Below are 144,179 nucleotides of genomic sequence, written 5' to 3'. Positions count from 1 at the left end.
ATGGTGCTGAAAACAGAGGGGAAATTGTTTGGCGTATATTGTTCAGCTTCTTGTCTGTGTAAAAAAAAAGGAAAAGATTTTTTTTAAATCATATAACGCCGACTAAAATGCAGTCTAATATAAAGACAATTTAACTAACTTAAATTTACTTTTGTTTTTTTCTGTATTCTTTCGAAAAGCACTATAATATGTAAAATGAAATGACAGTGATATGATTTATTAATTGAAAATATAAGAATATACTAACAAAGCGATAATGCATGAAGGATGCTATATAATGTAGGATAAAAGTAACAAAGTATATCATAATATTACAGCCGATTGATATTTTAATGCAGGTGAAGCATTGGTTTTACGATATCAATATGTTGTGTTGGCATGAGTCAGTTTAATACCTTAACAATGCAAGAAAAACAAAGCATGTAATATGTGGATTTCACTCAAAATCTTATTGGTGCACTGTATATCTGATATATTCACAGTTCCATGAGAAGAAATATTTTGTGCTATGACAGAGAGATGAATTTATAATTTCTTCCTCTTAATAATAATCTCCTTTCTTTTAAAGAATATTTGTGTCTTAGAATATGTGTCGGTCATTCACACAAAATTTGATGTTGATGAATGCTGATCAACAGAACATTGATTTTCATCTGAATTATGGATCGCTTTTGATCTACGTCTCACGTCTGAACACTCTACTTGTGTCTACATTCATTTTGTGGAATGGGCGACCGTTCCCCCAAATCAGAAGCCAAGCAAAATTATTTTGATCCAGAATTCCACAAATGACAGAACGCATTATGAGATAGCGATTCCCTGAAACTCGGTGAAATATAAATCATGAATGCATCTGATACATCTAATCTGCCTCATGGAGTCAACCACCCGTCGACCTTTGCTTCTTAGGCTTTCCCTCTCCATCTCTCCCTCTCTTTCCCAATCTCTTTCTCTATATATCTAGTATCTCTCTCCATCTACAGTTTCATATCTTTCTATCTATCTTTCTATATCTATCTGTCTATCTTTTTTTTTCTCTCTCTAAGTATATCGACATGTAAAATTTGTCACATGTTCTCCATCTGTTTGTTCATTGCTGTCCCTCTGGTAGTAGTCTTTCTCCCACCCACCCCCCCCCCCCTCCCCCACCCACTATACTGTTACGGACAGCATCCCTCTACTATACCATTAACAAGATTTGCATATATCTTACACAACTTGCGGTTTCCATGGCAGCCGATGGGCAACAACCAATCAACGGGGAACGTGTTAGTTGTTGCTCGGGTAGTTTCAGTAGCCTTGTAACCTATAGCAACGACTGAAGATGTTGTTTAGAGGCAGGGCCTTGGTCGTTCTCCAATGACGTGACATAAACCGTCGCAGATACTCCAGTCACAGAGCTACAGCTCCATGCTCAAGTGCAGGTGACGTGGTGGTTATCATGCAGTTCTAAGTGAATTCTAAACGATATGCGCTTTGTTTTAATTCTTTGGACAGTGGAAAATAGAGCGAGGAAATTCACACGTTGTTCCACCGTAGGTAGGAAGCAAAGCACAGGCAACGAGGAATAAGTCTTGGTTCGTGTGCTATGAATAACGGCAAAGGTCTACCACACGCGTCCCAAGTAAAGTATTCAGTGTTGACATTAAAGGATATTAAAATTTCAAATGATATACTGATAACCATCAACAATTCTGAGCAATGAGATTAAAAGCAATACAGACTGGTTATATAATTCAGACAGTTGATCGATGATGGTGGGAAAACAAAGATTATATAGAGTGACCATAAAGCTTTTATTTGATGTTTCGTGCTGGGAACAGTATAATGGTGCAAACTGTTTGATAGTAGGCCCTAATAGAAAAAAACAAAAACTCAAGTCTCTATCGATGCATACCCATGTAGTTTAAGACAGTGAATAGCGATAATGCGATAAGGTAATGATCAAGATGATAGAGAAAACTGACGGCAGTCTAGACATCGAAGACAAGAAAAAAAATAGAGGAGATGAAAAAAGTGGAACCAGCGAAAAAAGCAAGCGAAGTCATCGTAAAACATCAGTAACTTTAAGGACAGCTTTGATCGTTGTTTTCGTTTTCTTCTTCTCGTGCAGATGGGATGTATGGAAAGCATTGACATGCATGTCAAAGCGAGATAATGTGGGTGTGTTTCCCGTGTGCTGTTAGCCATCATCGTCACTACATTAATTACAGTGTCGCGGTAGGGCACCGGGGGAAGGGGCGGACTGACTGTGTAGCGGGACGCCTCGCTGAGTGATCGCCCATCAGCTCTCGCCCGGCCGGACGCGAACATGGCGTCTGCATCGGAGTTGGGGTGGGATGGAGGCAGCTTGCCTTGATGGGTGGGGTGGGATAAGGGGAGGAGGTGGGGTGGGATAAGGGGAGGAGGTGGGGTAAAGGGGAGAAGTGTGTTGGCAATATAGGGTGTGTGTTTACTAAAACTTATAGTAGCAACAACCCTTTGGACTTTTACGATTTCCATGATGACTTTAAATGAAAAAAAAAAAACACACGATATATTCATCTTTATCAACATATTTGAGATATTTGAGATCGAAGCTGCTGAAAAACAAGAAAAAAATATGAAATTATATGCGATCGACTTTGTCTCCAGAGATATTTCTTATCATTGGGTAGCAATATCATTGAAAAAATTACATTTTTCTCTATTTCATGATGACCTTTACTTTAGAAAAAACAACAACAACACTAAAATGGCGTTTACCTGCTTTTGCATTAAATATGAATTATATACTATCTAATATCGGCAACGATGATTATTGTACCATCATGCTTTTATCGGTGAAGATGTTATGCTCTGGCAAAAAGGAATAGGGAGGGAACATACTTGTCTATTATTGTGCAAAAGCCCATTTTATTATATATCTTTAAAGGGATGGTATGGTTCTGGTTGAGATGGGGCTTCAGGTTTCCAACTTTCTTGTGAGATATATAATGAGAAACCTCTAATATGAAACATAAAAGAGCAATGTAACTTTAAGAGGAATTCAAAGTTTATGTGCTAAAAAAAAAATCAGTTTTTAAATGGATGAGATAACCCTAAGCAAAGAGGTCCTATGTAATAGTAAAATGTGGTTTCCCACCTTTTATTAGGACCTTTTTGTCTTAAGTTATATACTTTATTTTACTTTGCTGTATGGATTTTAACCTGTTGGGTGTAACCCACATGGATACAAGACCAACAAAGTAACGGACATGTTGATGTCGGACCATTTCAGGAGGGTGTTTCATAAAGCTGTTCGTAAAGTTACGAACAACTTACGAGCGACTGGTGATCAGTTGCGATGTGCTATACTTACTAGAATTTCAATAATTCAGCACAAGAACTGATCACCAGTCGCTCGTAAGTCGTTCGTAACTTTACGAACAACTTTATGAAACAGGGCCCGGACACTTGATTATTTACATAGTACCATGACTCTTAACCCTCTGCATACCATATTATATTACCTGCTCATGGGTTAGTGTGTGGAATTAATGTACATTTGATTCATTGGTACGGAAAGGGTTAAAGAACAATATGACGGAAATCATTTTGTATTTTTGTAGGTCTATGCTGTAACGGACAGGTTACGCCATGAAGATGGAAAACAATGACAGATAGAGCATAAAGGAAGCTGGTCGATGATGTGTTAGACCATTGCCGACTCCATACTTTGTCTTCCCTTGTTTTATCAACTGAACTTTGGTTGTTAAGAACTAATTCTAATTGTAAATGAAATAACCAAATAAAACCAGACAACAACAGTTCAAAGCCTGGATGTAAATAAAATAACAAAATAAAACTGGACAACAACAATTCAAGCATGGATGTAAACGTTGTAATCAAGTAAGTACTATGTCGATGTCTCAGAATCCGTTCTCAAGGAACGGTTACAGTTCTTTACAGTGCATCGGTTACAGTTCTTTACTCTGCATGAAGGTTCGTTATTTCGATGGTTCGTTTTCAAAATGAAAAAGAAAAACAAACAAATAAAAACAAACAAACAAACAAACAACAAAACGAAATAAGATTCGCAATGCCGAAAGTTTCTTAGTATCACCTTCTTTACATTTTCAGATTAACGAACCATCGGAATGACGAACCGTGTTTCATTTTCGGATTAACGAACTTTCGAAATGAGGAACATCACCCTCTATTATACCTCCCTGCTCTGCGTCTTCCGAAGGAGAGAGGATTCTATCAGTGTTTTGCATTAATTTGCGAGAAAACGGAAAGATAAATGGCGGCACTGATTAACCCTCACATCTTCAAACAATAATTACAGAGAACTGTCAAGTTCTTTGCCAATTTCTACCTACGGAAAACCTCCAGCAAATGCTCTTATAGTTTATCCTATAAATGCCACATCTTAAATGTCAATGCGATTATTAGTTGTTTCGATAAGTATATTTTGATCAAAATTTGCACCATCCTTTCACTTTGTAGGAGGACATATTAAAATGTCATCTTGATTTTAAAGGTGGGGATGCGTTAGAGATGGCATTTGAAGGTAGCATATGGGCTAACCGCAGATCATTACGACAGCCATAGATGACGTCTATTGGAGCCGATTCTAGATTTGATATTAACAACACAAAAAGAGCGCATGGGGAAACGCAAAGCTTTCTATGTATTTGTAGGCCGGGGGGGGGGGGGGGGGGGGGGTCTGGAGGGTCTGGAGGGAGAGCAGTGCTCGAGGTCGGTTGGTAAAGGGTCATCGATCCTTTCAAACCCCCCCCCCCCCCCCCACCTTCCGCCTTCCTTCTATGTGAAATATCTTGGGCGGAACTCTAAAAAATCATGGGTTTTATTTCTTTTTTGCCCCTAGATTTTTTCCTTTTTTAAAGCAAAAGTAGGGGAGGGGCCGCAGCCCTAAATCCCCTGGCCCATGGCACGTGTATAATTGATGGACATGAATGTCATCGCCTGTATAGATGGCATCAAATTTGTTGTATTTGGAGATAGCCATCCTCAAAGCCGAAACCCGCTGAAAACATATACAGCTGTGCAACTTCCAAACGAGAACTTGCCACTCCCCCTTCTGTGCGACTCGTTACTCGCGTCACATGCCTACCCTGGTCGGCCACAGACGTGTGACAGACGATTTGCGGTGAAATTCATGGAAGAGGCGGGAAGACCTTGATGTCTCAGCGTGTAGGAAGATGGATCTCACTTGGAATAAACAGTCAATGACGATGTGAATTATCTTCCGATGTAAAACGCCTCTACGCGACTGCTAGCCCTGGTTAAAACCTGCAACGAGTGATGTAAACCAGTGCGGGCTTCTGGATCGGTCACACCGATAACGTTTGGATGTGGATAACTCGGCGGTGCAACTATCTTACCTAATTTTGCCAATAACACTATGAGCCAAATGGTGATCGCTTTCATTCAAATAGAAAGTAAAGAAAGAAATACGATAAATTGTGATTAAGAACTGAACTGAAATTAGAGACAATCGAGTCTCAACCCCTTTTGGTAGTAATAATTATGTAATAATAATATCAACTTTGGGGATTTGTTTGAATAAGTGATTTTTCCCGTGGGTGGCAGTGTTCTGTTGGGTCGAACGCAGCTAAAAATATCATAGCCAGCAGCTGATGGCTTTTGGAGTAGGCTATAACTCTCAAATCAAACTAATCTATACGCCAACACCTAAACGCATCATTGACAGAGATATCTGTAGCTTGGAACACTGCAATTGCTGCATGCAGCGTCTTAATTTGTAATTTGCATGTTTGAAAATATTTTGGGGGCTATATTCGAAAATAGTTACTCTTCTTAATGATGTGGAGTTTTTTTTTTTTATTACGTGTTACTCATGAATTAATTTCGGATGATTGTAGTAGACCTACATATATAATACGTCTCAAGTGACCCACGTCTTATACTAGTAATACAATAGCTTTGCTTTTCAATTGGCCATTTTTTTTTTCCATTCTAATATTTACTTTTCTGTCAAGTTTCCGAAGTGTGCATTGCTATTCTTGGTTATTTAACCACAAAAAAAAAAAAATGTGTGAAGTAGTTTATTATACTTCATGATATTTTTATTATGTATTTTCTACAAAATGAGAAAATAATACATCATTTGCGTAATGTATAATTTGTATTTTTGTTACGGTATCTGTATAGACGAATGGAAATAGATGTCAATTGAACAAAATGAAATGTCAATTGAACAAATTAAAATTAACATGAAATTATAGTGAATTCAGAAGGGGCGCTGTGGTATAGTGGATAAGACTCCCGACTGCCGTTCGGAGGACCCGAGTTCGAATGCCGCCCAGTGCTTACGTCCTTGGACAAGATGTTTTTACCCACCATGTCCCTCTCGACCCAGGTGTAGAGATGGGTACCTGGCAACGCTAGGATGATAATAATGGCAGGGCCCTCTGGTAGAGCAGTGGCAACACTGAAGAGGCTACCCTGGATAGACAAGACCTTATTATTATTATTATTATCGTTATCATAAGCAATATACTGTATTTGTATTGAAACTTGATCTTGAAACAGGCCTATAACGAAAATATATACATATTTTACTGTGTTTTTCCTTTTCCAAGTCAGGCTAAGATTCGGAATTGGAGATTATATTTTGTTGTTATTTTATGAATCATTATATTTCTGTTCATCATTGCAGAATGAAATAATTTTAGTAATAAAGGCGAATGGGTGAGAGATACAATACATGACAAGGATGTAAGGGATAAAAAAAAACACTTTGCCATCAAAATAGACAGACACACACAAACACACATATAAACACGCAGAAGCTTATTGGTATCTTCCTATTCCAGTTCACGTGTATTTTAGCCTTCGAAAAAGCAGTTTATATTCATGTCATCTCGTGGCTTACTTGCAAACCCAGCAAAAGTAATGGCTACAGATGGTTGCAACCTAGTCTGTATTGTCAACAGACTACATTGACATTTCATTGTAATCAAAACCGGATATGAAAAATGTTAATTCATGACATTTTTTTTCATCTGAAAAGATTTCGTGAACGGGAAGCCGACCGGGTTCCTATGATTAATGTTCAATTTGTAAGTGGATTTACGTATACCTATTAACATCGAGGATTTGTTCCCATGATTGCAGACTTCACAATTCGACATGTTTATCGTTGAAATGAAGCGATAGCTTCTTTCTCGAGCACTCGAAAATCACATAAGTACCTCATTCCATACGAAATGAGAACGTTTGCTGCAGTCTGCGATTTCAGAGAGTGTTACATTTCCAAATCAAGAAAAGAGGATTTTTTTTTTGTCCTTACTATCACCATCCCAGTACATGGAGAAAAGCAGTGCATTTTAATGGCAGTGTATAAGGAATTGTGTCAGACGTTATGAAGAGCGTTCGATAGACAAGCCCATAGAATGGTGAAATACAAATCTAACTCACCAAAAAAAGTCATATACACTACACTTTTGGTCTCATTTATCCAGTGTATAAACTCCATTTTTTTTTAAAACCTGAGACGAGAAGGACATCGTGAGTAACAACATCTTGTCCATGCATGGGCGCAGTTGAGTCCTTGTCCGGATTCGAACTCGGGACCTCCGTTTTAAAGTCAGGAGTCTCTATAAGCCACTATACCACAGTTCTCCCAAAGCAAACGCAGCTATACGTCTATAAGCCGAAAGGTTTATTTGATGCATTGACAGGGAAAAGTGACATGCATGCGTAAAAATTAATGTGTAGCGACCCATGTCTGCGAGCGTTATAGAGCACATAACAGTGACATGAGCTGCCCCCTCCGTATCACCGCGACGCTCGCTCGCTAGCTAGATGAAGCTGTTTATTCAACACGTGACATCATACGAAACAATGTCGTATCATCGACTCACAAAGAAGGTTTCACATGCCAGGCTCCTTTTTTTCCTTCAAATTTCTGAGCAGCTGGCAATGTCGAATGATGGATCGACGCTGCACTAATTATTGTGGATGACTGATTATTTCATCAGGATGGGAGCTTAAAGCCTACTATAATACGTCTCCACATTATAGGGGGTAAACTGCTTTTTGCGCTCAAGAGGCGGAACATTGCTCTGTATTACAATGTACAATGACGGAAATCTGGGGGGACAAATTCTTGCTTTCAACTTTAATTTCATTGGGGGATGAAACAAAAGAAATTAGAGTATTTAACGTCATTGCCTATATATAGGAATTTGTATACAGCAACGGCCTAACGCAGGATCTACACTTCATGCATGCAGTGGTTGTCGGTTGGTTCAAAACAATACTTTTCATATCTTACTATAAAATTTTGCAGAGAAAACAGAGTGACGTCGATTTGCTACATTAATTTCATATCCATTCTTTAGGAGCTCTGGGGTGTGACTCGTTTGGCTGTTTGATCTGCTCATCACTGTAAAAAGATGAATATAGGCCCCAATGTATATCAATAACGCGAACAGTAATGCAACTTCAAAAAGTGTTCATGGAATCAATGAAAACCATATGATTTCATACAACAACAAAAAAAAAATCATTCCCAATTCCATTTCTGGCATAGAGAGCTTATTCATCCTTCACAACAATAACGAAAATAAATCATGAATAGATGAATGTTTATATTGAATACAAAGATGAGAAATTATATTGTATGCGCATAATGTACAACCCACACATTGCTTGTCTGTCTTCTTTTCACTTATGACGTCATTCTGGGCAATAATAGAAGATATATGAAAAAAAAATAAACATAATAATCTTCTTTTCACTTCTCCAGCAAATTGAAAGAGCACTTGACTTATCCCTTTCAGAAAACAAGGGTAATAATATTACCCATTACATGTATTATGTCAGGAACAAGTGGATGGAATGTGTACTTTTCATGAAAAATTAGATTTCATGCAATTCTCCTAAAATTTTCTCTACATTGTTGTCTATATAATAATGACGTAATGAACTCTAGTAGTATTCTTATCTAGCGATGACGGCACCGAATTGTTAAAAATTCATAACTGTTGAACGGATTGTCCGATTTCCCTCAAACTGATGTATTCTATACTAATATTGCTGCTTTCACTCAATCCACATTTACATCCAGGTTTTGGGGTTCCTTTAACAATGACCGTGTGGACACAGGGCACATCCTAGATAGAGTAGAGACTATACAATGTTTCTTTTACATTGCACAACCTTCTCCGTGAAGATGAGACGCCGTGTAAATTTGCCAGCATCAATCAACTTGATAACATACTAACTGCCAGCTTGTATACGAAGGACCGCCGAGTCAACATCCGGGAGATCGTGAAACGGGATGAAAGCAAAGAGAAAATACTAAAACAACAACAATGACGAGGAATACGAGTGATAATTATGATATTGGATTTCTGGGTGACGAGATCTGGAGCAGTTTTTCACTCAATTACATCACATTATTCTGAGCTTCTATTTATTTCAGAGAGTAAACATTCAAATCAAAATGAGATTCGACGTGATGAATACATTGACAGAATAAAAGCAGATACCCAGATTGTTTGACGAGCTTGTTTCGGTTCTGTCAGGAGAATGGCGAGTTCTTTGGGTTAGGCTTTGATCGCAATATTGGACTAACAGCCTAAAGTGTATGCTGGTGTGGTATATTTATCAAAATAGAATTAAGATATATCAGTGTGGCACTAATATTTGTAGTTAGAGTTAAACGAGATCAAGAACTTAATATAAGAAAATACTCTTTCAATGACCTCCACCTTTCGTATTCACTGCAGGTGTGTGTATAGGACCTATGTATGTATGGATATGTAAAATGCATACAGTTCTATGTTCGCTTTGTTTTAGTTTAGCTTGACATTTACATGTCAAATTTTTATATATTTGCATGATAGCAAGTGAGTCATATGTCTGAGCATTGTATAGTTTATTTTGCAAGGAAAGATTATGGTCGCCGTTATACATCTTTATTACAAATCTCTTGGCAAAGGACAATTATGCATAATTATTATGTCATATGATAATAGAGGGAGAGAGACGGGGATGATAAGTGCATGAAATGAGTGTGTGTGTGTGTGTGTGTTTGTGTGTGCGTGTGCGTGTGTGTGTGCGTGTGTGTGTGCGTGTGTGTGTGTGTGTGCGTGTGTGTGTGTGTGCGTGTGTGTGTGTGTGCGTGGGTGCGAGTGCGTGTGTGTGTGTGTGATGTAATGTTACACTGCGACTTTATGATATCACTGTAAGATTGTTTCAATATCATTAATCAACTTATTACTGATGGGAGCATATCAAGCCTGTCTTCATACCACTCCTCTTTATGCCAATGAAACTGAACAGGTTAATAACTTACAATGTCATTGTTCTCACAGAACCTCAGTCTGCAAATAGACAACTTATGATAATGTTTTTGGCGTAACTTTCACCCTTTCTCTCTCTTTCTCTCTTCAAAATATGTTATGAAATATGAAACATATACGTTATTATATATATATATATGTAATGTTCTTCTGACATATCATATTTTGTAACATCATCATCATTATTATTACATGTATTATAATGACAGTATCATTTGTTGCTATTGGTATCATTACAATTATCATAGATTATCATCATTATCATTAAAACAATAATCATTCTCATAACCATCCACCTGCAAGACGATCTCCATCTGTCCCGTCCCATCGCCAGCTGATCTCCGTCCTCTCTCTCTCGCTGCTGTGTGAAACCCAAAGTTTTGTATAGCTTTGTAGCTTGCTCAATGACTACAGGTCATGAAAGCACGACGTGCGACCGACATTTTCGAATGAGTTTATTGATTTTTGCGAAACTGACGTTTTCGCGTATTTTGTGAATTTGCAACGGAATTATATAGTTTTAAACCTCCTCATGAGGTGTGATCTTCAATGAAGCCCTTTGAAGCCAGTTCTTTCTTTTCCCCAGTGGCACAGATCTATCATGTGAATGTTTCAAGTGACTCTTATGAAAGAGAACACTTAACACGCGTCGCCCTGGATGTTACATGCTAGTATTCTATTTTCACAAATATAATGTGCGCAGTGTCTGCCCTCAAGTATGAAATTTGCCGACAGAACGTATACTTGTAGCTGCCATAAAGTTTAAAAACGTTCACATAAAGAATTCGAACGTTGTATAAAATGGACCTATAAGTAAGGTGAAGCAAGTAAGTATACTTGAAGTTATTTCACCGAGATGCCAAATGCCCGTATAGAGTTTCGTTTAGTAATGTTGCGATCATCCAGGTGACATCAAGAAAAACGTTTTAGGAGCATGGTTCTCAAAATTAATAACATAACCTTCTTCCATGGCAGCATTGTCCATGCGTATATAACTATGTGTGTAACAGTCAGTATACATCATATAGGTCCCGTCATACTTCTCTTTGCCGTCCCCATTTCGATTTCGACCTGTTATCATTACAATTGCTGTGTTATTATCATGTATATTGTTTGTTTTTGTACATTGTTGACAAGGTAAAAAACAACAACTTGTGCTGTTTCTGATGTAATATTCATTTCGAATGTGAGCACGTTTTTGACATGGTGTGCGATTATATTTGCGCGCGTTTGTGTGTTATGTGTGTGTATTGTGTGTGTGTGTGTGGGAGGGGGCGATTGCTGAAGTTGTTTTTGAAATGAGTCTTCTTGAGAAAAAAAGGATAAGTCTAAAGCGAACCTGAGAAACCATGAGAAAATCTCTATCTTAACGAACCATTTTAATTTAGATGACACTGTGTAACAATGGCGATGACACGTTCAAACACCCTCCAAAATCATACCTCCGTTCTTTTGATTGACTCCACATCTTATCATAATAGGCAGCTAGCTTGTAATCTAGCGACCCTCATTATCATACACAAATGCGTATAATACACACCATCGAAAATACTTAAAGCAGTAAACATTATCACTGCCACCATTCCCTTAAACACACACACACACACACACACACACACACACACACACACACACTAACAAACAAACAACAAAATAAAAATTAAAAAAAAACAACAACAACAAACTTGCAATTCTTTAGATGGTACGTACATCAGAGTGAGATATAAACTTGTTATGTTTGGGTGTTGTTTCCTTCTCACTGTTAATGTTTATTTCAGCCTTAACTGGGGGCTTCAGTATATGTTCAACAATAGCTAATTAAAATGTACCGACATAGCAATGCACCTGACATATTGCATTACCTACTTTCTTCTTATCTTGGAACCCCCTCCCCCATCCCCCCATCCCCCCATCCCCAGTTACGGCCGACATAATATACAGTGTCTACAACAAAATCTCGCATAAACTTGTCTCTTCAAAACGCGGCATAAGGTAACGAAAACTGTCTCTTTCCACCTCCCTGTTTTAACTGAATCTGTTTCAGTAACTGACGGGGGGGGGGGGGGGGGGGTTGGCGGAGTTCTTGTCATCTCAAATGTGTTAGCATCACATTCTGTTCTTGAATCTCATTGGCAGTGACTTTTCAAGTTGCAAGGAGTCGGTCATCGGATGATTTGCAGAAGGCGAGTTTATCATTTTCAAAGTGTATATGTCTTTGTGATAACTTCTTGTGCCTTAAATATTATACAAGACCAAGCTGGGGAATTGTTTACTATTATCTTCACGATACAACATTATTTCTCCTTTCTAATTCTTCTTCATTTCAAGATGTTTAGCGCTTAGAAACTTTAGTGATAAGCGCCTTATAAATGATATCTGTTATTATTCTTTTAATTATTATTATTATCATTATTATTATTATTATTATTATTGTCATTATTATTATAATTATTATTATTGTTATTATTATCATTGTTATCATTGTTATTATTGTTATTATTATCATTATTATTATTGTTGTTATTATTGTTATTATCATCATTATTATTATTTTTATTATTATTATTATTGTTATTATTATTATTATTATTATTATTATTATTATTATTATTATTATTGTTATTAATTGTGATGCGCATGTATTTACCTCACCTCATCCGTTTCATTTGCTGCCACTTTCTTTATAATAATCGCCATCCAGTTTGGAATCTTAAGCAAAAGAAATGATTCCTAGCTGGTTTTCCCCTTCGGAGGATCGAGACACCTCCAGAGAACACCTCCGTTTTATCAGCTGCAACAGCGCTAACGAATACAAACTGTATACATTATTCTTCAGTGTTCGGATTGAACCCCTCTTGTGACGTCATTGATAGGACCGCAGAAATCGACCTGGCCTGAATATTATGCTTTCAGAAAGAAGACCCATGTCCGTTCGCATCGCATCGTACGTGTCATCCAAAGAAACCGCCAACCTGGCGAAAACCCACACCGCAAACCCGCACATGTTTATGTCACCACTCGTATATAGGCATTACCATTCTAAATCTCTGCACACTATCTTGTTCGATATTACAAGTCACAAATCTGCCTCTTTCTTTATCAATAAAGAGGACGTGTTTTGTGCTACACGAATACGTAGTAATATGTCTATTTTATTACTTGTAATGTCTCTTGACGGTAAGAAGTGTATGAATTTTTATTTTCATCTGTAGGTTTCTGATTATTTTTGTTATTACATTATCATATTTATTATCATAATTGCTGCATTGTTTTAATCACTAGATTCATATATCTTTAAGTATTGTTGTAACCAATATCAAACTATCATCCTTCCTCGTGAACATCATAACGACGACTTGCCCCTATCACCTACTTCAAGTAATGAGAGACAATAATTTGTAAAACATATTCCTTGACTTCTCTGAAGATGGCAGGTGTATCGGAAAACGTGGCAGAAAATCCTTAGCTGCCAAAGATGACGTCACGATCTTGTCGTCTTTCCATGATGTTTCAAGTTGCTGAGATCGACCTTCGTAGAGAATGCAAAGCTCATCTTCAGATCAGGGCCACTTTTAGTTCACGGGAATAATCTACCAGCTGCTTTTCACAGGTTTCTCTTTTTTTTTTCTTATGCAAACTTAACTCCCTCATTATACATGGAGTCCTTGATGTACAAAGAACACACAAAACGTAGCGATAAACGCAATAAAACAAAATTACATTAGTGGGTTTGATTACAGGGTACTATTTTGTCCTCATAAATCATCATTGTTTATTCTGAACTTGTCTGGGTAATGTCTTGTAATGATTTGCCTATTAGCAGTGCACGTCGTCCCCATTACCTTCCCACGTTGCACGAAATGAAAGTAATATGGTATTGTAATGTCTGTCTGTAAAACGAAACATGGTTACCACTACAAGAAAATAGACGAATACATAAAAGTCTGTTATAGCTTAGACTAGATGGGTGGGACTGTTTCAAATGTAATTGATCATTTGATTTTATTACTTTACGTCTATCCATGAGATGAAAATAATTTCTGTTCCACATACCATAAAAACATGCAAACATGCCACTTACGAGGAAAAAGAAAAACATTATACCAGTCACAAAGAACTCGGTGATACACAACACAACAATAACGGCGATACACAATACACGTGTTGGGGTAACACGTTGGCTATAAACGTACACACGTGCATACACAGCAAACATATCGACATCATTTTGATAACAAAGGAAGAAAAAAAAGACGAAATAACAGCGCTAACAATAGCAGGAACGTGAAACTTATAGAATGAATATTAATTTTAGGCTCTGTCTGCGATCTTTTTGAATAATCTCCACCGACATACTGATGTCCATAAAAATTAAAGATGCATAAAAGCTATGACATTAAAATATATTGCACATTCACAGTTTTAATACCAGCAGGACGCATTTACGTTTTTGTTTGTTTATTTGGGTTTTATTTAACATGATGTTTCATGGAAAACTGCAAGTATTCTGGTGGTGAATCTCAAGATCGAACTGACTTGTTGTCGTTTTTTTTTTCACTGACTCAAGGATATAGATATGGCTTGTTTGTGGATAATCTGCGCAATCATGTGCATCTTTTTTTTTAAAGGCGGTCTATTTCTTGACTGCGTTCATTACAAACAATCTGCCAATGGCTTTACGTTATCAGCAATTAATGAAAAAAGAACTGGCTGACCTCAACACAGCAAGAAAAAAAAAAATCCACGATTAGAAAAATACAGATATTCACAAAACAAACAAGCGATGTGCATACATGCAACACATCGCAATCAACTAGACTGTATCGCCCCCTCTACGTCAATCCACGTCCAGGATTATCTAGTTTGGACTCGGGTCAGGAGCAATACGACAAACCTGAGATGCAAAAAGAATGAAATAAAATAAATAACAAAGTGTTTGAATTTTGCATTTCAATTGTCATATAACAATACGCTATATTTCAATTATTGACCCTGTATGGTACAGGCTATACGCAATTAAGGATAAGGCTAATTCAGATTGACAAAGAAATAAAGGAAAGATAATAATTGTAGATACATTATTTTTACGATAGTCTGTAGGCCTATAGGGTTAAAAATAACAATGACTATACATCTAGCCATGTTTCTGCTAAACTACATTTTGTACTAACGTGTTTAACTCTCGACAACCAGTATCTTGCAGCACCCTGTGATAAACTTGTTCAAAATTCCTTCCTGATTAGGCAAATAGCTGTATATCAATTATTTTGATTCAACTTGGTAATTTCAGAATGTTCCTTCAAAAAAGAAAACATCTCTAAGATGTTGTACAAAAGAAGAAGAAGGAGGAGGAGGAGGAAGAGGAGAAAAAGGAAGAAGAATAAGAAAGAGAGGGAGAGAGAAATAGGGAAGATATTCACTCTGGTAACAAAGTATATTCGTCATAAAGAAAAGAGAGGCACGAATAAGGTATAAAATGACTTACTTAACATGATTTTTTTTAAAATCACGCTGACTATGGAATCAGTGAGAATTGAAATTCCGTTTATTACATGATATATCATATGGTATCCCGTGATACTATAAAGACACTGCACACACACACACACACACACACACACACACACACACACATTCATACATGTATCTGTATACATCTGAGATAGATAGATAGATAGATATAGATATTGATAGAAATATATATATATATTGATAGAAATAGATAGATAACTAGGTATAGACAGCGATAGATAGATAGATTAAGAAGTAGATAGATAGATATATAGATATATATATATATAGATAGATAGATAGAGTACCAACCATGATGGGAGATTGTGAGTATCAATGCATTGAGTTTAAGATTGTAATTCATCTGTCTTTGTCAGACTCCAGATAACTATAAGTTACACAACAAGAGAAAAGAGATTGCGAATCTCGTAAAGAGTACCAGAAGTATAGTGGATAAGGCTCTGGGGGTGTTTCATAAAGCTGTTCGTAAAGTTACAAACAACTTACGAGCGACTGGTGATCAGTTCTTGTGCTGAATTATGGAAATTCTGATTAAGTATAGCACATCAGAACTGATCACCAGTCGCTCGTAAGTAGTTCGTAACTATAAGAACAGCTTTATGAAACAGGGCCCTGGACACTCAAATCCCTTGTAATACATAAATACATGAAACCCTTCTAATATCAAAATACAAAGTTTTGTCATTGGGAAAAGAATCATGTGACAAGAAACCATGCGGAACTACATTTTGAATGATAATTACCATTTGAACGACTTGGATTCTTTTCTCCTAAAAAAGAAAAAAAAATGGGTGGATCCCCCCCCCCCCCCTTGTACTTGGAAGAAAACAAAATCTAGCGAAAGTCTCGAAGAAGCCGGTCGCTCGACGTGTTACAGCGCTAGTCTGGCGCCGCACTTTCGGCGCAAGTCTCTGAACCGTTTCGCTTCGTCAAGAAAAAGCACAAAATGAATTGACTGCTCTATTGGTGACGTGTAACCCAATCTTAGGAAAAGTAAAACCTGTATGTGCGAGATAAATCGATCGCATTCTCTGAAGAAGAAAAACAATGGAGGAAATACGAATTTCACCAAAAGTGGTTGAGTTGACATGTCTGACATTGGATTGACTTGACATGACATACAGTGTACCAAAATTATTAACAAGGGTTAATTCTGATTTGTCAAACTGTAAGCAATATGTGTGGCAAGGATATGCATACATTTTACTCATACGGCTATATAATGGGTTTGATTCATGTCGATATCGACATGCAACCATCTCTACGTTTTTCATATGCTGAGGAAAGTTGGGGTGCAGATTGTTTGTTGATTGTCCCCTCTTCGTCACGTATGTAGGCAATAAACTATCAGTAAGATTTGTTTTGTTCGTTTGTTTGTTTTTGTGTGTATGTGTGTATGTGTGTGTGTGTGTGTGTGTGTGTGTGTGTTTAGAATATAGAAGAAAATGTGCATCCAAAAATTCTAGTACACATTTACTGACGCCGCAACCACTTGGATGTGTCTGTGCCATAATTTTGCTACGCTTATGATATATTTTATATATTTACATTCTAAAATCATATCAACTACAGTTTACACTATGTTTGTATTATCAGCATCATATATCAATGAGCAAATGTACAATGATAAAAGATGAATTTGATATGAATATATTCTATTGGTATAACATATTGGTGTTGTTGTTGTTTTCATTCCAGTGTTCCACGTCCTACAAGCTTGGCTTTTTAGTGGAACACTGTTTTCCGTCGTTATGATTACTTACCTTCTTTTTTTTTGCCACCATGACAAAGTGTGCATTTTTTTTTACATTATACAAAAATGTTACATAATTCGTGCATACACTTTATATTGTATTCGAAGCAACTTTCCTTATCAGATGAATGAAAGACAAATCTACAATTTGTGCCGCTTTGAATCATGTTTTCTTTTTCTTTTTTGATGGAAATAGATAAAATATTGAATTGAGTTGAATTGAATTGATGAAATCTACACAATCTAAGATTTGGATGTGATCAATTCAAGGGCAGTCATTCTCTAGTCATAGCTGTCGCTGCCAGCTCTGTGTATTATTTCACACGTTTGCCACACTGCAAAAAGTCCGGTGTTAAATAGTGAACACCGAGCTGGTGTTAAATTATCGGTGCTCATTATTTTATGGTGTTAAATTAACACCTCCGGGTGTCATTTCCAAATATAAAACTGTTCTTTGAAGAGTTTCTTAGTAACTGCACCTCTTGTTGATTTTTAATTTAAACAAGACGATCAAGAATTTTACATTAAAATACTAGACTTTTGAAAAAAATGTGAAAATAAATTTACACCACAGTAACACCAGCTGGTGTGGTCTCTTATTGAAGCTGGACGGGTGTTAAACCATTGATATTAACACCAACAAATATCAAATCAACACCATGTGGTGTCATTTTTTGATTAACACCAGTACAGTGTCAAAATAACACCAGGTACAGTGTCAAATTAACACCACGAAGTGTCAGGAGAACACTTTTCAACATCATCACAGTGCATTTTCTACACCTGTGGGTGTGGTCCTCTATTGAAGTTTGATCGGTGTTAGATTTAACACCCATGGTGTTAAATCTAACACCGATGTTTTTACAGTGTACACTGTTTAATCCCTGTTTGATGCAGGCATGTTTCAGGTAAATATGATCGGCAGATAACAGTCAGCATCACCAGTCCAAACATGAAAGGTAAGCTCACTTATCATTACTTGCATTTGCCGATTTCTTGTCCTATTACAATGCGTATGAGGTCTGACAACTACTTTGCCTTAATATGATTAAGTAGCCCGACTTATCAAATGAATGTTACATGATGATTGATAGAATAAAATGAAACATTTACCACATGTTATCAGTTTGAGCTATGAGGTTGGAGTTATGTTTTTCTGTCTTCATTTTGTTTCTTTTGACTGGCTGTAAGCAGGCATGCAAAACTGTGACCAAGTAGACTGTTGTTAAAAGTATAGAATCATGCGCACGTTGTATCAATTGTATCAAGAAAACCTCAAATTGAGCACATCGACATAGTATAGTCCTCCTATGAACGGTCCACATGCAGTACCTTTAACTTTTTAGGAAAGCAAGTTCCGGGTGGCTTGGAAACTGGAACAGAACCCTTACCATACCCTATCTGTCTCTCTTTCTCTTCCTCTTTTTTTTTTCCTCTACATGAAGGCGGAGAAACCTCTTTATACATGATATCAGCTCTATTGGTTAGATATTCTTTCTTATACATAACGCACATACTCACGCACACAAACACACATTAACCTGTTTTACATTAATATTTAGTATGTTCACATGAGCAATGTTCTTTATTCCGACGGTTTGTTCCTTCGAAGGTTCATTATTCCAAAAACACACACAAATTCCCTATACTATAGATGTTGGTTAATCCGCAAATGAAAAAGCGTTAATCAATCCGAACATTTGTGGCATTATTCTAAAGGTTCGTTTAATTTTGAAAATTGAATAGAGTTCTTTATTCCGAAGGTTCATTAATCCGAAAGTGAAAAGAAAGTACATGCTAATGAACCTTCGGAATTACGAACCTTATTTCATTTCTATATTATTAGCGAACCTTTGGAATAACAAACTTTCTTCTTTTTTTTCAATTCAACGAACCTTCCGAATAATGAACTCTATTTCATTTTCGGATTAACTAACCTTCAAGAATGGTGAACGCACCGTGAACATTCAGTACAATGAACTTTCAAAATAACAAACTGTAACCTGTACATGCATGTGTATGAACTCATGCATGAATTTACACACAAAGTACGTACCATGAACAACAGACTGTTGGGACATCAAAATACTGTATACGCAATCACATTTACTTCAAACTGCAGATTTTAATCAAGATGATTCTGGAATGCATATACAGAAAACTGATACTGGGGAACTTTGTTATAACGAGAATCTGAAAACCATGACAATTACACCTATACACCGTTATAATAGGGTGTATTGTTTTTAACGATATCAGGGTACCAACAAACACAGAGAAAATTGTAAGGATTAGGGACCTGCGAAAACATCTTGATATATACCAGATTCCATTGTACAACTAGTTACTTGTACTTGGATACCTAGATAACTACAGTGTACTTCAGTGTACTTCAAGAGCAGTGGAAAGTGATTGGTTAAGAAACAGTTAATTGTTTACTCCCTTCACGATTGCAAGGGAGACGACATAACATGGGTATACTGTATAAATAAGGTTTTGGCAAGCAAAGTGCTGCTCTGTTTTGTTTTTGTTTCACTCTTGCAATCCGCACGTTCTCGTAAATGCATATGCAAAATTAACAAGCAATAACATTCAGCACACTTCCCCTGAAATTAAAGGTCATGTTGGGAGCAGTGATTCTAAAAATGTTCAAGATAATCTCATTTGAGGCATAATCATAGGTCAGTTGTATTACAAATCATCCTACCTTATAAAATGTTTGCAATTAATCCTAAAATATAAGGAGATATCAGTATTTTTCTCAATAAACCATAACTGTAGACGGTTTAGTCTGCAAACATTTTTATTATAACTATTGTTCACATTTTGCATAATCCTTAACATTGCACAATACTTAACATTGATTATTTGATTGATTCAAATTTTTACAGTGGTTGTTTCTATCCCTAACCCACATTTTAGAACCACTTTAAAGCACTAATGCAGGGGTTATGTTTCATCTGCAAATGGTAAATTATGCCCTTAATATTTAGCTGCCAATCCAAACCTGGACTTTGAAGGGCCAGATGGTGTGTACATAATAAAAGAGAATTAGTGAATGAATTATGTGCAATAGAAAATATAAATGAAAAAGTTATACATGAATGACATGTCACAGAATTAATGGAATGGAAGCTATTACTGTTTAAGATAATCTAAATGGCAAAAAAGGAGGCAATTTAAGGAAGACAGCAAATAGTGTGTATTTTCCATCACCCTTGTAATAAATCGGTGTACTTTTTCATTTCCACTGAAATTCCTCATATAAAGATATCTTGCCTAAATTTGAACCCACAGCAAGACTGTTGCTTTTGGTTTACTTTGCTTTTTCAGCGTAGAAGAGCCCCCACTTCTGATTGCCGGCTTTCACACGCTGAATTTTGCTCTTCCATCCATCCCGCAGCGCTGAGACATCTTCTGCCGAGAAACCCTGAATGGATAAAACACAAAGCAACAGAGAGATGGATTTTTTACAAGACCTTGGAAAAAGGAGGGACCACGCATCACAAAGCAGGTCACTCATTTCACTTAGCTTATCATTGTGACTGAAAATTAGGGATGGCTTGGCTCAAAAGTGGGAGAGAAAGAGCAGTCCCCACATGAATGTGGAGCAACCATGACATTCCAGAGTTTTTGGTGTTTTCTAAGAGTGCAAATTTTGCATCAACTGTACCAAACTCTTTCAAATTTGGCCTGAGGATCTCACGTACCAATAGGGTCCTTCACATTACTTCACATTTGAACCTTAAACATACAGAACAATATTTTGAATATTACTCACAAAACGGTTGTGAAAGAAATAAAAAAGAGCCTGTCACTCAAAAACTACAAGACAAACAATCTTCAAAATCCAGGAAATGGTGCTGGCATCCTTCGGCATCAGAGGGATTGGAGATGTATCTTTTATGTACACACCTCCAGAATATTCTGGCTTCCATCCAGTATCTTGGCCAATTCTTTCTCCAGCATGGCCTGAAATTGCCAGGTCCTGTCTTCCGCCCTCACATTGACGAAGTTCGCCGTCTCAATGAGCTGTGTCGACAAATGTAAAGACGTTTCACTTTCATCTATCACTGCGCCCCTCGTGCGCTTTAATGCTTATATAAATATCAATTTTGTGGCGTTTGGATGCATGCAGAGTACTAGTATCCTTTTATGTCATAAAAATACTCGTTCCCGTATTGCCTTTGAATCAAAATAATTGCCATTTGAGTTTTGGCTGCAGAGGGCAGTTACTACCAGTACACCTGTTTAATCGATTTGACTGGTAACTGGACACATTACAACTTCGTTATTGAACTAAGTGACATCCACACAGTTTTATGATCGATATTGCTCAAGACTATAGTACTTTTACATTGCTTCTGTCGATACATGATTCAATCTGTTTGCTTGTTTCATTTTCCATCTAAGAAGATGGCTGGATAGCCGATATTCAGCGGTACTATAGCTGGTCTTCCATGGGGTCCAGTTGGTTAAGCACCCTGCACTTTGCAATGGATAAATGAAGCAGGATCTTTTACGTTCATGATCTGAGTTGTGACTCTCTCACACACGGGAACTCCATTCTAAGTCTTCTCTAAAAGAGTGTTTTGCCTCTTACTAGAGGGAATGATATAATAACACACAACTTTCCTCAGTTCGACTCGGGAATCGAACCCGGGTCCTTTGGATATGGAGGCAGTACGTACTATAATCCTATGTCGACTAAGCCAAATCACCACCCTTTCAGATACAAACAGGGAGGTATCAATGCCGTAAGCCTTCATTCGTGTTCACACACTTTTGATTCAATTCAATTTCAATTCAAAGTTTATTTCATTTTTCGACAAAACATATGTTACACTTCTTTTGACAACAGAGAATAAGGTAAACAGAACATTATATCGAAAAGAATGTAAAACAATTGAGGAGGACCTTATAGTAATTATACATTGTACATGTAGTAAAAAAAAACAGAAGTGATCGAAATAAAGTACATGTATAACTTTGCTTAAAGTGCGAAAAATGGAGAGACCCACTAAAAAGACAGAGCTTGTATACACCGTGGGCCCCTCTGGAATAATAACATCAATGGAAAGATTAATTGAAGCATCATAAATACAAAAGGAGAGGGGGAAAAAAGAGGAAGAAGTCTGGAAGCCCACTGAGAACTAGATTCACAGATAAATACACTTACTATTATAGACGTGAACAACATAGGACAAGACTAGACAACAAAACAACTGCTGGAGAAAAGGCTGTACGGGACAAAACGGGATGGACAAGACTAACAGACGCGAACAAACATGAAACAAGACTAGACAGCAAAACAACTACTGAAGAAAGGGCTGTACGGGACAAAACAGAATGGAAACGATGAACAAACAGAAGACAAAATAGCAAACGAAAGTGCACAACAGAGACAGCGATCTTCGACAGAAGCGTATCAAGAGAAACAGATAATGGTTGTGGAGGGGAAAAAAGTGATTGTAGCGTCTGAAAGGAGAAAAGCAAGGAAATGAAGGGACGTGAGAACAGGAATAAGACAGACATTCATGTCTTTGACTCTTTTGGCGAAAGCGTAGATAGCAGCAGACATCCAAAAGATTACAATTTATTCTTCAAAGAGGAAAAAGTAAGTCTGTATGTGAGAAAGAAGGCCAAATGGCTAGTTTTGTCCTGGAAAGTCATACGACTGCAATAAAAAGGACTTCAGTCTCCTCTTGAAAGAATGTATGGATGGGGCGTTTTTTATATCATGATTCAGAGAATTCCAATAATTTGGGCCGATATAAATAAGTGTATTTTTAGCAAGAATCGTGCGTAAGAGGGGTAAATGAAATTCATTGGAACGCCTAGTGGGATATTCATGAAATGATTGTTTTTTTAGGAACATTCTCATCTACAGACTTCCTAGCAGCTGGATCCAATGTCATGCATGCATGGCAACCTTATAGTCATACCATGTGAAGCACCTAATACAGAATACAGCATCTATACACATTCAAGTGTTCGGAAACAGTAGTAACACATTATTACATAACATGAATGCTGCCACTGTCTGAAACACACATATCCTTTGCATCAACACACTTCATCACCCTCACCTCTCCATACGTCTTGGGCGTGTACAGTGTGTAACCTCTCTGAGCCACATATGCCTTGAAGTCTTCCCGATGAGGTAGCTCGCCGCAGCAGTAGTCTGAGATCAAGAGCTTACCACCAGGTTTTAACCAGCTCTGCAGTGGACAGACATGCAGCAGACAATACAATTAACTTTGAAGAAGAAATTGACACATGTTTTGATGCAGCCTTAATACAGAAATATGTCAAACAAAATCTATATAATTATCTTGGGCCATAGATTCTATTTTTCCTACTTTTTCATTTTAGACGTTTAAGGATATCAGGAGGTAAAATAATTTTGGGTATTAATACAGAATTAGGCGGGGAGAGAATTCCATGAAAAACAAATAAAATTTACTGTGACTGGGCATGAAACATTATGTACTACAGGAGCAAGGCAATCCTAACAGTTGGACAACTTTGACAAAAGTTGAACAAGTTAAACAAAGAGGAAGGCAGAAAAAGAGAAGACGAGACACAATCACGATACAGAACGGACAGAGTTGAAGCTGGGATGATGCCATGTATGAATGTGATGGAGCCGAGTGGTTGCTATGTTACAGTCCAGTGCCCCACGGTGTGTGGGATGCCTGTCTTGGCTAGTTTACTAAATATACATATTAATGAGATGCAAATAAGTTCTCTCCAAAGGGTGCCAGCACCGGGATAAACACATCATGGTAGGGACATCGTTTGATACTCAGTTGAGGCCCGTGATGGATTTGAACGTGTCTCACCAGAAACTTGCGCAATATCTCAGGCTTGTCCTTCAAGTGCAGGAGGGTGTCTCGGCTGTAGATGACATCGAAGGAACCGTCAGCGTATGCTCTCTTAGTGATGTCACCAATCTCAAACTGGACCTGGTAAGGAAAGAGGATCACAAACAGTACACACAAAACAAAAACCAGAGTTAACACATTAAAAACAACTAGGGTAGTTAACCAATGGAATTAGACTCAATGCTTTTCAACGATAGAAAAGGAAGTCACCCTTCTTTCAACTTTTACGCAACAAAGACTTAAACAAAAGGAGTACAGACATCTCGCCAGGTAAGGGAGCTTGCTAACTTTGGTATGATAACAAGGAAAAGTAGAAATTACGCGGTGCGTAATATATGTCCCCGCCGGAAGTAGCATTTTGTAGCAAAATGTACAATGCAGGTAAAAAATCAAGGTCAAAGGTCAAAGAAGTCAAAGGTCAAAATTCTGTGTAGAGGTTTTGAAGCCCTCATCTAGTGCCATCACATAAAGCAAACGGAAGTGAAATCGGGTTAGAAATGGCGAAGGAGTAGCATTTTGTAGCAAAATGTACAATACAGGTCAAAAATCAAGGTCAAAGGTCAAAATTCTGCGTAGAAATTTTGAAGCCCTCACCTAGTGCCATCACATAAAGCAAACGGAATCGAAATCGGGTTAGAAATGGCGAAGGAGTAGCATTTTGTAGCAAAATGTACAATATAGGTCAAAGGTCAAGGTCAAAGATCACAACTGAAATTCTGTGTAGTAGTTTCAAAGCTCCCATGTAGTGCTATCATATAAAGCAAACAGAATCAAAATTGGCTCATAAATGACAGAGAAGTAGCAAATTGAAGATTTTGATCACACACGGACGCACACACGGACAGACGGACAGACGGACAGACAACACGGACACACACACGTACGGAGCCCGTTTCATAGGCCTCTACTCGAATTCGTTCGGCGGGGACAAATAAAAAGGGGGAATGAAACCCAAATCTGAATGTTCATTGAGTGAATACAGAATTAGTAGTAGAACACATCAGTAAAATTTTAGGAAAATCGGACAATCCATTAAGAATTTAAGAGTTTTTAAATATTCGGTACCTCAATTCAATAGATAAGAAGAGCAATTTGTGATGCCAAACATGGACAAAAACAAAAGAAACTGTAAAAAAATTTCGACAAAATTTCATTTTATGACAAGTACACAATCCTTCCACTTGTTAGTGATCGTTGCTATCATGTTGAGGATAATATCACTCCCCCACCCCCCCCCCCCCCCCTTTGCCTTCTGGAAGACGTATAAAGGCAAGTGCTTATTCATTAAGCTGCAAAAAAGACATTTTTTCTTTTCTTTACATTTCCTTCGTATCGTCGTCCATGTGTGACATCACAAATTTTTGTAGTCTTCTTATCCAGCAAGGGTTTTACCAATTCATAACTTTTGAACGGATTGTTCGATTTTCCTAAAACTTCACCGGTGTGTTCTACTAAGATTTCTGCATTCATTAAATCCACATTATGATTATATTTGGGTTTCATTCTCCTTCTTCTTCCCTAGCATGCACTGCAAGCTACACAGGGACAAATTCTAGGATGGGCATTTGCTGGGTCAGCATTAAATCAAAAGAGCCGTTACCTTTGCTTCCTTTTGGTCTCTAGCTCTGTCCATGGCAACCTCAATCATGTTGCTTGAAAGGTCAATGCCAACGACTTGCACACCATATCTCTACAAAAAGCAGACAACAGACCCGAATGTAAACAAAAAATAACAACAAAATGAATAGAGGCTATAATTATACAACAATTTCCTTATTGAGGTGTGAATTTTCTTCATTTTTTTTCACAAAAAAAAAAGTGGAAAGTGTGTCGGGCCTGCTCCATCACATGGAAGTAAACCAGTGCAATTGTACAATATTTGACAAAAATTGACAAAAGTAAACAAGAAGTGATGAATCTCTTGCCAGATGACAAAATCCCTCTTGCTAATTACTGAATGAGATGCAATGTGTTGGCTGACTCCATGGTCAGTCTTCACTGACCTTAGCCATGTAGAAGTCTCCTCCTCCAATACCACAACCCACATCGAGAACCACCTGGTCTGGTTGAAGGTCCAGCATCTTCAGAAACTCCTTTAGATAAAACACGTAGCAGTCTTAAGGTACATTATTACGGTATACTGTAAAACGAGGAATTTTCGCGTGCATTTCAATTTCGCGAATTTCGCGAGCGCCAAGATTCGCGAAATTAAAATGCACGCGAAAGTCCTTGTTTACACTATATACATTGAACGCCAGTGGCACTTCGCGAAAATTTCATGCCACGAAAAAGGCTGTCGGTTCCAATTTGCGAAAAATTCATGCCACGAATATATCATGTTTTACAGTACCTCTTTGGACTTCAAAAAGTAAACATACACTTTGAGTGACATTGCTGAATTTCTTTCTTTTCATGAGTCTTACGGGAAAACTTCTCGTGGAGACCTGCCTGCGACGATGCGGAGATGTCTCCGAGACGTCTCCGCAACTCAAACGTCTCGGAGCAGTCAGTCCCTATGGCTTCCGGGCGAATAAGATGTCATCTTGTATGGATCCGTCGTCGACGTCGCCATGTGGTCGCCTTTTTTAGTGAGAGCGCAAGCCATTGCTTAAATTGATGAAATTACCTATTTTTATTTCATTTATCTATTAGTTGGTTAATTATTCATTCATTAATTCGCTCATTCCTTTATCTACTTTTATTTTGTCTTACATTTATTCATTTATTTATTTATCTATCTATTTAAAAACGTTTATTCTAAACGTTTGTTAAAGGGTTGCGGAGACGTCTCCCAGACGTCGGGAGCATAAGTATCCCTCAAGACGTGGCCACAACTAGGAGACGTCGCGGAGACGTCTCCAAGACCACGTACCTTGAGAGTGGAAAAAATCTCATTAAAAAAAAAATCGAACATCGTCGATACTCCCGCAACTCCCCGGAGAAGCGATTGTCTCCATACAGGAAGCGCTGCGGAGACGTCTCGATCCGCAACTAGTGCGTCTCGAGTCGCCTCTAGGTACTCATTCTTTCTCCAAGCCAATGAGATACCCACTTTAGAGGCAAGGAGTGCTGGCATGGTCAATAAGGTTCGCTGTAACTCCAGCAAATGATTCAAAGTCTCACGGATGCATATTGAGCAGTATACATAATAGCTGCAGGTCTTTCCTTGCAGGCCAAATTTTGTTGTGATTTCAGCAAGATTAGGTATGTGATCCTCGAGACATTATTATGCTCTAGTGCAAATTCTAAGACCTGACTGTGCTTATAATTTGGAAAAAAAATTTGTTGATATTGGCATACTGATAATCGGTAGTTATATACTGTCATCCTCGAAATATGGCATCTGTCTTGATAATGGCAAAATGGTTAAACTTGACAATATTAGTATGCAGAGCAAGGATTGCATGATTTGAATATACGCTGATATTAAACTTTTATAAAGTGTTATAATGCAGATGAAGGAAGATAATGTTCACCCCGTTCAGTTCATCTATATTACACGACATAGTTCTACAAATATCATTAATATGACACTTCCATGGTAGTTTTTGTCAACACAAACATCTAAAAATTTGATGAAAAAAAAAAACCCACAAAAAACTTCTTCTTGGGGAGTAGTATATATCGAATGCAATACTAACTGGAAGTCTGTCTAAAGAGTCGCTGAAATACACTGGGTAGCATTTTTAAATCCACTATTTAGTGTTCTTATCGAAACTTTAGGATCAGGGTGAGAGTACTGGTGAAAAAGGAAGAAGTTAGAGTTACATAAATATATAAATATATGATATATAAATATATGATATATGAATATATGATATTCAAATATGTAATATATAGATATATGATATATACATATATAATATACAAATATATGATATACAAATATGTAATATATAAATATATGATATATAAATATATAATATATAAATATGTAATATATAAATATATGACATACAAATATGTAATATATAAATATACACATGTATGCTGCTCCGTTGGTAAGAAGACGGAGGTGGAAGAGAAACGTCGTTCTTCATTAAATGATGAGCACGATATAAGTTGGTTGCATTCATTTAGAGGTTTGTTTGTTACTGTGTTTGATCGACTATCAGTGCTTCCGTCAGTCATTTCCTGTATGCATGTCCTTATGAAACATATTACAGTTAAGCCCTATATAGCAGCTTGTTCACAACATAGGCCTACATTATGTAGTGCATGTGACAAAGTAAGAAATAATGATATTCCTAATTTCATTCGAAAACACGAATTTCTGACTTTCATGTAGATCATTGTAACTTTTCATATCTTTTTGCGGAGGCGGTTAAAGATCAGTGAGAAACAAAAATGGCAAAAACGTGAAAATGTATACATGTATAGGCCCTACACGATACAGTCTAGTGTGTGATTTACGAAAATATGAATGCGAGAAGTATTCAAAATGAAAAAGAAATGAGAATCACATTTTTAGTATAATTCAGGTATGCGAGAATCCCACAAACCTGGTGTTCTAAAGCGAGACTGTGTTTAGGCAATCGATTGTATGCATCACAATGTATGAACATGCCGAACAGGGGGGGGGGGGGGCATTTAATGAAGCATTTTGTCCGACAACTTGTCGGACAAATTTGCTCTCAGCCAATCAGATACAAGGATTTCATCAGCTTTTAACATTTTGTCAGACGAAATATCTGACAAAATGGTTCATGAAATGTCCCCCTGATCTTTACTTGTACCTCTTCCAAGGTATTCTCGGCAGACATGAGAGAAATAAAGATAGGATCACCTTTTCATTTGAAATCAAGGTGAGGGGACAGACAGGGGGATGGCATATGTTGTTCTTTCTCTTGGCTCCAGATATTGACTAAAGAGTGTCACATTATATTGATTGAACAAAGTCACCTCAGTGGTCTCATGTCCTCCCGTGCTGACGTAGCCTTCACCAAACACCTTCTCGTACCTCAAGATACCGTTGAGGGAGTACTGCTTGTTGTCCAGGAACTGCTGGAAGGAGCTGAAGCCATGTTTGGCATTCCTTTCCTGCTGTTCTCGGTGCCACAACCAGCAGAACTGGTTGGGATTGTTCTTAAGCTGTTACAGGGAAAGAAGACGTCGGAACGATATGTCTCCAGATTGTCTAGTACCTTGGAAACTGTCAAGTGATTGACTTCTCGTGTGTCACAAACTATAAGTTCCATCTATAGTCCAGGGCTACTAACTTGTCACCCAAAATCCTCACGGCAACAGCTCCCCCCCCCCCTTGCAGACATTGTTTCAAACAGGAAAACTGAATGTTGCACTGCATTGCTAGTCCTTGACGATAGTTTAAACGATAGGCCCTTGTACAGCAAGAGGCATGCAGAGTCTGGCACTGAGTACATTCTCTCTACATGCAGAGCTTGATCAGACCAAGAATTGTTGGACATCTCAGGTGGAAAAGCACGGAGAATCAGTTTTAATTGCATAACAACTGTGCGTATAAATACAGTGTATAAGCTGATCAAAATCGAGTGTCTGTTACAGCAACAGATCATTTTGGAAAGACAGCTATCAAATACTTAACAGCGTAAGTCATTCTCTTAGTTTCTGACTTTGAACTTAAAGTATTAATTTTTCCCTTCTAAACAATGTTACGTTAAGAAAAAAAAAACCATGACTGACATACGACTGATACCATAGCCATGTTGACTACCCTTTATGAGTCAAGTCTCGAGTTCAATGGAATGACCGATGATTTAAAAACTTCATCAAGATTAAAAAGCCTTGACAGATAAACTCCACCTTCACGAAACTGTCGTGAAGAAGAATGCATAATTATAACAGAAAAGGACAAAAACCTCCGCGGAAGCTAGCACTGGCATCAATTAAATGGATAGCTAACCTTGAGATAAGATTGCAACCCGCGGCAGAACGTCAACTCAAAGCCTGCTGCTGGACCTCCTTTCTCCTGGATCGAGGTGGCTGACTGGAAGATAGCATTGTATTCCTTGGGGTGGCGGTATTTAGTGGGGTTGAATGATGTTGCCATGTCCCCTGTGGCAAACGGTCCATAATTTCACAGGCACAAGTCAACAACGATTCGTCTTCGTTAATCATACAGCACCAAACCTGCAGAATTCACTTCCATACTTCCAACTAGACACAAGTGCATTGCACAGCTCATGCTTCATTTTATAAAGAGGCTTACATCATTTGCAAGTTACAGCCATAGCATGATACCATGGTAAAAAAAAGTAAATGCTTTCAGTTCATTGGCTTGTGCCACATTATGTTATTGATGCCACAGTAGTTGCAGTTTTAATCCTGTATTACATCTAAAATGAAGAAACTATAAACTCTAAAACAGACACAAACATTTCTTTCGATCAACCCTTGAAATACTAAGAAAAAACATTGTACAATAACATGCAGCGCCAATCCACGGAAATAAGGTTATCAGTTGTTGTTTGCTTTTTGGCTAATCATCTGCGGAAATGTAGTACCGTATATCCTGCAGATAACAAGCTATCAAATATTGTTAAGAATGTAGTAACATGAAAATTACCTTGGTCAAACATGTCATTCACTAATAAGTAAACAAAAATTCAAGGAAGAAGCTACAAGAGGGATTTATTTTTATTTTTTTAGGTGCACCTGACGGACGCAAGCACGACTCTCTGAAAAAGAGTTGACCGCCGTCCTTGAGCCAGCCAAGCAGTCGGATGGAGAGTTTGACCAATTCGTCATCGGACAGGTACATGAACAGCCAGTTGGAAAAGATGACATCATAACTGGTGGGAAGAATACATTTTCATGAGAGTAAAAGACTTTCTTAATGCTACTCTAACTAGGTTCCTGGTACGGTTGAGATCATGACGTAATAGTTTATCCGATTGAAGACCATTTTGTATAATTGCTGTCAAGTTTAGGGTACAACTTTATACTGTTAACTGTGCGCGAGGATTATATGCACATACAGCTTACCTACAACAGTTCCATCCTTTCGAGATAAAAAAAGAGAAAAAAAAAAGTTAGCCTTTCTCTATTCGATTTAGTAGGGCCTACACATTTTGAAAAGTGAAAAAAAAAACTTTCTAAGGAATGACATATGATTTGTGACTACATATCCTAATTAGATAAATTTCAGAGTGCTCAACAAATCTATAAAAAAAAGAGAGATCTCACCTGTTTGGAGGTAACTCAAGAGACATGACATCAGCTTGTATGAAGTCAGCGTTGCCATGGTGCCCATTAATCTTCTTATTCTCCTCAATGAAAGAGGCCATGAAATCCACTGCCGTTACATGTTCACAGACCTTGGCCAGGGCTCCTGTGAAACGCCTGCAATTTTGATAGAATTCATAATCACTTTGGACAATTTTCCACACGGATTTAGGGTAAAATGGTATTCCGAAAATCAAAAGATGGTGCATACAAACAAACCTTACTCCGTTCTCGGATCAAGGAAGCTTTGAAATAATGAAGTGTAACCCCGGACTGTAACCGAATATTTAGTGGCCAGTCATTGTTTTCTCGTTTATACACGGGTGCACGTCTCGAATTTGATATCCACGAATCACACAGCCCACGAGTCACACAGCCCATGAGTTCGACACTGTAAGCAAATAAGGCCCATGAGTCCGACACTAGGCAAATAAGACCCACGAGTTCGACACTAGGCAAACAAGGCCAAGGAGACTGACTGAGACACATTAAGCCCCATGATAACGTCGAACTCGTGGGTCGTATGGCTCGTGGGTGTCGGTCTCGTGGAATAACCCCGATTTTACGGAAAACTAAAATGTTTTATAAATATAATTCAATATATGAATACTTATTTGTTATGATGTTAAATTGCATGTATAAGTCCGCGCAAAACAAACTGACCATTAAAACTAGCCACAGGATAGTTAACCAGCAGATTTCGAACAGCGAATCAGCTCAGGTGTTGCCCCGTGCCCTGATTTGAGTGTGTTTGGATAGAGAGACTGACTGAACCATATAGACATTATCATTTTTGGCTCTCATCGTAACTTGGCCATTATATGATTCACATTACAGTTCATTTGTCTGTGCATTGCACATGCTTGCACAATGAGACATGAAACGGATGAATCTGTTGTCACTCTATGATATGCATAATCATCTCAGCTTAGGCTACGGTCACAACCCCCAAAATCAGCCTGCTCGGCGACCAGTCGGCGAGTCTTTAGCCAAAACCGGTCGGACAACGACCTGTGACCGACCAGTGACCGACCAGGCGCCACTGATTTTTAGGGCATTGGTCGGTCGCCGCTGAAGTTTTAACGCGGAGTTAAAATTTCAGCGGCGACCGACCAGTTTTCACTCGCTGCCCAAAATACGCTCAGTGTCCGAGCGGGAACCGCCCAGGCACTGACCTAATCGAGCGGTCGCTGCCGAGCGATTTAGGGAACAAAAATAATAGAGACAAAAATGACAACAGCACAGAAGAAAACCTAGAGAATAGATCGAGCGGTCGCCGTCGAGCGATTTAGGGACTAAAAAATATGACAGAAGCACTGAAGGAAACCAGAGACTAGATGGAGAAGATAATCTAACGCAATGTGGAAGAAGCAGGGGGAGGGATAAGAGGCAAGGTCAACTCCACCAACATCTCAGCATCTCTACATCTCGGCAACCAACATGAGATACAAGATACAACCAATATGACATACAACCAATACAATATGACATACAACCAATATGATATACAAGCTCTGCTTTTTAGCAGTCCCCTCCATTTCCAGCATTATCGTTTATGCATTTACCACAGTGACGTAACAGTTATTTGTATCTCTGTTGATAATTTACCTATATTTTTCTTACAATGTTATTCTGTTCATCGCATTGTGGTACTGATTTCATGACGTCTGTGTATATGAGCGTTTCTTTGTATTTCTTATTTGTTTGTTGGAAGTGAAATAAATCAACTTGAACTTGACATGGAAGTCAGAGGCAACCACTTTGGGGCAAAATAGATGGAAGCTAAAAGTCAGTGTCGATATGCTGACGTAGTAAAGTATGGTGTGGTTACCTTATCATGCATTAAAGGCCTATTGATTGAAGAAGAAATGAATGATAAGAGATGGGAAAATTAAAATATGGAATTAAAAAGGAATAGAAAAATACTGTAAAATATAGAAGCAAACAAGATATTTTGGAAAATTTTAATCTATTCTAATCTTTCTTCCATCTTGGGTATTCCTCAATTTTGTTTTATTTCATAAGTTCTAGTTATCTGTGGTATCACATAGCTGAGGTTTGTTAGTTGATAATTTAACTCGGATTTTTTGCCTCGAGTTTCATCTTAGATAATTGATTAATTAACATATCACAAATCACATAGGTACATTAATAAACACAGGTAGCTCGTGAGAATTTTCCGGCAGAGACCGGTGGGTGGCCGCCGGTACGCCTACGGGTCACCGGTAGATGACCTATCGATCACCCGTCGGTCGCTGAGCGATTTCGTAAAAATCGGCTGGTGGCCGGTGGGAGATCGTCCAGTTGCCGATGGCGCATCGCTCGGTGACTGCTCGGACTCTGCACCTTGCAGACCCCCATATTTCGCCAAAATTTTACTGAAAATCGATCCGTGACCGACGAGAATTCGACAGGGCACTGCTCGGTCATCGCTAGGGTTTTACAGCCTGCTCAACATCTCCAAAAACTGCTGAGCGGTGCCAAAATTTCAGCAGCGACCGAGCAGGCTACAAATCGGTCGATCGCCGCTCTGAGTTGTGACCGTAGCCTTAAACGTGAGAACATCAGATGTTTCTGTATTCAGCAGTGTGAGATTCTCATACTGCTGAAAACAGATACATTATTTTAGGTCTATTCTTCGAGTGTTTGACATTCTGACTACATGTGCTGCATTGTTGCAACACTGGTGAGTTGTTTATCTGTTTAAATTTCTTTAGCCAAATAACTCAATAACTCAAATTAACTTTTTTGTTTTATAACGGAGTTTTGTTTGATAATACCCATGGGGAAGGGAGTTGTTTTAAGCTGGGGTTTTCTGAGCCTTGCTGCTGCGTGCCTTCTTTAAATCGAACACTGACCCTATTCCTGCCCCGAGCTCCAGGACCCTCTTGCCCTCGAGGTCTGGGAGGAGAGAGAGGACCTCGGGAACTTCATGCTGAGTTAGGACCGCTGCATTGGAGTCCAGCATCATCTCCTCAAGGCTGGCCTTGGTGGAGTGACTGCTCCAGAACTTGGTCATGTTCTCTCTCGAGTCACCGTCTGAGATTGACAGAGACAATGAATAGAAATGGCACAAACGGGGATATTATGTTTGATGGAGGAAATTCTCAAACCCTGATGTATGAATGACTGTCTATTGACATTTAATTAGTGAAATTTTCTTTGATGGCACCATATGTTGCATACCTATATAACCGACTACATACAGGTCCTGCCCCCCTAAAGCAAACAAATCAAAAAAGCTACTCAAGAATTTCGTGACTTTAAACAGAGCACAAGCAGCTGATAACTATTTAACTTTTGTCTAAAACGACTATCGACTGCAAGATTTACAAAGCGTACAAGGAACATATATTAAAAAGTATTGACTGCATGTACAAACGTATCGGCCTGCATAGTAACTCATATGCAGTCTATACTGGTCTAGTCCAGGAATGTCTTTGCATGTGTGAGCCATATTACGTTGGGTTTCCTTCACTAATGCACCCCATGGTATGACAGTGAATATGATATTGTCGTATGTCATTCAACATATGGAAGATCTAAGTTCAGAGAAAAGAATCTGATCCCCTTCCCCCCAAAAAAAAAAATAAGATGGAAAGAAAAGCAAATTGTTAGCACTTTTTAGGAGTTTCAGTGACTCAATTCAATTCACCAACTCCTCCATCACATACACCAAATACATCATATAGCTCTCTAAAAAAATCGAGTGAAAATATTCACTCTTAAAGAAGTAAATACAGAAAAAAGTGAATTTGGAGTGAATTTGGAGTGAAAATTAACATTTTCACTCAAAATTCACTCCAATTTCCCTCTAAATTCACTCTTTTTTTTGTATTCACTCCTTTAAGAGTGAATATTTTCACTCGATTTTCTTTTAGAGAGTACAAAGTATCTGACAAATTATAGTTGTAAAAAATGGTGATTAGTAAAAGTCAAAATACATGTACGAACGAATTTAATATGAGAGAAACGGCTCGCAACGGACAGCCACACATCATGCGTCACACTTTGTGCACATTTTGTGCCTTTTCTTAAAACATAGTCACTGAGTCTAGGATTACAAGAACAAGAACAATACATTGCCATATTCAAAATGCAATCCACGAAAAATCACATAAATTGACGCATGGTCAAACAAACAAACAAACAAACAAACAAAACAACAACCTTCCAAACAAGATAATGCCAGAGACATCATCTATTCTGCAAATTGTTAATGAAGAGCTATCATAGTAACTATATGTTTAGCAAAAGACACACCAGAATGCTATTTCCCGTATACAGGCCGAGGGGAACTTGCATGCTTTCATACAGTGTCTGAATTATTAATCATATAGTAACAGGGAAACATTCGAGTTATACTTCAAACTAATTTTAAACTGGTACGAAATTACCCTTCAAATGCGATATGTACTCTAAATGGGGACCTATGTGGAACCAGTGAATTGAGCAATAGTAGAACACAGTCATCCCCTCGTATACTTAGTAGTTGAAAAGAGGACTTATAAGGAGAATGAAAGGAATGAACAAAAAGAAAGCACATGCTATAACGACAGGTTTTAAGTGACCTCATTAGCTGAACCAACCACACATGAACACCCTTCTTCTTCTTCTTCTTCTCCTTCTTCTTTCAGGTTAGCGACCACAATCAACAAGTTTATTATTCTGTCACTTTTGTAGAGAGGTCGGCAGTGCACTTTGCAGAAAGTTTTTTTTTTATGATAGTTGATAATTGCAAATAAAGAAAACAATTTCAATCAAACTGGAAAAAAGCCCAGCAAAGGATCACACATTATTGTGATGTTTTCTGGATCATTAATTTTAATGATATACTCACTATCACTCGACTGCATCTTGAATAATGAGATCAAAACCGTTGTCCACAAACGCCAAAATTGAATGAATCAGATCAGAGTTCATAATGTTGTCTCTTGCGGCTTGTCAGACAGATTATGCACTTCCGTACATAGAAAATGTCGACCCTGTTTTGGCGGCACGAAACTTCGATTCCAGCTTGTGTTGTCAACTGCCGCCTGTTGTTTGCAATCAACAAACTCCCTGATAAAAAGGCTTCCGGGGACAATTCGTCTTTTGTATGAGCGGAACTTTTCGCGCGAGAAATTATCATTATTCGTCATCATTACTGTCATTATTTTCACTCAGTGTCTGTTACAATACGATGAATTTCGCGGGTTTGAAATTTCGCAGACGTTATTCACAATATTGAGGATGCACGTTACGTCTCATCCCTTCCTCGCAAAATCTTGACCAGCCCGAGCCCCATGCACTAAAAGCACGCCTGTCAACTGACTTATATGTTTTATAGATGAGGATAGTTTTCTTTCACAAAATACATATGTACTAGGTTGGGCATATACTTTCTGTTAGATTAAGGGAAACCAATTAATTTCTTCCAGCGTTGATTTAGAAATCATGAAATATTTGAGTGATGAATCCGTTGTCATTCTTCAGGGACCTTAATAAGTTGGGCCTCTAAGTGGAATATGAGCAGATATATCCCTCTCGCAAATTTCTGAGACTGGTGTGTGAAATATGCTGGTCTGCAGATATGACACAAGGACGAAAAACTCTGAATCTTTCCTGTATTTGATAACATTACAAATATATTAACACGGGTGTCTATGGAGAATCTTTTAAACAGCTTGCCGCTACCATGACTTTGAGTCTTTGACAGCACATAGGGCCTACTACTGGTAAAGGGTACCTGGTCCACGTCAAATACCATAGTAAATTCCTCCACGTTACAGAACTACAGCGAACTATACAAATAACATAAGTTATAATCCTTGGAATATACCTACCTTGAGATCAAAGACACAAGATAATATTAAAGAATACAAGAGAGAAAAAAATCGCGCGCTTGTATTTTCGTGCTAGTTTCATCTTGCACGAAATGCGCAGAATGTTTTCCCACAAGGAATTTTCCACACTCCGAAAATGTCCACTTTTACAGACCCTGCTATCTACGCAGCTAAACCCTCAGACCATGCAGCTGCCTCGGACCTTTGCGTATGCTTGACATTGACTCCACGGGTGTCGTGCAGTGTGAAATAAAACTCTCGTATGGCAGACGGGTCTGCTATCCTTCCACATTGCTGCCTTTCTCCGCGAATGACGAGAAAATCAGCGGTGAACAAAAAATAAAGTTGTACTTTACTAATTTTTAATAATCAATCCCAGCAAAATCTTCGTTAGAGACAAAAATGCCAAACATAATGACTGGCGCAAATTCTAGCAGACATGACAACATAACATGCATTCGCTTGGAAGGGCTGGACACGAAGCAATGGAAACGAAATGGTTGGGTGGGTGTCAAAAGCAAGTACATATTGCACTATAATCAGGTATAGGATATGGGGCGAGGTCATCAATGGAGCGAGTGAAAAAAAAATAGGAGGCAACATTGAAGGTTTATTGCCACTTGGTCTATTGCCACTTGGTCTATTCACCAGTTGGGCTAACACCATTCGGGCTAAACTCATTTGGTCGGCCACTTCTCACTTGGTCTACTTGCCACATGGTCTAATAACCAGTTGGTCTAATGACCACTAGGGCTAATCGTCACTTTGTCTAATTCCCATTTCGTCTAATTGCCAGTTAGTCTAATGTATTTTTTTGCCACTTGGTCTAATTGCACTCGGTCTAATATCAGTTCGTCTAATGTTCAGTTGGTCTAACACCAGTTGGTCTTTTCCCACTTGGTCTAATAACCACTTGGGCTAACTCTCACTTGGTCTAATTTACACTTAGTTTATTTTCATTTAGTCTAATAGCCACTTGGTCTAATTGCCAGTTCGTCTAATCATCATTTGGTCTAATTCCCACTTTGGCTAATGACCAGTTGGGCTACCACAGACTCTAGGCTACTGAGTCTTGGTGTCGATTAATATGGTAATCAAGTTGGCTCAAAAACAGATTTATATTTTAAGTGCAATATTGCGTAAATATTTGGAATGGTATTATCTTTTTTCTTGAAAGGGTCCGGGTGAAAGCCCACAATTTAAACGCGTGTATTAATTGGGCTTGAATTATTTACTTTTATTCATTCGTGGTTTTTTTTTTTTTTTTGAATATTTAGTAGTAGGCCCTATAGCAACGGCGTAAATCTGTACTGAGGAGTGAGGGGGATGATCGGCGATAGTCACCATCACCACAATTACAAGCCCATAACCGGACCGGCGGGGCCTTGGGGTGGGGGAGAAAAGCTTGGTGCACCCCCCCCCCCCCACACACACACACTTTACAAATGGTGAAACTAATTTTTATTTCTTTTTATTTCATCCTTTACAAGAGCAACTCAAAAATCTTGGACCGTGTAACTCTATTCCCAACGTCGCTCAACATGTCCACCATGCCTGTCCACGCACATCTGTGCTCTACCCCTCATGGCTCCTACTAGGAAAATTCTTTGCTGTGTTGTTAGCTGCATGGTCAGGCACGCAAGTGAAAGCTTTTACTTAAAACCGTATTCATTCTCACTGAGAAATTTGGGGAAAGAATTGCTAATGAGCACTCCCTTTGTAAGGGTGGGATTTCACGGAGCGCGCGAACGATTTGCGAAGGGCGCGAATGACAAAATCCAACATTCGGAAAAGTTTTTCTCCGAATGTGTTCCGACAATAACGCCGAAAACTATTCTTGCGCAGTTTGTGCGAAGTTTCCACGACGTATGTGCGAATGTCGTGTGCATCATTGCTAAAGTACAGCATGTTACGTACACGAAGAACACGCGACGGAAATGCGAACAACGAAAAATTTTCATTAATCATGGGAGAAAATGTACCCAAGGAGAGGTGGAAGCTGTCTTGAGTTGATTTTTTTTCTTTCCTCTATTTCTCCTTTCGTTTCCTCTCATTTGTCTATGGTGTGCCTACATTTTTTTTCCCTAGGACCTATCTCCGCTAGTAAAGCATTTGATTTTTTTTTTGCAGTTCCTTCAACACATAATCTCTATAGTTCAAACGAAATTTTACATACTTGAGATTAATTTTAAGTGTATTCTGCGATTTTTTTTTGTATATTATATCAAACATTTCTTTCTCTTTGCTAGTTTTTAATTTCTTCTGTTACTATAGTTGTTAATAATTGTTTGATGTTTAGATTTATGCTACGATTTTTATAAGTAGAAAACGTGTAGGTCATACATCCCCCAAACGTGCGGTAAACGTTCGCGAGAATGTTTCAAAAGGTACGCGAACAGTTTGCGATTACGTCGTAAAATGATCGGAAAAACTTCGCAGATTTCGCGTAACATACGCGAGACATTTTTCGAAGTTTCGGAGTCTGTTTGGGGTTTCACGAACATTTTGCGAACATCGCGCGTGTCTTGCGAAGGTCTTGCGCATATGACGAAGCTTTAAAGACACTTTCGAGAACAATTCACGAGCAAATCCCGACTAAGTGTGCGGAAAAGGTTCGCAAAAAATTTCAAACTTTTTTGAAATTCTCGCCTAAGTAAAAACGACATTCGCGAACAATTGACGACGCTTCCGAACCCTCACGTTTGTTTGGCGATCTTTTGCAGACTAAAATGCGAATGCTGGATTTTGCCATTCGCGTCATTCGCAAATCGTTCGCGTGCTCCGTGAAATCCCACCCTTAACAAACGTTGCAGCATCCTTTCAAATCTTGATGACCATTTATACTGTGCAACTTGATTTTGACATTCAAATTTTAAACTCTCCTTGCTCGTCAATGCATACACTTTAAGTGTCATATTAAAAGAGGAAGATATAAACTTTATGATGATATATATTATATGACATGAATTGTTCTATTTTACAGGGAAAATAACTGACAATTCCGGTTTCCTTTTTATTAGGACGCACTGTATATTTACGCCTGTGGTTCCGTCGAAAACAATTTATAAAGCGCAATTATATACCATATTGGATGCTCTGAAATGCAAGTTCTATTGACAGATTTTTGAAAAAGTCCCTGGTGTGTGTGTGTGTGTGGGGGGGGGGGGGATACCCCCTCCCGCACCCTCCCCCCCCCCCTCCCCGCCCCGCTCAACTCTGCAATGATCAGTTGTGTATTAGGTTGCTGTAAGATGGCTGTAAGATAAAAACACACGCATGTGTGTGTATCATTATAGGTGTATAATATATAACGGTTGTTAACACTTCCTTTTTTAAATCCATGGTTATGTTTCTTATTTAGACCTAGTGGCATTAGACTAAGTGAGAATAAGACGAAATGGAAATTAGACCAAGTGACGATTAGCCCAAGTGGTAATGAGACTAAGTGGTAATTAGACCAAATGACAATTAGACGAAATGGAAATTGGACTAAGTGATATGTAGACCAAGTGGTAATAGCCGAAATGGGTGTAGCCCAAATGAATATCAGACCAAGTGGCATGTAGACGAAGTGAGTATTAGACCATGTGGAAATTAGACCAAGTGGAAATTAGACCAAGTGGAAATTAGACCAAGTGGTGTTAGACTAACTGAGAATTAGACTAAGTGGTATTAGCCGAACTGGTCATTAGACGAACTGGATATTAGACCAAGTGGAAATTAGATGAAATGGTAAATAGACGAAGTGGTTGTAGCCCAATTGGGTTTAGCTCGAATGGTGTTAGCCCACCTGGTGATTAGACCAAGTGGTAATAGCCCAAGTGATAATTTACCACATTGAACACGATCATGAACCACACATAAAATATGGTGACTGAAATCGTGTGGTTCATGCATGGTCTTGTTCAATGTTGCCTCCTTGTTTTTTTTTTAATTATTATTATTATTTTGCCTCGATCTGACGAAGACTGTCCTGAGATCGAAAGCCCAGGCCCCTCTTAACTCAAATTCACTCTACTGGCTCGCCATTATTGCATAAGCAGTTTTAGCAGTTTTGTAATATATAACTTGCAAATTATGGCTTATATAACAATGTGCCTTTTGATACTGTCTGCAAACCGAATTATCATTCCCATTTGACGCGACATGCTCCGCCGACAATCATTGCTCCGTGAATGGCGACAAATACTCCTCGACGAACACTGACGAATTCTCCGCGACTACATGATACTATATGCTCCCCCAACATTTGCCCCGCGGACAATAATCATTGTTCCGCCCACATTTGCTTCGACAGCAATTTCTCTACTGCCGAATCTATAGAGAAATGTGTTTTCCATACAACGTTTGCTTTGCTTTTCATAATTTATATTTGGTACTATCAATAGAGTCACAAAGAATTCATAAAAAGCAAACATCAATATATATATATATATATATATATATATATATATATATATATATGCTGAAAGAAATTAGACCGAGGCGGACGTTGCTCTCGATCTTGTTCTCCCTTTTAATCAGTCGAGCTTTCGGCCTGAGGAAGGCCTGATGACTGGCCGAAAGCTCGACTGATTAAAAGGGAGAACAAGATCGAGAGCAACGTCCGCCTCACTCTAATTTCTTTCACTATATGCTACCCACAATGAGGCACCGCGTACGTTTGGGAAGGGATCTATCTCTCGCACTAATTATATGTATATATATATATATATATATACATATATATATATATATATATATATATATATATATATATTGTTACGGTCAAGTTCACACAAATGAATGCAAGGCGGTCACAGTGAATTGAAATGAACAAATCTTCCGGAGCTTTATTAGGAATTTGCTTAACAATCAGTTTCCAACCGGAATAATGATAATTGTTCAAAACATTACAGCGAAATTAACCATAACAATTGAATGTTAGATCGGATCGTTTCAACAAAAGATAACTCAGAGACAGATTATGTAATACCTGGCCAGGGTTTTACCCTAACAGAACCAACGTCGGGGCCCAACTCATCTGCGACGTGACGGGGAGGCGACGCCAGACGCTATCATATCACGTGGAGAGCGCGTCGATGCACGGGGACGTCGTCGAATCAGCAGGCGACGCTATCTCACTCAGGTCAGCTTGCAGCTCCGCGACTACGCCGGGTAAAAGGGCGTTGGCTGCCAGATGCGCGTTGCCACTCACACAGTCTCGACGCCCTGGATCGACCTCGGCGTGGCTCCCACTAGTTGCCGTGTAGCAATCACAGGAATCACAGGTGGGCGTTGGCTCTAGACCGCCTGGTGGTTCGCCTGGCCAAGTCAACGAAAAGTTATCGACGCCGTCGTCGTCGAAGGGAAACGGGCTAGAAGCAGGTTGACATCTCCTGGATTACCCTGCTGTTTAGCACTTTAACTCAGTCCGCAGGATACTTGTCTCAGGGAGAGCAATTTCTCCCAAGACCATGGACGGGACGTTGAGAAAGTTATAACGGTCCTCTCTAACCGGAGTCTGATTGTCGACTGACACGACCAATGTCTTTTTAACATGAACATTATTACATACATGGAAAATTCCGTCAGGCACGCCCAGCTTAATATATTCATAACATTAAACTCAACCTGGGCGAAGTGTGTAAGGCTGCGGTTCAAAACGACTGACTCAAAAGGAGATTACGTAACTGGTGGTGTTTATAAACATTCGCGATCGTGCACGTGTGATCGCACACACATGATCATAAAACATGAAGACCACATTGTTAAGTGATTACATGGGCAAATTCGTAACAATATATATATATATATATATATACATTGTATATATGTAACCTTGAAAATTCAACTGAGAATTCAATCTTCAGCAAAGTCGGCGGAGCACTTGTCATGAAACCTTCACAATTACACTGCATACGCATCGTCTCCCTGAATTTTGATCCCAAGTGACGTGGATCCCCCCCCCCCCAGTGTTCATGAAAGCATTAAATCATGGACCTACTACACAGGGACATTCACAATTTCGTACATTAATGCATGTCTCTGTCCGTGTCAAAATTGTCACAAAAGCATTTTAAACATTCTCCGTGCTTTGATCTTATGATATCCGCCGCCGGCAAGCTATAGGGTAAAACTACCGTGAGCACGCAGCTCCGAAAAAAAGTATAAAATAAATGCGCTGAAGATAACAACTGTCTTAAATCAAGGAAAATGCATTTATTACAGTTTTGGTATGTATTAGTATATCACCGCTCAGACATTTTAACTGGCGAATTGCAGGTACTTTTAAAGAGAAAGCTAACTTCTTAGGTAATTAGTTATGATTCGTAATCTCATTTTCCACCTTATCCGCACATTTTTCCAGAGTAAAAACTGATAGTAAGGGAAAAGATATGTCTGTCTCACTATAGTAGGCAAGGTATAATGATTGAGCGCGAGCGAGCGAATCGGTAATGTCCAATCCAATGACACGAAATCAGTCATGTTCTGAGGTCTGCTGCTTCTCATCATTGGCGTTTATTCATAGACGTTTCAGTATGACAAGGCACGTCAGCCAAATAGGACAGGACTGAGGGAAACAATTCTTTTGACAGTGACGCTACATGATCATGCAATCATCAGATGTCTTTTTACGTTTTTTTTTTTTTTGCGCACATTTTGTGACATTTCATTTTTTCTCGGTGAATCTTCATCATCATAGCTTAATATCTTTCACCATATTATACGTTTATGTTTCTCTAATAAACATGCATAATTATATTGCTATCTCCATTACATATTAGATAGTCTTCTATCAGAAATGGTGTGGGTCCATCCGTCGATATTTTGTCTTGTCGGACACTGAGGGAAGAATGTATGGTTGTATCGTTACCATTGGCCACATTTTTTTCTGCACTCTGACTGATACCACTCGTAATCAAGCCGTCCCACTTGGAGTAGGAGGTTCAGCCACAACTCTGGTGCCGCCACTTTGTGATCAACCCGTCTCTGTCTCTCCGGACGAGTGAAGTATTCTCTATTGACCTGAGCTTTGGGAGCAGAAAGAGCGCTTTCCACTGGATTCAGAAAAGGGGTAAAGGTGGAAGGAGCTTCACGGTGATATTGTCTATTACCTCTGGTAGCCAGGCGTTGATATGTGGCCGGGTGTTGTCGAAAATGAGAAACACCCCGACGTCCTCTTGAAAGATCTCTTGGCAGCGTCGGGCTGTATCAACCAGAAAATCTTCGAAGCCTTCTTTGGTCGCAGTCTCTTGCATAAATGTGTGATGCACCAGACCGCGTCAGGGGCTACTGCCAATATTAAATCAAGATTTCGCCTTCGTTGTCCACCCACGACTTGCAGAGCTGGCTGACCTGTGGGGGCACGGCCAGATGCCCAACGAGTCCATACATAGTTTGGAAGAGATGCTTCCAAGTCGGTTTCTGTATGTCCGAGGGTCGTTCTTTCATCTCGTCATCAATATTGGTATTCAAGTTGCCACCTCGAGGTGGCAACTTGAATACAAATACCAAAGGAAGGTAGCAATTACAGATCTTCAGTTCGTCGCTTGGCGGTGAGTTGGCTCGGTCGGTAGCGCGTCTGCCTCCGACCCAAGCGACCCGGGTTCGTACCCAAGTCTGGACTGAGCAATGTTGTAATCATACCGTCCCCTCTAGCAAGAGGCAAAACACTCTGTCCCTCGGATAGGACATAAAATGGAGGTCCCGTGTGTGAGAGAGTCGCATCTCATGTATAGGGCCTACGTAAAAGATCCCGCTTCATTCATTCATCGCAGAGAGCAGGGTGTTTAACCCGGTGAAGTGGTCCCGCCTCACATCCAACTGGGCCCATGGAAGAACAGCTTAGCATATAGCTGAATATGGGCTATCCAGCCATCTTCTCAGATGGAAAATGAACTAACAAACAAACACCGAGTATACCAGCTACTTCTAGATAGTCTGTTTTGTTGTCTTCTAAGGCCTAAGTTATTCCGGTCGGCCCTCATTAGTGGTGCGTCGGTAGCACTGGTCGGTAGCGTACAGGACGATCGTCAGCCATGGTGGGTTTTCGTTTTTGTTGTTGTTGTTGTTGTTGTTGTTGTTGTTGTTGTTGTTGTTGTCTAGGTTGTCAGTAAGTCAGATCAGTACACTATCTTACTCTTCAGCGTCATGTTTGTAGAATGAAATGAATACAAAACAAAGAACAGAATGACGACGGCGCACGGGTTTATTCAATAGACTGTACTTATGTAGTCAAATTCATGAATATGTAAATGGACCTAGTACATGCAACAAGTTTTCCATTAACCTGCTCGTGATGACGAAGAACATTATATAGATCCATTACACAATTATTGAATTTTTAAAGAATGTTTGTGGTTGATAGCGGGAGAACAGGGGCATAGACCCCTGGCCCTGAGGAAATAGAACGCCACTTCCATAAAAAGGGCTCAGACTTTCTACATTTTTCATGATTTTGCAGCAAAAGAAGGATTAATGTTATTTGCCAAAGGAGCAAAACATCACCAACACAAAGTATTGATCTGTTACCCAATCCTCTCCCCATTTTGAATTTTTGCCTGATACGAATCTCACATTCTTAAATTGAGTAGTTAGTAATTCCAAGGAGGTTTAAGAGATGGAGTTCCAACTGGTTCTAATTATTCAAACAGTTGTCACTTTTCTATTGATGTACAAAAGAATTCCACAGGTGCATCTATGCCTTTGGTGGCGGGGTTTGATGCCGCCGTCTTGCTGAGCAATCTGAAGATTCACTTTGAACGTTACTGCTTGTGTATCTATTAAATGAAGCGAAATCTCACTTAATGATAAAGCTCATTAAACAAAGGTCAATCCCTTCAAGAAATATGTGCAAAAGTGCAAATCAGAGCTGTATCATGTGAAAGTGTTTAAAACTGTACCCTCCTGGAAAGCCGGTTTTATCACTTTTCCACTTAATTCCTCTAAATAAAACTGATATGGAATAACCTTCGAGTATAATTCTATATTAATAGATATATCAGATTAGTGGCCGGGCACGGGCAGTCGAGTAATTTTCATTTTCATTTCATCATTTTTTTGCGCAATTTCTATTCGCGCATCCCCGTGTCTTTACCTTTATATACCGCCTATCTTTTATAAGTAGGGATATTTTCGTTAGAAAGTGATTGATGATGATGCAATGAGAAATGAGTCAATTGTCTTCCTATCTGCGCGGCAGATCCAGTTTGCCACATGCTTCAAATACTTTCGAGTGGCGGCATCGAACGTGACTTCAAAGGAAATACGACAGTTGTGACTCCATTCTCTTGAACCTCCTTGGTATTTCAAATACGATTGCACATACATGTAAACGAATTTGAATGACTGATGGAACGGATATGTTAAGCGAGAATCCGAAATTCAAAGCGGTCGCGATGCAATCGCCAAAAGTGTGGAGGGGGGCTCCCAGCCCCCCCCCCCCCCCCCCCCAGTGCAGTTAGGGTTAACCCTAACTAGGCCGGGCTATTTAGGTAGTTGATAGAGCCGGGGGGGGGGGGGGCTCCCAGCCCCCCCCCCCCCCCCCAGATCTCGGCCGTCGACCGCGCGATCGCGACGAAAATTGGCACACACATTGCCTATGATGTAATCTAAAATACCATGAATTTAATTTTTCAAAAAATCCTTATTTATGCTAAATTATGCTAATTTATGCATGATGATGCATAAAATCAGACTATTTGGTATAAATCACAAAATAAAGCTCAAAACAGGCACATTTTTTGTGTAAATATTCTTTTTAGTGTCCTTAGCAAATGTAATTAAAAAAATTGTGATATCAGAAAAAATTCTTTAAGTATTTTATTTTTTTTAAATTTCGTATGTTTTTTCGACTTTATGTTTTTCATTGTTTTTTCGATGAAATTTGTCCGCGACATCGCTCTGAACAAGAAAATATGTTATTCATTGATTTTAATCAATAAAACACCAAAATAATCATGCTTTTATGAAATTTGCCTTGCCACAGTTTGCGTTGAAATTGTACACGAATTAACGTTTTTGAGCAATTTTGGGTCTGACATGCATGTACATATTTATGCGTAACTTCGGAACCGCGCGCCCGGGCGTCGCAATTTGGTGTCAAAAGATGCGGGAGACTCGAAAGAAAAAAGTCATGAAACGTCGCGGCGATACCTTTTTGCGATTGCGATACATCGCGCGGAACGTGTGTGTGTGGGGGGGGGGGGGGGGCCTCGGAGGCCCCCCCCCCCCCCCCGGCCTAGTTAGGGTTAAGACGAATAATCCTTTCGACTAACAGCCTTTTGCAAAGGCAGCTGGCAATAATTTGTGGACGTGCAGTCACAGCAAGTGTAGCGACCTGCGAGCGGAGCTGAGTTCCAGCTGTGTGCGAGTCTTAGTCCGGAAGCCAGCGGGGGTCAGCCTAGCTGAAAAGGTTACCAATTTTTATGTATATAGCAATTCAGTACATATGCCCCTAAGTATGGAAATGCACGTCTGGCTGGTCATCGGTGGTGGGTGTGGCCAGGAGGGCCAAAAAAAAGGACCCCTCAAAATTAGGCTAGCCTAGCTGGAAAAGTAACCCCATGAAAACAACTGGAACTTGTTCATTACACTTACAGGATAAATGAATGACCATTGCCAGACGTTTTAAGTGGTGGGGGGTAGCCGCCAGACGCTCTTAAAGGCCCAACTCCAGCTAGGCTAGCCTAGCTGAAAAAGTAACCTCATGAAAACCACTGGAACTTGTTCGTTACACTTACAGGATAAATGAATGACCATTGCCAGACGTTATAAGTGGTGGGGGGTAGCCGCCAGACGCCTTTAAAGACCCAAATTTTTCCAGCTAGGCTAGCCTAGCTGAAAAAGTAACCTCATGAAACCCACTGGAACTTGTTCGTTACACTTACAGGATAAATGAATGACCATTGCCAGACGTTTTAAGTGGTGGGGGTCGCCGCCAGACGCCCTCAAAGACCCAACTTTTTCCAGCTAGGCTAGCCTAGCTGAAAAAGTAACCTAATGAAACCCACTGGAACTTGTTCGTTACACTTACAGGATAAATGCATTACCATTGCCAGACGTTTTAAGTGGTGGGGGGTCGCCGCCAGACGTCCTTAAAGACCCAACTTTTTCCAGCTAGGCTAGCCTAGCTGAAAATATAACCTAATGAAACCCACTGGAAGTTGTTATTTACACTTACAAGATATATGCATGGCCGTTGCCAGACGTTTTAAGAAGTGGGGGGGGGGGGGGGGTAGCCGCCAGATGCCCTCAAAGACCCAATTTTACCAGCTAGACTATAGCCCTGGCTGGAAAAGTAACCTCCTGAAACCCACTAGAACTTGTTCTTTGTTTGTATCTCACCTGATAAACACTGTCGACATAGTATTCTGGTGTTCTTTCAATAACTGTCCACACGTTTGAGCCATATAGGACCACCAAATTCACTCCTCAGATCATCTAATGATTGCTGTCAAGTGTTAATATTGGTGAAGTCCGACTACGTCAACAGTCAAAAAGTCAATGAACTAGGCCTATGCTATTTGAAAATCTCTGTAATCGCAAAGTCGATACGTGGACGAGACATCACTTCGCTTTTGCCCTGTTAGATGGTGAATATTTGTAAGCTTCCGTTTCTAATTCATACAGCACCAGCATACATGTCTGAGAATAGCGGTAAAGAAGAGTCTTTGGCAACAAGTGCAAAATTAAATTCTGTGCCTTATTTACTAAACAAACGTGGTAGGAGGACAACGACCTGTTAGGCAATATGGCGGACCAATAGCTCTATATTATTAGTGTTATAGAATAAATGACAATGATGTAGTTCTGAAGCATACTTTTCATTAGATGCTTTTGCAATGACTCAATGTATACTTTTAATCGAACTAAGTATATATCCATGACTTGCTCATGAATTACGGCAGAACGATTCGGTGAGGAAAGTTTTCTGTCATGTCATTACGGAAGAAGTGAACGTGTCAATATTTTGCTATTTGTTCCATAATTATTTCTGAAGTGGTTAAATGTATTTTCCTAAAACATTTTTTCTTTTATATAATACCTACGTTGCATCCAAATGCCTATTTGTTGAAAAAATGCGGGCAATGTATTCAAAGGTCAAAGATCATAGGTTATGGAAGTAGGGCATACATTGTACAACATTTCACTAAGTTGTTGTTGTTGTTGTTGTTGTTGTTGTTGTTTGTTTGTTTGTTTTTTTTTTTTTGGGGGGGGGGGCATGATTCAAAGTGTCCTAAAACATTGCATAATACATGTATTTAGTTTTGTAGTCACGACTCTTGCTATGTATGATGCCAAACTCTTCCCGCTCATACAAATGCAGCCGTTTCAGGAAAATAATTATGATAATGATTGGTAATGCTGAAGTGGTTCATAACATTCCATTGATACTATGTATAGAACAGAAAGTGAATTTGACAATGTTATATGATATCCGCAATTTACTCTTTGACAGGTTCTATCATCCGATTAATAATGTATAAATTGAATATACAGTAGTCCCCTATTCAGTAACTACAGGTTAAGTTAGATAAGCTGCATTCATTTTGCATGCGACCATGGCGTTATAGCCAAAGATGATTGAATTCTGTAAATCTCTGTGTGCCTAGACAGGATTGGAAAACGAAACAACTTTCTGTGTATAGAACAACGAAACAGAAACTGGTGCATGCATTATTCTCAGTCACTTTGTTATGCATAATGATGGTTTGCTCATTGCAGTTCCGGAATCTCAGCTCGAGGGACTCGAATTGATCCCAAATCAGTCGGCATGCGTGTATCACCCAAAACAATATCTGAACACAATTATAACTGCTGTCCTCCATTGTCTGTATTGGTTGCCGATAAGGGCTGGTATCAAGTTTGATTTTCATATTATTTACAGTACCTTGTATTTCAATGTTTTCATCGAAATGCCCGTATACGGTATGCGTATCTCATACTCTTTAAACCATAGTTGTAATCTACGTGCCAAGAATCTCATGTTTTCAATAAGCGTGAACTCCAAGACATGTCATGATAAGGACTTTAAGACATTGGCATCGTCATTACAAAACGAATTCCCCTTTTACAAGACACGTTTTAGATTTTAGATAGAAATATGGATTCGTTTGAATGCATACAAACAGCTTCTTAAATCCTCTTACATTTTGGTTTTAAGATATGGTGCATACTTTAGAAGTGTAAGAAGCATGCTCTTGTTTTAGAGGCTTTGAGTACTGGTAAGAAGCATATGTTATTCTTATAGATTATGTGAATAAGTACGCATTCAAGAACGTTTTGAATAAAACGTATCCAGACAACTGCATATCATATTTTCACCTCTTCCTTCATGCAGATGTATACTCTTGCCGAGAAGGTTAACTGTTTGATAGATATAGTGCTCACCGTATTGAAAAGGTAATTGGGTAAATTTTTGGTTTCAGTATATTGTTCAAACACAACTAAGTTAACTTTTACATTAACATTTTCACAACTCACAAATTCCACACGCACACACACTTCATGATATACAAGATCCAAGTTACACTAATCCTATTTACTTTGCAGAGTGCAACAACAACATAAGTTATATACTGAGCAAATAGGCTTACATCAGTTCGCACTATTCAAGGTTTAGAGTAGTTAAGGAACTAAATCGTACCCGATTATGTGATGCTAAGTTGCACCTTGAGATGATGGGCAATATTGCCCCTATAAAGGAGCAAGCAGTGACACTGACTTGCTCCTTTAAAAGAGCAATTTTGCAGCAGTCATGGAGCAAATAAGCACCACATAGGTGCAACATCATACCAATAAGGCACAAGATTGCACCCTCAAGAGAGGATACATTCTTGCATCCTTCGGGCATAAAGTTGCACCTAAAGGTACGAGGTTGCGCCTTTTTCAAGGGGGCAAAGTTGCTCCCGAGGGTGTAACTTTCACCCTTTCTTGCGGGTACAAAGTAGCACCAAGAATGCACCCTCAAAACAAGGCACAATCTTGGAACTTTGGGTGTTTCTTTGCACCCTCACGAAAGGATGTAAAGTTGCACCAATATGTAAAGGCTACACGGGGTGCAAAGGTGCGCCGAAAGGTAAAGGGTGCAAGATCGCACCCTCAAGAAAGGTGCAACTTAGCGCCACTTAGTGTGGGTGGAAAGATGCACCCTCAAGAAGAGGTGCAATCTAGCACCACTTATTGTGGGTGTAAAGATGTACCCAAGGGAACATTTTCGCACTCTCAATAAAGGGTTCAACTTTGCACCCTCTCTGCAGTATCATTTTATACACACGTGAATTCCTTGTTCCTGTGAGCTACGTTTAATATGAGCGTGACCCAGTATTAGACACGTGTCAAGCCTTTGCAGACACATAATTTTTTTCTTCATATTGTTTAAAGGTCATTTAAAACAAATTTAAATATATATTTATTTATTTTAAGTTAAGAGGAGCAAATGTGGAGATCATGACCTGTGATACATGTTACGGGAAGTCTATATTTTTATGTGTACTCGGGTTTTTTCAACTAGAAGGAATTACCTATGAGCTAATTGGATAAAGAGGCTGAGCATCCCTTTTTTTTTTTCATCAGTTAATGTCAGTGCTGGTGTATTATTCTTGAAAAGTTGGCATCTAAATGTCCTCCAAACCAAGTACTTACTGTATAAAATTATATTCCTGTGAGTTACGTTTCTTATGAGCATGACAGATCTGTAGACACGTGTCATATCAGTGGTCACAAACACTAAGTTTCCTTTGCTTTCATCGTTATCAAGAAGCGATTTTGAACAATTTCAGATGTTCTGGTTTTTTCAATTTCGTTACGAGAAGGCAATAATGATTTCATGTAAAACATGTTAAGGAAAGTTGATAGTTTGGTTATTTTATCATTACTCATCTTCGTCTTCTCAACAAGAAGATGATACACGTGAGCTCATTTCATTTTCTAAAGAAGTTGAAGGATGTTTAATTGCTGGTAGCCACGTAGGGGCTTTTGTCATAACATTTTGCATCTTAATCCCTCGAAACTAAGTACATGCAGTATTAGTTTATAGATAACATAATATTTTTGTTGTTGCTGTGAGCTTATTCATATGAATTTTAGACATGTTTCTCATATGTTTCTGTCATATGCTGTACTGAAGAACAGCAAATGTTGAGTTTATTGGCAAGAGAGGTTGATCATTACTTTACATTTAAGTTCAATGAAGTGCCGGAGCATAAACTTGTCTTGAAATATTAGCATCCAAAACCCTCCAAACCAAAAACGTGCAATACTAGACACGACAGGAATTCCTTGTTGTTGCGAGTTATGTTTCTTAAAAACACTGATTTTTTTCTGCTTTTGTAATGCACTATGTTCAAAAACACTCTTGAACAATTTTCAGATTTCGTTTCTTTCTTAAGAAAAAAACGGTGAGGTCATGTGAAGCATGTTCCTATAAGTTTTATTTCGTTAATAATTTTTCTTTACCCATCTCCTCAACCGTAAGGTGATACGGTACCTAAAAAGTCATAGGCCAAAGGTGTTGAGCTTTACTTCCCCCTTTTAAAGTAAATTTTAGAGCTAGGGCATTATTTTTAAAAAGTTGGCATTCTAAGCTATGTACACCGAGGACAAGTCTTACTGAATGGATTTCTTGTTGCAGTAGAATTGTATTTTTATGAGCTTGATGGAGTATTAGACAATTGTATAAAGTGCTTGCAAAAACTGTTAATGTATTCCCTTTTGCTAATGTCCAAAGAGTTCATTTGCCAAGTTTTGATTGTCTTTTGTTTTAATCATCAGGGGTTTGTTTTATCATGGTCATAGAGGAGAGAAACTTACTCTCTAAAAACAATCGAGTGAAAATATTCACTCTTAAAAGAGTGAAGACAAAAAAGAGTGAATTTAGAGTGGAATTGGAGTGAATTTTGAGTGAAAATGTTCATTTTCACTCAGTTTGGAGTGACCTCAGGGATCACTCGAAGATTTTGGAGTGATCCCTGAGGTCACTCTAAAACGAGTGAAAATTAACATTTTCACTCAAAAATCAATCCAATTTCACTCTAAATTCACTCTCTTTTATATTCACTCTTTTAAGAGTGAATATTTTCACTCGATTTTTTTAGAGAGTAATTATTTTTAAAAAGCCTTCATATAAGAAGAGATACTGTAGGACTCAATTTCATCAAAAGTTGTGATTTTAAACATTTCCAAAATGCAATTGATGAATATTTCTCCCCAGGGCACAGAAAGAAAGTAGTTTTTGTTTTGTTTTGTTTTGTTTTGTTTTTCACGTCAGTATGTTATGATACCCGCGGGTTTACGCCCATCCCACCAATTTCCATCCGGATACTGTACCCGGCCCTGTTTTTTTGTTTTTTGTTTTTTATTTTTGTTTTACACTGCAAAGAAAATGAGAACACTGATGTTTGAGAAAAATCCAGACATGTTTGATTGGGCAATTCTTTTTTTTATGTCTATTATTCTTTCCAAATAAGTTTTTTTTGGTTATCACTGAGGACAAATACAGATACCCTATTTCTTCTACCAAAACCACAGCACTGTATATTCTCATATTTCTACAGTATTTCGTCTCAACACTTGTCCTATTGATATTTCAAAGCATGTTTCCCTGTGCGCTCAAGAAACTCCCGCATTAAAGGAGACCTCCGGGTGATTCTCAGATTTTTACATTTGTACAACTATGAATTAGTTATACTGAGGACAGAGTTTCAGAATTTGTGATAATTGGGATGAAGAATAAGAATATTTTCAAAAAATAGAACAAATTGCAATGAACAAGGATGATGACATGGGAGAGTCAGCATAAGAATGCATGAGTTGGGGCTCAAGGAAGCAGAACAAAAGAATAAGGCATGCATAGATTATAGACAGGTGAACTCGCAAGCAAGCGGTATTGTTATGGAATTACACCAGAGACTCCAACTCTCCCGTTTTCGACGGGAGATCTCCCGCCGAAAACCCATTTTTGCAAAATCTCCCGTTCTCCCGCTTGAGATTTAATTTCTCCCGTCCTGGCTCTTTGTCTCCCGTTGGAAAGGATTTCTTACTTATTTCTATCGTATGTTGAAAAAATAAGCCTTAGATAGCACCAGAGAACATCTTGAACCCTAGGAACTTCGTGCTTCGCACACATCAACTTTGAGTCTCCCGTTTGCTAGGGGTTTCAGGCGGGAGAATCTCCAGATCAGATGGTGCTTTGGGTTGGAGTCTCTGTTACACTGCTATCATTTCTGAAATATGTGAACCTAATAGCTGGTAAAATTGGGTCTTTGAGAGCGTCTGGGGGCTACGCCCCACCACGACAACGGTCATGCATTTATTCTGTAAGTGTAAGAACAAGTTCCAGTGGGTTTCATGGGGTTACTTTCCTAATTTTCAGCTAGGCTAGCCTAGCTGGTAAGAGTTTGGTCTTTGGTTCGTCTGGCGGCTATTGTCTGGCAACAATCATTCAATTATCCTTTGAGTGTATCACAAGAACAAGTTCCAGTGGGTTTCAGGAGGTTATTTTTCCACCTATATATAGGCTAGTCTAGCTGGTAAAATTGGGTCTTTGAGAGCGTCTGGCGGCGACCCACCCCCCCCCCCCCCCCACCACCACCACCATTTAAAACGTCTGGCAACGGTCATGCATATATCCTGTAAGTGTAAAGAACAAGTTCCAGTGGGTTTCACAAGGTTACTTGTTCAGCTAGGCAAGCCTAGCTGGAAAAAGTTTGGTCTTTAAGGGCGTCTTGCGGCTACCCCCCACCACTTAAAACGTCTGGCAATGGTCATTCATTTATCCTGTAAGTGTAACGAACAAGTTCCAGTGGGTTACATTAGGTTACTTTTTCAGCTAGGCTAGCCTAGCTGGAAAAATTTGGGTCTTTAAGGGCGTCTGGCGGGTACCCCCCACCACTTAAAACGTCTGGCAATGGTCATTCATTTATCCTGTAAGTGTAACGAACAAGTTCCAGTGGTTTTCATGAGGTTACTTTTTCAGCTAGGCTAGCCTAGCTGGAAAAATTTGGGTCTTTAAGGGCGTCTGGCGGCTACCCCCCACCACTTAAAACGTCTGGCAATGGTCATTCATTTATCCTGTAAGTGTAACGAACAGGTTTCCAGTGGTTTTCATGAGGTTACTTTTTCAGCTAGGCTAGCCTAGCTGGAGTTGGGCCTTTAAGAGCGTCTGGCGGCTACCCCCCACCACTTAAAACGTCTGGCAATGGTCATTCATTTATCCTGTAACTGTAACGAACAAGTTCCAGTTGTTTTCATGGGGTTACTTTTCCAGCTAGGCTAGCCTAATTTTGGGGGGTCCTTTTTGTGGCCCTCCTGGCCACACCCACCACCGATGACCAGCCAGACGTGCATTTCCATACTCAGGGGCATATGTACTAAATTGCTATACACATAAAAATTGGTAACCTTTTCAGCTAGGCTGACCCCCGCTGGCTCCCGGACTATCTACTGCGAGTGAGTCCATTGCGAGCTGCCTTCGCAAAAGGCTGTTCGACTACTCTCTTACTTGAAATGTATGTACATCTATATTGCATGCATGTACACGTATCTACACCCATAGCACAAGTACCATAAACAACTGTTGAGGCATCAAAATGAAGTATAGTTGCTACACAATCATCTTTGATTCAAATTACAAATTTTAATCAAGACAATTCTGGAATGCATGTACATTCTGCAACAGAAAACTTGTACAGGGTAACCTCGTTATAACGAAGACCTAAAAACCATGACAATTACCATGTTATGATCACATTTCTCATTATACATCAGGGTATCAAAACAATGAAATGTAAGAAGCTGGGATCTACAAAATCATCTTGGTATAACAGGATTTTGTGATATCTGACTTCTTCAGATTCCATTGTACAACTACATTTGTAGGTACTTTTACTTGGATACCTAGATAAGTACCGTACAATGGAGCATCTTCAAGAGTGTAGTTCAAAGTAAAGCTTTGTTACAGAGTTAGTTACCCTGTTTACCTTTGGGAGCAGTGATTTAGAAAATGTTCAGGGTATCACTTTTGATGCATATGTGTAGGTTTGTTGTGTCACATAGCATCTTACCATATAGAATTTTTGCAATGAAGTCTCAAGTATAAGGAAATATCAGTATTTTTCTTAAAAACCATAACTGTACACGGTTAAATCTGGAAACAATTTTTTTTTATAACTACATGTATTATTCACATTTTGTGTATTTAAAATCCTTAACATTGATTTTTTGGCTTCAAATTTTTATGGTGATTGTTTCTTTCCAAAACTCACATTTTATAACTGTTTTAAAAGCACTAATGCTGGGTTTTTGTTACCCTGCAAATGGTAAATTATGCAAATGTAAATTATTCCAAAAAGTAAACTGTTTATTTATATCACGATTTCAGGGCAGAGAATATAATGGAATCTGTGTACAAATGAGGCTTCAGCAAGCAAAGCAATGAATTTTATTTTGTGTGTGTGCATTTTGCTTTACTCTTTCAATCAGCATGTTCTGGTATTAGTATGTAAAATCAACCTGCAATAACAATTCATCAACCTGCAATAACGTTTAGCAAACTTCTCTTGAAATTGATATTTAGTCACCAATTTAATACTGGCCCAATAAAGACCAAGCTGGTGCGCACATGATACAAGTGTATAGAAAAATTTAATGAATGCTGTGCAAGTGTAGACATGAATGAAAAAGCTATACATACATGTATATGATATCACAAAACTGTGGTTATTAGTGTTTAAAGGGGCTGTACAGTACTGGTTGAGGTGGGGATTCATGTTTTTTACATTTCTAAATGAGATAATGAGAAACCTCTTATGAAATATGAAATAGCATGTAATTTTAAGAAGGATTCAACGTTTATTTGAGGAAATTGGTTTTCAAATGGCTGAGGTATTCAAAAACAGTGATAATAATAAGAGACTACAGTAAATGCCTTTTATTAGGATCTCTTTGTTTCACCTTGTTTTTGAATATCTCTGCCATTTGAAAACCGATTTTCATCAAATAAACTTTTGATACCCCTTAACTGCATGCTCTTTGACATCTCATAGAGTGGTTTCTGAATATCTCACAAAACGTGAAAAAATTAAATGAAATCCTCACCTCGACCAGAACTGTACACACCCTTTAAAATGATTTAAATGGCAAAAAGAAAAAATAAATTACAATCTTCAAGAACAGAAGATACCAAATAAAGAGTTTGAATGCAAAATGGGCGAAGCACCATTCTTAACCTTTTTAGAGTAAGTCCATCATCACACTGAACAAATAAAAGCTTTCCAGTAATGCCTCACTGGTAACATGACACAGAATTTTCTTGACGTTATAATAAAAAAAACATCTCATATTTCTTATTATATTCTATACTCTTTTTAAGCAGCTTCAATCTTAAAAGTCTCAAGTTAAAATGGAGCAAACTCATTTTGCCATCGAATTCTACAAATGACTAAGACAAAATTTGCAAAGAGTACATTGTTAAGGCATGATATTTCATACAAAGAGTTTTACACTTTAACCAGTGCACAATGTAGAGTACAATAATCCTCTTTTTCACGTTCTCCCACAGTAGATCTTATTTACGATTCGATAAACATCATCAGCAATTGATTTGGCTTGGTCTGGATAACTTTTGGCATTTGGCACCGACACAAAAAATAAGAGCTTACATGTAAGTCTCCTTTTACTTTATTTATTGTAAATACATATGACAGACTTGACAATTCAAAGGGATGGTATAGTCTTGGTTGAGATGATGATTGGGCTTTCAACTTTTTGCAAGATACCAAGAAACCACTTATGAAATAGTACATTGCATATCATTCTAAGAGGAACTCAAAGTTTATTTGATGAAAATTGGTTATAGAGTGGCTCAGACATCCAAAAACAAGGTAAAAGAAAGTGATCGTAATAAAAGGTGGGTCTCGCCTTATACAAGGTTTATCGTTATCTCACCAAAAAATGTTAGAAACCTAGGTTAGGTCTCGAATAAAAACTATACGATCCCTTTAAAAGACGGATAAAAGTACAACTATGGGAGAACCAAGTCAAGGGATATGCACAGCACACATGGCAACGTGTCCAATGATTATATGTGTTCTTGATAGATTACTGTTCACATAAGGATAACATAATGCATTTCTTACCAAGGCAAAGTCGTTCCTTGTGATTTATACTTGATGCTTACACAATTACAACTCCAATTCATGAAATGGAAAATAATAACGGCCTTCAACATCTGATACGAATGATAACAACAGGCACACACAGACACACACAGACACACAGACACACACACACATGCATGCACATATACAATGAATTGCAGATGAATTAAAAAAAATAATACCCAATGATTAAGTCAATCTGATAACTCTGGTAATGATTATCACTTCACTAAAATTACAACACTGCTACATTCAAAAGATTGTCAAGAGCTGCTGATTTGATGCCATCATCACCATCAACATCATCACCACCATCACCACCATCATCATCATCATCATCCTCCTCCTTATCATCATCATCATCATTACTGTTGTGTCACATCTGTTTTACGCAATCTGTGAGGTTGGACACTTCCATTTATTTTACGGCATCGAGATTTCCATGTCTGTGAGATATCCACCTGGGCTACACCAGAGCACAAGCTCAAAAGGTCTTCATTTAAAAAAAAACAACAAATCAGACCAAGAACTGGAAACATCAGCTGGATCTAAATTCCTAATTAGATTTGGAAAAAAAAATCAAGACACTGGTGTCAACAGTAAACTAAATTATGCACTCATCACGCTGGCTTCAAAATAAAACATCTGTGATGCAATATTTGAATTGAAGACATTTTTTTTGTTGAGTTGCATCTTTTCATTGGCAAAACAAAAAATATCTAAAGTTCAGCTTTATGGAAGACAACAAAAATTCTATCACCCCTGTAATGGGTCTCTGTCTTTACATCCCCCCAAGGAAATTCCTCACATACAGATATCTTGCCTATAATTGTACCCGCAGCAAGGCCGTTGCTTTCGGTTTACTTTGCCTTTTCTGCGTAGAAGAGGCCCCACTTCTGATTGCCAGCTTTCACACGCTCAATTTTGCTCTTCCAACCATCCCGCAGTGCTGCAACGTCTTCTTCCGAGAAACCCTGAATGGATAAAAACAAAAAGCATCAGAGAGATCGAGCATTTACAGGACCTTGGATATCCCAATGATAGATTAATCATGGGATTGAAATAAAATACATCTTTACTGACTTCTCTTTTTTTTTCTTTTTGAGTTCAAACTCATTAACCATCTTTATTGCAAGCCCTATGATTATTGTACTCCTTCAGCAACGTGCTGCATATCATACTGAACGTAGAAAGTCAACATTTGTATTGTTTTATGTCTCTTGAGCGGAATACTGCTTTTTTTTTCTTCTTCTTCTTCTTTTTTTTTTTTTTTTGGGGGGGGGGGGGATGTTTTTGTATTGTTTTGTATGACAAAACTCCTTCAATGTATACTCTCACAAGAGTGTATTTTACTTTCAGATGTTGAGTGTTATTTGAATACACACATGATTTGTATCTTCTTGCCAGGAACGGTTGATTCTCTACCCCCCCACCCCACCCCCTTCGTTTAACCCCATTGTAACTGGGCTATATGAGACCAAGTTTTTACTGGGGGGGTCAATTTGACCCCCCCTTCAGATCTCGGCCACTGATCGCGCGATCGCCGCAAAATTTTGCCTGAACATAAAGCCGGATGTCAACTACAAGATTACATGGTCTTACAATAGAAAAATTTTGATTTTATATTTTCTAATATAAATTAATTATGCAAATTTACGCATGAAATCATATTTTCACCTATAACTCCATCAAAAAGAATGAAGGATTGCTAAATTTTTGTGTCAGAGTTCCTCAAGGCACATCAAACAATTTTCTTGCCAAAAAATAGCGCAATCAAAATCAGTTTCTTTTTTTTTTGTTTTGTTTTGTTAATTTCTTATGTATTTCAGTGTTTTTTCGACCTTTTGTTTTCTATTGGTTTTTTGCCAAAATTTGTTGGAGGCACTTCTTCAGGCTTATCTACATTAGAATCGATTAATGTCAATGTTCAAAAGTTGAAATAATCTAATTTATATCAATTAAACAAAAAAAAACCAACCACAATATGCATTGGATTTGCACACGAAATCACAAATTTGAGCTGTTTTCGGGTTGACATGCATATGCAAAACACGGTGTACCCGGATGTTGCAAATTTGGTCTCAAAATATGCGGGAGACTTCAATGAAAAAAGTCATGAAACGACGCGGCAAAATCTTTTCGCGTTGCGGAATCGTGGCGCGAAATGTCGGGGGGGGGGGGAGGGATCAATTTGACTCCCCCAGTTAAAATAGGGTTATAGGACATTTTCACCTTCATAGACATGTGGGTTGAGTGAATGCAGCAATATTAGTAGAACACATCAGTGAGAGTTTGAGCAAAATCGGACAATCCGTTAAAAAGTTATGAATTTTTGAAGTTTCTGCTCAGTCACGGCTGGATGAAAAGACTTCTATAGCTTGTGATGTCACATGAGTACGATATAAAGAAAGAATAAAGAAAATTCAACATATTTCCATTTTTCTTGCATAACAAAAGAACACTCAACTTCTCTCTTTCAGAAGGCAGGGGGAATGAAATTACCCTTAACATATGTCAGTAGCAAGTCTAAGAAATGTGCATTTTATTCAAAAAGTAAAGTTTTGTGAAATTCTCTTTTTATTTTCCTTATATAGTTGGACGCATGTGACATCATACACTGTAGTAGTGTCTTCTCTTCCAGCAGTGACGGCGCAGATACTTAAAATAATCATAACTTTTGAACGGATTGTCCAATTTTCCTCAAACTTTCACTGATGTGTTCTAATAATATTGCTGCATTCTCTCAATCCTTATGTATATAAAGGTGGACTTGTCCTTTAAGGAAAGGATCATGCCTCAGACAGCAGTGGGTGCTGATCATTTCATTTAATGCCACAGTTCACTCATTTCACTTAGGCAACCATTCTGACTGAAAATTAGGGGTGACTTAGTTCAAAACTATATTAGGAAAGAAAGAGCAGTCCCCATAGGAGTGTGTAGCAACATAATCAAGAAAAATGGGAAACTCCTATTAAAACAAAGAGCTGGGAATAGTCAAAATTCAGATTGGTTGGGGAGTTTTGTAACCATCACTTCTTGAATGAATAATCATCTTTTTCTTCTGGAATGGAAGGCTAGGTGGGAGTGACCTCTGACCTATAGACTACAACATCCAAGAGTTTGTCAGGTTTACAAAGAGTGCAAATTTTTCACACCTTGTACCAGACTTTCTCAAATTTTGCATTGAGTTCTCATGTACCAATATATCCTTACACCTTCTCTTCACATTGGACCTTTAGACATACAAAAATATTTTGGAAACTAATCATTGCATCATTGATTGTGAAAGAAATTTAAAAAGGACAGATAATTTCAAATACACGACAAACAATCATCAAAATCTAGCAGTCTGTGGGATTGGAAATATAATTTGAATGTACATACCTCCAGAATATTCTGGCTTCCATCCAGTATCTTGGCCAATTCTTTCTCCAGCATGGCCTGAAATTGCCAGGTCCTGTCTTCCGCCCTCACATTGACAAAACCTGCCGTCTCAATAAGCTGTGTTGACAAACATCAATAACATTGCATTAAAATTGAACACTGCCATGGGCACCCCGCATACACTATATTTATTCTTACATAGATAGCCATTTCATGCCAGCATTTATACACAGATTATCTGGGGTTTTTTTTCATAAAAATGTTTGTTACTGCATTGCCTTTGTGTCAAAATGTTTGTTTTTGAGTTTCAGCTGCAGAGGGCAGTTACTATCAATATACCTTTTTTAATCAATTTGCCTGGTAACTAGATACATTATAACTTCATTATCAAACTTATTGATATCTACACAGTTTTATAATTGAAATTGCTCTAAGACTTTTAAACTGCTTCTGTCGATGCATGATTCCATCAGTCACACACAGGGAGGTACTGATTCTAAAAGCAGCTGTCTCCAGTTGTTATGGTAACCTTAGTCATGCCATCTGAAGCACAAAGTACAGTTGAACCTCTCGTATCCGGACAAGTCGGGACCGGGGCTCATCCGGATAAGGGATTTGGCCAGATACGGGAGACTCAATGCTTTATACATGTACATACATACACATGTACTGATGTAGCCCATTGTAGTACCACATGTAGTAATGTGTATACTAATGTGTATACTGCAACCTTTTTTTTTTTTTTCATTGTTACACTCAGTAACAGACCCCAAAATAGAGGTTCGTGTTTGCAAGAATGAAATCATTTTCTTTTATAAATTCTTGGGATGATTTACCTAAATAATTAGTAAGAAATGTATCAAGTAGATCTTGAAAATAAACAGTACGAGTCGACGAAACTACGCTTTAAAATTCGATCATCACGGCTCGGCAAAGTCGACTGTAGGTCGCCATTGTTAGATGGTCTCCCTCTCTCTCTTTGTGTGTGTACTGTGTGTGAACATTTTTTGAGTGTTCAATATCATTCGTTGCTCAGCCAATGACTCGAAACAATGCATGTCTATCTAGTCATATCGACGGCTGTGCATGGACCTATATGTGGCAATGCGCTATGAGAGGACTCGAGCGCATAATCTGTCCATGTTCTTGCGATGATTTGGGGATGTTTGGGGATGTCAAAATGTCTGAAGGTAAGCAATTTGGAAGGAAATATGTAATTCATGTGTGTTTGTGTAGGAGTTCTCGAGGAGTTGGGAATCCCCCTTTCCTCCCGTAATTATTCAAAAACAAATCACGGCGAGATTGCGTCCATATAATAGAGAGATTCGGATAAAGGGAGGCCGGATAAGAGAGGTTCAACTGTATAGCTAACAGCATCTGTGCAAACACATTCAGTATTCAGAAACAGCAGTCACACAATTACATTACACATGAATACTACCACTGCCTCAAACACATAACTACTTTTACATCAACACACTTCATCACCCTCACCTCTCCATATTTCTTGGGTGTGTACAGTGTGTAACCTCTCTGAGCTACATATGCCTTGAAGTCTTCCCGATGAGGTAGCTCGCCGCAGCAGTAGTCTGAGATCAAGAGCTTACCACCAGGTTTCAACCAGCTCTGCAGTGGGCAGATACCAGCAAACAATACAGGCAATTTACAATTAAAAAAAAAGGAATTTGATATCTGTTTTGCTGTAGCCTTGATATCAAATAATTCTAACTTATTTCAACATATTCCAACTTCTCCCTACTTCTTCATTCTACATATTCAAGGATACCAAAGAGCATTATTTGTTCTGGGAGTGGATTTGCAGAAATGCTTCATGCTACAAAGTACCGAAGTGTGACATCATAGCTGTTTACTACTGGTTCTGAACAACCTCAGGTAGCTCGAATATCTGTGAACACAATGGTCACTAACGATCAAGGAGGTTCAAGAGAATGGAGTCACAACTGTCGTATTTCCTGTGAAGTCACGTTCGATGCCGCCACTCGAAAGTATTTGAAGCATGTGGCAAACTGGATTTGCCGCGCAGATAGGAAGACAATTGACTCATGTCTCATTGCATAATCATCAGCCACTTTCTAACGAAAATATGTCTTTGTGATGGTAATTTCTTTTTGCCATCCCTACTTGTAAAAGATAGGTGGTATATAATGGTAAAGACACGGGGATGCGCGAATAGAAATTGCGCAAAAAATGATGACATGAAAATGAAAATTACTCGACTGGCAGTGCCCGGCCACTAATCTGATATATCTATTAATATAATATTATACTCGAAGATTATTCCATATCAGTTTTATTTGGAAGAATTAAGTGGAAAAGTGATAAAACCGGCTTTCCGGGAGGGTACAGTTTTAAACACTTTCATATGATACAGCTCTGATTTACACTTTTGCACATATTTCTTGAAGGGATTGACCTTTGTTTAATGAGCTTTATCATTAAGTGAGATTTCGTTTCATTTAATAGATAAACAAGCAAAATATAGCCAACATTAAGTTAACATTCAAAATGAATCTTCAGATTGCTCAGCAAGACGGCGGCATCAAACCCCGTCACCAAAGGCACAGATGCACCTGTGGAATTCTTTTGTACATCAATAGAAAAGTGACAACTATTTGAATAATTACAGCCAGTTGGAACTCCATCTCTTAAACCTCCTTGCTAACGATGCTCCTGACAGGTTCTAACCCACTGCCTGAAGCCTTGTGCCAGGATATCTTGTGACATCCTCACTTTGGTACTCTTAAACAATGAGGTAATAAATAGAAAAAAAAAAAAAGGGAGGCAGGCAGAGACAAAGGAGGAAAACAACAACAACAACAATGACCACCTTACATAATTGACAGCGATGACACTGGGATAATGCAATGAGTGAGGGAGAAGAAAGGATGTGGTTGCCAGGTTACCATCTGTGCTCCACAGTATGTGGGATACGCCTCTCATTGGCTAGTTTACTAAATATACATACTAACTAGAGAAGCATTCTGAGAGTGCAGACCTCTACCAAGCAGCTATTTTTCACCAATGATCTTGTTCTTCCATAGAGATCAGTGATTTCCACCCATACATATGCACGCTGAAAATCACCCAATTTCCCAATATAGAACCCTTTTGTTATGTCATCAACCCTCAGCTACACGGCACGCCTCGCCCTTGCAGAAACTAGAGCACGCACTCTAGTGCACATATGAAAACCTCAAAAGTGCGCAGCTTGACATCCCAAGTTCATTAACCCTACCTTCCATAATATCTATTGTGATTGATTTGAACGTGTGTCTCACCAGAAACTTGCGGAATATCTCAGGCTTGTCCTTCAGGTGCAGGAGGGTGTCTCGGCTGTAGATGACATCGAAGAAACCATCGGCATATGATCTTTTAGTGATGTCACCAATCTCAAACTGGACCTGGCAGGAACAAGGACCAAATAGGATTAAAAGGGCTGAAATACTCTGTATAAGCAACAAGGTTGTTATTCTAGTAGAATTAGACTCAATGCAATATAATATTTGATTTTTTTTTTTAATGTGCCTGTTTGTCTTTTAATTGTTAAGTAACAGAGACTTTGAGAGCAAACAAAAGTAGAAAGTACAGAAGGGAGGGAGCTTGTATTCTTAGGAGTAATGGTTAAAGATTGGGTAGCATAAGTAGACTGTGTGTTGCGAAGGTTGGCCCCACTTGGATATATTCAAGAATCCCCATAACGAATTGTGTACAGCTTTCTACACAACGCACAGCCACAAACTCAGCTGAAGAATCTTCAGTGGAGTAGAATGTCATCGATGAGCGGTGCACAATCACAGCTGATGGGCAATTCCTGTCAGGAAGGTCTGTGCTAGTTACAGTTTTCGAGTGTACCCCAGTGAGCAGCAAATGAAGATCGATCAATGAGGCCAACCTTCCTACTGTACGAGCTGAAATTTTCGTGGTGGTTTTAGTTTCGCGAATTTCGCGAATCGCCTTTGAACCGCTAAAATAACAACACGCGAAAATAACAACACGCAAATAACTAAGTTCAGTTAGACCCTCGCAACCGCGAAATTAACAACACGCGAAAATGTCCTCCAAGTAGCAATTCGCGAAAATATCTGTACGCGAAAATGTCAGCTCGTACAGTATTACATAGTCTTCCTGCATTACTAGGTCTTTAACCCGTTGAGGACGGACCGAGTTTGCTACAACACGCATTTCCCATAGACACTTGCCCGACACTTGCCCAACTATACTCGGGACTCGTCCTCAGCGGGTTGAGAGAGTTTCTTCCCCAGCAAACTGCATGGAGGCAAATTCTGACATGGGCAGTTGCCAGGTCAGCATTAAATCAAAAGAGCCGTTACCTTTGCTTCCTTTTGGTCTCTCGCCCTTTCCATGGCAACCTCAATCATGTTGCTCGAAAGGTCGATGCCGTCAACCTGCACACCGTACCTCTACAAAACCAGAAGACAGAGATGAATTAAAATCAACAACAACAACAACAACAACAAATGAATAGAGAGTATATCTATGCGATGATTTTCTTAATGCCTGTCTACAAAAGACATTGAACCATTTTGTCTCAAAGTGCCTTTGCAGTTAGCTGTAAATTGCTAGGTATTTTGGTTTTTCCTCTTTGCATTTGATAACTTAATCCCACCCCTTCCTCCCCAACAAAAATAGCAAAGAAACAAAAACAAGTGGCTGCAACCTCAGTGTGATGACATACTCAAGTGACGTGCTACTGCAATAGTCTAACTTGAAGGCTGCTGTGCTATAACAGGGATTACGAAGGATTGCATAACCTATCAATCATTGACCGCGTGTCCTCGAATATTTCTGCCATCAATGAGTTGACAATAAAGAGTTAGATGCAACAAGCATGAGAAATACCAATATCAAGCCTTGAATAATGGAACGGCTTTATAGGAACTTTACAGGACATACACAGGATACAATAATGAAATTTTCATTTTCAGATTAAACTGGACTTTTTAAAAAGTAGTGTTTGTTCATGTATTAATCAATCAGTCTACCACTAAACTCCTCTAACAAAGATACTGTCATTGCCGAAGCATTAAATCTTGACATGTGTAAGGTTTAAGCAAGTGTGAAACAAGCAAGTGTCTAACGTTGGTATGACTCCAATAATTGATTGCATCTTACAGGCAGACATCTCACAGCCAATATGCCACATGACACAATGAAAAAAAAAATAACATCATTCGTCATGGAATGACTCAGCCAAACAAAAGTACTCCAGTGAACAATATTTGACATATAGATGGAACTAAGCAGGAAATTATCACTTTCATGTCAGATGATGAAATCCCATCTGTTAATTACTGAATGAGATGAAATGTGCTGGCTGACTCCGTGGTCAACTCTTCACTGACCTTAGCCATGTAGAAGTCTCCTCCTCCAATACCACAACCCACATCGAGAACCACTTGGTCTGGTTGAAGGTCCAGCATCTTCAGAAACTCCTGTGGATGATACACATTGTTTTTAGGAAATTATTTCATTCCACTTTTCAAATTACAAAATAACCATGAGTGGCACCATTAAATTTCTTAATTTCCTCGAGTCTCACTTGAATCTAATTGTACAAATCTCAGGCTGACGCACAATTATGCCTCCACTTAATTCATAATTTTTCTTTAAACAAGGAAAAGTAGAAATTACGCACCGCGTAATATATGTCCCCGCCGGAAGTAGCATTTCGTAGCAAAATGTACAATATAGGTAAAAAAATCAAGGTCAAAGGTCAAAGAAGTCAAAGGTCAAAATTCTGTGTAGAAGTTTTGAAGCCCTCACCTAGTGCCATCATATAAAGCAAATGGAATCGAAATCGCGTTAGAAATGGCGAAGGAGTAGCATTTTGTAGCCAATGTACAATATAGGTCAAAAATCAAGGTCAAAGGTCAAAGAAGTCAAAGGTCAAAATTCTGTGTAGAAGTTTTGAAGCCCTCACCTAGTGCCATCAAATAAAGCAAACGGAATCGAAATCGGGTTAGAAATGGCGAAGGAGTAGCATTTGGTAGCAAAATGTACAATACAGGTCAAAAATCAAGGTCAGAGGTCAAAGAAGTCAAAGGTCAAAATTCTGTGTAGAAGTTTTGAAGCCCTCACCTAGTGCCATCACTTAAAGCAAACGGAATTGAAATCGGGTTACAAATGGCGAAGGAGTAGCATTTTGTAGCAAAATGTACAATATAGGTCAAAAATCAAGGTCAAAGGTCAAAGAAGTCAAAGGTCAAAATTCTGTGTAGAAGTTTTGAAGCCCTCACCTAGTGCCATCACATAAAGCAAACTGAATCGAAATCGGGTTAGAAATGGCGAAGGAGTAGCATTTTGTAGCCAATGTACAATACAGGTCAAAAATCAAGGTCAAAGGTCAAAATTCTGTGTGGAAGTTTTGAAGCCCTCACCTAGTGCCATCACATAAAGCAAACAGAATCGAAATCGGGTTAGAAATGGCGAAGAAATAGCATTTTGTAGCCAATGTACAATATAGGTCAAAAATCAAGGTCAAAGGTCAAAGAAGTCAAAGGTCAAAATTCTGTGCAGAAGTTTTGAAGCCCTCACCTAGTGCCATCACATAAAGCAAACGGAATCAAAATCGGGTTAGAAATGGCGAAAAAGTAGCATTTTGAAGCAAAATGTACAATATAGGTCAAAGGTCAAGGTCAAAGGTCACAACTGAAATTCTGTGTAGAAGTTTCAAAGCTCCCTTGTAGTGCTATCATATAAAGCAAACAGAATCAAAATTGGCTCATAAATGACAGAGAAGTCGCAAATTGAACATTTTGATCACACACGGACGCACAGACGGACGGACAGACGGACGGACACACAGACACACACACGTACGGAGCCCGTTTCATAGTCCCCTGCTCGAACTCGTTCGGCGGGGACAAAAATATATCTATTCTACTCTTATAGGATTCTAACTGCAGTATTATCATTGTACATAGTACTGATTTCAACATATAACAAAAATATATCATATTACAATCACTTGCACTACAGCTACTTCTTCCGATAAAAGAGAAGAAAAAAAAAACTTTGAAAACTTAGTTTCTCAAATTTTCCATTCAATGACTTTCCAAACTCTAGGAAACTTACAAATACCAATGGGCACTTGATTCAAATATAATGGTACTGGTTCCTGCAAGGAAGCTTTTTAACATGAGAATTTCTGGCTTTAATAAAGAGACTCACCTCAGTGGTCTCATGTCCTCCCGTGCTGACGTAGCCTTCCCCAAACACCTTCTCGTACCTCAGGATACCGTTGAGGGAGTACTGCTTGTTGTCCAAGAACTGCTGGAAGGAGCTGAAGCCGTGGTTGGCATTCCTGTCCTGCTGTACTCGGTGCCACAACCAGCAGAACTGGTTGGGATTGTTCTTCAGCTGTTATGGAGTGAAGAAGATGTGGGAATATGTCTATAAGTCCATCCAGATGCAAGGGGACACCATGGGGTGGGAAGTTTGGCCCGACTCAGATATATCTGAGAATCCCGGTAAAAAAAAAAAAATCTCAACTGGAGTCAACTGTTGACGTTGAGTGTATGCCTCGATGCACATGGCTAAGGGCTGCAATTCTTCTTGTTGTTGTTTTTTTTAAGCCCCTGGTGGGCAGTAAACCCACGTTTCCGCATACTACCAGGGCTTTAACAAACTATTGAGTAACTGACAAAATTGTGCGGCAAGAACTTGAGTGCCACAGTTGGTATTAACTCTCTGATACCTGTCATCCAAATCCTCAAAGCACAAGTTTTTTCTTTTTCTAGACATTGTTAGAAACAGGGCAGAGAGTTGTCTGCTCTATGAACAGGATGATGAAATTCACAATCATAAGAAAGAAAAACTGCACACTTAGAATTTTGAGAATTCAGCTGTAAATATTAAGAATTCTTTGTATATGCAGAACCATGTTAATGAATCCTGTACTTAATGAATTTATTTTAACACTTTGGCCCATGGATATAATCAACAAGTATGTTAAATCCAGTCACTTACAGAATTTCACTGTGTTAAAGCAGTTAGTATTTGCAATCCAGATATCATGGAATTAATGGACTCTGCATGTAGGATCATGAAGCTCAATTTCTATTCACAGTAGACAAATTGTTAAACAATAAATTTATCAAGCAGGGAGCTAACCTTGGCGTAAGACTGTATCCTGCGGCAGAACGTCAACTCGAAGCCCGCTGCTGAACCTCCATTCTCCTGGCTGGAACTGGCTGACTGGAAGACAGCATTGTATTCCTTGGGGTGGCGGTACTTGGTAGGGTTGAATTGTCTCGTCACGTCCCCTAAGGCAGAGGGTCAAAAAATTTCATGGGCACGAGTCAACAAATGATGTCTCCTGCAAAGCACAAATTGGCAACCAAACTTGCAAAATTCACTTGCACTAAACAAGTTTTCCACATTTACTACCAGTCTCATGTGAATTACACAGCTCATGCTACAATTCATTAAGATTTTGCACATTACAACTGTAGCAGCTACCACAGCCGAAATTAAAATGCCCCCAGTTCGTCGACTGTTGCAATTTTGTTGCCACCAAATAGCTGCAGCTTTGATTAGTTGTGGCCATACAGTGATTAGCGATTTCTGTCAAGTAGTAACTATTGTGACACCCCTCTAAAGTCCTTTATGAAAGAGTGCTCAAATATATGAAAGATATTTGCTTCAAGAGGGCACCAAAACATTTTGGAGTTAACCTGTGTCTGACCTTGGAGACTTCAGTTAATGGTATATCTACTGTTCTGCAACTAGGATGACAACAGTTTCCTTTGTAGCGTTCAGGAATTCAAAATGGGAAAAATCTTAGTAATATGTGGAAACCCCTAGTAATATCAACTTAAAGCTACAAAGAAAGTGTCAAACAAAATAGGGCCACTCATGCATCTTCCAAATAGCAAGAATTTGGAGCTCACCCTGAATTAACCCATAAATTCCTCGGGAAAATTTGATGTGGAAAATATGCATTTTGGTGTTCGATTGGACACTAATGAATTTTTATCATCTTAGCCAAACATGACAGTTACTAAATATGGAAAACTTTCAAAGAAGGACTCTGCAAATGAGGAATAATTTTAGATGAACCTGATTGATGGAAACAGGACTCTCGGAAGAAGAGCTGACCGCCATCCTTGAGCCAGCCAAGCAGTTTGAGGGCCAGTTTTACCAATTCATCGTCGGACAGGTACATGAACAGCCAGTTGGAAAAGATGACATCATAACTGGTGGGAAGAGCACATATCATGAGAGCATTAACCCTAAAAAGGCCAGGCTTTTTTGGCTATGCTCAGACCAGGGGGGATGGATTCCACCCACCCCCGAGATCTCAGCCATCGGTGGTGCGATCGCGATGAAATTTTGCATGCGTGAGACCCACGTCATAATCTACAAGATTGTGTCATAAGATTTTTCGAAACAATCAATTTCTAATTTCAATTAATCAATTATGCAAATTAAGCTCAAGATCATATTTTAGCCTAATTAAAAGCATTGAGAGTCTAATTTTTGATCTGTAAATTTGTTTTAGCATATTCAAAAATTTTACATCACAAAAACTTCCATAACTCATCTCAATTCTTATGTATTTTATTTTTTTCAGAATTTCTTATGTATTACTTTGTTTTTCAACTTTTGTTTTTGTTTTTTTTTCATTGGAAATTGTCACCGACCACTTTTCTACCATAATTAGCACAAAATTAATCAATGAAAGTGATTAATTGCAAAAATAATCGGGTTTTTATGACTTCCACGACAGAGCACTGTTTTCCATAGGAAATGTACACAAAATCACAAAATTGTGCCCGTTTTGGGGCGACATTCCGTTACAAAAATGGGTGTGGCTTTGCAAAAGTATGCGCGGAAGTTACATATCTGGTCTCAAAAGTTGCGCGAGACTTGAACAAACAAAGTCAAGAAGCCTTGCGACGAGGCCTTCTCGCGTTAAAGAATTATAGCGCGAAACGTCGAGGGGGGGGGGGCAGATTCCCCCCCCCCCCCCCCCCGGCCCTTTTAGGGTTAAAACAGACTTTCTGAATGATACTGTGTGTTCCTTGCCAATTCAGATCATCTGTCATAGTTCATCTGATGGGTGGCATTATTTTTTTGATTATTGTCAAGTTTAGGCTATAACTTGATGTTGTTACCTGTGCATGAGGGCAACATGGAAATTAAGCTATTCTACAACAGTTCCTTTCCATCTAAAAACTCATCTTTCCTCATTTGATTTTTAATAAACCATTTACAGAGTAAAATATCTAATGTAACTCTGTTGTAAACACCCACAAAAATTTAGCTTTGCCTAAGATGGCCATTCAGAAATAGACATGCTGATCATAGATACTAACATAAAACTAGTTAAAACCACAATGTACCAAAGTAGTTAAAAACAGTAGATCAAATACAACAGTTCCCAGTAGAACTACAAGTATGTAGAACAAATTTCCCGCAATGGTAGATACAACTTCACTACACCAGTACACTGTAGATTGTGGTAGATTCACTCATTCATAAAATCCTTATGGGTCATTATCTTATCAACACACTCGAGTAAATTCAGTGTATCACCAAACATTTCTTAAGTCATTTTTTTGTTTATCGACATTCTGAAACATGAAATAATCATCATAGTTGAAGCTGGATATCACCTCATTACAGAGTCCCTCCTAATCACTTTAACTTAAGAAATATTTTTACGACTGCATATCATAACTGGACAAATTTTTTGAAGTTCTATAAGTAAAAAATCATTAAAGAAAGATCTTACCTATTTTGAGGTAACTCAAGAGACATAACATCAGCTTGTACGAAGTTAGCATTGCCATGGTGCCCATTGCTCTTCTTGTTCTCCTCAATGAAAGAGGCCATGAAATCCACTGCTGTTACATGCTCACAGACCTTGGCCAGGGCTCCTGTGAAACGCCTGTAGTATTGATGGAACTCATAATCAGTTTGGAAAATTTGTCCACATGCTACTTGCATAAGTATACAGTTCTGATCCTGTTTTAGCTTTTTTTCCTCAATGCCCAGCTAGGCAACATACAACCAGCTACAGTGTATTTTCACATTCTTTTTCACCCATACAGAAAAGGAGTACTCTACAGATAGAAACATAGGACATGAACAGGAGACCACAATTTCTATGTTTTGAAGGTTTTACAGGAGGCCTATGTATTTGTTGGGAAATGAAATTTTCGCTCAATCATTCATAGTATCACATGGCCGGTGGAACCGGGGATGGGGGGTGGGGAGGGCTTGGGCCCCCCTACTTTTTGTGCACCATACAAAGGAATACATATGATGTAAGGTGTCATCACTTTGCCCCCACCCCACTTTTTTTAACCTGGAAGTATGTAAGTGGCCCTAAATAGAAATAAATAGATAAAGATCTTGAAGTGTGAGCACGGTAAGGTGATGTTCTTCCGCTGAAGACCCCCTTTTTTTTTTTGCTTGTCAGCTCATGAAACCTGGATGTGGCCCCCCCCCCCCCCCCACTTTGAAAACGCTCTGCCGGCCCGGCATCATACTTGACACTCATCACAACCTGGCCATACATAATTTGACATTGCGCCACTTTTCATTTGTCTAGTTCCTGTTTTTTCAAATGCTTGCCCTGTGAGACATGACATATTGATGGTTCTGTGACCATATAAGACACGTACGTAATCATTTCAATCAAAAATGAAAACATCTCACATTGCTGAATCCAGAGGCCTATTGGTCATCATCTTCGAGTGGTTGACATTCAGACTTTATGTCATTCCAAGTCTGGTTTTGCCGAGCTGCTGCTCTGTTTAACTGCTCTTTGCTTCAAAAATATTCAATAACTCTCTCTATGGGGTAAGTTCTTTTGCTGTGCTTTTTGTTTAGACACACACAGGTAATGGGAGAAGGGGGGGGGGGATCCAAGGGGTGTTGGGGTTGGGCTGTCTAAGCCGCACTGCAGGACTGTCTCTAAACCCTAATTCTTAACCAATGCTTACCCAATTCCTGCCCCGAGCTCCAGGACCCTCTTGCCCTTGAGGTCCGGGAGGAGAGATAGGACCTCGGGAAGTTCGTACTGAGTTAGGACCGCTGCATTGGAGTCCAGCATCATCTCCTCAAGGCTGGCCTCGGTGGAGTGACTGCTCCAGAACTTGGTCATGTTCCCCCTCGAGTCCGCGTCTGAGATTGTCAGTGGAATGAAAAGAAATAACACAAATGACGGAGATGTTTCCTTGATCTGATTCTCAATTCGTCAAATTTCACATGGCAATTGTCCATGGACATTTAGTGAAAGTTTCCTCAGTGGTATGCCGAGTACAAAGCCAACATCTGATGCAGCATGGAAACAAATATTGCACATTAACAATTTTGAATACCTTGGCTATACTCTAGTCCATCAGGCCCTTCCCACGACAGTATAGGTAACATATCCACAAAAGCTATACAACAAGAGCACTTGGAGCACTGAAACGGTGATCAATTAACACTCTACAATAGAGATAATTTCTGACTATTTCTCCAAATCCTGTATTTCCCTAAAGATAGATACCATTCAGGTATGCTCATTTGAGGTGGTCCAGTATGACACTTTCAGCAAATATTCCTATATTGTCTGTTGCTGCTATTACTCATCCTCCCCTCAAAAAACTTGTGGTCAAACAATAATATTACATTGTATGATACTCGTTATCAAGGCCATAATCATAATGATGATGAAATTGATATGAAAACAATTATGGTAACCCTCAAGTGTAATGACAAAGTTTAAATTTTTCACCATTAAAGTTAAGTTTCCTAGCAGAACAACAATCTTATTTTAAGCCAAATATCACAATTTATTTCAGTATGAACTGTTCAAGTGACAACATTCTTTTATCCCCCCCCCCCCCCCCCTCCCAACACCTCTGTAACAAAGCCATGTTGGTATGGTTGGTATAGTACTTTATACTGCACAACCTTCCTTTGCATGTCCTTGAAGCTGATTTTCATATGAAAGGAATTTTTCACATTTTACTATAATACCTAATGAACTTTCAGTGGGTAACACCAAAAAGTCAGGAACTTTCAGTAAAAATGACCTTGTGGGTCTGCTTTGCTGACTTGGTACTGTGAAAGAAATTGCTATGTTGTCCCACACTGAGCTGTATGAAACCATTTCTCAGGCTGGAACAATTGGATAATCTTTGTTATCAAAGAAGCAAACTCAAGTTGCGATTTTAATGTCAATATTCATCCACACTGATAACATGCAAATCTGGTCATACAATCATTACAGAGCATTTTGCTTATCAACTGCTGTGAAATTTGGACCCACAGTACTGAAAGGGAACGTCCAGGGTACTGGAGGGAGGACTTTTAATATCATTTCTGCTTGAAAAATTCTATGCCACTAAATTTAATAGCAAGATTCTTCTGTGAAGAGAGAAAAAAAGAAATAATTGATGGCTTTTAAAAAATTAATCACATGTAAATTCTATCTGCAACTTTTGTCTGTTTCAATGCATTTCAGATATGCATAAATTTATATCTTTGATACCTACAAGTCTGTAGTAATGCTCATCACGTCCATGGAATGATGCTGTTTATAGGAGTATTCCTCCGGGATGGAGGCACTTTAGGAGAGAGAGTTTAGTGGCCATGCTCATACAATTTACCATCTCATCTCCCAGCACTTTCACAACTACAATTGAGCTGAACTGTGGTGCTAAAAAGCATTTAATTAAAAAAAAAAAATGATTAAGCCTACTCTGCTTGTTCGTCCTGTCCCCGTCCTTCATCTGTGCATACTATGTGTAATATTAATCCAGACAGATGTGCCACTTTGGTAGACTATAAATTTTTCAAATTTTCAAATTAAGGTTTTAAATCTATGTATTTCCATACACTACTAAATGTGGACCTGGCTGGTTACATCAGTTGCTGTTGTTGTTTTGTTCCAGTGTTCAACATCTTACAAGCTTGGCTTTTTAGTGGAATACTGTCTTCCATCCTTATGATTATTTACTATTTTTGTTGCCACGACAAAGTGCATTGTTTCTCTTTTTACGACATCATTCGTGCATATATACGTCATATCGTATTTGAAAAAAAAAAAAACCTGCCCTTATTAGACGATTGAAAGTCAAATTGACAACTCGTACCGCTTTGAATCATGTTCTTTTTTAAAACATGGAATTGAATTGAATTGAAACAAGAAGTCTGCTTCACCTAAAAAAACAACAACTAGATGAGCGAAATTCTGATCCCAGATATTCTTTGTTTGATTGAAAAAAAAAAAGACAAAACAATCTCTGACTAAAGACAATGTGTGTCAGGTCATTCGATTATTGATTACTAAAGCAACAAAGCTTATAAAAAAAAAAAACCAAAACAAAACACGCACACACACAAAAATATCCTTATGTACAAAGTCTACACATTGTAGTCCAGGGGTGTTTGCATGTTTAAATCTAAATTACTGAGCCAGATTATGTTGAATCTTATCAACACTTAGCATGACTGTGAAGGTGACTTTCTAGCTGACCTCACTTGTCACTTATCAGGCCATCACTTTTTTAGCCCTCTTTATCATCCACAGGAGAAACGGAAAACAATTATCTTACACAATACCAAAAAAAAAAAAAAAAAAAAAAACACACACACACCAAAAAATCAAAAAAGGAAAGAAAAGAAAAACTTCTTTAACACAATAATAGGCAATTAGAAAATTGGAACATCGAGGTATACAGCATGTGTACATACTAATTTCTTTTCATATAGGTACTGTATATAATTTCATTTTCTTATCTAATTTCACTTTCACATGATATGAGTTAATATTAAACAAGCAAACATCAGGTAAATTTCAGTAATACATGCAAAAAATTGGCAATGACTTGTGCATACTGCAACCACAACTTGTTAGAAGCGTCATGCTTGAGCATTTATCATGCTCATCGACAATGTCACTTATCAGAATGGTCGCCTACCCAGGGTGGGGTGATGTGAAGGGATCTGAGGTTGGACTGAATGTCATTCAGTCCAAGAAGGGCACAGTGAGAAAAAACAAACTTTGATAAGCAGTCCAAAGAGCAAGCTGGCATGTTTAACACTGGACAGACATGTCATTCACAATGTAGGTACTAACAAGAAGGTCAAATCATGAATGCTCATTGAAACTAACTTGTTATTTTTCAGTGGAACGGCCAAATATTGATTGGACAAGATAACAGCACTTAAATATTTGATTGAATACCTACAGTGTTTGTATACCATTTCTAGACTTTGTGGGTAGGCCTATAAATGTACATAACATGGAGAGACAAAGATGTGACAGAAATAAGACAGATGAAGTGCACCATTTTGCTCATTAAATATTAAAAAAAGAATACGGCAGTTTAGGGAAGATTTGTGCATTAAATAAAAATGAGACTTATGAGGCAATGTACACCTTCGCCTCATCTAGTTTTGCTATTATTAGTGGTTGTTTCGATAGTAAATTCCTGTCAGAGGAATCTGATAACTTTAAATTAGATTATAAGTCAGCTGTATCACCCATCAATTTAATTTCAATATGTAATTAGTAATTACATTGCAACTTACCGTACTGAAAACCCCCCAACAAAACAAGAAATTTGAAAAATGTGATGTCAACAGTCTTCCTGTTGAACTGTACTTTTTCAAGAGCACAGTGGATTGGACCTTAAATAACAGATATGTGCAATGCGGCAAAACGCTCTACTTCACTTTTGGGAGCTATCGGTAATTTGAGAGGAATTTTATTGTTAAAGCATGTAATGAAATCATTGCCTTTTACTTTGTTTTTACGGAATTGAATTTTAAGAGACATACTTGCCAAGACCGAGAGGGAACCCTGGAAAGAAACCAACGATTTGAATATTGTAGCAGCAGCCCATAGTACATCATTGAAGCCCCAACAAAATGTCGCTGAATTCTCCTTTTGATAACCAGATTGCATATAAATGTGCAAAATTTTGTCGCTAGTGGTTGGGTCCATCACCCATGTGGTTTGTGCAAGTAAATGAGGTCTTTGAATCTTTATGCACCACCATGCAACACATGGAGGTCAAGCTAAATTACGTTTTTGGACTTGACTTGTGGCACTTCCAGTGATGCAGAGGTCCGGCGCAGTGCATCCATCAGGCATACACGGAGTGTTTCATTTATGCATGATAGTGATTACAGTAGCTTTTCTCTTTTTATGTTCTATATCTCCCATGTTTTAATTGCTTTTCATCATGACTTTGAAATTTAAAATTTAATATGTTTCAGTTTGTTACCATAGGTCTGAAGTACAAACTAAACTCTTGGAGAGCAATCAGCTGCAGTATACGCTGTGATGATGGAGTACCGGTAATGCCACCATACTGAGCCCAGTCTCTCCGCAAGAGATGCAGAGTAATCACATCTGATTTTCCCCTTTTTTTTTAATCACAACTAAAGCCTTGTCACTTCAAAATAAAAATACATTTTCCGAACTTGACAGCTAACAGTTTCTTTACCGAACACTTTGCAATTGCTGAAAAAATTAATACAACTATGACACAGTTTGGAGATAAGATGGGGGGGGGGGGGGGGTCTACTGGTAGTACGGTACTACATTTCTTTTTTTTCATACATGACTAAATAAAGCACACACTGTGGTGGCTCAGCTTTCAAAACATATTGCAGATATTGAAGAGCGCCCAAAGTGCATTCTATGTGACAGTGAGAATGAACAATGCCAGTATAGTACAGCATTGCATACCTGATGTGGTACAGTAAACATGTGACAGTGAGTATTTCATTATGAATATTATACTGGTATGCTACAAAATGGAAATGGCTATAAAAATGGTTATCAGGCTACATAAAGTGTGATTGTAAGATAATGCCTTTGTGTGTATGTGTGTGTGTGTGTGTCTGTGTGTGCATGTTATATGGTGATCTATTATATGGTATCTTCCTTCTTTGAATAGCTAATTACATTGCATCGGTGAGAGAGAATAATTTTCTTGTATCTGCACCAATTTGTTATGCATTTTGTACGACTGCTATCTAGATGGAGCAATTTCACTATAGAATTGTATCTTTAGTTAAAAATATAATATTATTTCCATACACTAAAAGTGCTATTTAATTTCAGAAAGGGAAATTCTTCCCTGGAAGAACTTTTTGCTTTCCTACCTGTCCACTGTGCTCTGGAGGCGAACACATAGATTTTCTGGAAAAGTAAAACTTTTGATATTAAAGACTGTCTGTCTTTTCATATCTCGAGTGATATGTTCTAGTACTGTACTGCTTTCAAGTAATCCACTACAAATAATTCATATCTTTATCATTATTACCTTCGCCACGGGAGGAGGTTATGTTTTCGTTACCGTTGGTTTGTTCATTCGTTTGTTAGTTTGTCCATGTGCAAAATAACTCAAAAAGTAGTTAACGGATTGGGATGAAACTTGCAGGAAAGGTTGAGAATGACACAAGTAACAAATTATTAACTTTTGGTAGTGATCTGAGAATTTTGGGGGAATTTATGAAGGATTTTTGATATTTTGGCAGGTAGGGTCAATGAACTTGGGAGTTCAGGCTGCACATATTTGAGGTTTGCATGCGTGCACTAAAGTACGTGCTCTATTTTTTGCTAGGGCGAAGCGCGCTGTGCAGCTGAGGGCTAACAGCGTAACAAAGGCTTCTAAATTGGGAAATCGCGCCACTTCAGCACACAATGCTATAAGCACGTACGGGTGGAAATCACTGATATCTCTATGGAAGGAGAAGATCAGTGGTGGAAATGAGCTGCATGCTTGGCGGAGGTCTGCACTCTCAGAGTGCCTCTCTAGTTATTACTATTACTAATATCATTACTATTATAATCAATGAGTTCCAGAAGCCTGTGGAGTATGGGCAGCTATCACGACAATGGTATGCAGGGAAAGGAAAACTTCACTGTTTTTATCGAGGCATGACAGGGAATAGACTAAAAAATCTACTCGCCTGGATGAGTTTGACATTTTTTTTTCTTTTTTACTTTGACAGTTCTCCTCTGGAGACAGACGGAAGCCTGTGATACTGTAAAAGTGGAAATTTCTGCGCAACCAGAAACTAGCACGAATATAAAAGCACATGAATATTTTTGCTTGCCATAGGCATATATATATGTTCCTGTACTTACATTCTTGATCCGCGGAATTACAAACACGCCAATCTCTTCTTACCGGGAAGAGCACGAAAAATTAATCATGCAAAAATATCCACTTGTACAGTATTTACAAGCAGATACTGTGGGGCCTTCTACAGCCCTCCCACAAGGCCCCATCCCAATGTTACATTATCATTAATTACAAGGTAAGGATATCCAACTTCAAGGTCAGTGAATGTTTTTATGTCCATATGGGACAATGGGGAAAGGAAATTTTATTTTTTCTTTTAGTCTTTTACTTGTCGGAGAGGATAGAGAAGGAGGAATGAAACAGATGACCTCATCATCAATCATCACACCATCATCATCAATCATCAATCATCATCATCAATCATCATCCATTATTCCAAGCCACCCATCTGAACACCCAGCCCAAAAAGGATCCAAAGAATAGAGTGATGTTGGGTGGGTCAATATAGAGTATACTCACTCGACTGCATCCTGAGTGAATGATAAGACAGCACCTGAGTAGAATGACTTAGAATTCTAGACTATGCCAAGTTCAGATGATGATAGATGTTTGTTGTTGATGTTGTCTCCGCGACTGGTCTCTGCCTGAGTCTCAGCCGACTCAGATCAGGTCTAGCAGATTGTGCACCTCCGTCCGTCCGGTCGCTCGATCTTTTGATTATGCAATACCAGCACTCCTCCCAACAGCGACCTTGATTTCAGCTCGTGGCAAGCTCTTGCAACCATCAAGTTCCCAAGAGGAGAAAAATCGTCGATGCATGCGCAGCAGCCAGCAGCAGCTACCCTCGAGTTCAAGTTTGACGCCCTTCCGTCCGTGCAGAAGAGTAGCAGTGCAGTGACTCTGTGTCATACAGCGTGAATTGCCTCTCTCGTACGGCTGTAGGACCTGCTACGGCGATTTTGATCCCTTCCTCGCTGCTGCATCACCGCCAATGACGAGAAATTCAGCAGTCAACTGAAAGATAAACTTCTGCCTCAGTCAGATAACGATTTCTGTCTGTACAAACTTGTTTCATTACGTGTACCCTTACCGAGATACCGATTCCGAACTCGTAATATGATTATCTTCAGATGAATGACGTGGTTCTTCACACGGGCTCCACTCAGTTCCCCAGGCCAGCGCAGCAAGAGAACCACAACAGAACAACAGCAGCATGAGCATGCACTGACCTTTGCTTGTTCTAGAGCTGTGAGTCGACGGTACGCGGTCACCTGATTCTTGCAGCCAATCGTACATCATTTTGGAAAAAACGGGGCGGGGAAACTTTGTCTAATTAGTCTACAATGAGAGACCTCTAAGAACCCTGATGATAGCATGAAGTATATTAAAGAGGATGGCGATCTACTTTTCTACATGTATTCATGTTTACTATTATGGAATGTACAATATGTTACAAAATGTATCTCAGAACTTGTGTTTTATATCACATTCTCACAGTGATTCTTCTTCCTAAAATCAAGATAAAAGGACAAACACAGGTAGGGTCTGTACGATCCGAACATGAACAGAACATATCAGCTGTTCATCTGAATCGGCCCGAGACAGGAAACACGCAAAATGACATGAAGTGACTACATACTCAAACTGTATGTATTTTACTCAACGTTCGGAATCAGAAAAGAATAAGCTTATAAAAAGGGGGAGGAGGTGACGGGGGATTGGCAACCTTTTAATACTTTTGAAGTTCATAAAATGTATTACAACTAATTACTCTGCTGATGGAGCTAAGAGGTTCGAGTTTTAATGGCATGATGGGGGCACAAAACAATACGCGCCGTAATATTGTTGTATACACGGGACTCTATAATGCTTTGTCCAGCGTACTCTGTTTTTGTTTGTGTGTTGTGTGTGTATGCGTGTTTTTTGTCTCTCTTTTTCTCTCTCTCGCTCAACGGACGAGGGAATTTGCATACAATGAATGCTCTGACATGGCCTTGTAAGTGTTTGTGCACAATTTAATTAATGTATATCAAACTACATTTATCTGCAGTCTCTTTATTTCAGAATGACTTTCTAGAGGAAAAAAACAAAACAAATAGATGGTATAGATTGTAGTAAAAATAAGGGGCTGGAGGAATGAGGAGATTCTTAATGAAAACTCTTTGTAAGGGCATATCATAAATGTATGAAAAATTGATACGAGGTTTCCATTTCAATATAGACCTAAAAGCCTACTGCACTTGTGCTTAGACCTACATTCACTTATCTGGAATACCAGAGACACGCAATAAATACTGTATGCAAAGTGCACGGGAGTGCACTTTGACTTTCCATCTTCTCCCGACATCCTGAGTCATCTTCTCCAGGGTGTAGGCCTACTTGTATCTAAAGAAGCGAAACATATAAAACTCTCAAGTTTGTTGTGTATACTATCATAGACTATAGTAACTGCAGTTGTACTGGTAGTACATGCTGTTCTCCTTGTTGATCAGCTAGCTTTCTGCTACTTCGATTACTTTAGCCAATGGTCCTAGTGTAGGATCTGTGCTTTAGCACAATCAATCGAATTACTTTTTAAAATCAATTTCGTCCACATGATTCCGTTTAAAGAAAACGTATTCAAGTCCTTTTTTCTTTATCATGCAGACTCAACCGGTCCGACTCAGAGATACGCACAGTGCACTCCCGTTTAAACAAACACGCTTAACCCTATTAAGCCCAAGCTATTTTGACCCCTCGCAGGCCCAAGGGGGGGCACATTGTGCCCCCCCTATATAACTTTTTTATTATTTGATGGATCATCGTCATATTTGGCACATGGGTAGAGTAACTCATACTCTACATGACCGTACATTTGAATTTTCACAAGGTCACCCATGGAGGGCGCTATTTACAAAAATATAAAGAAATACATAGGAAATATGCTAAAAACGTGATTTTTTGGTATAATTTCTTTATCCCCATTATATATATCTTATTATAGACCAATCATTTTCATATTTGCCACAAATGATAAGCAAGTGGAATTTTATCATTTGCTTTGTTTGAAATTTCTCAAGGTCACCACATGGGGGCGCTATTCATATCAACATAGTGATACATTATGAAACCTGAGATGAAATGTTTGGGATGGGTACAGTTATGACATTTCATATTTGCATAATAGTGGAATTTTGAGATTGCAAATTGAAAATATGATAAACTAATGATATTAGAGGCATAACTTGGGTGAAGGAATCAAAATAACTCAAAATGTAAGGGCAATCTGTAGAAAATATTATTGTTTTCAATTATCTCTATTATATCTATTGTTTTATGCCTTTGTCACATAAAAACAAAGGAAATAATAAGAAAAACTTTCCAGGACCATGATTACTTCAAATTTTGCTTCTTCAACAAATTTCAGCCGAGAAACACCCATTTCATACACTGTAATGCTGTTAAATGAAATGGGAACAGAAAAAAGATGCAAAATCTGACTGATATGGTTGTCAGTTTATGGTTGCCATGGCAACCAGCAACATGAAGTATAGCTAAATTATATATCAAAATGTTCGCAATAAGATTTTAGGAAAAGTCACCAAATTTGGTTGAAATCGGATTAAGGATGAAGGAGGGGCAAACGAAAATCTGGTAGGGGGGGCACATTGTGCCCCCCCTTGGGCTTTATAGGGTTAACGTAACGAATATCGGGTCGAGGGCAATTACCTCCCTGGGCAATTACCTCGGACTCTTCCCCTGGCCCTAATCCCAGTCCTAATCCTGAACCTAATCCTAGCCCTAACCGGGCTAACCCAAACTCCTAACCCTAATCTTTACTCTAACCTTACCACTAACCAGAATTTAACTCGGGGGTAATTGCCCTCGGGGGTAATTGCCCTGATACGCGAATATCACGAGGAAGTACAAATGTAGGTCCCAAAATTAATACTAGTAGAGTCTACCCCTAGTCGATGTAAGGATCTGTAGTGCAAGCATGTACAGTCAAACCTGTCTATAGCGGCCATCCAAGGAAAACAACAAAAGTGACCGCTATAGACAGGTTGGTGGCCATTTTGAATTTCAACACTTGCATTTTATAATAGCAGAAAATGCTGCATGTGATTCTTAAAAAACAACAACCAGCTAATAGGTTCGCTTTTGCAGCTATTATGGGAATGTTTGTTGTACAATTCAATTCATTTTATTTATTTGTTTTTTGTTTTTGTTTGTTTGTTTGGTTTCTTTTTTTTTTGCCTGCTTCTGTTCCTTTGATTTAAAAACAACATTTCGGGCCTGAGTAACTGCTCTGTTTCGAACTGGGTTGCATGAACGGCGGTTCACGAGTGCTGAGTTCGATGGAGATTGGATGAAGCTTACGTAAACAGCAAACAATACCCAGACACTTAAGTACTCTCCTTATTCAAAGGAACTTAAACACTAATAAGTCAGCATTTTAGTAAAATTGTAAAATGTTATTAGGAGCTGTCTTTGCCTTTGTAGCATCTATTCGGTAGAATTCACGTATATTCATGGCTGATTTCATGGGCGTCACCAGGGGGGGGGGGGGGGGGGGGGTGCGTTGGGTGCGAACGCACCCCCCTTCAGACCCTTAAAAAAAAAAAAAAATCAGTCTGCGAGCGACCTCAACGCCGGACACGAAATGGTTATTATTTTTTATTTATTTTTTTATTTTTTTGAAATTTTTTGAAAAAATCGTGGACAAAAGCAAATCGCACCCCTGGTTCTGGCAACACTGATTTTATACATAATTATCTAATAGTGCAAGTGTATTATATACAGTGTTGACTATATACATAGATTTTGGACATCCTTCCCATACTTGGTCACTTCGACGCCACCTCGCTGGTCATACCAAGGAGGTACTAGGCTCCTTGGTCATACCTCCCCCAGTCATGAACATAAACCGACACCCTTGACTACCAGTGGCGGATCCAGAGGGAGGGGCGCACCGGGCGTCCCCCCCCCCCCTCTTAATTTCCAAAGCGAAAAAGTATAGCTACAAACGGCAGTTTTTGGACTGTAAAATGTCAAAATTTTCAAGCTCGCTCGCTGGCATTTAGTCGTAATGCCGTTCTCCTGAAGTTGCTGCCAGTAATTGCCGGCAGTTCCACCCGGTGCGCCCCCCTCCCTTACTGCAAAAAATATAGCTACAAACGGCAGTTTGGGGACTGTAAATTGTCACAATTTTCAAGCTCGCTCGCTCCGCTCGCTCGCATTTAAATTCTCCTAATATTGCTGCCAATAATTGCCAGCAGTTGCGCCCGCCGTGCGCCCCCTCAATTTCGAAAGCAAAAAAAGATATAGCATCAAACTGCAGTTTTGGGGCTGTAAAATGTCAACATTTTCAAGCTCGCTCGCATTTAATCTTTATGCAATTCCCCTGATGTTACTGCCAGTAATCGTCCAGTTGCGCCGGTGCGCCCCCCCCTTAATTTCCAAAGCGAAAAAATATGGCTGAGAACGGCAGTTTTTGGACTGTAAAATGTAAAGTTTTCAAGCTCGCTCTCATTTAATCTTTATGCCATTCCCCTGATGTTACTGCCAGTAAATGTCTGCAGTTGCGCCCGGTGCGGCCCCCCTTAATTTCCAAAGCGAAAAAATATAGCTACAAACGGCAGTTTTTCTACTGTAAAATGTCAAAATTTTTAAGCTCGCTCTCTTCGCTCGCTCGCATTGAATCGTTATGCAATTTACCTGATGTTGCTGCCAGTAATTGCCAGCAGTTGCGCCCGGTGGCATGCGCTACCCCCTCCCCCCCCCTTAATTTCCAAAGCGGAAAAATACGGCTAAGAACGGCAGTTTTTGGACTGTAAAATGTAAAATTTTCACCTCGCTCGCATTTAATCGTTATTATGCAATTCACCTGATGTTGCTGCCAGTAATTGCCAGCAGTTCCGCCCGGTGCGCCCCCTCCCTTAATTTCCAAAGCGAAAAAATATGGCTACGAACGGCAGTTTTTGGACTGTAAAATGCAATTTTTTCAAGCTCGCTCTCTTCGCTCGCTCGCATTTAATCTTTATGCAATTCCCCTGATGTTACTGCCAGTAATTGTCTGCAGTTGCGCCCGGTGAGCCCCCCTTAATTTCCAAAGCGAAAAAATATAGCTACAAACGGCAGTTTTTCTACTGTAAAATATCAAAATTTTCAAGCTCGCTCTCTTCCCTCGCTCGCATTTAATCTTTATGCAAATTCCCCTGATGTTACTGCCAGTAATTGTCTGCATTTGCGCCCGTCGCACCCTCCCCCCTTAATTTCCAAAGCGAAAAAATGTAGCTACAAACGGCAGTTTTTCTACTGTAAAATGTCAAAATTTTCAAGCTCGCTCTCTTCGCTCGCTCACATTGAATCGTTATGCAATTCACCTGATGTTGCTGCCAGTAATTGCCAGCAGTTGCGCCCGGTGGCATGCGCTCCATCCCCCTTAATTTCAAGGGCGAAGAAATATGGCTAAGAACGGCAGTTTTTGGACTGTAAAATGTTACATTTTCAAGCTCGCTCTCTTCGCTCGCTCGCTTTTAATCTTTATGCAATTCCGCTGATGTTACTGCCAGTAATTGTCTGCAGTTGCGCCCGGTGCGCCCCCCTTAATTTCCAAAGCGAAAAAAATATAGCTACAAACGGCAGTTTTTCTACTGTAAAATGTCAAAATTTTCAAGCTCGCTCTCTTCGCTCGCTCGCATTGAATCGTCATGCAATTCACCTGATGTTGCTGCCAGTAATTGCCAGCAGTTGCGCCCGGTGGCATGCGCTCCACCCCCCCCCTTAATTTCCAAAGCGAAAAAATATGGCTAAGAACGGCAGTTTTTGGACTGTAAAATGTAAAATTTTCAAGCTCGCTCGCATTTAATCGTTATGCAATTCACCTGATGTTGCTGCCAGTAATTGTCAGCAGTTCCGCCCGGTGCGCCCCCCCCCCCTAATTTCCAAAGCGAAAAAATATGGCTAAGAACGGCAGTTTTTGGACTGCAAAATGTAAAATTTTCAAGCTCGCTCTCTTCGCTCGCTCGCATTTAATTGTTATGCAATTCACCTGATGTTACTGCCAGTAATTGCCAGCAATTCCGCCCGGTGCACCCCCCTCTCTTGATTTCCAAAGCGAAAAAAATATGGCTAAGAACGGCAGCTTTTGGACTGTAAAACGTAAAATTTTCAAGCTCGCTCGCATTGAATCGTTATGCAATTCACCTGATGTTGCTGCCAGTAATTGCCAGCAGTTCCGCCCGGTGCCCCCCCCCCCCTCCCTTTATTTCCAAAGCGAAAAAATATAACAACAAACGGCAAGTTTTTTTTTTTTAACTGTAAAATGTCAAAATATTCAAGCTCGCTCGCTCCGCTCGCTCGCATTTAATTGTTATGCCTTTCTCCTGATGGTGCTGCCAGTAATTGCCGGCAGCTGCGCCCGGTGCGCCCTCCCCCCTTTATTTCCAAAGCGAAAAAAATATAGCTCCAAATGGAAGTTTTTTTTTTTACTGTAAAAGATGAAATCCTAGCGACGCCGGCGCCCTTTCCCCGCTTGGTTTCCCTCAACAACAGTAAAAGTCTAGGGATTGAGAGCTTCCTATATTCCAAATGTCTGTCCAAAAAAAAAAAATCTCGTTACATTAGGGTCAAAACGCACCCCCCTCGAAAAAAAGCTGGTGACGCCCCTGGATTTAATGATTTAGCCAATTTTTGTGACCGCTATACGCAGGTAGATATTCACCACGGGATACAAAATGATTGGAAGGTGACCGCTATATAAAGGGTCCATAATACATACAGCAATTTCATCCGGGTTTTTTTTTTTCAGTGGCCGCTATAGGCAGGTGGCCGCTAAGACAGGTTTGACTGTATGATATACACCGTACATAATGTACATAATATACATAATGTACATGTACATTCGACACTTGTTTTTTTATACCGTTACTTGATGTTGATGATGTGATATTTTTGGGCCTTATTTTCGTGTACAGATATTTTCGCAAAAGACGGAGACAAACATTTCGAGAAGTGTTGTTTTCGCGATTTGACACAGCCAATCATTCGCCCACAAATGTCCCTCTGTGCGCAATATTTTCGCGTGTTGGCAGCCCAACAATGATAAAATTCGCATAAATTCAACCTTCGCGAAAATAACAGTTTTCAAGCTGCGCAACAACAACGTGATTCACTGTCCGACGGAATATGTAGCTGCCTGTTACTAGGCATCATGGCCACTCCAAGAATTAGAAACCCTATGCTCCGTGCTATCTATGAGCACAATACTAACGAGAGGTTTCAGAGGAGTTGTCTTCACAAATTTTACGATATAAACAAGGTGTGAATTCGTTCCGTGAGTACAAGTTGAACTTGTCAACAGTGCGTGCAGGTTGCAGACCCATGTATTGTGTTTCGTGTCATGTCACTGACGTTTGTATGCTGCATTGCATTGCATTGACCATGTAAATTTGCTGAGATACTACCTAACAAGCAAGGTTAGATGTATTAACAAAACTCTTCTGCCTTTTTTATGTGCATCACAAAGTGATGATCAATACTACAATAGTCTGGATGCAATATAGTATAGTAAAAAAAGAGGAGAGTAACACTAACAAACTACTTAATTAAATTTAGATTCTAGAACCTAGACTAGTCTCTGTAAACTTTGTTATCGATCAAATAATTTACTAGTACTAGATCTAGTCTAGTAGTAGCCGATCAGAGATTCTGTAAACTTACGGAGTGCCTGGCTGGGTTGTGTGTATGAATCAAATTGCAGCATTGAGTGATTGAAGACACACATAATTTACTGGCTCTTTTGATCACATTCTCACTCTCGGCCTATTTTCTCCCAAGTTGCAGGAAAGCAGGGCAGCAGGAAGGCACTCATTATTTGACTCCCTGCCCTAGTCTTGATGATGTTAAGACAGTCAGTTTCTGCCGTCTCAATTATGATATAAAATTAGTGATGTGGAAAATGGTTCTTCTTATGGATAATACACTACTATATTACTAGTAGTCTAAGTCACTAACAGAAACTCTTTCATCCAATAGTACTCCACCCGCACCAACTGTTTTAAACACTCCTATTCTTCATGTAGTATGTACCATCAAGGACTGAAATCATTTACCACCAGACATTTCAGAACACAGTCAACAACTTAACGACGCTGTTAAACTTAAAACAACCATTTTTTTTTTTCTGCAACCAAGACTCTAGCTACAAGAACTAACGGAGCACACTCCCCCTTTCCTCCTCATTTGGTTCCAGATGGAACATTGAGGAGTAACTTAAAGAAGAAGAAGAAGCATTCATTGTGTCACATTTCGTATTCCCCTGTTTTTAATATGCCACATAGTTACTAAAAGATAGCAATTTTGGGCTGTTGGGTTTTGCACCATTGTTTCCATGGATGTGGTTGTCTTTTGTGGCAAGACATTAACTGACTTAGCATCCGAACAAAAGACCAGAGGAGAACCAAATTAAAGGAGTGCCTCCCTGCTGTCACAAAATGCTACACTTGCACTACGTACAGTATCTAACCTGGCTACTTCAAGCTAAGGCACAAGTTGTTTAATACTGTATGGGCTCCAAGTACAGTTAGCTTGTTCAGGACCTCTGTCTGAATTATAGATCTACCACTTCCGGCATACGTAAGTGTTGCTTTTAGGTATGGATGGGTTAATATCAGTTATTGGTGGTGCAAATGCAATAACAACCTGCATGATGTGGATAATAATCCTAAGAAGTGGAGAATTTGAAAACTTCCAACCATGATAGTAGAATGATTTTTTTTTTCTATGTCTGATTTTGAGGAATATTAACAAGGAAAAACTTTTTTCCTCCAATTAAATGACAAAAAAGAAATAATCACACACAGGACAACACTGTTCAGTCATGTCTTTTAAAACTAACTGATGTTTAATCAAGGGTAGACAAGTTTCCTTTGTTAACTTTATAGTATACTTCAAGTTTTACACACATGATTGCTTTCTGCTCCAGTGGTACAGCTGTGATTTGGCCAAACTGCCTCAGTGGCTATCCACCCAGTTTGTGCAGTGTAGCCTAGACCAGGGCACCGAACTCTTCCTTGACCAGTGCTATGAGAAGTCCGGCTGGTTCCTGACCCAGGCTTGGCATTCAGTGGCAAAAGGGTTCCTGACTTATGTCATGTCCCCCACATCAGCGAATGGGTGAGGATCTTGATTTCATGAGCATTTCTTGTTATATTTGTCTGTAATTTTTTGCTGGGACAGGAAATAGCTGTTTTTTTTTCTTTTCCTTTTTTTAGCCCATGTAATTTGCTGTGCATGTTTGGATTATTCCCTTAGTTTTATACTGTGACATAAATTGCATTCGGAAAGCTTAAGTTGAAAGTATGGGAAGACATACACGTAAAGAAACATGAAGATAAGCATGCATATACAGTCAAACCTGTCTATAGCAGCCACCGAAGGGAGACGGAAAAAGTGGCCGTTATAGACAGGTAATCCAACTTTGTGTGCATTGCTTACATGCACAACTATGTGTGTATGTATGCACACACCGTGTGTTTCATGCATTTAACCATGCCGATGTATATGACATTGTTGCACATTTTTCGCTATAGACAGGTGGCCGCTAAGACAGGTTTGACTGTATGTATATATGTATATATATATATATATATATATACACAAAAGTGTATATATTTTGGTGATTACTTTGAGGCTCCAGTTAAAAATCCCTTACCAAACTGAAGTCATGAAGAGAGTTTCTTGTTTTGTCAACTCACTTTTACCCCTTGGAATGTCAGATATAAGACAGTAAGTTTTGCTGGAATATCTCATCAAATATTCATTTTGATTACTAGTACTTGGACTCCAGCAAAATGTATGGATGTTAAGCGTCTGTACTTTGCATAGAAAGCTTTATGGTGAGATGTTCATTTACCCGATTCTCTACCCACTTCCTTTGTGAAATGTACCTCATCAGACTCCTGAGGCGAGGTTCCATGTTCGTGTTCTCACGGGACCAGTTCATACGCCTCCTTGGGGTTTCGGAGACCTGGCGAGGGAATCGCGTCATGGACCTCGGGGCAGGAGACGGGGAGGTCACCAAGGAGATGGAAGCCTTCTTTGAGGAGGTGTACACCACGGAAGTCTCTTGGCCGATGCAGTGGAGGTTATCGGGGAGGGGATACAAGTGAGTTGTGTGTTGTAGCATTGCACACTATGCATTTGAAGGGGATGGGGAGGCAATAATCATTGTTAACCCATTGAGGATGAGTCCCAAGTATACTCAGGCAGGTGTCTGGGCAATGCTTGTTGTAACAGAATCAGTCCGTCCTCAATGGGTTGATTATATCAGATGGAAGAGAAATGTGATTTTTCTCTGTACAGACACAAGCCTTTCTAACTCCTCCCATGCAATGCTGCTGTATGACAGACAACTTTGTATCTACTCTCATGAGCAATACACCTGCATCCAGCGGGGATAGCCTGAAGCCTGGCAACCCTGTGTCATGAGATATTTTGGACACATTCCTTTGTATTTGCAGAACCATGGGGCTTTCAGAACCAAGGTACCAATAACGAACCTTGTACCGCACTGACCTGCCTGACGTCATGCACGGGTCAGCCGAGAAGATGTCAATTTCTCAATTCAGAGAGGACTAAGTAATCTGTGTCAGTGAACTTGACATTCAGTTAATCACCCAAATCCAAGGAAAGTTTATGAAGGGACAGATGGCTTAAGGAATTCAATGCCTTCAGTCAGTTAGTAGCTGATCACCCAGCATTTTCCATGAAGATGTTGTAATTGATTTTGCTTGTGTGTGTGTGTGTGTGTGTGTGTGTGTGTGTGTGTGTGTGTACACATTTCAACTTTGATGACCATCTTGCTCTGTGTGGGCTCTTTTGCCTCTTAGCTTGCTGGCACTGTTGACATTATTAAAAGAAAAGAGATCATTTCATTCTGGTTACTAGAATTCTGTCATTATCATTGTTTAAAGCCTGTTTTTCCCACTGTAAGGTTGGACAGTAAAATATTGTTATGACATAAATTTACACAGGGTGCTGCCTACAGAGGAGTGGTCTCATGTGAAATCTGGCCACACCTATGATGTCATTGGCTGTTTAAATCTGCTGGACCGCTGCGACCGGCCGCTCACCCTCTTGGCAGACATGAGGGCGTCCCTCTCTCAGTCGGGTGTTGTCATTGTAGCAGTTGTACTTCCGTTTAAGCAGTATGTCGAAACAGGTACACACGGTTAATTACATGATTCTACATATAAATATATGTATGTGATGTACTTCATGTTCTTTGTATGCTTTTTTTTCCTGTTGATCAACACAACAGAGATTAAAGCAATTTGAGAAAAAAGAAGAAGGACAAAGGCTAAAAGAGATAGATTTGGATGTATATGTGTTGGGCATTTTCCAACAGTTTGGAAAAAAGCATTTGGTGTACAAGCGAATCTTTAAAAATCTTTTCTTAAATCAGAAGTGATAGAGCTTTAGAAGTTAATACTATAAACTGTAGTTTAATAGTCTGCAAGAATGCGTGGATAGGTGAACGTGCCGTACTTGGGTGAGTGTGAGACCCCAGGGTCTCTTGTTTAATCTTATTGTACATAAGCAGTGAAAAGACTGCACTAACTATGACACTGCACTTTTTTTCAAGACATGAGCCATCCAACCACCTCTGAAAACATGAACAGCAAAAGCAAATTAATGTTCATTGTTTATTTTGTCTTCCCAGTTCAGAAATGCTAATTTGTATGTATCAGGTTATTTTTGTCTTTTGTTGATACAGCATATTGCAGAAAATCCACCATTGAGGTTTTAACATGAACCAGTTGAGGACGAGTCCGGAGTATACTTTGGCAAGTGTCTATGGGAAATGGGTGTTGTAGCAAAATCAAACCGTCCTCAACGGGTTAAGTTTGTAGGGCATGCATGACATAATTGGCGTCAAAATTCATGCTGTATTTTTTGTTGTGAAACTTCTTACCATTTCTTTGCATAGGGGTACCAGGCAACCGACCATCGGAGGTCATAGAGGTCAAAGGTAAACATTGGGAAGAGCAGGTGCAGCGTTTAGTGGAGGAGGTCTTTCATCCAGCGGGCTACCAAGTCAGAAGCTTCTCCAGGGTGCCGTACCTGTGTGAGGGTGATGCCACCACCCCGTTTTACTTGCTGGATGATGCCCTGTTTGTACTAGAAGCTAAACAAGATGCGGTTGCAGAAGACTCATGACCGACTCATTGATGATAGATGTTTGCGCCTTCTTAGGAGCTGCCTTAAAAGGCAAATAAAAAAGGACAGACTGTGTAAGAGGAAAAGAATGACAGTGATATGCTTCTTGAATACTGAATTTTCCCTAATGCTCGACAATTTTGTGCTGCCTTGAAACTTGTCATTGTATGTTTTATGTAGGAGAGACGTGTTGAAAATACAATCTCTGTTTCTATGTTTTAATACAAATTACGATGCCTGGTTTCCTTCTATGAGAAATCTGCACAAAGTTGCCTCTGGATGTGTAATGAGAGTGTCTCAGGAATCAAAACTCTGGCATACCAAAGATTTTTCAACCAAACTGTAATTACAGGACCTGTGACAATTGCAAATACCCAGATTACTGCCTGTCGAATTTTAGCAATTTTTTGGATTGTGTCATTTTTTAATGCTACATGAATGCAGGGCAATTACAGCAAATCTCAGGTACATGTATTGTCAATGATCAAATGAAAGCAATGTTAGATGTTATAGGGGTTTCTTAAAATGGAGTGAAACCCATATGTACATATGTATTGAGTTTGTGCAGCAATTTCAGTAGAACACATCAGCAATGGTTGGGGAAAATTGGTCTGTCCACTCAAAGTTATAAAATTTTACAGTTTTGATGCTACCATCGCTGGATGAGAAGACAATACAATGATATGATGTAACTACAAAGAGAATTTCATAAAATTGTATATTTCATTTGAAAAGTGCATGTTTCCTTGACTTATTACTAACATATGTTAAGGACGATAATTATTCACCCTGCTTTCTGAAAGAATCTGGAAAAGTCCAATGATCTTTTGTTATGCTAGAAAGAGAAAAATATGATGTATTCTCTTTTGATTGTGCCTCCACCATGGATTGGCTATTACAAGGCATTATGTTTACGGGTTGTCCGTCAGTCCATCTATCCATCTCTGTCTGTCTGTCCATCTGTCCTTCTGTCTGTCTTTCTTTCTGTCCATAATCAATTTTGTGGACTGCGTAACTTAACCATTCGAGGTGTCCTTGTTAAACTTTGCATATGTATGTTTCAATGTACCAACTTGTGCCTGTCCACTTTTGGGTGCACATGCTCAAGGTCAAGGGTCAAATTAAAGGCCAAATTTTTAAAATTTCACTATTTCCTCAATGTCTATACAGTGCCTGTTATGGGATATTTTCCTGAAACTTAGTGCATTTATGTATTACCAGATAAAGATTCTCTAGTGAAAGTTTTGGGCCCTGGGGTCAAAGGTCAAAGGTCAGGTTAGAATGCTACAATTCTACTCTGTAATGTGGAAATTACACTTTTTTCTCCATACCTTGGAGATTACTCAGTGCACACACTTATTCCAATGGGTATATTGCATATAACATGCAATACTGCACAATGATTCTATAGGGGAAAGATTTTAGTCATTAGGTTTAGGGGTCAAGTGAAAATGTTACGGATTTTTCCAATATTTTATCGTGAGGACTGGATGTAACCAGCTTGTGATTGTTTGAAGTTTTTACTGGGGGGGGGGGGGGGGGCAATTTGACCCCCTTTAAGATTTCAGCCGCCGATGGCGCTATTGCCGCAAAATTTTGCCTGAACATAGAGCTGGATGTCAACTACAAGATTACATGGTCATACAATATAAAAATATGGCTTTCTATTTTTAGTGAATTAATTATGCAAATTTATGCATGAAGTCACATTTTCACCTATAACTCCATTAAAAAGACTGAAGGATTGCTAAATTTTTCTGTCAGATTTCCCCAAGACACATCCAACAATTTCACATGAAAAAATAGCACAATCAAAATTAGTTTCTTTTGTTTTTTATTGTTTTGTTAATATCTTATGTATTTTTTTTTGACTTTTTGTTTTCTATTGTCTTTTTCGCCAAAATTTGTAGCAGGCACTTTTTCAAGCTTATCTACATTAAAACTGGTTAATTTCAATGGTTAAAAGTTGAACTAATCCAATTTATATCAATTTAACAAAAAAAAACAACAACACACAATTTGGATTGGATTTGCACATGATATCATGAATTTGAGCTGTTTTCGGGTTGACATGCATATGCAAAATATTACGTAACTGCAGAACGGTGTACCCGGTTGTTGCAAATTTGGTCTCAAAATATGCGGTAGACTTCAGTGAATAAAGTCACGAAACGACGAGGCAAAATCTTTGTGCGTTGCGGAATTGTAGCGTGAAATGTCGGGGGGGGGGGGTCAATTTGATCCCCCCAGTCAGAATAGGGTTAAACAATTTAACTGTCATTCCAAATGGAACCTAGTTCACGGAAAGTAAACACTCAGCACCTTTGTGAAATGAACATGTCATTCAAATTTATTTATTACTCTTAACCTTTCTGGAGAATCGTGTGACATGGGGGAGGCAAACCAGTGGCTATAACAGCATTTCTAGTTTTTGGCATATTGTCCTGTTCTGGTCTTCTCATCCAGCAATGACCGCTCAGAAACCTAATGCTTACTGGGCACACTGGACACAAGTTTTTTTTGGGGGGACATGTATTAACTTTGTGATGTTATACTATGCCATATTCTGCCATCTCACTGTTAATTGCTTATCTATTTGCTCATCTTTGCATCAAGGCACTGTTATCCCCCCCCCCCCCACACACACACAGTGGTCAGTGTAGTTTATACACAGAGCTACCAAGTCTCACGCATTCTGCGTGAGACTCAAGCATTTAGGGTCTGTCTCACGATCTCGCGCATGGCACCCATTTTTCTCACGCATCTGGTGAAATCTGTAATTTGGGCCAAAAATAAGGAGCATAGCTCAAAGGATTAGAGTGATAGTTGCAATTGAAGGTATATTTCCCTTTTGCCTTTCAAAATTAGTAAAAAATAGTCACTTAAGTATGCACCAGATCGCATCATTAAGAGCTAATAATTCAAAAAAGCTCCCTACCATGGGAGGGGGACACCCTCCTCGTTCGCGTGCGCATGCGCGGGAGCGCCGAGACGCCGAGTCATAAAAATCTCACTCATAAAAGTTTTTTGAACTTGGCATCTCTGTATACAGTAAAGTCCTGTAGTGATAGATGAAGGAGCAGAAAAAGAGAATGACAGAACAACCAGTGAAGGACATCAATAAATGACTTTTTGATCATTCAGTTGTATGAATGTCCAGTAGTGAATATTTTGATCTCTTCATCAAAATATTCACTTTCATATGATATTTGTTAAGCTACCAATTCAACGAATGTAACCAGTCATTACCTTGTGAAAGTGAGGGATAAGTGGAAACTTCAGCAAGGGTAGACTTGTACCAATTTGCTTTTCTTCCTTGTTAAAAATGGCAAAGAATTGAACAAATCGATGAGACAGTTACTGATATGGGTTTGTATGTTTCGTTATTGCAATTTAGGCATGCTTGACTGTGTTCCCCAATGGTCCGTAGTGAACTCCTAATCATCAGATTATATGTGCACAAACCATATGCTTGGCATGCAGAACAGGCTAATCTCATTTTCCTACAATAGTCGGGAATTTATGATATCAACATCTTGTTAAACAGATAAAGTAAATAAGGGAAGAAATGACATTTTACCAGACAAATCCTCTCATTCTAATGAAATCATCTTGTATCTGTAGGTTCATTGTGATGGGGTTCACCTGTATTCAAATTCAAATTTGATGCAGATTCTTGTTCTTGGTACTCATGTCTGAGCAAAATGTAAAACCTATCAAAGGAGAGCCACAAGAATGGATAACTTCTTCTTCAATAAAAAAAAGAAAAGAAGAAGAAAAATCAGGAAAATGTAAGATAAAAACATAAGTTGGTGTTGGTGCTGTTGCATATATTTCTGCATAACTACAGGCATTATTTTTCTTTCTTTTCTATGATACAGACTTCTCTTGTACTTATATTGTTTCTCGCCATTGCTCCAAGCAAGGGAACTACCTCTACCTATCTACCAATGTTTCCAGGTGCTAGACTACCAGAAGCTAGACTAGTCTGGTAGTCTGGTAGACCAGACTACCAAAAGTGTTTGTTAAAAGCAAGCTTTTGTAGATAGCAATCATTTGTATAGATTTGAGCATCTTAGTGGATATGACAGGCTTAGTGTCCAAAACATTGTCTCTTTTATCTATTCTCATTCCTCTGTGCTTTGCTTGGATACACGTTTTTGCAATTTGGTGTTGTGGTCTCAGCCACTGATGCTGGATCTGCTAATGTCAAAGCATAACTTTGTTTTGAGGGCATTATTATTCTACATTTTCCTGTGTAAGAGTGCATTTTATTTTGAACTAAAAAATGTAAGTCAGTACAGCCTAGAGAGTAGAAAAGTTATACTCAAATAGAAAGAAAGAAAAGAAAATTTATCTTCACTGCCTTGTTTGATATCAGAAAACAAAATTGTAGTATCCAGTATAAAGAATGTTAAATATATTTTCACATGCCATTGCTCCTGCCAAATCATGTTTTATGTTTCTATGATTGTAAATCAGTATATTCACACTGTTTTCAAGTTGGCTCTAAAAGAGTAGCATAAGAACATAGTTGAAGTTTCATCAAAATCTGACTGAAGGTGTAAAGAAAGGTACAGATTTTTAAAGATGCACATGATTTCATGAATCAAAGATATTAGTCGCAACCATGTGCTCAAAGGAGAGGTGATGTCATCAACTTCACAGTCTCTCACTGAACTGTGCCCAAATCTTCACTAAATGTCATTTTGTACATGCATCATCTCAATAAGATGTATCATTTGCAAGCAAACCATTGTAGGGCTGGGTGTTTTGTTATGTTTTAAACCTTTTTAAACCTAGATGTGATGACTTTGGGAGAATGGGGGTTGCAGTTGCTAAATAAACAACTGAAGTCATGACTTAAATGTTGTGAGTGTAAAAAAAAAAGATGAGAGCACTACCTCTTCCTGTTTTGTTTGTAATTGGGAAAGTAAAGTGGAAAATCATTTTAATTCCATAATTCATGTCTGATCAGACAAAACTTCCTGTTCTTTGGTGAGTTCTATTTTTCTCTATGCAGAGAAACCCAGATTAAACAAGGTCATCATGACTGCCAATTTTACCATCATACACCAGGCCTTTTTCAAGGACCCACATGCCATTAGCACTGATATGTAATCATGAGCAAAGAGAGGTATTGCCAAATGCAAGGTCCTTTTTTTTTTTATCTGCAATTGTACTTTTGTAATGTGTATTCGTGACCAGGAGAAAGCCCAAACTGCACACCACTGTCTTACTGAATAGTCCAGCTACACTTTGTATATGTTATCGTTTTGACCAAAAAAAAAAAAAAAAAAATAATAGATAAATAAAATGAAAAAAAAAAAATGCTGAATTATTTGCCCATTGCCTGTCCCTGCAGAAGATGAGCTTCTGCAAACAGTGCAGGGCTTTGAGCTGTAGGTTGTGATTTGTGCTCCAAAACACTGGTAGCAAAAATTTGATAATTGACAGGCATGAAGTCGAGAAATTTGACTGGGTCTTCATAAACACTTTCGCTAGCGGCCTGACTTTCTCTCATGTAACAACCATCTGCTTGCTTCTCTTGAAGCAACTACACAGTGAGAGGGTCTTTTACAAAGCCTGAGCATGTGTTGCATTTTGCTCCCTTGCTAGATCTACTCGTGTTACACACACACACACACACACACACAAACACAAACCCACCAGATTCATGAAAATAACTGCATATCTTGAAAAGGGTTAGGTTTTAATGTTAATTATTACCTATACGAGGTAGTTTTGCGAGGCAATTGCAGTTGGTGTTTTGCAGGGTCAAAAGGTCAGCAGTCAATATTCGTTGGTATTTTGCTTCTTCTGGGTTTTGCCATTAACTTTACACAGGGAGGTGGGAAGAGAAGGAGTGGAATCTCTCTTCCCGCCTCCCTGCTTTACATGTAAACATTTCGATCGACCATGAAAAGAAAACATTCAAGGACGTCGCTGTGTGGCAATTACACGAACCGCAGAAGAACGCCGATAAATCAACTCATACAAGGTCAACCACTTCCAGCAGCACTACGTGTCAAACAATGATAAGTCCATTTGTGCTCAATAACTGCACAGTGACCATCAGTTATTACAACTCTCCAACTTGAAACAGAAGCAAAAATAAAGTGTAAAAGTGTTCAGATGTTTGAAGTTCGCCTGTTACAACTACATATGTATCTTTGAAGTTGGAGTTTAATGATATACATTGATGAACAATTTTTCAATTATTCGACATGTTGGTGATGATCTACAGGTAGTCAAATGTGGCTTGATCTATATCATAGTGTATAGCCGTATTCACATATTTTTACTAATTTAGGGAGGGGATAGGTAATAATTATGATATTGACTGGCCTTGAGGGAGATACCAGATAAATATTGCCCGCACTGAAAGAATATTGTCCTCGTCTTCGACTCAGGCAATATTCTTTCAGTTTGGGCAATATCTTCTGGTATCTCCCTCGAGGCCAGTCGATATTATATAATCATTTTTGTGTCAGGTAACTTGACTTCTCGAGCGGTCAGGTAATTATTTTCTTAGTTGGTCGTACTGGTTTCAGGTACATCTATTGTAGATCACTCACACACATATCTTGTTTGGAAGAGTTGTACCATCTGGTAAGTGACAAGAAAAGAACAACTTCCATGGCCATTTGTGGAATATACACCTAAAATATGAGAATGCCGAGTGTATGGTGTCTCAATTCACTTTAACAGAAGTACTTTACTTCGTTGGCCTGTGTGATAGCATGAGTAGAATGAGTAGAAGCTGACCTGCCGAAATTACAGTATTGATTTGTAGGGGGCAGTGAGGCCCCCCCCCCCCCCCCCCCACTTGGGATGTTCTTAAAAGACAAAGGAAAAAAGTTGAACCCCCCCCCCCCAAGAAAAAAAAAATACTAAAGCACCCATGAAATTCCAATGTAACCCAGTGACATTTATTGACACCTCCCCCACACCCATCCCACATTTACAAAATTTCTTTCCAAATTTTTTAATCAAAAATTAGTTTTCTTACAACTGAGCTGCAAGTGCCAAATAGCTGTTTTTGTGTGTGTGTCAGAATAGCACCCTGAAATTGATTAATACATGCTCATCTGCATCTGAAATCTTGTCTTCCAGTTAGTTAAGTACCAGTAGATAATTCTTGCTCATTTTAGTCTGTACACTGTACATGTAATATATACTGTTAATTGCCTGTGTACAATATTGTCCGAGAGAATATTTTTCTCAAATTTAACAAGCTACATATGTATTTTGAACTGATTTACTATACATGTAGATGAGTGTTGATGTCAAGTAGGAGGTATACTATGTACTAGTAGTAGTATTTCAATAGTGCCATATCGTGTGCTGGTTACAGACGAAATACATTGTATAGTTTAGCACAGAGGAAAGAGTAGGCTTCCAAATTATCAATGTTCAAAGGACTGGTAACACATTTTCACAATAGACGTACAGTGTATGTACTATGTAAACCTTTCTTACGAAAACCTCTTTAACACTAAGCTGTATTTTATGTTTATGTGGTCATGGTAGCTCTATTAACAGTTCAGAAATATTTCATATTTGTACTGTTTTACATGTGTCACTCGTTTATGTGTTGAAATTGTTTGTCCAATGAAAATTCATATCAAGGATGGTTGAATAGTCTAATCTTGTTTGCATGTAGCATGTTATTGAAGTGTCACTCGAGTTGTGTATACAGTGTATATATATATATATATATATATATATATATATATATATATATATATATATATATATTGTAGTTGTTCTGCGTATTGGCAGTACTAGAAATAGCAATAATAAAGTCACAACAGAGGAATGCAGGGAATGCAAAAATAGCCAATCTTGATTTAATGAATAATCCGAATTTTCGAGGATCCTTCCTCTTCTTCAGGGATGACAGTGCGAATATTCACAATGATTATTGAGAGTGAGGTGTTACTACCCTGCTAGCGTGCGCAATATGTGTAACCAAAACAAAAAATAATAGATAACAACAAATGCATGTTGTGCGCTTATGAGTGTCATACTCTACGTCATAATAGAGATGACGTCACACTAGGATTGCGCGCGCTGCACAAAAAGATCATGACACAATAATAGCAATAATAGAAACATAAAGGCAATGAAGTTACCATGATACAATGAAAGTGCCAATGGATTTTCACCGTGATATTGTCAATATCCCACTAGCGCGCGTAGTCTCAGTGTAACCAAAACAAAGGATAACAAATAATAACAATAAACGCATGCTGAGTTGCGCAAATATGAGTGCCATACTGTGCGTTATAACAGAGAAGACGTCACACTGAGATGGCACGCGCTGCACAAAGGAGACAATATTAACGATAATAGAGACGTCATAATGGCAATGAAGTGATACAATCTGTCAAGTGCTTGTATATAGAGAGAAGAGACGAGAGAGCAAAAAGTAGGAAAGGAGGGAATAAGGAGAGAAGAAAGAAGGACACAAGAAAAAAATGAGGAAATTGTCATTAAATATACATGAGGTACACTTACTAGTAACACATCAAGACTGCGCAAGTTGTCCAGTACCAGAAAAATAAATTGAAGACCTCTACAAGGATGAAATTATCAATAGCGGAATAGCAACTGAAATTAGTTATCGTAGGAAAGCATATGGGCTGAGCCAGGAAAGATCTTTGTTCATGCCTGTTTCAAAACTGCAGCTCCGAACAATGGATCGCAGTTCTGCCCACTTCCTGTCTTCAGCCGATTTGTAACCCCCGCCAAAGATGCAGACTTTCAAGTCTTTCATCGAATGACGGGGGTCACTGAAGTGGTTCGCCACTGGAGTATCTTTACGCTTCTTCAGGATTGAGCTCTTGTGATTATTAAACCTCATACGGAACTTTGTGCTTGTTTCACCTATATATGACACTCCTGGGCATTTAGTGCACATGATACAGTAAAGCACATTGCTAGAGTCGCATGTGTGGTCCGGTGGTTTGATTCTGAGTGACGGAGAGATTTGCACCACTGTTTCTGTCACTGTTTCTGTCACTGTTTCTGTTTCTGTTTCTGTTTCATTTTTTGTGCAGCGCGCGAAATCCTAGTGTGACGTCGTCTCTATTATGACGTAGAGTATGACACTCATAAGCGCACAACATGCATTTGTTGTTATTATCTATTATTTTTTGTTTTGGTTACACATATTGCGCACGCTAGCAGGGTAGTAACACCTCACTCTCAATAATCATTGTGAATATTCGCACTGTCATCCCTGAAGAAGAGGAAGGATCCTCGAAAATTCGGATTATTCATTAAATCAAGATTGGCTATTAATGCATTCCCTGCATTCCTCTGTTGTGACTTAATTATTGCTATATATATATATATATATATATATATATATATATATATATATATATATATATATATGTATGTATGTGTATATATATATATATATATATATATATATATAGTTGTTGTTGAGCACAGCATATAGATTTTTACAGTATTTTTTTTTCTTGTACATTACACAAGCACGTACAAGTTAGCTTTTATGGCATATTTCCTTTCTTATCATCAAATTTCCAAGAGACAACAAAATTGATTGAATACAACTTCTTCAAAGTAATGAATTATTGCATAGATTTGTTGGTTTTTTTTTCTTAGAATCAGCGCTGGCTGTTATGAGGAGCACGGTAGTGCTGCTGTCTAGTAAACAGATCGTTGGTTCAAATTCAACCCATGCATGTATGCCAATGATTTATTATATTTTTCTTTTTTTTAATCATGGCTGGTACTAAAACACTGAATAATTGGTGCTTATGTACACCGATGAAGGGCATCTTGTCAAGCAATATTGTAGTAACTACAGTGTATAACTTCTACATTCTATTCTATTCTATTCATGCATGTCCCCAGAAAGTACTTCTTTACTACTGACCGAATTCAAATCATGCTGCATGATATTTCAATACTGTAGGAATTATGAATGCACATTTGTGAAAGCCTCTTTGACCTAGGACAAGAGAAACATTTCTCGTAGAACACCCAACCCAACACTACCTAAAACCAACAATAGGAAAATGATTTGGTCTCAAGGCAAGCTGTTCTGCAAGGTTGTTTTCATGTGTGTCTGTGTGTGTTAGTAACAAAACAGTGTACTTGAGGCATAAATACCAAGACATGAACCAATACTTGCACACACACACACAAACATACACATTCTTTTTCACATAACGCCCTTGGGGTGACAAGACTGTGAACCTTGTTCTAAATTAGCAGATATTTGATAAAGTTTGAACTTAGTTTTGAATATCAAAAATAATATTTGAGTTTTAAAACATTGCAATCTTTAATGTAATCCAAAGCAATGTTTCTATATCATTTGACATCAACAATGTTGATGATTTGCAAAAATGTTTGTTTGTTTTGTTTTTTTTTAAATCTCCTGCAATTCTTGATTTTTTAGCTACAAGGTCTTGTCAGACCCAGGGACAATACAAACACACACACTAAAAGCGCATGACTATCATTCTGACACGAGTATGGCCTTAAAGTAACTGCGAGATGATTAAGAATTGGAGAACTGACTTTTATCTCATGGTAGGCCACATTATTTGAGCTGCAGACGCAAATATGTTTTCTTTGCTGATTTGTTTAAACTTTTGTCATACGATACTGAGTTTTAAGTTCATAGCACAGCACAGAGACTAACAAGCATTAACAACTGGTGGCTTTTGAAGTAAAAATACAAACATGCAGACACACACAGGCCCTCCATTTCACACTCGACTTTCTGACAAATTTCACATGGTAAGAATCACACCAAAGCATGATATTTTGTGATCAATGAAGACCTTTATTGCTGGTCCTCATTAACAGACGTTACTTCACAGGATGTTATTTGTGACGAGTTTCCATGGTAATGGAAGCAGCAGAACTACTTGGCGGATGCCTGTGCCTTCTTGATCTTGGCCATCTCCCTGCTCACAATGGCATTCCTCTGTTGAATGAAATATTATGAAAGAACGGGAAAACCATCAGTTGAGGAACACAAAAGACTGTCAATGCTAACTACTGGTACACACATAAAATTATACATACATCCATATTTTATCGGGACCCTTTTTTCCCAGATTTCACACACAATGAGCGGATACTTCACTACAGACAGCAACTAAAAATAACAATTCAGGAAGAATTTGGCGATATCATGTTCATCTCAGGGTGCCTTACAGGGCATACAAACTGTTGAAAGAAGAATGCAAAGAGGACTTGTTAAATTGAAGTATATTATTCTTCGCCCTTTTTTTATGTTTTTCTTTTTGCCAATCTTGCAGGCTATGTCAAATCAGCACGCTAGTCTCAAACCAACACAGCTCTGTCACTATATCTTGTTCACACAGTGTGTCTTGCTATCAACACGATCTTTGGTGTAAATTATTGAGGTTGTCCTCGCAAAATTGAGAATATATCTTTTCTTTCCTTTTTTTGTGTGTGTGTCAAATGTTCCCTAGGTCACATTTCAGAAGAAACTAAAAGGTATTGATAATCACAGCACTTTTATCTAAGGAGGTATAGCTGCTCATGGGAAACTGTCCAACTCATCTGGCTTTTTTCCCCCCAAGCATATAATCACACTGCAGGCTGAGATTGGGTGTTTGGTAGTGTTCATTTGCTATGCTATCCTGCTGGATGTCCCTAACTGCATTCCTGTATAAGATAAATTGTGTCTTGTTCATAAATCCTTGAAAGTAATGACAGGCAAACACAGATTACAGGTGACACAGGAATACATTTTACCTTTTGCTTGCAGCGCATGAGCTTGTAGCGGTCGAAGTCGGTCATCTGTACTCTCTGAAAGATCCAAATATGTATGGACAGAAATGTTCAATATTTGTTATTTGTAGCTGAAACAGAAAGTATCAGGAAGACACTTTCAAAGGGACAAGTATCTGATCCATGAAGCTCAGCTCTGTTTACGTATTTAGTTAGGTTTTGTTTTGTCTCTGTCTTGCTAGCCTTCAATCAGAATATGATGATGGTAATTATGCTCCTTATGCAATCAAGAACCCTCCATGGAATAATTGGATTTTAAAAACAAAATGCATTAACATGCACTGGATTCAATGTTTGGTTACTATGATTAATACCAATCATTCAGTTTTATGTCACATAATCTTAGTTTCTTTACTCATGACAACATTACAAATGGTGGTTTTTAATTTATTGGCAAATGACTGAACACAGAAGCAGCAAAGTTTTGAAAACGATGAGTAAAACGGAATCCCTGTGGCCTCACCCTCTTCTTGGCAGCCAGCTTTTTGGCCCAGCGCGTTTCCTCCCACTTCTTGGTGATTTCATCCTTCTCCCAGGCCTTCCTCACTGTGCTGTTGCGGGCCGAATGAGGGATGCTGATGACGAAGTCCGTCAGGTGCAGCTGCTTGAAGCGGATCCCCTGGCGCTGGACACCGGAGCATGGTCCATCCACAAGCGCCTGATCAGCAGTGACAAAAGTGAACAGGTACATTGAGAGTTGGCTACTCTTGAAGTTAACACTGTGTGGTGAAGTCAATGAGTTTACCATGCCAAGTATGCAGTTTTCATCCATCAATATGCACCCTTTTTGTTGGCCTGAACTGTGTGTGTGTGTGTGTGTGTGTGTGTGTGTGTGTGTGTGTGTGTGTGTATTTGTTGTGTGTCTATACAAATCATATGATTGGAGTGGGTGTCGATGCAATGGCAGCCAGTTGCATGTCCACATTGGTTGGAAATGCATGAAAATGCTGACATACTGGCAGGACATAGCAGATGTATTAATATCAAGAGTTAATGCAGGCAATTTCATATAAATTTCATTAACCCATTGGTAACTGAAATGCCTGAAACTGCCTGTCTTTTGTTTTTGTTTTTTAGTTTTATGCTTAACCATTTTTTTTTTTCATATGGAGCATATAATTATGTAATTTGAAAGCGGTCAAAGGTCAACAAAATATGTCAGAACTAATTCTATGACACATCATTACTTTGGTAAAGTCATAATAGGCTTTCATATAAACATAACTTATAATAGACAAAAATAAACATTCAAGGAACTATTTTACATCATTTAGAAAGTTGTCGAAATGAGAGCAATATTGCTGTATCTTCCAGGGAATCATATGCCATTGTGTACAAAATCTTCAGTTGCTAAAGGGCTTTATAAATCAGCCTTTGTAGTACTTCTCATACTTTTATGAAACTGTTTTGTTTTGTTTTTTAATACGAGGACTTGGATGGATATGTATGTCATACTGTTAAACATCACATATTCACAACCACTACTACAAGAGAGTAATTTCTTGAGTATTGCATTTGTACTATCACATGCTCTGAGGTTATACAATGTAATATCTTTCATTTCCGTCAATTTACGTATGAACATTGTAATTTACTGTGAGACATAACATTAAACACACAAGTACTGAAATGTAACTTGTCTTCAGTATAAAACAAGCAGACATACCCTTCTCTGGTCAATGACATCAACAATGACACACAATTTGCCCTTGTTGCTCCCACTGGCAACATAGGCGACACGCCCCACTTCGACGAATCTCCTGAAAACCTGTAGGGGGTATAACATAACATAACATAACATAACATAACATAACATAACATAACATAACATAACAATATACATAACATAACATAACATACTTGTAACATAACAAAAGCTCCACTGAAATGTCGGCATTCTCTTTCAAATTCTAAAATCATTGGACAGAATTTTCAATACCCAGCTCATGGCATTGACCTATAGGCCATAAATAGGCCATGCAGGTGTTTGCACCTCACATTGCATCCTGTGCAACTGTGGGGACCCACATGACTGACGAGATTGTTAAAGGGAGAATTATCTATCAGTTCTACTTGTCATTTGAATAAGCGGTGACTTCATATTCATGATAATTGACATTAGGTTATTTCAACAATCTATAGTTCTAGAATAAAACCACCAGTTTTTGGCCACCTTCCAGAATCCGCACAAACTCATCACAAGTCAGCAAATTCTATTGTCACAACACATGCATATCACATCATTTCACATACTGGCACTGTCGTTCACCTGTCGTTCCCAACAGGAAAGTCCCTTATTCACCTCCAAAAATCCATCCAAAATACCAAATTTTGCCGTCAAGAAAATGCAGAATCAGCGCAACTTTTCCAAAACATGCATGAATTAAGTCCAGTGTTAAGAATCAGGGCTGCCGAAAAAGCGCAAAAAAAGAGAAATATGCCGTTTTGTTGCAAGATTTTTCTCTTATTGCAAGCTCAGAGTGTGATGGTATCTGCAAAAGCACAAAAGAAAAACAAAATCTACATTATACGTGCCGATGCAGTGCCAGTGATTTAATGTGCAGGGGTTGAATGCAAAAGTGCCAACTCGCCAGAATATGGACACCAATTGGCGCCGCATCGTCCCCGATGCAATTTTGCGGCAATAAGGTATAGATGTCTAGCGTGGCGCATTTTTCAGCGGCCTTGTATGCGCATTGCGCACATCCAGATTCTGGAGGGGCCAGATGGATTCTGGTGGATTATCAAGGACCCCAAGGTGATAAAAAACTGATATATTTCGGAATTTTGTGAAATTTATGATGTAGATATCAGTGATATAGATGCTCTATTTAACACAATGAACATTTAGATAAAAGTTGTTTAATATTCAACAAATATTGTTGTAACATTAAATATGATTTTGTATGTAAACTTAACGTTGGATTTCTGAGCAATTAATCTAACGTAATTGTAATATGGCAAAATGTCAAAATGTCAAAAAATGATTTAAAAAACTCCTCCAGACAGACAGATTTTTATGTCTACCTTTCTGAGTGAAATTTTGAAACTGCAAGCACTCCGATGGAGAATTTGTAACTTCTATAATTCCATTTTACTCAACAGTTAGGTCTAACGTTGCTAGATACATTTACAGGGCAGCAACGGAGCTGCGGAGCGGGGCCTAATACACCACAAAGGCAAAGCTTCCAAACAACGCGTGTGACTGACAAATGACATGAAATGCCATGCCACGGCACGCATGTTGTATATATAATACACCTGCCCTACGCACATCGCACACATGAAAGGAAGACCGATATGGGGAAGGACTGCATGGCAGATATACAGACATAAAACCCTTTAACCCCTCAATGGTTCCATTTTAATTATGTTAAAACAATCTTGAAGTATTTTAACACACAAAAGAATTGCCGATTACTTCGGATCATATTTATTTCAGTCAATTATGAGACATGTTTCAGGCATGATCTAAGAAGTCGTACCCGCTCCATGGTGTGGTACTTGAGTGAAAAGACTGGGGGAGAGTGGACAACAGAGGGCGACAAAAAGGTGCTTCATTAATAGTCTCTTTTCCATACTAATTACCAGAATTAGAAATAAGAATCGAAATGTTCATGGATCAAATTATAATAATGCATGCACAAGTTCTCAGTTTATTGTGTTTCTATGCTTAAAATTCTTTATTCTACCTTTTAGTGATCGAATTCAGCCATTGCATAAAAACACTGTGATCTACAGGAGATCCATGTCTATTATCAAAACAACAAGAAGACTACTAAGTTCTATGGCATGCCATGCCTCTAAAGGCAGGAATTGTTTGTGATTTGGGGTTGATTGTTTCATAATCAGCAATTTTAGAGGAAGAAAACACGTATTGTGACATTGTAAATTCCTACTTTTGTGTTCGTGTAAGAAAATTTCATAGATGGCTGCTTGAAAGACCATTACAGTCATGTTTGTTAAAGGGAAATGCATTTTATTTTTACCAACTTAAAGTAACTCCTGTAAGCACGCAAATCTTTTAATTCAGCATTCCATACTCAAGACTACCACAATGGCGGTGCAGCAGCATGTGTCCTGTGGGCGATGCCTCAGCTGTGTGCCGGATATTTCCAATTCGATGCAACTAGCAACTTACGGAGGGTAATCATATAACTGTCAATAATTCCTGTAGTCAGTATAACTTGGTGATCGGTGTGAATAGTGACAGATCTCATGATTATGAGCTATGCAAAGACGTGTAAGTGAGCATGACTGATCCAGTGATTTGACGACCGACCGGTGAAATTGACATGTGTGTGCTGTGGTGATGATCGTGTGCATGCTATGGATGGCATGTGTGCGTGTTGTGTAAAATGTGTGGCATGCCCGCCCGCGCCTGTCTTGTCCTCATCCTCCTGTCTGTGCAAGTGCTGTGTGTGGTGTGGTCGTTTGCTTGCTGTTTTTGTCTCTTTCCAATCCCGCCAGCATCCCAGCTCCAGCCCAAACCAAAGGAGTAACTCCTTTGCCAACCCGGTGGCGTGGGAAACATAGTCATATAAGTTACTAAGTGGTCCAGTTGAATTGGTCTCTATTTGCCACTTACCGCATAGAGGTCTACATACATTTCTCCTTTCATGACTCAATCATTCAGTCATGCTCATGCCACACGCGAAATTGCCAAGAAGTCCTGATTCACAAAAATGTCACTCTCTAAATAGATGACGTTGTAGTCTATAAATTTACAGTATGCAAAATGACAGATGAGGCAAACCTGACGAACCTGTTCTAACTGCGACCAGCAGCCCCATACGCATAGCGTAATGGATTGTGGGGCTGCGGACTGTAGCATTCAGGATCATGACAGGGTAGTATCGCGGATAAATATCAACTTAAAATCGAAAAATTTCTTCGATTTGAAGACTTATCAGTATAGTTGAACTTGAAGTATTGACAACAGGTTTCAGGCAACCTTTGGTTCTGCCAATACTAATAGTCCCTTAACTAGGCCTTTCTGTTCAAATTGATGACTTAATGTGACTCGGTCGAGAGGAACTTGGGAGAGCTACACTGAATTGCCGGCCAGCGCATGCGCAAACAGACATCTTATCTGGTCAATGGATTTGAAATTTGTGCGCATGTGATGTGTGCGCATGCGGTGGCCATCAATTCAGTGTACTGTGTAGCTCTCCCAGGTTCCTCTCGACCGAGTCACATTATTAAGTCATCACTTCGAATAGAAAGGGACTATTCAGATTGGCAGAACCAAACGTTACCCGAAACTGGTTGTCAATACTTCAACTTCACTGGTAAGTCTTCAAATTGAAGAAATTTTTCGATTCTAAGTTGATATCTATCCGCGATACTACCCTGTCATGATCCTGAATGCTACAGTCCGCAGCCCCATTACGCTATGCGTATGGGGCTGCTGGTCGCAGTTATACCTGTTCATGCTCTTGTACATGTACTTTGCAGCAAACCCTGGACTCTAGACCCCAATTACATGTACCTTGGCTCAGGGCCGGCCTGGCCTGGCCCGGGGGTACCTTGACTTGTGGTCCTTGTATTTCATCACGCTTTTCCGTTGATTTCAAGTATGGGTTATTGTTATAACTATTAGATTATAACCAATATGTGACCCTGCACCTCAAAACAAACAAAAAGTTGCCAGACATGAATTTTGAGTTAAGACCATATTCTGAAAGAGCAGACTTTAAGCTTTAAAACGATTTATAACTGAAATCAAATTGACTCTCCTAAGCTGTCTAAATATTGGAAAGAAAGCACAAACTCAGGAAAAGTGTGAACTGAGAAAAGAGGCTCTGAAGTACAGTGTCTATTCAAGCGCTTAATCTTCACCAAACCGTGCTGGCTGTGTGATGAATGGGACAAAAAACAGGAAGTAAACCACCAGAGTAACAACAATGAAGGGATTATCAGATTAAACTGAAATTAAGCATGCCTTATTAACACAGTCTGTCCATAATTAATGCCAACTTTCAAAGCAGTAGCACTATCCTTTCAAAAGTTATTAGAGATGAAAGTGAAGAGTGTGGACAAGGTTTTTCAGAAATGAAAAAGGGATTCTAAAGACACACCTAATCACACTATTCTACCAAAAATGTTCGAGATAAACTGCTTAAAAAACACACTTTCCTGCCCGTTTTATGATACCAAATTTTAGCATGATGTAAAAGAAGACCCTCTCTTTCAGAAAATATGAAAAAGTCAAGTGCGGCTAGGTTGACCCACTTCACTTATTTTCAGTTCTCACGCAAAATCAGTGTGTGCGACTCTATGTTTTTTTTTTAGGTGCACGGTCACATATAAGCATGTTAAAATTGGCTTAGAACTGGTAATTTGCATATGTGCATTTATTGTAAATGATTCTCTGTACAAGTAGTTCTGTCCTGTGAACCTGCAGATTAAATACATAGGTTTGTGGTCAGTCACCAGCAACGGTGTCTACAGCTGTAGTGGACATTGCTAGAATAATTGCCTGCTACACCTTGAATTTACCTTGAAATGTCACACCTCCATCTTCAATTCACGTAGTTAATAGATTGCAAGTGTGGCAGGGTTTAGGGAGCTTTGTAGCCCATTAGCTTGTAACCCAATTTTGACAATTCTTGAATGTGTGGAGGTCGGTGAGTGGATGACATCTGGGAGTTTGTTCCAGCTATATACCACTCGTTGGCTGAAGAAGTGTTTTCTTATGTCCAGTCTAAGGCATGTTTTGGCAAGTTTCTGGGAATGTCCTCGGGTTCCGTGATATGTTGCTCTCTGGAAGTGGAGTTTGGGTCAATATTGTCTATCTGTGCAGTGATGAGTTATGCTTGAATAAGGTCACCCTCTTCTTTCTGTCTTCCAGAGTTGTAAGATTGAGTATCCTAAGTCTGACTTCAAAGGATAGGTCTTTTACGTATAGGTTGGGAATGAGTTTGAAGGCTTTGACCTGCACTGTCTCCAGTAATTTCTTGTCTTTTTCCAGATATGGACATCAGGCCTGCTTACAGCAGTTTACCCAAGTGTGGTCTGACAAGTGACTTGCAGAGTTTTAGGATAGCACCTGTACTTCTGTACATACAAAGTTTCTCTTGATCATACTCAAGATTCTGTTGGCTTTCTTTGCAGCTGCTGCACACTGGGTTGAAACTTTGTGGGATTTGTGAATCAGTACTCCAAGGTCTTTTTCCTCTGGTGTTACTCTTAGGGTGGCATTCCCCATGTGGTAGGTGTGATGTGGGTTATGGTATCCCATATGCATCACTCCACACTTGTCAGCATTGTTATACCCGCGCCAAACGAAGTTTGAAGGGGGTATATAGACCAATTCAATTTCGATGACCTATTCACCTACCACCGCTAGCGGCGCTATAACGGTCGCCATAACTGGGGGCCACTGGGGGCCAACGGGGGCTTCCAGCGAGCTAGCTACCCAGCGAGTTGCACTTGCATAGTTGCATAGTTGCACTTGCATAATTGTTAGCCGGGCGCGGCCGCTGCGCCGCGGCCGGCGACCGCCGGAGCCGCGCTAACATTGTGATTGTTTACTCACTGTGGAAAAGTCATTCAGCGGCTTTTAATGCCTTTCTTTTGAACAAATTGAACCATTCTCCTCAGACATATTGATCTACTTTGAAAGCTTCAAAGGAAGGATCACGAGAACACATTGTGCAGTTGTTGGGTGCATAAATAAAAGAAAAAAAAAGGAATTGGAAGCTGCACGGCAGTGTGTGAAATTCAGACACCGCTGACGCATGATAAATTAAGGCAAAATTAAAGACAATCAACTGAAATACAACGGTATAAAAATGCACAGATTTCGAAACAAACTATGTCTATTAGATTCTCTATCTAAATTAGGTTATTACTGCATATTCGTAAAATATGTTGTTCATCTTAGAAGACAAGTTTAGATCAAAGAATTTGATAATTCACTGTTTTTTTGTTTGTTTTTTATCCTTGGTGTCCTACTTGCCAAAGTTAGAATACACTTCCTGGCTAGACTTTATTATTATGACAAACATTTTACAGCCTACACTACAGCTAGATAAATGTTTCAAGATGTGTTAAATTCTTATATTGTTTTCACTTCTTCAATGTTCAGCACTGACCATAGGCCTATTCAATTTTGGCCTGGAACTCTGAATTTGACTTTTGATAAAGTGATACTTATAAATATTAAACCATGGATGGTGGCAAACAACCGTTTCATAATCATACTAAGAAAGTATGATTTCAAAATCACTTTTGTAGATTATAATATTAGGCGTTAGCGTGATGTTCTGGAAGGTTACTTAGACCTAAAACAGTAGAAGTTTTGGTTGTAAACATCAGGCGACGTAGTCGTAACTTAAGTTTAGGCATATACGGCCTAGAAATGCCTAGATTTATTTTCCGTTTGGTTTACTTAGTTAGGCTTGCCTGAAGTTATCGACAACCGAAAATTATATAGGATGTAGGGTTCTAGAAGTCAATAGGTCTAGATCTAGTCTGAACTCTTGCCTAGATTTCTAGACAAGATCTAACGTTAGACAGATTCTACCCTGCTGGCCCGACACTCCCGAGTAAAGGCAAAAGCCTGCCCTAAAAAGGTGAAGTTAACTGATAGCTTGCAATTTATTGCGACATATCTAGAGTAGCTCAAGATTCTTATTCATTATTTGTATTTAATTACATCAGTTAACTTGTCAACAGCCTAGGCTTATTAGCAAGACGTCTGCCTGCGCCTAGCAATAATTCTCCCCAGCGGTTTTTATTCTCTTACACAAACGATGTGAATATACGGGGCTTACACGCGAGTAAAGTCATCGCCAAAGAAATAGAGTCTACAAACATTCACGGATCGTACCGATATTTACCTTGAAACTCAAGTTTTGGCTACAGCCGTGTGTCATCTACCCATTCGCTCATAGTCGGTATGAGTTTTTAATTTTATTATTTTTTTAATCAGCTAGCGAAAAAAAAAAGTAGACTCTAGTTGTCACAAATCCAGATGCGTCGATCGCTGCCAGCGCCAGAGATAGCCAGCTGGCCGGCTGGCGCCGGGTGGTAAAAGCACTGGCTGCCGCTGGCACCCTTGCCACGCACGCAGGGCGCTTGCCGACCCGGCCTGTTTGGCCCCCAGTTATGGCGTCGCCTTAAGAGGGCGCACTTCCATGAACAGTCGCTTGAATCGGTCTATAGGAATCAGCGGACGGTCGGGCGGTCGGTCGGGCGGTCGGGCGGTCGGGCGGTCGGTCCGTTGCAAATCTTGCGTCACGAACTACTTCCTCAGTTTTCAACCGATTCCCATAAAACTTGGCACAGATGTGTGCCTTGGGTTGTAGATGTGCAAGACGTATTTTTTGACAGTACCCAAAAGTACGTTGCCATGGTAACGGCATATTATGGGCAAAAATGGGTACAAATCTTGCGTCGCGAACTCCTCCCACAGTTTTTGATCAATTTTTGTGAAATTAGGTACAGATGTTCATCTGAATATGTTAATGTGCAAGACACATATTTCCGCAGTGGCAAAAAGTGCGTTGCCATGGTAACGGCATGTTATTGGTAAAATATAGGGCAAAATGCTTCATGGCAAAACTGCTTCATCAGTGTTCTTCCAATTCTCATGGAATTCATATTGAATGTTTGTCTTAGGATATAGGTCAGCATGACACATTTCTTGACAGTGACAAAAAGTATGTTGCCATGGTAACAGCTCACATATTATGAGCCAAAATGATGGAAAATTTTGTGTTGCAAACTACTTCCTCAGTTTTTGCCCAATTTCCATGAAACTCGGTACAGATGTGTGCCTTTGGTTGTAGATGTGCAAGACGCATTTTTTGACAGTACCCGAAAGTACGTTGCCATGGTAACGGCATATTAATCCGTCCTTTGCTGAAAAAACCTTCATTAGATAAGGAATCATTGACAAGTTATCGTCCTGTATGCAATCTTTCATTTTTGTTCAAGATTTTAGAGAGAGTTGTGTTCTCGAGACTCTCAGACTATATGCTGGAACATGGTCTATTCGATCCTTTACAGTCGGCTTATCGCCCTCACCATAGTGTGGAGACCCTTTTGATAAATGTTTCTAGTTATATTTTAAGGGAAATGGATTCCGGATCCGTCACAGCAATGGTTTTGTTGGATCTGTCTTCGGCCTTCGACACTGTAGATCACAGAATTCTTGTCAATACACTAAGAAGTTTGGGTATCCAGGGACAAGCTCTCGAATGGTTTAAATCATACCTATCACACCATTCACAGTCTGTTCTTTTGAATGGTGTCACATCGTCTTCAAAGCCATTCTAGGCTGTGGTGTACCTCAAGGCTCTGTTGGCGGGCCCACCCTTTTTTCTATCTATTTGATCGGTCTGCGGAAAATATTTCAAAGGCATTCTGTTCGGTATCATCTATATGCAGACGACATACAAGTTTTTGTATCTTTTCCACCCCATCAAATCCAAGCATCTCATGCATTGCGCTGTCTAGAAAATTGCATCATTGATATTGATGCTTGGATGAGGTCTAACTCATTGTTTCTAAACCACAGCAAGTGTGAATTTATCCTTTTTGGTTCTAAATCTCACTTGAATAAGTTGGATATTAATTGTATTTCGATTGTAGGTAATGATATTCCTCTGTCAAAGTCATGTCGCAATCTGGGTGTTATGTTTGACTCTCACATGGCTATGTCCGATCAAATCACCAACATTTCTAAATCAGTCCGTTATCAATTGCGCAATATTGGTTTTATTCGCAAGTATTTGACTCGCTCTGCCACGGAAAAACTTGTTCATGCACTTATTTCTTCACGCCTTGATTTCGGTAATGGTTTGTTTTTCAATCTACCAAACTCGCAAATTGCCCAATTACAAAAGCTACAAAATGCCGCTGCACGTATTGTTTCTTTGTCAAGTAAACGCAGTCATATCACACCTATCCTGAAGAGTCTTCATTGGTTGCCTGTACAGGAGCGTATTCGGTTTAAGATACTTCTTTTGGTTTATCATGTTATTGAGGGAACAGCTCCTGATTACAATGTTTGTTTGTTTCGTCAATACCAACCTTCACGAACTCTTCGATCCTCAACTTCAGGTCTCTTACATATTCCGTTTTCTAGGAAATCTTGGGGGGAACGAGCTTTCGCTCACGCTGGACCAACACTGTGGAATTCACTTCCTCGTGAGCTGAAAGACTCGAGCTCTATAACATCTTTCAGGATTAATTTAAAATCCTATCTGTTTAGCAGTGCATTTTGAAGACCAGTGTCTTTTGAAGACAGACTTTCATGTCTTTTTTTTTTCTGCTTCTTCATCCTTCTTCTATTACTGTGATGTACTTGTATTTTCAATCTGTTTGCTTTGATGTACAATTGTAAAGCGCCTTGAGCATTTAATCAAAGTGGAGAACGGCGCTATAGAAATTGTATGTATTATTATTAATGGCAGAAGATCAAGGAAAGATCTTGCGGATTTAACTACTTCCTCAGTTTTTGACCAAAGCTTATGAAATGTGGCACACACCTTGATCTTGGTGGGAAGATGTGGAAGACATATTTTTCGGACGTGTCGGAAGCTGCGTTGCCATGGTAACGGCATATAAATGGCAGAAGATCAAGGAAAGATCTTGCGGATTGAACTACTTCCTCTGTATTCGACTGAAGCTCATGAAATGTGGCACACACATTGGTCTTGGTGGGAAGATGTGCAAGACATATTTTTTGGAAGTGTCGGAAGCTGCGTTGCCATGGTAACGGCATATTAATGGCAGAAGATCAAGGAAAGATCTTGTGGATTGAACTACTTCCTCAGTTTTTGACAAAAGCTTATGAAATGTGGCACACACAATAGTCTTGGTGGGAAGATGTGCAAGACATATTTTTCCGACGTGTCGGAAGCTGCGGTGCCATGGTAACGGCATTTAAATGGCAGAAGATCAAGGAAAGATCATTCCTTGGGTAAGACTGTCGTCACGGGGCGGGGGTATAAATCACCTTCAGTGATATTTCTAGTATTTCATCTGCCACTTTCCTGCCCATGAATGGAGATTGTCAATGTCTTTTTGCATGTCCTCAATATCTTCTTCTGTTCCTACAGGGTGTGCTTACTTAGTATCATCTGCAAACTTACTAAATAATGCATAAATTGCCACCCATATCACATTTTATATGTATACATGAGAAAGCAGAGTGGTCCCAACACTGCAGGAGATGGGCAATTAGTGTGTGAGAGAGAGAGGGAGAAAAATGACTTTATCTATAGGGATACAATATATTGGGTACATATTGTCTGTTTTTCAAATACTTCAATGTCATCATAATATTCAAATTCAATTGTGTTTTCTTTATATTTGTCTTTGACAGGTTTGATTTTGTAGCCTTACCAATTGTTCACCCAAGATTCAAGCGTGAATTTGTAGAGGGTAAAGCCAAGGACAGAATAGCTCCATTTGCAAGGTCAGATCTACTTTTACCCAGCCAAGGTGAGTGACACAGGATGGTGGGGAGAAATTCTCAGCATGAATGTCTCCTAAAGATATTTCTAGATTGCTAATTTTGCCATATAAATAATCTGTAGAATTGGGGGGGGGGGGTTGGGGGAGAGTTAATCAATAAAACATGTTCTTATTGATAATGATGACTACTGTACGAGCTGAAATTTTCGCGTTGGTTTGATTTTCGCGAAATAATTGCCTTTGAACCGCGAAAATAACAACACGCGAAAATAACAACGCGCAAATAACTAAGTTCAGTTAAACGCGCGAGAATATCTTCAAGCGAAAATTTTAGCTCATACAGTACTGGTGTGTGTGCATGCTTTGCTAATGAATCCTACCATGATATATGGGTAATGATTTCAGAAAGAAAGTAGAACATGGTCAACACTGGACATGTGTGACTAGCTGTTATAGAAGATTGCATGGCAGTGCCTTGATAACTTCAAAACCAGATCATCTGAATGATAGCTACATTTATGTCTAGTTGAAGGGCACTCATATTCATACTGTGATGTACGGTGAGCCTCCTGTCTAATGCATTTAGACTTGCTGCTACAATATGTAGAGTGCATTTAGTTGTATGTATTGTTGGGAATTGTAACTTGCAAACTATTTTTGATGTACAGTCCTGTACTTTCACCAACCTTTTTATTTAAATCATATCAAATATAGTGCGTCAGGCATCCAAGCAGAAATTGTATTTACGATATATCGCTAAGCTGCATATCAGCCCAATCTCAAGAGTGCGTTAGCGCTGTACTGTAGTCACTTGTACTGAATGCAACTCTCAAAAATATTGAAAGAATACAGTAGCCTCTATCTCTGTCCAACTTCCAAAGATTAGAAAAATTACATGAATTTTTGTGTGATTGAAAAATAAATGCATAGAGGATGTGTACTTTAAGATTGATTGGAATTCTTTTGCAAGAGAAATAGTTTGCTGTAAGAGTGTTCTTGTTTGTTAAAGTTTGATAAAAGGTGTGCTCAGGTGTAAGCAGTATTTTTTTTTTTTTTAATGGGCCCTCCAATAATTTGCTGGTGATTCATCCCTTTTTTAAGTGTGTATGTCTTGTCAGTCCGTGCACTTTTATAAGTCTTTTTGCAGTTATATATCCATACATTGTTGGATGAAAAATACTTTGCGTAGTTGTAATTGTTTGAAATGCTTTTTTCTTCATCTTATGTTCTATTTCATATTTACATTTACCTTGTACAGACTGGAGCTCATTAGTGGTTGGCAAACTTTCTGCCTGGCTTCAGCCTGACTCGGAGAATGCCGTGGTGCGGCTGAATTCCCAGGAGGCGCTCCTGCAGGAGTTGAACTATGCTGCCCACCTAAGTCTCCCGGCGGTCCTGGTGCCACTGTCCAGCATCCAATGTGTCAACCTGGCCAGGTGTCTCTTCAGCCACATGCAAGGTCACAGCAACCACCAGGTACACGGGAACATCAAATCCTTTACTACACCGACTAGACAATAAACCGCAGGATGGTCAACTTTTCTTGTGTGGACTAAGTGTGAATATCAGATCTAGGATAAGAGGGGGGGGGGGGGGTAGATGTCCTGATGCAGTGAATTTCAAAAAAAGAAAAAGAAAAGAAAAGAGAAAACAGATAGATCCTGCCGAAGTTTGTTAGTTTTTTCTTTCTGAAGAAGCTAGATATTCCCTTTTGTACAGTTAGTAAATTAAAATATACTGCAAATGGCATTTTTGTTTGTTTAAGCTCAGATTTGTCTTTCCCCCAATTGCAAGGAAACCGCTTAGTGAAACAAGGTGCAAAGTTACTTATTTAAATGCATATCTATGTATGTACGGTGCTCGCCTGTTATAATGAACACACTTATAACAAAATTGCAGTTACAATGAAATAAGAATTCAGGCCATGGCATTATCGGCTTTATGTTTTATGTTGTTGATTTGATCAGGTATAATGAAATTTCGATATAACGAAAGAAAACTGCCGGTTCCGAGGACTTCATTATAACATGAGCCCACAGTACATGTGTATGATACAGTGTACATGTGTAAGTATAGTATAGTGTTTTGATCCTTTGATGAAGTCAGGAAATTGAAAGAGGGGTAGACAAAGCTAGTCCTAGCAATACCTCCATGCAAATCAGGTCATTACCAACAATTCATGGAGAATACAACATGGTGGGCCTGGTTATACGTTCTGCCAGATAATTGCATCCGTCACTGTGTCATACCCAGGTATGGATTCAAGTGCCAATCCAAGCGCCGAGTGTAATGACAGATGACCTGATTGAGAATGAGCCTGACCATGGGGACAATGAGAACGAAGCCACACTATCACGCGACAAGGATCCCTGGCACTGGTGGAACACGTTGAGACGCGCCTGCAACCATCACAAGAGATTAGGCGTCGGTGTGTTTCACGTTACTTTCTGAATTTCAATGCCATGATATTGTGTGTATAACCCCCAAACTTAAATTTGAACGAGGCCAAATCCATAGTATCCTCCAAACTCTGTTTTTCTCTCTTTCTTTCTGCGGATGTGTTCAGAGATAAAAATCGTGTTAATTATGAAATGGTAAAATTGGTATAAAGAGGTAAAAATTATCCATTTAGGGATATCAATATGTAACACTAGTACTTTTTAATGTGTTTTAATGCATTGTTTTATGTGTATTTGTAACTAGTTTTCTTCTGTATATACTCATCATACACAATTTCTAGGGATGGCTAGTAACTGATCAGTGTGAATGCTGGGGGATGATTGTTCCAATCCTTGTGGGATTCATTTAAGAGTACATTATTATATCCGTTGTTGTGTGAAAATTGTTTGCTTTAGAATGGTCTCATATTCAGTAATGTGCAGTTTAATGTTTCCAGTTTAGTGTGCCTGTACAGTGACGGAGCATTAAACTGCACATTACTTGAATATGAGACCGTTCTGAAGCAAATAATTTTCTCAAAGCAATAGATATATAATGTACTCTTCAATGAATCCCACAAGGATTGGAACAATCATCCCCCAGCATTCCCAGTGATTCCCACTGATCAGTTGCTAGCCATCCCCTTTAATGCAATGTCAGTCATAAGTCAATCTGTCCTTGAGATGAATATGTCAATTCATCGATGCCCGAAGATTAATGATGATAATCATGGCATACTCGCATTCCGAGTCGCCTAGCCCGTTACTGTAAAAGTGGATATTATCACGCTACTAATTTTTTGCGCTCGGCAGGATAAGAAGAGTTTCGTGTGTTTTTAAATCTGCAAAATCAAGACATCAACTACTGGAACATATGGCAAGCAAAAATATTTGCATGCCTTTCTTTTTGCTCTAGTTTCCGGTTGTGCAAAATGCACGAAAATTTCAACACCACGAAAATTTACACTTTTACAGTATGATCAAAATGTTTTCTGCTGCTCTGTGACTGGCTTGGTATAATGAGAAATGTTCCTCCTCTCCCAGCCCTGGAGGTGTCACCAGACCTCCCATCACAGGCCATCCTGGACCGGTGGCTGGGTGAACCCATCAAGTGCGCCATCTTCTCCACGAGCCTCTTCCTGACCAACAAGAAGGGCTTTCCCGTGCTCTCCAAGGCCCACCAGTCCCTCGTCATGCAGCTCTTCAGGGTGAGTTGTAGGGGGTGGAGCAGTGCCGTATACAAAGAGAGTCTAGCCAACTCGGTTTTCAGCTCATGAGTTTTGAAGCATGTGATTGGTCAAAACGGGTCCCGTGATCTTTGTGGAGCCATGTCGTTACTAAAGTGCGCTTATACGCAGTGCCCATTGTTAACTACCCCTTATTTGGCTTGGTTATTTTGTTACGTCTGAGCGTACACGCTAACCCTGTAACGCGTAATACGCACGGGAACGACATGGCGTCCAATTTAACAGTTGGCCAGACTCTCTTTTTATACAGCACTGGGGTGGAGGGCTGCCACGCCCGGCAACCACCGAGGATAGATACCGCGGATAGGAATATTGAGAGCTGTTATGATGGCATCATATTGGCGAAATCATGAAGTTGTTAAGTTTATTAAGTTTCAGGGAAACGAGAGATAGAATGCCAGCAATGTATGCAACTGCATTAATCAAACTGTTTATTAGAAAAAAAAAAGAAGAAAAAAGCACAATACAGTTGAACCTCTCTTATGCGGCCTCCCTTTATCCGGATCTCTCTATTATCCGGACGCAATCTCGCCGTGATTTTTAAAAAAAAATAATTACGGGAGGAAAGGGGGATTCCCAACTCCTTGAGAACTCCTACACAAACACACATGAATTACATATACTTGATACATTTCTTAATAGTTATTTAGGTAAATAATCCCAAGAATTTATAAAAGAAAATGATTTCATTCTTGCAAACACGAACCTCTATTTTGGGGTCTGTTACTGAGTGTAACAATGAAAAGGTTGCAGTATACACATTACTAAATGTGGTACTACAATGGGCTACTGTACATGTGTATGTATATTATGTACATGTATAAAGCATTGAGTCTCCCGTATCTGGCCAAATCCCTTATCCGGATGAGCCCCGGTCCCGACTTGTCCGGATACGAGAGGTTCAACTGTATGTTTTTTTCATTTAATTTGCTCTATAGCTCATTACATTTTCACCGCAGTACAGGGAATACGTATGATGCATATCGGGGCAATTCCCCCCCCCCCCCCCCCCTTCCCAGCTAAATACTGGTTAGTAATATGGGAAGAGTTAAGATTAGGGTAAGAGGTTGGGTTAGGATTAGGATTAGTTTTAGGATAATTTTTAGGGTCAGGGGATGGTTTTGGGGTAATTGTCCAGAGGGCAATTGCCCTAGAACCATATGAAGGGACTGTCTCATTTACCAAAGAATGACACCTCATGCGATCTTTTCTTATGATCAATTCAGAAATTGTGAAAGCTTATCGTGAAATACATTAGAGCCCATTGTATATGTAGAGTAATCACAGCAACTGTTATAGAAATAACATATTGTGTGATACAAAACCCAAACTCTTGTCATCTTCCATTTTATGATAGCAGGTCATTCATAACTCTTCCATATGTATGTGGGTGAATATTGGGATAAGTGATCAAATGTTTGGTTTCCATGGCAGCTAAATGTTCAGATGATGATCACGGGAGTGAACAGACACCCAGACAAGGGCATCAAAGCCTACCAGCAGTACATGGACCACCTGTTTCAGTCTCAACCTCCGCTGGGAGGGGTCGATGCCTTCGCCAAGGGTTATGAGGATTACCTTCAGTGTCCTCTACAGGTAAGTTGGTCTTGGAGCCGCTGTACTACTTAAGTATTATGAAGAATTCGATAAAGGACTCCTCCCTAACTAGCTTGAAACAAACGCGTATTGTACTTTGCAAAGGTTTGTGTTTGAATGCCCATACCTTTGGGTCACTCCAGTATGTTTTGAGGCTACTGTTTCACTTGATTGGCCCTCTTCTGATTTCTGTCTATTCCTTTCTCTCTCCTCCCCCCCCCCCCCCTTCTCTGATATTTTCTTCTTGGCCATGTAGTTGCTAGTGAAGGTTGTATCTTCTTTATCATTATTGAAAACAGAATTGGTGATAAGTGTAATCTGTGAGCTCTAGGTAAAAGGTTATTGGGTACCATCAGGGTATTTTCCAGAACTGTGTGATATCCAATACTGTGAATTTGATAATTTTCGCAGTGTGGAAACTTTCGCGCATTTTGTGTTACCAGAAATTAGCAATGTGAATATTTTTGCTTGTTATATGATCCACAATGTAATGTTGTGATTTCTACGGAATTAAAACATGCAAAATTCATCTTACTTGGCAGAGTTGGAAAAATTACTTGCTTAAAAAAAAAAAATCCTTTTTACAGTAAATCATAATGCTTTTGCTGTTTGCAGCCGCTCTCGGACAACTTAGAGTCACAGACGTACGAGATCTTTGAGAAGGACCCAGTCAAGTACACACGCTACCAGGAAGCTGTCTACAAAGCCCTGATGGAATCAGTCTCAGAGGCACAAAAGTCTTCCACTAAGACGTGAGTTTGCAGTTATATCTCATATTTTGCTGGGCTTTATTCTTATACCTACCCATTGTTTGTAGAGATGATTCTTGGAGAATATCCTTCAAAGAGCGAAGTTTCTTATTGAAATGTGTGCGGCAGAATTAAAAAGAAAAAAATATAAATTACTCAAACATATTGCTTTGATGTTGTCACATGACCAAACTGATCACAGGTGACATACAGGTGCCCATTGAATACCTATTTTGGTGACTTACCGATTATCATTGGGTTGCAAATTCTGTGAAATTAGTCAGATTTTGCTCAATATTTACTACGATATTACTTTGTTTCACTCCAATCGTTGACTGTAGATGTCTCCTCCATGATCTTTGTATCACCAGTTGTCTGTTGTACAGTTAAGCTGACCTTGGAAGGGAAACATAAAGGTAGCCTTTACATACAGATGACCACTGTAGAAAGGTTATACATATGTCGGTTCCTTCTTGGGGAATGTGAATTTTCATATGCATGCGAAGATGAATCTTCAGGCGGATTATGCATTGTGCCCTAACAATGAGTGTCTCTCAAACAGGGTAATAATGGTCTTAGGAGCTGGAAGAGGCCCTCTGGTGACGGCATCGCTAAAGGCAGCAGAGCAGGCAGACCGGAAGGTGCATGTCTACGCAGTTGAGAAGAATCCCAACGCAGCTGTGACGTGAGTGGAGAATCAATCTCTTTAAAATATTATTCTATTTCAAAGAAGTATGCTCAAAAGCAACAAATTCCAGAAATTGTGTTCAAAATGTATAGAAGGGAAGTTGATTATCCAATGAATATGCTGAGCTGTTACTATAGAGTTTACTCATGAAAGTGGGTTTGTTGACACTATCATCATAGTAAATTTTACCTTCATTGCTCATAAGGAACAGACAGTTGAGTAGGGCAATAGAAGTTTGGATTTTCCTCATTTCCAGGATTTCTGTTGTGATGATGAAGAAAACAATGAGCATAATGCTTTCCTGTATGATTTTCCATGTTAGGCTCTTTAGTCTAAAGGAGGACAAGTGGGGTGACATGGTTACTGTGGTGCAGAGTGACATGCGGGAATGGAAGGCGCCGGAGAAGGCGGACATCATCGTCAGCGAGCTGCTAGGGTCCTTTGGTGACAACGAGCTCTCTCCAGAATGTCTAGATGGAGCACAGCCTTTCCTCAAAGGTAGGTTTGTGTCATATTTATTTTTTTATAGAGCTAAATGGTAATTCTCATTTATAGGGGGAAGGGGGGGGGGGGCAGAGGGAGACACAAGGGGGTCCTTGCATATGTTCTATCATGGTAGATGTTTAGTGTGGCATTAGTCATTGCACTTAATGGTACAAATATTGATTGGCTCTTTAGTGTTAGGATATATAATTTGTTGCAAAGTCAGTGAATTCATGCGAAGTTGTTACCAACTGCATTATCAGAGGATTCATTTCTCTCGCTCTTTCCCAATGATTACACTATAATGCATTGTAAGCAATTTCAATGTCTCCTTGAGACCTTTTGCGCCATATGGAAATTTGTTTCTCGTCTATTTCTCAATGCACAGCTGGTGCTGAATACAGTTTGAAAATGCTGTAGGGATATTGAATCTAGGACTTCTCATGGTCAGGGGTTCCCCCATAAGCACCCATAGTTTTACTCTAATGAAGTCTAATGCTGTAGGGATGTTGAATCTAGGACTTCTCATGGTCAGGGCCTGGTTCCCCATATTAAGCACCCATAGTTTTACTCTTATGTAGTCTAATGCTGTTAGGATATTGAATCTAGGGTTTCTCATGGTCAGGGGTTCCACCATCAATAAGCACCCATAGTTTTACTTTGAAAGTCCCTGTCTCTACTTCAGTTCTGGTGCAATATGAATTTCATGGTCAACACCAAGGCAATCAGAGAAATTAGGAAGCAGTATTAAGAACGAATCATGTTTTGCATTGAAAATACCTGTCGGATATCTTGGGGAATACAATCTACCTGCACATGAAAATACATGTAGGTGATGGCTTTCTTGAAGTAAATCTCAAGATTGCCCTTGCACAGAGAGTACATTTCTAACAGTATATTTCTGTATGTTTCCTATTTTCCACCTACAGATAGCTGTATCAGCATTCCATGTAAATACACATCATATCTAAGCCCTCTTATGTCACACAAACTCTACAATGAAGTCAAGTTGTGCAAAGAGAAGGACAAGAATCCTGAGGTAAGTGTTGTAGCCTTTATCCAAGCTACTGCAATAGTTAAAGTCTGTGTTATATGGACTATTCTTTATACAGAGTGTGGGATGATTTTACTTCAATCACTGTTTGCCATCTTGAGTGAAAAAGCCACCCCTTGTCCAAATTGAATCAGCAAGGTAGAGTAATCTCGAATGTAGGAGTGTCTTTAGAATTGGGCAGCACTTGGCGCTTTTTAGAAGTTTAATATGTTTTCACAAAAGCGATGTTTTGGGTACTATTACATGCAAGTGGATAAGACAATGATGCTAGTGTTTCACTTCTGACCTGTAGATCATTGCTAAGTTGTAAGGACTTTTAAAGGACAAGTTCACCTTCATAAACATAAGGATTGAGAAAATGCAACAATATTAGTAGAACACATCAGTGAAAGTTTGAGGAAAATTGGACAATCGATGCAAAAGTTATGAATTTTTTAAATTTTTGTGTTGGAACTGCTGGATGAGGAGACTACTACAGCTTTTGAGTCATATGCGTACAACAGTATAAAGAAAATATAAAAGAAAATTCAACATATTTTCACTTTTTTCGCATAATAAAAGAGCAATTGACTTGCCTCTTTCTAAAGGCAGGGGGAATAATATTACCCATAACATTTATCGGTAACGAGTCAGGGGAATGTGTACTTTTTTCAAAAGATGGAATTTTGTGAAATTCTCTTTATATTTTCCTTATATTGTTGTACGCATGTGACATCTAAGTTATTCATACACTGCAGTAGTCTTCTCATCCAGCGGGTACTGCAAAAAAACTTCAAAAATTCATATCTTTTGAACGGATTGTCTGATTTTCCTCAAACTTTCAATGATGTGTTCTACTAATATTTCTACATTCTCTCAATCCTTATGTTTATGAAGGTGAACTTGTCCTTTAAACTGGTGTGTTGAGCCTTTTATCATTTTTTCTCCTTGAGAAAAAAAAAATTTTTAGTGGAGATTCGTGTGCAGGTCAGGTGGAGACTCATTTTACTTGGTGAGATGATATAATCATTTCAATCATGTAATTGACGTATGAGATTGCCACTAATGTCATTATTATGTAAAAGCTACCGAAACTGAAACTACACATTTTTTTTTTTTAATATATATTTTCTGTGCTCAATGTAATGAAATAATTACTAATGTAACTGGTACTTGGTGTTTTTGACCTGTCACTGCATATCAAAGTCGTACTAAACATGGCATGACTCTCCACTTTAATCCAGGTCAATTGCTTTTGTCTGCTTTGAATTGTAGGCCCATTTCGAGACGCCCTACGTGGTTCGCCTCCAGAATGTTGCCATCCTTGACAAGCCACAGCCAGTGTTCACCTTCACCCACCCAGCCAAGCAGCCGGCCGACAACCAGCGCTACAAACACTTGACCTTCACTGTGTCGGAGGACGCCGAACTCCACGGCTTTGCCGGATACTTTGACACCGCCCTCTATGGTGATATCATGCTCAGTAAGTGTGGTCTCCAAACTGTTGTCATCATCCAGCCCGCCCGCCCCCCCCCCCCCCCCCCCCCCCCCCCATTCTCCGATAGCCAAATGAATGCTTGTAGATACCAGGGAATTCAAAAATTTCACCATCTTTCTCACTTTGCCCACCATTTTGAAGATGTTGAACAGCATGTCCTCCAGATCCACATCCAGAAGTCTATGTAGTCTGTCCAGTAAAAACATTCAAACATTCTGACATAACGAAGGTTAGTGTATGAAAGTCATCCCTTGGGCAAGTTTTATTGCTGTCCTATTCATTTGTTAGTAAAGACATTCAGTTGCAGTTAAATACATTGTACAAGCTAACACTGAAAGTAAGGGGTGATAGGTGAGGAGGAAGAACATATGCAGGTCTGTTGTCCAAGAAATTAGATTCAGAACCTACCAGCGAGAGCCATGCAATCACTGAACAACAACAACATCAACAACAACAGATTTATCTCTGTGTCTGAGAGGTGATATGTAGTTTGTTGTCCCCGCCGAACGAGTTCGAGCAGGGGACTATGAAACGGGCTCCGTACGTGTGTCCGTGTGTGCGTCCGTGTGTGTGTCCGTGTGTGATCAAAATCTTCAATTTGCTACTTCTCTGTCATTTAAGAGCCAATTTTGATTCTGTTTGCTTTATATGATAGCAGTCAACATGGGAGCTTTGAAACTTCTACACAGAATTTCAGTTGTGACCTTTGACCTTGACCTTTGACCTATATTGTACATTTTGCTACAAAATGCTACTCCTTCGCCATTTCTAACCCGATTTCGATTCCGTTTGCTTTATGTGATGGCACTAGTTGAGGGCTTCAAAACTTCTACACAGAATTTTGACCTTTGACTTCTTTGACCTTGATTTTTTGACCTGTATTGTACATTTTGCTACAAAATGCTACTCCTTCGCCATTTCTTACCCGATTTCGATTCCGTTTGCTTTATGTGATGGCACTAGGTGAGGGCTTCCAAACTTCTACACAGAATTTTGACCTTTGACTTCTTTGACCTTTGACCTTGATTTTTGACCTATATTGTACAATGGCTACAAAATGCTACTCCTTTGCCATTTCTAACCCGATTTCGATTCCGTTTGCTTCATGTGATGGCACTAGGTGAGGGCTTCAAAACTGCTACACAGAATTTTGACCTTTGACTTCTTTGACCTTTGACCTTGATTTTTGACCTGTATTGTACATTTTGCTACAAAATGCTACTCCTTCGCCATTTCTAACCCGATTTCGATTCCGTTTGCTTCATGTGATGGCACTAGGTGAGGGCTTCAAAACTCCTACACAGAATTTTGACCTTTGACTTCTTTGACCTTTGACCTTGATTTTTGACCTGTATTGTACATTTTGCTGCAAAATGCTACTCCTTCGCCATTTCTAACCCGATTTCGATTCCGTTTGCTTTATGTGATGGCACTAGGTGAGGGCTTCAAAACTTGTACACAGAATTCTGACCTTTGACTTCTTTGACCTTTGACCTTGATTTTTGACCTATATCGTGAAAGGGCTACAAAATGCTACTCCTTCGCCATTTCTAACCCGATTTCGATTCCGTTTGCTTTATGTGATGGCGTTAGGTGAGGGCTTCAAAACTTCTACACAGAATTTTGACCCTTGACTTCTTTGACCTTTGACCTTGATTTTTGTCCTGTATTGTACATTTTGCTGCAAAATGCTACTTCTGGCGGGGACATATATTACGCACCGCGTAATTTCTACTTTTCCTTGTTTAGTTTTGTATTGTAGAATGATGCCTATATATATTTTTCAGTGAAACATAATGGAGACTTTAGACTGTGCACTTTTCAACTGAAAAGATTCTACAAGAAACTAACAGCAGACTTTTTAGAGCCTGTGAAACAACAACACTCCTTTTGAAAACTGTTTTTTTGTTTTTTGTTGTTGTTAAAAGAAAAAACAAACAAACTCATGATATCATTGCAAATGGTTTGTCCCTTCTCTTCCAGGTACTGAACCAAGCACATATTCAGAAGGAATGTTTAGCTGGTTCCCAATATTCTTTCCATTAAAAGTAAGTATAAAAGGCTGTCTATTGATTTCTTTTTGATGAAAATCTGAATTGTGATATATGTGTCAGAAGCATGAATGAAATGCAGTGAGTGTGATGACAGTGGTATTACTTGTGGAAATTTTGTCTACACCTACTGTATGTTTTGCAAAAATCTTTCAAAACAATCAGGATATTAATTATATTTACACAGAGTGATTCTTGAAAGCAGATCGATTTTTTTAAAAAAGTCTCAAATGAGAGCAACTACTAGCATATTAAGGTAAGGATAAGTGAAATATTCGCCAAAATATACTTGATACTGGGGCGGATACAGGAATTCTGTAAAGGGGAGGCGCCTTTACAAAATTAAAAGGAGGCGTTCGCCCCCCATTTTTTTTCTTTTTATTTCTTTTGTTTTGACAAAAAATAAAGAGGGGGTGCGTGCCCGGTACGCTCCCCTCTTGATCCACCACTGCTTGAGAGGTAAGCAGACCATTGAGCATTTTTTCTTAAATATATAGTATAGGCATGAATTTGTTCACGGCAATAGTACACTTTATATTTAATTCCCTGGGTGCCTCAGGAATTTGTTCATGGCAATAGTACACTTTATATTTAATTCCCTGGGTGCCTCAAAATAGTAACAATTGCAATATGAAGTTTGCTTCATTTCTGTCATCACTTCAAAACAAAGTATGGAACCTGTGGATTTCACTGATATTCTCTGAAGGAATTAATAGCCTTTCTGATTTGAAATGTTTGAGAAACTACACCTGTCATTACAATCTTTGGCTGTATTATGAAGAATATGAAAGGGAAATTTCACATCACGTCTTGTCAGTAATACTTTATATACAAATAGTTCATCACGACTTCTGCATATCATAATTTGATTTGTTGTATGTGGTTGCTAAAGGAGCAGCTAATGCTTGTATTAAGCAAGGAACCATGGGACGTATGGTTCAAGCCCCCTCTGAAAGACCAGACACTGTCAAACAGCTGCCGTGGAACACCATTTTTTTTAAAGATACATAGAGGCATGAAGCAAATCTTCTTGGTTTTATGTTCAGGCTCAATCCAGAATTTGGGACATATGAATGTAAATGTTTATTCTTTGAGTTTTCTTGCCTTTTCCTCAGACACCAGTCCATTTGAAAGCAAATTCTCAAGTGACCGTCCACTTCTGGAGAAATTGCCGCAGCCGGAGCGTGTGGTACGAGTGGTGCTTGACCGACCCCGTGGCCACACCCATCCACAATATCAACGGCCAGTCGTACACCATCAGCTTGTGATGCCGATGGATCCCCTCCCCCCTATTTGTCAATTCAGCCAAGTGTTCCAAGTGACATGTAAAAGAGCAATGCGACTGTGATAATTTATCATCTGCCGGCTTCTCTGAATGAAAGCGTATTGGAGTGAATGGCATCATGTCTGCATCTCATTCCTGAATCTATTCAAATCTATTCACGACTAAGATTTGCCGAAAAGTATACTGTATTTTATCTAGCAGAATTAAATATTTCTCCAGGAGGCTCTTGAATGAATTTGAAGATCTATGTTTCTGACATAATTCGGCCTACATGTGATACACAGACTTAAGCATGACATTGGCAATGCTTGTGCAAGATTACATAAGGCTGTGATAGCATGCTAGGCATGATAATGTGTCTGAGACCATTTAACTTGCTGTATCTACAGCATTTTTGTAAGATGGATTTTTTTTTTTTTGTGGCCTGACATTACTTATCATATCAGCAAAATTCTGATTAGTAAACAAATAAATGTTAGCACATGCAAAAATAGCCTGGTAAAATGTACTGTTTATGTAAATGAGTGAAACATCCAGTGCATGAAATACAATGTATGGTGCACAATATGCAGTCAACACTGAAAGAATAAATCATGTAGCAATGGTACACTCTATAGAGCGTAAGCCTTGAAAGTAATTGCACAATATCATATTGACATTTGGCCAATCAGAATGGAGATGTTCTTGTGCCCCATATACGTATAAAACTTAATTGTGATTACAGTGACATAACCTCCACATGTGCATTTGTGTACTGCATGCTGTGATTCAATAAACTGTGATGTGTAGACTGTTAACCCAAAATGCATAACAGGTATCATATCAGTCAGCGATTGCAAGTACCAAATCAGTCAGCAATTTAATCGCATAGGATGCATACAGGGCATGGTGGATTTCCTGTAGGGGTAGAGATGGATGGAAGGATCGTTTGCGTTGCTTTCAAAACCCCTGGCAGTGTCAGATGCTGAGCTTCAATTAACCCTTTGTGCGCCAGGGGCTATGGGCAGTGTGTACAGCGCTATGGAGTTTTCTGTGCCAACCAGCACTCACAGCCCACAAAGGGTTGAAGAGCCAGTGGCGCGGGGAGACCATGCACTTGGAAGGCTGGCCTGACTCGCATAAAGTCAGAAATTCCTATATTGAATCATGTACAGCTTTGCAACGCAGCACAAATGTAGCCAAATAATCTCAACTGGAGTTGAATGTTACCGATGAGCGTACGCTTTGGTGCACACATTTGCAGATGGGCAACTCTATTCAAGCAGACCCGTGTCAGTCGTGGTTTTGTTATATACCCTGGTGGGAAGCAAATGCAGATTGATTCAATCAGTCCATCCTTTTCTCCCCATGTTTCCCAGTCTTTAAAGGGATAATACAGTATTGGTGGAGATGAGAATTAGGCTTTTAACTTTTTCCGAGATACAAAGAAAACACTTATGATATAGTACAGAGCATGCCATTTTAAGAGGAATTCAAAATTTATTTGATGAAAATCGGGTTTGGAATGACTGAAACATCCAAAAACAAAGTAAAACAAAGCGATCGTAATAAAGTGTGGGTCTCACACTTTATTAGAATCGCTCTTTTTTTGGATATTTCAGCCATTTCAAAACCAATTTTCATCAAATAAACGTTGAATTCCTCATTGAATTACATACTCCTTCATATTTCATAAGAGGTTTCTCATTATCTCACCAAAAGATGTTAGAAACCTGAAATTAGGTCTCAACCAAAACTGTACGATCCCTTTAATGATTGCCTTTTTATTTGCAGCATTATACCTCTACTTCTGATGATGGATATGGTAGGTTTAGTCAGGACATACAGGGCTTAATAGCAATATTCTATGATGTGTTATGTGCAAGATTTTCTCTGCATCTAGACTATGACCAAGGTATCTTCGGGAGCTAGGTCTTGCCTTGTACTCTCCTGCTCTCTCCTCAATGTGTACTACTTTCTTGAATGTTTTAGAGATGATTGTGTAACTTGATGATATGCATTTAATAATATATGACGTGAAAAAAGAAGTATGGCATGGTACTGTTTGTAGTAATTCATACACAATCTGCTTTACAAACCAAAACTAGAGTGATTAAAGGATGCATGAAAGAATGAGTAAAGAATAATGTCACTCTCAATGGAAGATAAAAGAGGTGGTACTGAGAAAGGTTTATTCATATATACAGAATGTACACACAAAAAAATACAAAAATCCTGAATTACCCAAACTCTTTGTTATTTGTCATTACTATGAAAGTGTATCTCAGATGTGAGTTATTTCTCAGTAGTAAGTTTTGTAAGGCTCAGTTTGTCCTGTCCACGTTGTGCTTACACAAATCTCTCTCGTATTCCTAACCCACATACTCTTCGTATTTCACGACGAATTTGCTCCAAAGGGTTGCGACGGTGTCAGATTTATTTTGCCCTGAATTATTTGAGGGTCGTTTGCTCACGAGCTGCCAAGTTTATTCATAAATGTGATGCTTCAAACCAAACCTCAGTTTAGAGAGCCAGAGTGAAAAAAAAAGAAGAAAAAAAGGTGGAAAAAGACAGAGAAATCAAATTGTCAGTACAAATTTGCTGCCAAAGTCTGCTGTGGAAATGGTCAGAAATTGTATTGGTAACATTCCATCTGGGCAGGCAGTTGTGCAAAGAGACAAAGTGTAGGTCTTACGCCTCGCCACTATCATTGTTATTTTTGTTTAAAGATTCCAGTGATTTTGGTTGATTTAAGGCATGGAATTTGATGGATGCAAATTTGGTATGTGTAAGCAAAAGAGTGCAATGCTGGAAAGCATGACAAATTCCAGTTTATTTGTTTCATTGGTGTTCATTCTAAAAAGTTCCAGATGTAATAGTGAGATGTACAGTGTGCAAAAAGGCTAAGGACCAGTGTTAGCTGTTTGTAACTCCCCATTCAGTTGGACTTGTGCTAGACTATAATTAAAGCTACTTCAAAAGGCATCGGATTAATGATTTGGATGCAGGTAATTGAATGTGAAATGTATGTAGCCACATTGCGTAATTTCCCATTCTTCAACATGACCAACATGAAAATCTTTGGTGAAGACCACATGGTTGTATACCTCCTGTGGTATCTACATGCTTTGTACTTCTTTTTTTTTAGCACTTTTGGATACTGCTTTCTGTAGTATGTGCTGGGTTCACAAGTGACAGTTCTTATTCCACCTGATTAGTGCGTTCCTGCAGGCATGTATTTGTCAATGAAGCACAGTGACCAACTTATCACAACAATAGCATTAATAAGCATGCCCCAATGCAGAACATTTATGGCACACAGGCAGTATTGTGTGTGTGTAACTGTGGAATTCCTTATAAGACTCATTATTGCGGACAGTGGTAACAATGACTAATAAGAGTGCACGTCCTCTGGAGAGTTTTGTGTTGAATTGCCCATGCAAATATAACCTTCAATCCTCAATTCCTCGTCAGGGTGCAATTGTTTGTACTGAATAGAGCATCTAGTAGCTGTGCATTACATTGACCCAATATTATGTGATGGTGATGCTGTATTTAGAGATGGTTATTGATTAAACTACCCACACCCAAACCTTTTTGGGATTCACACTTTGGATATATCTAAAGCCTCGTCCATGCCACCTTTTTATTTATTTATTATCATTATTTTTTTGTGGGCAGTTTTCTGGCTTGTAGTGAACATAATTATGCCTTGTACCACATGAGCCCTTTCGACAAGGTTATGTGATGTGAAGATAATATGGCATCGAACGCGTAAAATACTGTTCTGTATGTCAAATTTATACCTGAGTCATATATGGAGATTTGTTTCCAAGTGTGTCTGTGTTTGTGTGATTACTGTGGATTCTTCCAGAGTGATAAAATAATGTGCATTTTTGACAGTATACTTATATGTATTCCAGGACATTATACATCTAGCCGTGTCGTTGTATTCTTCCAGGTGTGTTTCGGTACCTAGATCCATCAGCGTGGTGTAGAGTGATCCAACGTGTCCAAAGCGATACATCACAGCCTTAAATCGTTAGTTTCATCAGGTTCGATGGTGATTGATACAGCTTTAATGTGTTTCTCTTGGTTGTTTGCGTAACAATAAAATGAGAATGCAAGCCCAGGAGAAAAGAAGCAACTGTGACTGAGCGTCTTGAGCCTAATTGAGTATCTAGCTCATTTTGCATTGTTGCTCTACCTGTGCATATTTATTTTCAAATGTATGGCTATATCTTGGAAAGAGATTTTTTTTTTTTTTCAAGTGCATCTCTCAAAGCCTTCAGTTTTTGTATTGCTATTCAGCTGAACTGAGTTCATATTTTATAGTTTTCTATGGATCTTGGCAGCCTTGGTAGGCCTGTGTTCTTTCTATTGCTCATTTCATTTAATACCTTGTGTCCAATAAATGTGACTGCACAACTACTTGAAGTATATGTTTGATTTTTTTTTGTTAACTTTTCTTTCTTTTATCAGGGGATAACGTGTGAGAATGGAAGGTTCCTGCCTCATATTACTGGTTGCATTTTGGCTAACATTGTACTAACACCACAGATCTCCAGGATTGTTTGATGACATACCTACCCATATTATTGTGACCCTGATATTGGCCACCCTGATATTGGCCAAAAGGTCAAAGTATGTGTTATATTATGAGCATGCGTGCACGTGTGTGTGTGTGTGTGTGTGTGTGTGATATCATTTGAAAGAAAGAAGTCAAAAAGATTTTTTGCATTAAAAAAAAAGAAGAAGCTATGTGTATGTGCACATGTGCAATTTTGTGTATGTGATGTGTGTATTGTTACGACCAAAATCACTCTGAGAATGATCGCACAAAAGAAACAATCAACTGATGTTCAGGCGGTTTATTAACAGTGATATTGTGGGTACAGACTGGTAATCGGTTTCACATCAGTACAATAATGATCAATAGAAACAAATATAGTCAGTAATGGAATCACTTACGTACGTATTACACGCAATATCCCTGGAAATGTCCAAATACGATGCTCGATGCACAAACGAATGATCCGCGATGCACCGATGAATGATTCCTTCGACGTAAATCCAGAGGCACAGGTTACAATAGTCCGCGTTATAAATCCAGGGTATTATGTCCACAATAGATCCACAGTATAATGTTCACAGCGAAATGTGCAGAATCCAACGACCACGTCCAGTCGATGCGTTGGATGATGATTCACTTTATATTGTCCAGCTAGGAATCCAGCCCGTCACAGCTTTGCTGTAGCAATGTCCATTGACATTAAAATATGGAGTCCAATGAAGGCACATTAATTCTCTGCAGGCAAAATGTCTCTCAGGCCAAGTATCTCCACAAACATAACAGGTCAGCAGGTAACACAGGACTGACTATAACAAGTCGCTTCAGAGCCAGAAGTGACGTAACTCTCAGAGCAGAGGTGTTGGGTACTCTGCCTACTGCAGAATTTCTCTAGCTTATATACTATCTATTCACCCCTTCTAGCACATTCTATAACTCTCTCCAACCTACTAGCCAGTCTAAGTTCCAGGAAACCTGGATGACTCACTGCCTAACTATGTACAAAACATCACTGCCAAGAATAACTACCAATCACATTGGGCTACAGGGACAGTGCCTCACTCAGCCAAATATGTTAGCACTTCCCAGAACTTTCTGGAATGGGTGAAATCATTCTAGATTGAGTGAGCTATAATGTATTTCCTGTTACATGCATGTACTGTATAGCTACATTGTATACCACCTAGAAAATTCTCCACTTATCTGGTCAGCCTGTATGTACTATATCTATACCACATAGAATGTTCTCCATTAATCTGGTCAACCTGTGTACTTACACATTAAAACAATCATGCATGCAGTACATCATACATGTACATAACTACTAGTGTGTACATTTGTGACACCATCCCCCATGGGAAAAAGAAAGCCTTGCTGTAGCAAGGGTTTCTTTTACCTTCACAATTTCTCATTGTTATTTACAACGAATGTGAGGTAAAGTCCAAGTCAAGCAACAATAATCACATACTATCACATGCCTTTTGGATAGCTGTATTAATTCCATGTTCTCTTTCCATGGATACCATTTACAATGATATTGCTTGGATTCTCGGAGCTTATACAATCATATCAAACTGTTTTGCACACATTAATGAATATGCTAAACACATACACTGGAAATAATATGCGGTGAAAACTTTTCACCTTTGATACTCTCTTCATGTTACACTCTTGACAGAGCGTCGGCAATTACATTGTTTTTGCCTGCCACATGTTTGATTTTGAGTGCATATGGCTGCGTCATCATGCTCCATCTGAACAACCTGTTGTTCTTCATTTTGAACCGGTCTAAAAAGACCAAGGGGTTGTGGTCAGTATAGACTGTGATCTCCCCTTTGCTATTTGTCAAGTACACTTCGTATTGCTGGAGGGCAAGGATGAGACTGAGAGCCTCCTTCTCAATTGTGGAGTACTTCTTCTGGTATGTGTTCAATTTTTTGGAGAAGTAGCTAACTGGTCGTTCAGTGCCTTCTTCATCTTCTTGGAGCAAAACCGCTCCCACTCCCACATCGCTAGCATCTATTGCCACCTTGAATGGCTTTACGAAGTCAGGAGCTGCCAAAACAGGCTCATTAGCAAGGACTGCCTTTAGTTTCTCGAAGGCTCTTTGACACTCATCAGTCCAGGTGTACTTTGCCTTGCCCTTCAGCAGGTTTGTAAGGGGGGTGACTACAGTGCTGAAATTCGGTACAAATTTCCTGTAGAAACCAGCCATGCCCAGAAATCTGAGCAACTCCTTCTTGGATTGGGGGATGGGAAAGCCTAGTATAGCCTCTACCTTGGCTTCTCTTGGCAATACTTGTCCCTGACCGACTACATGCCCGAGATACACCACTTTGGCCTTTGCAAATTCACTCTTTGCCAGATTAATCACCAATCCAGCCTCCTTGAGTCGATCAAAAAGTTGCCGCAAGTGTGTAATGTGCTCTTCCCACGTGTCACTATACACAAGGATGTCATCAATGTATACTACACAGTGGTCAAGTCCGGCAATGATTTGGTTTGTCAGCCGTTGGAAGGTGGCTGGAGCATTTTTCATGCCGAATGGCATTACTTTGCATTGGAACAAGCCATCTGGTGTAGCAAAGGCAGAAATCTCTCTGGCTTTGTCGGTCAAGGGCACCTGCCAGTATCCCTTTAGAAGGTCTATTTTACTGACATATGCAGAATTTCCGACCCTGTCAATGCAGTCTTCTAGTCTGGGAATGGGGAAAGAGTCTGTTTTTGTCACGGCATTCACCTTTCTGTAATCTATACAGAATCTCTGAGACCCATCCGGTTTGGGCACCATGACGATTGGGGAGCTCCAACTGCTTTTACTCGGTTCTATTATGTCATTGTCTAGCATGTATTGAACCTCTTCCCTTACTTTTTGCAGTTTGCTCGGGTTTAGTCTGTAAGGGTTCTGCTTGATAGGGTCAGCATCTCCTACATCAACATCATGTACAGCCAGAGGGGTGCAACCTGGTTTGTCTTTACACAGTTCTTTGTACTCATGTAACAGACTAGTCACATCTTTCCTCTGATTTTCAGGTAGGTAGCTCAGTGCCTCATCTACTTTCCCTAACATCTCTGAGTTAGACAACCTGGCACTAGAGGGCTCACTTCCATTCTCATCTTGAGCTTCTCCCTCTTCATCTACTTCTTCTTCTACCACCTGGGTTACACCTACCGGCTGACTAGCCTTTCTTTCATAGTACTCTTTCAGCATGTTTACGTGACACACCCTCTGATCTTTGCGTCTGTCTGGCGTACTGATCACATAGTTCACATCATTGAGTTTCTTTTTGACACAGTATGGGCCACTGAACTTGGCTTTCAGTGGTTCACCTTGTATGGGCAGCAGTACAAGAACTTTGTCACCTGGGTTGAAAGTTCGGGCTTTGGCATTTTTGTCTGCCTTTCTCTTCATAGAGTCTTGTGACACTTTCAAGTGTTCCCTAGCTACCTCACAAGCCTTCGAAAGCCTTTCACGAAACTTTGACACGTAGTCAAGTAGGTGGACCTCATCATCCTCAGTCATGAACTTCTCTTTGATGAGCTTCAGTGGGCCCCTAACTTCATGACCGTACACCAACTCAAATGGGCTGAAACCCGTCGACTCATTTGGGGAGTCCCTCGTTGCGAACAGTAGGAAAGGGATGCCCTTATCCCAATCCTCGGGATACTCCTCACAGAACGCCCTAATCATTGTCTTTAGGGTCTGGTGGTAGCAGATTCCTGGTAGCGCTCCAACGCACCTTGGGACTGGGGATGATAAGCTGACGACTTCAGCTGCTTCACACCCAAACGATACATCACCTCTTGAAATATGCCTGACATGAAATTTGACCCTTGGTCAGACTGCACTTCCTTGGGCAACCCATACCTAGTGAAAAACTGCACTAGAGCATCTACCACAGTCTTAGCAGTGATATTTCGCAATGGGATAGCCTCTGGAAACCGTGTAGACATATCCATAATGGTCAAGAGGTACTTGTGACCTGACCTTGTCCTAGGCAAAGGTCCAACACAGTCAACTAGAACCCGACTGAATGGTTCTTCAAACGCAGGTATCGGAATCAATGGCGCCGGCTTCACTGAGTGCTGTGGTTTACCAGCCACCTGACATGTGTGACAAGTCTTACAAAACTCAGCCACATCCACATTCAACCCTGGCCAATAGAAATGCCTCATGATCCGATCCTTTGTCTTTCTGACGCCTAAATGGCCGCCAACTGGTAACTCGTGAGCAATCCTCAAGATCTCACCGCGGTAACTAGGAGGGACAACAACTTGACGGACCACCGTCCAATCCTCATCAGCTGGCCTATGGGGAGGTCTCCACTTCCTCATCAAAATGCCATCTTTGACATAATAGCACTCAGGGACCTTTTCAGCCTCAGCCTCAGAACACGCCGTCTGAGACAAGCCTTTCAACTCAGAGTCTGCCTCGGTGCTGTGCTTCACCCAAGGAAGACTTGCTAAACAGCCCATCACTGTTAGCCTCGGAGCCTAATACAGCAACCCCATCATTCAAATCCTTGAAAAAGGTTTCTGCCAACCAAACACCGGAATTCTCCTCCACATCAACAGAATCCGCATCATCTTGAACAGCTCTACGAGCCTGAGACCTAGTCACAACACAATCTGGGAAAATCCCAGGAAATTCCTCCTGCAACTGCTCAGTTTCAGCAACCACCACTGGTTTCTCCGAAACAACTGGAGACGCAACCACCTTGTCCCCAGCCAAGTCATTCCCCAACAAGAAGTCAATGCCTGCCATGGGCAACTCAGGAACAACTCCAACAGTGACAGGACCAGAAACTAGGTCACACTTCAAATCCACTCTATACAGTGGCACTGACATATAACTGCCATCAACAGTCTGAATCAAGACTTTTGCATTAACTGCACTATCTGGTGGAAAAGTCATACCACCATCCACCATCAACGACTGAGAGGCCCCCGTATCCCGCAGGATGACCACTGTTTTACCTGCCTCACCAGAGGTACATGGGGTCACCTCACCATCAAACAAAAAGCTACGATAGCTCTCATCCACCTGCTTCAGCCTATCTTTGAATTTGGGAGATTGACTTTCAACGGCCTGTGTTTCACTGAACGGGACACTGTTTTCGGATAGGACACTTTTTGACATGACAAATCCCATGTCCTTCTTTGTTTTGTTTTGCAACTTCCAACACTGTGACTTTACATGCCCTGTCTTGTTACAGTAAAAACATTTGATGACATTTGCACTTGTACTGGACCCTTTGTCAGATTGAGGCTTTGGTGCCGATGAAGTTTCAGAACTCGTGCCTTTTTCAGGACCAGCATTCTTTGGATTGCTCGACTGAATTTTGTCTCTCTTATTTCCAGAGAAATTCCTGAAAGGTGGTCTGTTGTCATTTCTGTGGGTCAGCTCATACTCATCAGCCATCAAGGCTGCTTTATGCAAACGTGTCACTTTGTGATCATCCAAATGTGACCTCACACTGAAAGCAACACTCTTTTTGAATTCTTTCAAGAGAACAACCTCACGTAGGTTATCAAAGTCCTGATCCACTTTCAGGGATCTGTACCACCTATCAAACATCATTTCTTTTTCACGAGCAAACTCAACATGTGTCTGGCCTGGTTTGCGGTACGAATTTCTGAATTTGTGTCTGTACGCCTCTGGCACCAACTCATAAGCATTCAACACTGCTTTCTTGACTGTAGCATAGTCACGTGATTGCTCTTCAGAGAGAGATAGCACGCTAGAGATGAGTACACATCGGCTGCTTTGCCGACAAACACACTTTGCAGGAGCAAGGGCCAAAATTCCTGTGGCCAGTTCAAACTGTTAGCCACCTTCTCAAATGACACAAAATATGCATCAACTCTGTTTTCTTCAAACTTTGGCACCAATCGAATGTTCTTGGCCAAATCAAATTCAGAGGGAGCCCTTTCACGATTTCCAACAGTCTGTGCATGAGTCAATTCCATCTCACGCAATTTCAGTTGTTGCTCCATTTTCTTCCCTTCAATTTCAAGTTTCCTCATTTCAATTTCTCTTTCTCTCTCTCTTTCCTTCATTTCCATTTCTTTCTCCTTCAGTTGCAATTTAGCAAGCTCAAGCCGTGTTTGATCTGAAATTTGAGCTCGATCTGGAGTGTCAATTTCTTCTTTGAGCTCCATGTGACCAGCTACCAAGTCAAGAATCTCTGCCTTTCTTACACCTTGTGGAACATCTACACTTAAATGCTGTGCAATAGCAGTCAAATCACATTTGCGTAACCTTTGCAAATCTTTGAGGGACAAATCTGTCCTCTGAACAAATGCCTGAACATCCATTGTACTGATTGACATTGTCACAATGTATTACACACAATATACAATTGAACAATCAACTCAACTGGTATTTTGTCTGTACCAATATTCTGGATTCCGGAACGTTCCAAATTCTAAGTTTTGGCTTTAAATTCAATTCCCGGACAAGCCCCCAATTTTGTTACGACCAAAATCACTCTGAGAATGATCGCACAAAAGAAACAATCAACTGATGTTCAGGCGGTTTATTAACAGTGATATTGTGGGTACAGACTGGTAATCGGTTTCACATCAGTACAATAATGATCAATAGAAACAAATATAGTCAGTAATGGAATCACTTACGTACGCATTACACGCAATATCCCTGGAAATGTCCAAATACGATGCTCGATGCACAAACGAATGATCCGCGATGCACCGATGAATGATTCCTTCGACGTAAATCCAGAGGCACAGGTTACAATAGTCCGCGTTATAAATCCAGGGTATTATGTCCACAATAGATCCACAGTATAATGTTCACAGCGAAATGTGCAGAATCCAACGACCACGTCCAGTCGATGCGTTGGATGATGATTCACTTTATATTGTCCAGCTAGGAATCCAGCCCGTCACAGCTTTGCTGTAGCAATGTCCATTGACATTAAAATATGGAGTCCAATGAAGGCACATCGCCAGTGTGTTATACTGCCCTCTTACGGGCAGTGTTTGAGATGTATGTTATATTGTTGTTGTACAACCTTCGCCCCTTTCGGCCGGCAGTTTGTGTTGCGTGAGCATAATAAAGTTTGCTTAAACCTTAACTATTGTGACTGGTTATCCATCCCCGAACGATGTTCATTTAATGGCGTGGTGGCAGCTACATGGGATAAAGTACCCTGCTCTTCCCTCATTACCGATGGATTTTATGCATGATATGGCAGCCAGTTGGTCGGCAAAAACGTGTCGTGATAGGTAGTTATGGTTTGCTCGCATCTGCTGTAGTCCCATAAGTAGCCCTTGAATGGCTGTTCCCTGTCCCCTTTTGATGCAACGACCTCGCACCCAGGCCCGAGAGAGAGGCCGCCCCTACCAGTATTGTAACCAGACGTACAATGTACCAGGTACCTTACCGTGTTCATGATTCTGAGCCAATTCAAATCAAAAGAAATGAAAGCAGAAATGAATGGATGACCGAAGATGATTATGTCGGTCTTGATTATGATGATTTCTGTGATGATTATGATTATGAAAGTTGTGACAGTTGTGATGAGCCCTTCGGGGACCCAAACCAACCTCGTTCCCATGATGATAGAGTATTGCATGCTACTCGGTATGATGCAGTCGGTCCCAGTACATGTAGCAGCACTAGTCATCCTGTTTCTATGTGTATGAGTAGTTCTAGTGTTAGTGAGTCCAGTCATTCTACCGTTAGACATAAAGTTCACAGTTGCCCAATATGTCTCGTTGCCAATCACCCGAACCAGCATCACATCAGTGATTGCTCATTCCTACCAGAGCATGAAAGAGATATCATTACATGTGCTCGCCAAGCGGCGTCCATCCTTGGCAACTCTGATTCCCTATGTCCATATGACAACTATCTGGATGATTATGATGAGCTAGAGTCAGAATGTGATTTCTCGGAAGTTGATGAATGTTTTGATGATCTTCATGACAGTGCTTTGGCTACAGATATCGTCTGCTTGTCTGCTAGGGTATGTGTTGCTGATTCAGACAGTACTAGTCTTGGAGATGCAAAGGATATGTCAGATTTAGACAGGTCAATAGGGTTTCAAGACAATTCCTACTGCTATGATCGTGGCTCATCGGAGTCGGATGAGCTCCACTTCCGGGTTCATCAGTCGCCACAGTCTCCAGTAGCTAGTCCCTCAGTGTTGCCTGAAAAGGCCTGTATGTCTCCCTACATTGATCTTGACCATGGCCAACAGAGTGTCCGGGTTACTCTTGTCAGCGGTTCTCCACAGAACTTGATTGGCTACTCAGTGTTTAAGAGTCTTGGAGGTGTTTTAACGGACTCTTCTGAGGCATATTCAGTTGACCATTCTTCACCGTATGCAATCATTGGAGGGACGTGCCTTACACTCACAAGAGATGGAAGGGCATTTCTCTTTGAAGGGTTAGTTGTTGACTCTCCGGATGTTATAATTGAGGCAGGCATTCCGTTCATAGTGTTGCACGACATTTCCATCCGTCCCGCAAAGCGCAGTATCACAATCGATGATGGACCTTCGTACACTTATGGTCCTGATCCTACACCAGAGGTAGATATTCGTCTTTCCCGCACACCTCCGATGTCTCTCAGCCTTCCCCGATACAACCCGCCTTCCTCTATCTCTGATGATGTGACCGCACCTTCACCAGCCAGCAACGGTCACCACCAAGGCATCGGCCTACACCCTCATTCCCAGGATGCTGAGGCTGCACGTCAGTGTCTAGCTCAGTCGGAGCTAGCCATCATTCCCACCCCTGAGATGAATCGCACCATCCCTGATGTCACCGATGATTCCTCTGGTGCCCTAACCACACCTCGTCATCGCTCTGGCTTGCTAGCATGCCAGCCATCTTCAGATGTCACCCAGTGTCCCTCACCCACTGATGAGCTTCCTGTGGATGTTCTCAATATCAGTGTTAGTAGCATCAGCACTCCTTATCGACGCAGTGGCCCCCCAGACCATCCT

The 144,179-nt window shown here is 39.3% G+C and overlaps 5 protein-coding genes across 5 annotated transcripts; 2 read left to right on the top strand and 3 right to left on the bottom strand.

Annotated features, from left to right (window-relative positions):
• Window positions 1-2,211: 2,211 nt before the first annotated feature.
• LOC139712949 (uncharacterized) lies at window positions 2,212-34,743 on the bottom strand (the record flags this gene model as incomplete). Its single annotated transcript, XM_071624730.1, has 13 exons — window positions 34,556-34,743; window positions 31,659-31,814; window positions 31,128-31,264; window positions 30,376-30,527; window positions 29,397-29,585; window positions 26,498-26,587; window positions 26,095-26,184; window positions 24,453-24,575; window positions 23,697-23,828; window positions 21,523-21,639; window positions 20,928-21,037; window positions 3,170-3,189; window positions 2,212-2,354 (listed from the first exon to the last, which is right to left on the bottom strand). Coding segments are annotated over exons 1-13 (1,620 nt in total), but the record flags the coding sequence as incomplete, so codon positions are not given.
• Window positions 34,744-59,455: 24,712 nt separating this feature from the next.
• LOC139712951 (uncharacterized) lies at window positions 59,456-74,230 on the bottom strand. The gene is made up of 11 exons (XM_071624732.1): window positions 74,043-74,230; window positions 72,827-72,982; window positions 71,149-71,285; window positions 70,201-70,352; window positions 69,259-69,447; window positions 67,431-67,520; window positions 66,399-66,488; window positions 65,346-65,468; window positions 63,541-63,672; window positions 62,047-62,163; window positions 59,456-59,636 (listed from the first exon to the last, which is right to left on the bottom strand). The coding sequence occupies exons 1-11, from the start codon at window positions 74,201-74,203 to the stop codon at window positions 59,523-59,525; spliced, it is 1,461 nt and encodes a 486-aa protein (XP_071480833.1). The 5' UTR covers window positions 74,204-74,230; the 3' UTR covers window positions 59,456-59,522.
• Window positions 74,231-88,289: 14,059 nt separating this feature from the next.
• On the top strand, window positions 88,290-94,125 carry LOC139712953 (protein-L-histidine N-pros-methyltransferase-like). Its single transcript, XM_071624734.1, has 5 exons — window positions 88,290-88,437; window positions 90,103-90,293; window positions 91,075-91,284; window positions 92,153-92,349; window positions 93,118-94,125. The coding sequence occupies exons 1-5, from the start codon at window positions 88,330-88,332 to the stop codon at window positions 93,336-93,338; spliced, it is 927 nt and encodes a 308-aa protein (XP_071480835.1). The 5' UTR covers window positions 88,290-88,329; the 3' UTR covers window positions 93,339-94,125.
• Window positions 94,126-104,151: 10,026 nt separating this feature from the next.
• LOC139712955 (large ribosomal subunit protein eL14-like) lies at window positions 104,152-108,665 on the bottom strand. The gene is made up of 5 exons (XM_071624735.1): window positions 108,638-108,665; window positions 106,819-106,920; window positions 105,616-105,810; window positions 105,117-105,170; window positions 104,152-104,316 (listed from the first exon to the last, which is right to left on the bottom strand). Exons 1-5 carry the CDS (start codon window positions 108,644-108,646, stop codon window positions 104,254-104,256), a joined length of 423 nt encoding a protein of 140 aa, XP_071480836.1. The 5' UTR covers window positions 108,647-108,665; the 3' UTR covers window positions 104,152-104,253.
• Window positions 108,666-109,209: 544 nt separating this feature from the next.
• LOC139712947 (protein arginine N-methyltransferase 5-like) lies at window positions 109,210-131,679 on the top strand. Its single transcript, XM_071624728.1, has 13 exons — window positions 109,210-109,298; window positions 117,493-117,611; window positions 118,843-119,060; window positions 119,838-120,012; window positions 121,067-121,230; window positions 122,704-122,865; window positions 123,481-123,617; window positions 124,177-124,299; window positions 124,625-124,800; window positions 125,715-125,824; window positions 127,094-127,301; window positions 129,300-129,364; window positions 130,483-131,679. The coding sequence occupies exons 1-13, from the start codon at window positions 109,210-109,212 to the stop codon at window positions 130,633-130,635; spliced, it is 1,899 nt and encodes a 632-aa protein (XP_071480829.1). The 3' UTR covers window positions 130,636-131,679.
• Window positions 131,680-144,179: the final 12,500 nt, after the last annotated feature.

This window comes from Diadema antillarum, unplaced genomic scaffold, assembly GCF_040938485.1.
Source record: "Diadema antillarum isolate AM-2024a unplaced genomic scaffold, OU_Dant_1.0 seq00001879_RagTag, whole genome shotgun sequence".
Classification (NCBI taxonomy): Eukaryota; Metazoa; Echinodermata; class Echinoidea; order Diadematoida; family Diadematidae; genus Diadema; species Diadema antillarum.
The sequence above is the reverse complement of the archived record's forward strand: the minus strand, read 5'-3'. Positions and strand labels throughout refer to the sequence as shown.

Coding starts and splice junctions, on each gene's coding strand:
- LOC139712951 (XM_071624732.1), bottom strand. CDS start 74,203: ATGACCAAGTTCTGGAGCAGTCACTCCACCGAGGCCAGCCTTGAGGAG. Junction 72,983..74,042: donor GAGCTCGGGGCAGGAATTGG/GTAAGCATTGGT, acceptor TCAATACTACAG/GCGTTTCACAGGAGCCCTGG. Junction 59,637..62,046: donor GAAGCCAGAATATTCTGGAG/GTATGTACATTC, acceptor TTATCCATTCAG/GGTTTCTCGGAAGAAGACGT.
- LOC139712953 (XM_071624734.1), top strand. CDS start 88,330: ATGGCCACTCCAAGAATTAGAAACCCTATGCTCCGTGCTATCTATGAG. Junction 90,294..91,074: donor TCCCCCACATCAGCGAATGG/GTGAGGATCTTG, acceptor GTACCTCATCAG/ACTCCTGAGGCGAGGTTCCA. Junction 91,285..92,152: donor TTATCGGGGAGGGGATACAA/GTGAGTTGTGTG, acceptor AAATTTACACAG/GGTGCTGCCTACAGAGGAGT.
- LOC139712955 (XM_071624735.1), bottom strand. Junction 105,171..105,615: donor AGCTGGCTGCCAAGAAGAGG/GTGAGGCCACAG, acceptor TGGATCTTTCAG/AGAGTACAGATGACCGACTT. Junction 104,317..105,116: donor TCATGCGCTGCAAGCAAAAG/GTAAAATGTATT, acceptor TTCATTCAACAG/AGGAATGCCATTGTGAGCAG.
- LOC139712947 (XM_071624728.1), top strand. CDS start 109,210: ATGGCGGTGCAGCAGCATGTGTCCTGTGGGCGATGCCTCAGCTGTGTG. Junction 124,801..125,714: donor AGCACAGCCTTTCCTCAAAG/GTAGGTTTGTGT, acceptor TTCCACCTACAG/ATAGCTGTATCAGCATTCCA. Junction 129,365..130,482: donor CAATATTCTTTCCATTAAAA/GTAAGTATAAAA, acceptor CCTTTTCCTCAG/ACACCAGTCCATTTGAAAGC.